Source organism: Gastrolobium bilobum, unplaced genomic scaffold (assembly GCF_033153095.1).
Source record: "Gastrolobium bilobum isolate Gb01-03AN ecotype WA unplaced genomic scaffold, APGP_CSIRO_Gbil_v1 utg12850, whole genome shotgun sequence".
NCBI classification, from domain to species: domain Eukaryota; kingdom Viridiplantae; phylum Streptophyta; class Magnoliopsida; order Fabales; family Fabaceae; genus Gastrolobium; species Gastrolobium bilobum.
The window spans coordinates 5379-134619 of record NW_026897757.1 but is presented as its reverse complement, the minus strand read 5'-3'; the positions used below and the strand labels follow the sequence as shown (position 1 = coordinate 134619).

The 129241-nt window shown below is 35.6% G+C and overlaps 8 protein-coding genes across 13 annotated transcripts; 2 read left to right on the top strand and 6 right to left on the bottom strand.

Moving 5' to 3' along the window:
- Window positions 1-9064: 9064 nt before the first annotated feature.
- On the top strand, window positions 9065-11980 carry LOC133309955 (LRR receptor-like serine/threonine-protein kinase GSO1). The gene has a single exon (XM_061510820.1). The coding sequence runs from the start codon at window positions 9065-9067 to the stop codon at window positions 11978-11980; it is 2916 nt and encodes a 971-aa protein (XP_061366804.1).
- A 1415-nt stretch (window positions 11981-13395) lies between these two features.
- On the bottom strand, window positions 13396-56473 carry LOC133309954 (protein MICRORCHIDIA 6-like). The gene is made up of 19 exons (XM_061510818.1): window positions 56242-56473; window positions 55513-55587; window positions 55360-55394; window positions 54831-54909; window positions 54579-54668; window positions 54428-54503; window positions 53899-53977; window positions 52414-52542; window positions 37801-37899; window positions 37603-37704; window positions 37373-37519; window positions 37002-37094; window positions 28164-28218; window positions 27938-28049; window positions 27572-27660; window positions 27304-27410; window positions 19123-19190; window positions 18832-18874; window positions 13396-13476 (listed from the first exon to the last, which is right to left on the bottom strand). Exons 1-19 carry the CDS (start codon window positions 56471-56473, stop codon window positions 13396-13398), a joined length of 1791 nt encoding a protein of 596 aa, XP_061366802.1.
- A 16538-nt stretch (window positions 56474-73011) lies between these two features.
- Window positions 73012-80266, bottom strand: LOC133309970 (uncharacterized). The gene is made up of 5 exons (XM_061510843.1): window positions 80019-80266; window positions 79602-79667; window positions 78905-79038; window positions 77881-78321; window positions 73012-74071 (listed from the first exon to the last, which is right to left on the bottom strand). Exons 2-5 carry the CDS (start codon window positions 79626-79628, stop codon window positions 73657-73659), a joined length of 1017 nt encoding a protein of 338 aa, XP_061366827.1. The 5' UTR covers window positions 79629-79667; window positions 80019-80266; the 3' UTR covers window positions 73012-73656.
- Window positions 80267-87402: 7136 nt separating this feature from the next.
- Window positions 87403-96201, bottom strand: LOC133309961 (protein MODIFIER OF SNC1 1-like). 5 transcript variants are annotated; one of them, XM_061510829.1, is made up of 12 exons: window positions 95924-96201; window positions 95036-95113; window positions 94676-94756; window positions 94540-94584; window positions 94070-94439; window positions 93449-93551; window positions 92497-92568; window positions 91060-92368; window positions 90688-90976; window positions 88027-90604; window positions 87877-87933; window positions 87403-87746 (listed from the first exon to the last, which is right to left on the bottom strand). In XM_061510829.1, exons 2-10 carry the CDS (start codon window positions 95065-95067, stop codon window positions 88136-88138), a joined length of 4770 nt encoding a protein of 1589 aa, XP_061366813.1. In that variant the 5' UTR covers window positions 95068-95113; window positions 95924-96201; the 3' UTR covers window positions 87403-87746; window positions 87877-87933; window positions 88027-88135. The 5 variants fall into 5 exon arrangements, with proteins under 5 accessions (XP_061366813.1, XP_061366814.1, XP_061366810.1 ...); XM_061510830.1 differs by having other exon boundaries at window positions 87403-87936; window positions 88027-89663; window positions 89703-90604; XM_061510826.1 differs by having other exon boundaries at window positions 87403-87936.
- Window positions 96202-98502: 2301 nt separating this feature from the next.
- Window positions 98503-100841, top strand: LOC133309953 (probable apyrase 7). The gene is made up of 2 exons (XM_061510817.1): window positions 98503-99868; window positions 100291-100841. Exons 1-2 carry the CDS (start codon window positions 98740-98742, stop codon window positions 100839-100841), a joined length of 1680 nt encoding a protein of 559 aa, XP_061366801.1. The 5' UTR covers window positions 98503-98739.
- Window positions 100842-103034: 2193 nt separating this feature from the next.
- LOC133309971 (uncharacterized) lies at window positions 103035-106118 on the bottom strand. The gene is made up of 2 exons (XM_061510844.1): window positions 105840-106118; window positions 103035-103701 (listed from the first exon to the last, which is right to left on the bottom strand). The coding sequence occupies exons 1-2, from the start codon at window positions 106100-106102 to the stop codon at window positions 103251-103253; spliced, it is 714 nt and encodes a 237-aa protein (XP_061366828.1). The 5' UTR covers window positions 106103-106118; the 3' UTR covers window positions 103035-103250.
- Window positions 106119-108817: 2699 nt separating this feature from the next.
- On the bottom strand, window positions 108818-112482 carry LOC133309972 (CRAL-TRIO domain-containing protein C3H8.02). 2 transcript variants are annotated; one of them, XM_061510846.1, is made up of 6 exons: window positions 112336-112482; window positions 111868-112020; window positions 111433-111585; window positions 110239-110385; window positions 109966-110088; window positions 108818-109282 (listed from the first exon to the last, which is right to left on the bottom strand). In XM_061510846.1, exons 1-6 carry the CDS (start codon window positions 112462-112464, stop codon window positions 109205-109207), a joined length of 783 nt encoding a protein of 260 aa, XP_061366830.1. In that variant the 5' UTR covers window positions 112465-112482; the 3' UTR covers window positions 108818-109204. The 2 variants fall into 2 exon arrangements, with proteins under 2 accessions (XP_061366830.1, XP_061366829.1); XM_061510845.1 differs by having other exon boundaries at window positions 110239-110391; window positions 111439-111585.
- Window positions 112483-122518: 10036 nt separating this feature from the next.
- LOC133309966 (plant UBX domain-containing protein 10-like) lies at window positions 122519-124913 on the bottom strand. The gene is made up of 4 exons (XM_061510837.1): window positions 124365-124913; window positions 123955-124128; window positions 122969-123139; window positions 122519-122891 (listed from the first exon to the last, which is right to left on the bottom strand). Exons 1-4 carry the CDS (start codon window positions 124911-124913, stop codon window positions 122661-122663), a joined length of 1125 nt encoding a protein of 374 aa, XP_061366821.1. The 3' UTR covers window positions 122519-122660.
- Window positions 124914-129241: the final 4328 nt, after the last annotated feature.

Below are 129241 nucleotides of genomic sequence, written 5' to 3'. Positions count from 1 at the left end.
TTTATAAGATTTGAAAGGAAAATATGAATTTATAAGATTTTGAAAAATCATATGATTTTTTAACAAACATTTAAAATTACAAGAGTCAATAAAAAAATAACAAAGAAATACAATGATATTAATAAAAAAATATAAAACCTAATATATTTTTTTCAATCAGTAATTTGATATAACTTGATGTCCTACTAAGCAGCAGCTCTTTACATATTAAAGCTATACTAGCTCTCCACACATTAGCATCTTCTCGTTCTTACTCTTAGGTTTGACCAATGAGTAAAAATTATCTTCTTCAATAACTGATGATACTGAAGATGAAGATGGATCTATTAGTTTATTTGGAAATTCTTCTTCCTCTATGTAACATTCCCGACGCTGATGAGGGCGGGGAGTGATTGCCGGTTGTAACACCCCGTGTATACCCGGAATATTAACATTACATCGTATTAAGCGGTGCTTAATAAAAATTGCGGAATATTCTTTTTCTTTTCAATTATGACGTCATTATCAGTTACCCACTTGATTACTTAATCAATTTCATAAAATAACGCCTGTATGTAAATTGCAATACGACATCTACTGAAATACCTCAATATATAGATAAAGTGTGTATCTAAATCACGGCATTACATCAAGTAATCCGGACAAATATCCTGATACATTATTACAACTCCAAAAGACTCAAGACATAATCAAGACATAAAAATACTATGTGTCATGGACAATCCTCATGCTCACCAAATAAACATAGTAAACAACAAGTCTCAACATAAAACTTCAAAACATAAACTGAAGCTATAAGCATAAAAGCAGCATGCAAATCCAGCATCCAATCAAGGCAGCATAATATAACAGCAATCTAACTCAGCTCCGGCCTCTTGCCGCCTGAGGTCTCAACATTACCTGACCCTGAAATAAGCATTCCCCAAACGTGGGGTGAGATCTCTAAACTAGAAATCTCAGTAAGACAAGAGGTCCTCAAGGATCTTCCACCCCAAGCTCACTTACATGTGCAATATAAGTTCAAAAAGCATTTATATCATTATCAGTTCCAAAACTATGTAGTGCAACAGATATCTATGGCATGTGTGTAATCACTATCTACTGGCCAGAGAAATGTAGGAATACGTCTATTCCCTACATGTAGTACAAGGAACACCGCTTGCACCTCACCCACAGCCTCACCCTATTGTATGTTCTACATACTCAGGCTTAGCGTATAGGTGGAGCACCTCCATGCATATCAACAAGACACTAACATATAATAGCTCAACAGCATTTCCAAAACATTGAAAGCATGTAACACAGCATGCATATACCATATCCCCATGGGACATGGTGGAACCACAACATGGCTAAACCGAGGACACGAAAGCTTACCTCTAAGCTAGCTATCCAATGCCACAAGCTCAAAGTCCAATCACAGCAGATCACAATCTGATATGGACCAAACATAAATCAATAACATGTACCACATGCATACAAATTAAAGACAACGCCTTTACATTACGTTTTCAAGTCTTAAAGCTTCTAACAAAGCCACAAGCCCTTAATCCCATGATTCTGGCTTAATCCATTAAATACAGAAGTTCAACTTCATCAAACTAGGGTCCACAAACCCCCAATAGCCTACTGTACACACAGCACAACTGCTGTTCTGCGAAATCCCAGAATATCCGGATATCTCACTGTCTATATCCGGATATGCAATATCCGGATATACAGATTCACATATCCGGATATCCAATATTCGGATATCCCAAAACCACGTATCCGGATATCCAATATCCGGATATCAGTTCGACAAATATCCGGATATCTCACGACAGAATGCAGTTTCTGCATTTTCGTGAAGATATCCCTAAAAGGTTCCCTTTTTACCGATTTTAAACACATAATCATGCATTTCTAGATGTGTTAAGCCTCTCCCAACAACAAGTTATCATCTTTTAACCTAAACATGCATCAAGCTACCATTTTTAAGCCTTAAAACTCAAGATCAAAGGTTGGTATACATACCAAAGGCCAAAACAGAGGTTCAACTGCTCAAGAAGCTCCCAAAACAACTTCAACAGCTACTAGAAATATGGTGTACGAAAATGGTAAGAAAGGTTGACCCTTTAGCACCAAAGATCAACACTTGGACCACAAAAAATCCAAGACAATACTTCTTTCAACCCAACCACCAAGGTCAGCCCCCAAACAAACAAGAACAGTGGCTGATCACTCAGAAAAATGGTGTCTTCCAACCTCCCAAGGCTCACTCAAACAAGAACAAGTGTTTAGGAAGAAGGTTTTAAGAAGAAACAAGCATAGAATGATCACAAAGTCTCAAAATGGAGTAGATAGCAATGGAACAGTATAGGAGGTCAGCCACCAAAGAGAAACTCACGCTGGTTTTCTGTTATCTAGGGTTGTGAGCCCTTAAATGAGTATAAATAGCCCAAACACACTTAAACACACAGTATTAACTTTAATTGCTACGCTTAGCATTTTAATCCCAAACTTTGGATTCTGAAACTACATAATTTTCTAAGAATTATCATATTTTTATTATATTTTTCTGAGCACTTTTCTGGTACGCGCTTTTCAAAGCCAGTACCGGTTTCTAGCACCAGTTCTCATTATTTGGACTTGAAACTCATTTTACAAGTCCTACATGTTATTCTAGTAATTATCATGCACTTACTTTAATTTTCTGGGATACTTTTTCGGTACACATTTATACCGACTAGTAGAACCGATATCTGCACTTTTCTTCCGAAAAACGACTTTCAGCATTCTTAATCACTTATTATGATTATTAAGCCTCATAAATAATTATTAGGGTCAATTATGGAATCATTTCTTATTTTTGCATAATTAATTAATTAAATACCTTAATTAACGGTGCAGGTTCTTACACCGGTGCGCAAGGGCACAGACAATGAGCGGCTCCTGGCAGACTTCCAGCGACGGGGGTACATGAATGAATCGAAACAACACCCGAAAGAGAGGGATTCCAGAGACTGTGCTGGTATACGACGGTACAGTTGAGAATAGCTTATAAGAATTAATTGGTACTACCTATATTAACAAGATGCATCTACTTTTCGGTAGCCCGGAACGGAAGAACTCCATAGTTAAACGTGTTTGATTTGCAGTATTCTGGGATGGGTAACCTCCTGGGAAGTTTTCACGGGAAGTGCAAGTAAGGACAAAACACGTTGAAAAGTTTCATGTTAGTGTGTGGGGATAGTCATTGATGCTTGGAGTGGCCGGACGTTACACTCTAAGTCATTACCTTCGACATGCTCAATTGTGACATTACATGTATATAAAATAAGGGGAAAATGTTTATCCTTTTAAATGACACAACTTATATCCTTTCACTCTCACAAAGAGGTGGAACCCACACCTTTATTTTTTTTGTCAACTCTCTCTCCTCTTTTATCTATCTCTTTCTGTCTCTTAAAATGACACAACTTTACATCCTTTAAAATGACACACACTTTACCCATAAAATAAATAGAGACTGCAAACAATTAAAAAAGAAGAAAATAAAATTTACAAGAAAACTAAAAAGTGTCCATGTTTACTATAAATTGTGTTCATATAGGAAATTAAAATTAATATGAAAAGATAATAATTGAACAAAAAAATCCCATATGAATAACTCGAATAATTCAATAAAAATACAACCAATAAATTGTTCAATCAAATTTTAACCCAAATACTTCAAGCAAATTACAACCAAAATAGCATAAAAAAATGTAGTTCATGAAAGGACAATATGATCAAAATATTAATCATCCTAGCTTGAAATTTATCCAAGAAATGCGCTCTTTTAATGACATGCTCAAGAACAAGTCCTTCTTTGCTTTAGTATTAAGCAAATCAATTGCCAAGAAACGAGTCTTATCATCCAAATTCAGAATCTTTTTTATAGCATCCTAAATATTACTTTCTTTTTTTCTATATCTCTGTCTCTCTTCTCCATTAGGTTAGATACTTTTTTAAAATTGCTAGCAATAGTCTCAATGCCAATTGAAAGATTTTCTAGAACTTTTAGCTTGATTGTTGGTCCCAACTAAGACAGAGTTCCCTTCATATTCGAATCTACTCCGCTTATTGCGACTTGGTTTTTTAGTGCAAACCTCCGAATCTAAAGGGGAATGAGATGGTGGACTATATTGGTGGGGGTGACAGAGGATAGTTGAATGGTTCATAGTGATTCGTTGCTATGAAAGCACAACCATAAATCATCAATTAATCATGAAGAAAAACAGCATAAAGAGAAATGCCAAGACCAGAGAAAATATATGAGAGTAAAAAAAAGAACATTCATTGACTTTGAGAAAAGCTAGGATAAATTGTGAGACACTGCAATAGAGAAATCTCATGGGTTAAAGTGAGATTATGAGAAAGACATGGTATTTATACTTAACTAAAAAGTCTTACAAAATTCACACTAATAAAAAATTCATTACAATCATCAAATTTTTAAATATCACAAAATTATTTTTCTTTGTTTAAAATCTTGATAAATACCATCAGATTTGGATGGACTCTAAAATAATTTTTTAAAATCCTAATCGAATAATATGTGACTTTTTCCAATCATTTAAAATCTTAATTGAATACCAATGAATTTTTTTTTTTGTCCAAAAACATTTCATTAAATTTTTTTAAAATCTCATTCGAATACACCTCCTAACTCTTAAGTTTCATTTTCAATTATATTTTCGTACTCAATCAGTCTATTGAAGAATCTTGATCTTTTATATTATTTTATGAAACATTTTGTTGTTTCAAATATATTTTTATGCGGTCTCTTCAATAATGTACCTTCTCCCTTGGCTGCATCTCTTGTGGTGGTCTCTTCAATAAAAGTATACACCTCAGAATCTTGTCCATTTTTGTATTCCGGGGTAGTTAATCTTCCTGTGACCCTATTCCTTTTAATTCAAGCGCAAATTAAATTTTAACTCAGATTAGGTAGAAATAGAAAACGCTGATTGGGTTGTAGACTTGTAGGTTATCAATCAAAATCTGAAAGCGAAAAACTTATTTTAGCTAGGCCATTATTGAAGGTCTTATGGCGTTCGTTTCTTGGGTACACCAATATGGCTTGATACTGACCAAAAAGAAAAATCGTGGGTTGACATACCAAGAAAATGTGAACTTGGCGACAATGAAATTAACCGATGTAGATCATCTTCTTTTATTTTAATTGGGTTATCAAAAATTTATGGGGAGGAGTCAATAAAGATTGGGAAAGGATCCTTTACAATTCTTTTTTATAAATTACACTAAGTCATAACTCTGATCGGTCTACACTATTGATTGAAGTATGACCAGTCAGATATAATATAGTTTGTAAGAGTTTGTAAACAAAAAAATTTATAAATATAATCTTCCCTATGATTTATACCATCCTACTAGTTAAAACATGATATATAGTGTTATGAAAGAAAAAACAGAATTAATTTTATGCATGCAGATGTGGAGACACCAAAACTTTCGTAGTAGTAACCACAGTGGTCTGGAGCATAGAGCTATCATCTAAAAAAGATGGAGATATTGGTTTGGGTGAGTACCATCTATGAAGCACCGACACTTCAAAATTCCTGACGCGTCGTGTCCGACACTTCCTGACACTTTCCGACACTTCGACACTTCCCGACATTCTAATAATCATTGCAAAGACTCAAAAAAGGTTCAAAGGTTACGTTGCGTTGTATTTTGAGTTCCAACTATTAGATTCGTTAGATTACGATTACTATTTTATTGAGTTTAATATAAACATTTGAAATATCTCATGTTTCTTTGCAAAATTGATGGGTATTATAAGTTTAGCTTTATTTTTTTGTTAAATTATTGAATATTAAATATAATATACATTACATAAATTAAAAATATTATATAATATCAAAATATTTTCTAACGTGTTAAAATTTAACATTTTTTATAATTAACGTGTCGAAATATCATGTCGTATTCCGTGTCACATGTCAGTGTCGGTGTAACATATAGTATCATAACAGTTTGGTTACTAGTGGTCCCCGCTGGCAAGTATAAGATTCTTTTTCTTTTTTTTTGTTACATAAGTACAACATTCTTTCATGTATGCTGCTTTTGTTACAAACCTGGGGAACTGAGCATTGGGGGAAGTGTAGAATGTTAGGTGGTGAAAGGCATAGCAAATAACTTTAATAAGTATTATTGTTGGACACAGTGTATATTTTTATTAAAATATTATAGAAGGAAGAAGAATTGATATGGTGGTAAATGAAAAATAACTATGTTGATTTGATAATATAGAATCGTCTTGATTCTTATTGACTTTATTCTGAGTCATGAATTATGATGCAATTAGTGCATGAAACCTTTAGTCTTCTGTATGCACATGAAATTGATATTTCATTAAATCATAGAATGACATTTTATTGTACGAGCCAAATGGGAGTATATAATAAGATATGACTCATGTATGATTATTGTATATGGTTTAACGAGGGACTAAATGGTAATTTCAGTTGGCTTTGGAAAGAGTTTAACTCCTTGATGGGTGTGATTTTCTTATTATAAGGAGCTATCCTTTGTGATAACTGTTGGTTTTTGAAACAAAAATCAACCATATTTAGTCTCCACCTAGAATAATTTTATGCATTATCATTTATTACCATAAAAAGAGAGAGCCTAACATAGAAAGAGCCAGGAGAAAGATTTGTATCCCAATTTCAATTTTTTTTTTTTTGATAACATCCCAATTTCAATTTACGTACGTGAAAACATGAATTTCCAAGATCTAATTGTGTCCTTACATAATGAACCCTAAAGTTACACTAGTAAACTTAATACATTTTATCCTAAAATAATTTATGAATATTATATTTATGAAATTAACGTTTCTCGTATTGTAGGAGATAATTTTACGTAAAAGTGTGTCGGACCTATATTTTTTTATTCTTTTTTTTCTCTTCACATGATTTCACATGAACTCTGTACATATTTTTTATATGTGTACGAAATAAAATTAATGAGAAACATTAATCCCTATATTTATATGATTTTCATTCAATTAATTTAAAATTTAATCACTCACACTTGAATTTTTTAATATTTTCTTCTAAGTCGTCGTCCCAATCTTTGGCCTCCCTAACATGGTTAAACACCAATCGAAGCTCAGCAAAACCATTAATTTTGATATCACTTGTTAGGTAATTAAGGGAAAACTTAGGGACAAAGGAAGTCTAAAACGACAAATCAAAATATTAAACCTGGCATTCACACTTGAATTTTTCATATATATAAAGCTAGCATTTTTTTTCTTTTTTGAGATATTTTAATTGGTTCATGCTTCGCGACTAGTCCAATTCAAGGCGGATCTCGATATTAAGACTTTAAACCTCACAAAGACAATACTGATGAGGATCGAACACATGTTCTTATCCTCAACTACTCAGTTGCTTGACGCCCAACTGAACTTACCAGTTATATAAAGCTGTCATTGAAAGCTAAGTAATGAGCTGAATATGAAAGATAAGACTTGAGGCATTTGTCTTCATGTATTTTGGCTTCTATTTATCAGGGAATCTGGGTAATAAACTGAAGCAATATTATCTCATTCCCGTTTCCCCTTAACTTTATTGAAACTAATTAGGGTGACGCAACATATTCTGAATGTATAATATACCAAACCTCACATGGTTTTGACTCTATACATGAAGAATGAAGCTGGTCTCTACTTGGAAATTGACTAAAGCTAATGTGGTTGTTTTCTCTCTTATGTTTTCTTCTCATATTTAATATGGAATTAGGTGGTTTAGGTTGAGAAAATCAGATGCCTTAACCCTCTAATAAGTTTGATCGTATAATAGAAATGCACATACGGAAGATGACAATGGACATATATACCTAACATTGTCCTGTGCTTCACCCCGGAATAAAGGAAACAAAACGTATAAAATTTATGCTCATTCATTTTTCCCATCTATCATTATGAAAATTCTTCACTCACTCTCTCATACATCATCATGCATGCTTTGAATATTACGGCGTTTGGTTTTTCTTTTAGATAACTTGAAAAATCTTATCACGGCAAGCAGACAGTAATGCTAGGTGCACGTATCTCATGCTTGAATATCCTGGGGGAAATATTTGTATTCGGATGCTATAATTAATGTCTTTGTACCAATTCGTTGACAATTTTTTGAAGTTGATATAATTGGTACTCTTGTAAAGTCAAATCATGCTTACATTTTTTTTGTTGTAATCCTAATGACTTAAGAAAACTTACTTTGAATATAGGGTTCCCTTTTTGTCATTTGACATGACAAGAGCACTTTCCTACACACACAAATCAAGTGTGGGTCCCACGCTTAAAAAAAAAAGTCAGACCAAAGTCAGGATACGATGCCGTATCCTTAGGATACGACGCCGTATCCTTGTTGCAGGAATGAACAGTGCCATTCCTGCAACATGATTCTTATATTTCCCTTGAATATATTATGAATTTGTATAGCAGAGTGTGAACAAAATTTAAGGACAAAGTTATCCAAAAAAAATAAAAAAATTTAAGGACAACAGAAGTGGCCCACTTGTGTTAAAAACCCATCATATTATCTTATTTCCATACAGTTCTCTATTACGAAAGCTTCTAAAGAATCCTAAAATATTCCATTGGTTACCTAAAGAATAAATAGTGAAAAAACCTGAAAAGGTAGAAAGACATCAATATTTTTAAGTTAAATTATAGGTTGAAGTTCTTCATTTACCACAAGAAACATGCCATATCTGCACCGTTGTCAATTTTCTTATTAAACAGAGTAGGCAGGGTCGCTTTACTAGAACTATTTAATGTCGGATCATACATCTTCCTAGCTAGCACTTGAATATGTGTCATTCTCCACTATTATTTCTTCATTCCCTATTCTTCTTTTCTTAATACTTTCATTTTTTATACTCAGCAAAAAATTTGAGCCTTTCTTAATTGTTCTAGTCTATTCTTTTATATGGACTGGAACTCTTAGTCCTAGAGCATACCTTTTGAATCATTTGATTTGGTGTCTGAATTTGTGTAATAATGGGTTCCATTTGGATGTCCCATTTGTTTCTGTTATTGGCCATACTTGATACTGCTTTTGTTGCAACTATGGGCAACAGTGCAACAAATTCCTACTGGCTTCTCAGGATTAAATCAGAACTGGTTGATCCTTTGGGAGCTATGAGCAACTGGTCTCCAACAACTCATATCTGCAGCTGGAGTGGAATAACATGTGCTGTTGATCAGAAGAATATCATAGGCCTGAATCTATCTGGTTCAGGAATATCAGGTTCCATTTCAGTTGAGTTCAATCACTTCATTTCTCTTCAAACACTTGATTTGTCTTCAAATTCCCTTACTGGCTCCATTCCTTCAGAGCTTGGGCAGCTTCAAAATCTAAGGATACTGCAACTATACTCAAATAACCTCTCTGGTAACATTCCTGCAGAGATAGGTAATTTGAAGAAGTTGCAAGTTCTTAGAATAGGAGACAATAATCTGACAGGTGAAATTGCACCTAGTATCTTCAACTTGAGTGAGTTGACAGTGTTGGGTCTTGGCTACTGCCACTTAAACGGAACTATACCCTTTGGGATTGGTAAATTGAAGCATCTAATATCCCTTGATTTACAAATGAACAATCTCAGTGGCCCCATACCAGAAGAGATTCAAGGCTGTGAAAAGCTCCAAAACTTTGCAGCATCAAACAACATGCTTGAAAGAAACATACCCTCCTCTATGGGGTTTCTTAAATCATTGACAATTCTCAATCTTGCCAATAACAGTTTGTCTGGATCAATTCCCACAGCCTTGAGTCACCTTTCTAACTTGACATACCTGAATTTGCTTGGAAACAAACTAAATGGAGAAATTCCTTCTGAGTTATATAGTCTAACTCAGCTGCAGAAGCTAGACTTGTCTAAAAACCACCTTTCCGGATCAATACCCCTCCTTAATTTGCGTAGTCTTCAAACTCTGGTTCTTTCTGATAATGCTTTGACAGGTAGCATTCCAAGTAACTTCTGCTTGAGAGGTTCAAAGCTTCAGCAACTTTTCTTGGCTCGGAATATGCTCTCTGGCAAATTTCCCTTGGAGTTACTTAACTGCTCCTCAATCCAACAGTTGGACCTTTCTGATAACAGACTTGAAGGAGAACTTCCATCCAGCCTGGACAAACTACAGAACCTCACAGATCTTGTACTCAACAACAACAGTTTTGTTGGATCTCTACCTTCTGAAATTGGAAATATTAGAAGCTTGGAAAGTCTTTTTCTATTTGGTAACTTTTTTACAGGTAAAATCCCAGTGGAGATTGGAACACTACAGAGTTTGAACACCATTTACCTCTATGATAACAAGATGTCTGGACCTATACCAAGAGAGTTGACAAACTGCACAAGCTTAAAGGAAATTGACTTTTTCGGAAACCATTTCACTGGGCCCATTCCAGAGACTATAGGAAAGCTCAAGGACTTGGTTGTTCTACATTTGAGGCAGAATGACTTGTCTGGTCCAATCCCTCCAAGCATGGGGTACTGTAAAAGTCTTCAGACATTGGCCTTAGCAGATAACAGGTTGTCAGGTTCCATTCCACCCACATTCAGTTACCTTTCAGAACTTACTAAAATTACCCTTTACAACAACTCCTTTGAAGGACCTCTCCCTCATTCACTCTCAGCTCTCAAAAGCCTCAAAATCATAAATTTTTCCCACAACAAGTTCAGTGGAAGTTTCTTTCCTCTCACTGGTTCAAATTCTCTGACTATTCTGGACTTGACTAACAACAGCTTCTCAGGTCCCATCCCTTCTAGTCTAACCAATTCCAGAAATCTCAGTCGTCTCAGACTTGCATACAATCATCTCACAGGAAGCATTCCTTCTGAATTTGGCCAGTTTACTGAGCTCAACTTTCTTGATTTATCATTCAACAATTTAACAGGAGAGGTGCCACCTCAACTCTCAAACTCTCAGAAAACAGAACACATCCTGCTGAGTAATAACAGATTGAGTGGCAAAATACCTCCATGGTTGGGAAGCTTCCAAGAACTCGGTGAGCTTGATCTCTCATACAATAACTTCAGTGAGAAGGTACCTGCTGAGCTTGGTAACTGCTCAAAATTACTTAAGCTTTCTCTCCATCACAACAATCTCTCTGGTGAAATCCCCAAAGAGATTGGAAATCTCACTTCTCTCAATGTGTTCAATTTGCAAAGGAATAGTCTCTCTGGCCTCATTCCTTCCACAATTCAGCAATGCACCAAGCTGTATGAGCTCAGGCTCTCAGAAAACTTGTTGACAGGTTCAATACCAGTTGAGCTCGGAGGGCTTCTTGAGTTGCAAGTAATATTGGACTTGAGTAAAAATTTCTTCTCTGGTGAGATTCCACCATCTTTAGGAAACCTCATGAAGCTAGAAAGACTCAACCTTTCTTTCAATCAACTTCAAGGAAATGTTCCAACTTCACTTGGTAAACTTACCAGCCTGCATGTGCTGAATCTCTCAAATAACAATCTTGAAGGTCAGATTCCTTCAACTTTTTCAGGATTCCCACGAAGCTCCTTCCTGAACAATGACTACTTGTGTGGCCCACCATTGGTATCATGCTCAGAATCCCCAGCACATGAGAAAATGCAGCTATCAAACACTCAAGTGGCAGCAATCATTGTGGCCATTGTTTTTACTTCCACAGTGATATGCTTAATCATGTTGTATATCATGCTCAGAATCTGGTGCAACTGGAGAAAAGTTGCAATTTCAAGTGCAGATGGTGGTGTTGTTGCTCACAAGAGAGAGGAAGGTAGATCTGTGAGTGCTGACAATAAGACAAGGAGTGGAGAGGACTGGAGTGTGAATTCCTTTGGGTTGATTCTTTCACCAGATGAGCAAAATTCAGTAGCAACAACTACAAGCTTCTTTAATCTCAAAATGGAAGCCATGGAAAATACTAATATATAAGCTCTTTATCTTTAGTCTGTGTTCCAAACCAAGCTTTGAGGAACCATTACTATCCGGAACAGAACTGGCACATCATCAAATGCTGACTTTCATTAACATAAATACTTTTAAATTCTCATTCATCGAAATAAATAAATAAATACTTTTCAATTCAAAAGCATCGTGTGTATGAGTTTTGATAGATAAATGTTCATTACATATAAAAATAACTTATTTTAATTTAAAAAATTCATATCTAAAATATTTCAGAAATAATATTTGGTTAAAAGTGTTAAAATACTTATAATCTAAAGTATAATAAAGAGAATCACATTAAAAAATTAATAATTATATGATTCATTTTTTTATTTATTTGTAATAATATATAGTTTTAACTCTATAAATAGCTCAAATAACCAAGACAATATATTTATTTTGACATATTAATTAATTTTTCATGACATGAAAAATAGTTATAATTATTACTTTTTATTTGTCATTTATATATTATTTTTTATTTCATCTTAATTATATTTTGATAAGTTTTTCTTAAAAAATTGTTTGCTACTAATAAATATTTTTGAGCATTTTATAACCAAAATAGGAACTTTTATAACAAAAATTGAACTTTGGCTAAGAACATACTTTTCAAAAAAGTTCTATCAGGTCAACATCATGTTGTCATCTCCTGTACATTCACAAAGGAATGTGTGCAACAAGTTATACTAAATTCATGTTGTAATAGTCTTCAGTTGTCCACCGTTTGGCCCAATAGCAAATGCAGAAACCTTTCATAATAGAAACTTATATTGTGGTTCCCAACATTAAAAATTGATTTTTTTTTTTTTTTTTTTAACTACATAAATTATCTCTGCATCTGCAAGCACCATCTCAATACTTTTAGTGGCTATTATTAATTGTTGTTGTTCGCCACATTTGCACAATCTAAACCTTGATTCAAGGGGAAGATTTTCTAACTAAATTGAACTGTGGAGCCATAACTATCATTTTAACTATAACATTAAAAACTAAATAACTATATTTTTGTAAAATAATTATAAAAACAGACGTTTTTTTGTATTTTTTTTTTATTTTAAAAGTTAAAGTCAAAACATAAAATAAAAATAACTTAGACATGATCTCTAAATTTAATTCAAAAAAAAAAAGTTACAATTTTTAAATTCTTTTTACAAAACAAGTTTTATCAAATGAGTTGTTTTGTTTTTTTTCTTCTAAAAATCAAAAAACTATTTTTAGAAACAATATTCAAACATCCTTGATCTCCGCCTTCCATCTACTTACAGAAGGCCCAAAGAACCTTAAAGAGGGGGAAAATAGTAAGCCATAGACTGGACTAAACTATGTACATACAGCATCACTTCAAACTAAAATCTTAAAGCTAGCTGCAAGATGTACAGATACACTACTCTTTCGCATCATAGCAGGGACTGTACTTCGGCCAAAAGTCTATCATACTCAAGTTGAGCTTCTTTAATTTTACTTCTAAGCTGTGTCACCTGTACAATCATAATCACAAATCACAAAGGCCAAACAACAGATTTTCATTCTATGCATCTTTCGCAGAGGATCTAAATATAACAAATTTCAACAAAATCCAACAAATGGAAGGAACTAAAGGATACAAAATCAAACCAGATTTAGATCCTCTCATGCGAGTTTTAATATAACCAGGTCATTTGAAGAGAGATACACAAAAACCTGTGTAGTATACAATTGTGGTGCCCTATGTAGGAACTAGGCTATCCCTATTGTTGGAAATCGACAATCACACAGAATCGAGAAAACAGAAAAAGAGATAAGAGTAGAGAGATTGACACGATGATTTACCCTGGTTCACCCAATATAGGCTACGTCCAGCTTGTCTGTACTATATTCACCTCACCGCCACTCGTTACAAGTCTCTCGGTTTACAAGGCAAATATAAATAGGATTACAAGAAACCCTAACAGCAGCTATTCATGGGCCCAAGCCCAAACTGCTAAGAAAATTACAATAGAAACAGAGGCCTAAACATTACCTAGCCTCTACGGGACCCCAGTTGCCTTTCTGCTGACCCCGACAATTAGGGTCAACATCATCATGTGAAGTATGAGCCATACCCAACATTCTCCCACTTGGTGAATGCTTCACATGTTTCTTCAATCCCAAAGCATCTGTACACCATTCAAACTTCTCCGAAGTCACTGCCTTGGTCAGAAAATCAGCATTGTTGACCTTTGTGTCAACCTTCTCCAGCAATACAACCTTGTCTTCAATCTTCTCTCTGATGAAGTGGTACTGTATGCCGATATGCTTGGTCCTCGCATGGAAACCTGGGTTCTTAGCCAAGAAAATGGCGCTCTGACTGTCACACCCAACGATCATCTCTCCTTGTGCAAAGCCAAGCTCTTTGCACAACCTCCGTAACCAAATAGCTTCCTTAACAGCATGTGTCAAGGCCATGTACTCAGCCTCTGTAGAAGATAAAGCAACAGTGCTCTGCCTCTTACTCATCCAACTGATAGCTCCGCCAAATGAAGAAAAAACATATCCACTTGTAGATCTTCTACTATCAATGTCACCTCCCCAATCAGCATCCACAAAGCATCTCAGCTCTAACAATGTCTGTCCCCTTGAGCCCTTCACGCCTTCATAGCATAACCCAAGGTCAGACGTACCACGAAGATAGCGGAACACACGCTTCACAGCCGTCCAATGCTCATTTCCTGGCTTGGACATATACCTGCTCAATACTCCCACTGCTTGAGCAATATCAGGTCGAGTACAAATCATGGCATACATCAGACTCCCTACTGCACTAGCATAAGGAACTGACGCCATCTCTTCTTTTTCTTCTTCAGTCTTGGGACACTGGTCAGCCGATAACTTAGAACCAGTAGACATGGGAGTCAACACAGGCTTGCAGTCAGTCATCTTGAATTTCTTCAGAACATCTTCTATGTACTTCTGCTGACTTAACCATAATCTTCGTTTGTCACGCTCCCTCTTAATCTGCATACCCAAGATCACATTTGCAGCGCCTAGATCTTTCATTTCAAACTGCTTTGCTAGCAGTCCTTTAACAGTGCTGATCATTTTCAAACTGTTTCCAACGAGTAACATATCGTCAACATACAAAGTTAGAATAACAAAGTCACCTTCTAACCTTTTCACATAAACACAGTGATCAACATCACAACGGTCAAAGCCAAGCTTCAGCACATAAGTGTCGAACTTCATGTACCACATCCTTGGGGACTGCTTCAGGCCATACAGAGATTTATTCAGCTTGCAGACTAGCTCCTCTTTGCCTCTTGCAATGAACCCCTCTGGTTGCTTCATGAAAATAACCTCCTCCAAATCACCATGAAGAAAAGTTGTCTTCACATCCAGCTGCTCCACCTCTAGGTCATATGCAGCTGCTACAGACAAAACCAGTCTTATGGAATTTAACTTTGCAACAGGTGAAAATACCTCACCATAATCAACCCCTTCTGTCTGTGAATATCCCTTTGCAACCAATCGAGCCTTGTAGCGTTCAATCTCCCCATTGGCACCAACCTTCTTCTTGAACACCCACTTGCAACCAATTGCTTTTCGGTCTGCAGGTAGATTCACCAAACTCCAAGTTTGGTTTTTCATCAGAGACTTCATCTCTTCTTTCATAGCTTCCTCCCACTGTTTGGCATCCTCCGAGCTCCTCGCATGTTTTACAGTGCTCGGATCATCACCTGTAATACTAAATGCACAAACATCATCACTAGCACACAGGATATAATTTTCAGGTGTATACCTCTCATATGGTCTTCTTTCCCTCGTGGATCTCCTCAGCACTGGTGCTTCAACCTCAGCCTCAGTTTCAGAAAATTCATCCTCTACCTCATTATATTCAGCAGCTTCAGAATTCAAATTTTCCAATTCAATCTGTGAGTTTATTGTATCCTCTTTCAAACCCATATCCAACTCCACCGTCTGTGACTTTTCAGGAGCTTCAGGAAAAATCTGATTCAACTTAGATTCTCTGAATACAACGTCTCTGCTGTAAGTTACACTTCTAGTATCCGGATTCCACAACTTATAACCTTTGACGCCATCCTTGTACCCAATAAAGATACACTTTTCAGATTTACTGTCAAGCTTGTTTCTTTTCTCCTTGGGTACGTGCATATAAGCTTCACAGCCAAACACTCTGATATGAGATACGTCTGGCCTTTTTTTAAACAGTGCTTCATACGGAGTCTTCTCCTTCAAAGCTGATGTAGGAGATCTGTTCTTCAGATAACAAGCAGTAGCCACTGCCTCTGCCCAAAACTCAGTTGCCAAGCCTGCACCGCTCAGCATACTCCGTGCTTTCTCCATGAGAGATCGATTCAACCTCTCTGCCACCCCATTCTGTTGAGGTGAGTAGGGCGTAGTCTTCTGTCTTACAATCCCATTGCTCGCACAAAACTGGTCAAATTTTGTTGAACAGAACTCCCCTCCATTGTCAGTTCTCAGCACCTTGATTTTTTGATCAAATTGATTTTCCACCAAAGCCTTGAACTCGCAGAATTTATCGAACACTTCATCCTTGCTGCGCAAGAAATATAACCACACATATCTTGAAAAATCATCAGTAAAAGAAACATAATACCTTGATTTTCCATGTGATGCTACAGGTGTGGGGCCAAACACGTCGCTGTGTATCAAGTCCAGAACCCCCTCAGCTCTTCCTCTTATGGAATCAAAAGATACCCGATTTTGCTTCCCTTGCAGGCAATGCTCGCAAAATCCAAACCCCATAGAGCAGCTCGGAATTCCATCCACCAACTTCTTTGATGTTAGAGTCTCCAGACCTTTTCCTCCAATATGCCCCAGCCTCCTATGCCATAACATAGCAGTGTCCTCCTCCGCCTGTTCTGAAACATAGCTTTCACCACTGAATACTGTGCTACCCAGCAGTTTCCACAATTTACCATGACGCTCTCCTCTTGCAATAACCAAAGCTCCTCGAGTCAGCTTGCAAGAATACTTGTCACTGCTAAAATTAATACCAGCATCTGCCATACTACCAACGGAGATCAGATTTCTGGTAAGCCCCGGAATATGCATCACACCCGGCAGATTCTTGACTGTCCCGTCACTCATCTTCAGCTTTACCTTCCCACGCCCCACAATTGCATGAGTCGTGTCATCTCCCATTCTAACTGTACCGCTAGAATACGATTCATAGGTGCAGAACCACTCCCTATGAGGTGTCATATGAAACGATGCTCCAGTGTCAATAATCCAATCATTACAGTCATTATGACTGTCAAACGCCATGTACAGGTCCCCTGTACTATCATCATCATCCTTCTTTGTACCCGAAGCAGACGGTTGTGAATCATCCCGCTTCTCAGGACCTATACTTTTACTTCTGCAATTCCTTCTCAGATGTCCAACCTTTTTGCACCTCCAGCACCTCATTTCAGATTTATCAGATTTATCACGGGACTTTGATCGTCCCCTCGATCTTCCTCTGTGACCAGACTTTGATTTGTCATCACTCCTCCCTCTAGCAACCAGAGCCTCATTGTTGGTACCTTCAGAACCTACCCTTCTCATCTCCTCAGACAATAAGGCAGCAACAACCGTCTCAAACGACAGTTTATTAACACTAGTACCAATTGACACAATGATGTGCTCCCAAGAGTTGGGCAGTGAACACAACAAGGTGCAAGCTTTGTCTTCCTCGTCCAGGTTAATGTCTATAGACGAAAGTTGTGCACAAATAGTATTAAATTCATTTAAATGAGCAGAGAAAGAATCACCTTCGCTCATCCGCAGATTATACAGCCTCCTTCGCAGGAACAACTTGTTCACGAGTGACTTGCTCTGATAGAGACTTCCCAGCTTCGTCCAGAGATCCTTCGCGGTCTTCTCAGAAGTTACGTTCACCAGAACGTTATCAGCCAGGCATAACCAGATCAGGCTTCGCGCCTTTCGATCGTCTCTGGTCCACGCCTTCAACTCCTTCGACTCGCCATCACCTGACGTTTCTTCACCGACAGGTTTTGTTGGTACGGACGGCTTATCATCTTCGATCACGTACCACACGTCCCTGTCAACGAGCAGAGCCTCCGTCTTCAGCTTCCATAACTCGAACCCTTTTCCTCCGAACTTTTCAACCTCGACCCGTGATTGGCCAGTCGACATCCTCTCCAGATCAATTTCGCAGTTTTATCTATGCCAAGAAAAAACCCTAAATCGCGAAACCCCAATCTGTCACAGGAACCCTGGTCGCAGAACCAAAGCTCTGATACCAATTGTTGGAAATCGACAATCACACAGAATCGAGAAAACAGAAAAAGAGATAAGAGTAGAGAGATTGACACGATGATTTACCCTGGTTCACCCAATATAGGCTACGTCTAGCTTGTCTGTACTATATTCACCTCACCGCCACTCGTTACAAGTCTCTCGGTTTACAAGGCAAATATAAATAGGGCCAACATCATCATGTGGGACCCTGGTTACAAGTCTCTCGGTTTACCCTGGTTCTCCCAATATAGGCTACGTCCAGCGGGACCCCAGTTGCCTTTCTGCTGACCCCGACAATTAGGGCCAACATCATCATGTGAAGTATGAGCCATACCCAACACCTATATAGGGCCTTGTGCTTGTCTCTCACATGGCAAGGTTATGTAAAAAAACTCATAGATGATAGTATCCAAATTTGGCAACACCCTTTAAAAAAAAAAAAAAAAAAAACAGGAAAACAAGGAGTGTTTTCTAAAGGCAGCATCCAAGCATCCCAGCACTCTTAAATACAACTCGATCAACTGAGTAAACTCGGTAACCTGACTATACAAGGTAATGAACCAACTATTATTACACCGTACAAGAATTACCTTAAGATTAAGTTCTTCCTCTCCTTTTTCATATTCCAAACATCTGTAAGGAAAAAAAGACAGGATAAATAAGGTATTTGCGTCATACTGTTGCCATGAGATAATTCAGAAGTGAAGACGAGCTATTAAATGTTGCCTAAGTCCAAAAAAGGTAAGGAGAATAATAAACATGGCATGTAGCTTGTATTTGACAGCAGAATTTGATTGGGATTGAAGCCAATGCAAGTAGTTGTACAACAGCATTCCATGAAATCAAGTATTGTCAGTGACCGTAATTAGAAATATACTCACTTTGCAATGAGTTTCTTGTTTATTTCCATCAAGTTTATAGCCTCCTGGCCTGCAGGAGATGCGATGGTCTACATCAAAAGCAAGGGTGAAGTTGGCATTAAAAAACTTTTCAATGATTTACAATGACAGAGTACGAAGGCCAAGGCAATCAAGCAAATAAATAGAATTGTTAATGAGTAGTTACTCTAGAATACTACTTCAAGCAATAAAAGAAAATTAATAATTTCCTATATGCTAAGTATTGTCAGTAACATGCAACAAATCAGTAAAAAAAATGGACCAGCTAATAGGTATCTGTTAGGAAACCCCCTATTATTAAAGTGTACTCTAAGAAGGGGTGACTGAATGAGGTACTGAGGCCTTTTGTGCTGAAATTTGGGTTAGTGTTCTTTGATGATATCTTAATCTATAGGCCAAGCCAAAAATCTCATTTAGTAACTTGAGGAGGGTGCTGCAATTGTTGAAGGAACAACAACTATTCATTGACAAAAAGAAATGCAGCTTTGGGAAATCCCAACTGAAATATTTGGGACGTATAACCTGAGCTGAAGGATTAAAGGAAGATCCTAAGAGAGTAAAAGTTATGGTGGAGTTGCTTACACCCTCGGATGTTTCTAGTTTAAGAGGGTTCTTGGGTTTACAAGATATTACATAAAGTTTGTGAAAGATTATGGTAAAATAGCCAAGCCTTTAATTGCACAACTCAAGAGCGACAATTTTAGTGAAGCCAAGAAGCACAGGAGGTATTTGAGTCACTAAAAAGGCTATGACTACTACTCTGATTCTAGCCATATCCAATTTTAATAAGACTTTCACCATAGAGATAGTGCTTCAGGCAAGGGCCTAGGGGCAGTTTTAATTCAAGAAGGCAAGCCAATTGCTTTCATCAATCAGGACCTATCAAAGAGGGTGCAAATAAAGTCTGTACAGGAAAAAGACTTGATGGCAATATGGCATGTAGTGTAGAAATGGAGGCATTATTTAATGGGGAGGCATTTTATAATGAAAAATGATCATAAAAGTCTCAAATTTCTCAATTATCAGAGGCTACTCGCAGAGTAGTAGAAATGGACTTCTAAGCTAATTGGATTTGATTTTGAGGTCCACAATAAACCAGGGAGGAGAATGGGATGGTCGACGCTCTATCAAGGCAAATGCATTTTCCTACTATTTCAAAAGTAAAGTTGTTGAACATGGACGATTTGCAAGAAAAAATTAATGGAAGATGCCAAACTTAGAGGCATTATGAAAAGGTGGGCATGGGTCGACCCGAATCAGATTTTTGGTTGAATTGAACTGAACTGGTTTAAATCGGTTTGGTTTTGAACCGAATTGTTTTTATTTTTTTAGAACCTGTTCTGAACTGATCGGAACCTGTTCGGTTATGTACACTCATTCTAAGCTGGTCTCGGACTGGTTCCAAACCAGTTCTAAACTAGTTCCAAACTGGTTTCGAACCAATCTCCAAACCAGTTCTTTTAGTTCGGTTTAATTTTTAAACTGATTATAAAACCAGTTCGGTTCTCAAGACTGGTTCAAAAAAAATGTAATTAAGTTCGGTTCAGTTATTTTGTGCACACCTATTATAGGGGATGTCATTGTTAATGCAAAAGCTTATCCCAAAATTCCAACTTCATGTGGGAAAGATCTTTTATTAAAGCAAGTCTATGCTACCTAAATAATCATGGACAGTCCCTTAAATCTCAAGGAGTTCCATGACTCAGTTTTTGGAGGTCATTCAGGTTTCTTTAGTACGTATAAGAGGATTAGTGGACTCGTATATTGGGAGGGTATAAAGAAGGACATTCAAGAATATTTTGCAACGTAAGACACATGTTAAAAGATTTTTGGAGGTCATTCAGGTTCCTTAAAGCACGTTTGTTACAACCTTTGCTAATACCCACTTAGGTGTGGTCTGATTTGTCCACGGTTTTCATGAGGTTTGCCTAAGGGTGGTGGATACAATATTTGTCATTGTGGACAGGCTTAAAAAATATACCCTTTTCTTGGCCCTGTGTCCAGTGGCAGAGCCACGTTAGATGTGCGGATGGCCTTGGCCCTAGCTAAAATTCGAAAATTAGCCACGTTGGTACCAGCTAAATTTTCCTTGGCCCTAGTTGGCTTGCGAGGTTGGCTCCGCCACTACTTGTTTCACCCTCTCTCAGCCAAGCAAGCAGCTGAGAGTTACATCAAGGATATTGTTAGGTTGCATAGGTTACCTTTATCAATTATGTCATACAAGGATTTAGTCTTCATGAGCCAATTCTGGTGTGAACTATTCAAACAAGCAGGCACCAAGCTGAAGTTAAGTTCAGCCCATTACACTAAGTCCAATGGTAAAATTGAGGTAGTTAACAGGTGCCTAGGGACTTATCTAAGGTGTTTCAGCATCCAGTGGGCCAAGTAATGGCCTAAATGGCTATATTGGGCTGAATATTGGTACAATACCAATTATCATAACTTAATTCAGCACTTTAAAAGTGTGTTTCAAGATAACGAGGGTGAAACCAAGGCAAATCAAGGAAGTCTGACTCCACTCCTTGGCACGAAAAATGGTTATAACCATTGGAGGGGAGGAAGAAAATAAGATAACGAGAGATAGTGTGGAGCTATGTTGCACCGACACTTCAAAAAACTTGAAGTGTCGTGTCTGACACTCCCCGACACTCTGACACGCTCGGATATTTATAATATTTGAAATTTCATTACATATCATGAAAAAATTGATCAATGTTTTACCAAAATGATATAATAAAAATTAAAAATGGATAGCGAATAAATTTCATTGAAGTGTATAAGAGATTTTCAATTAGAAAATATAATAGTAAATATTTACATCTTATGTTTCTTTGCAAAATTGATGGGTATTATAAATTTAGTTTTATTTTTTTGTTAAATTATTAAATATTAAATATAATATACACTACATAAATTAAAAATATTATTTAATATCAAAACGTGTCCTAACGTGTCGAAAACTAAATTTTTTTAGAATTAACGTATCGGAGTTTCGTGTCGAATTAACTGGGTAGTCTGTTGGGGAGAGTACAGGCCTCTCGAATGTCTGATATTATTGGGGTGAGCTTAATCCAGTTTCTATCAGTTTTGTTAGAAATAATATTAGTTTTATTATTATTAGTTTATTATTCTAGAAGGTTATTTGGGCTTAGCTCATTAGGTCATTTAACCTCTTTAAATAGATGACTCTATATTGAGATCAGATACAATAAAATTATACCCCCAAGGAATTACTGAATAACTTATTAGAATTGATATGGCTGATATGGGACTTTACTTAGGCTAAGAATGGATCAATTATTAAATCTTGGCATTTCCTCTAGCTCCCGAAAAAGACCTTCCAGGGTGAGAAAAAAGTGGGTTCGGATTCTGTGGAATTCAGTGGAATAAAGATAAAATAGAAATTATCTTCACTTTTTTTATTTTATTTGGTGTAACTAAGCCGGACGAAGGTAGCCCATGCCGGATTAATAGTATTCCGGGCTGGGGCAATGAACTCGAACAATGTGATATCTCACACCGGGTAAATCCTTAACCCTTCCCCCTCCAACAGATAGAGGAAGATTTATTCAATCACATAGACCTTGACCCTTGTTATTTGGAGGTCATATCTTCAAAAAATAATTTTTTGTTTGTATCACATCACAAACAATCCAACAAACCCACCGTTTGTTTGGTGAAGTAACAATAAATGCGAGAATATATACTTCCATAATCTCTATGTTTTATTTCGAATAAAGAATTTGGGATTTAATCCCATAAAGAAATATAGCCCCCCCCCCCCCCAATCCCACGAGCTTCTCTTCTCGAGGTCGAAAAGATTGAGAAATAGAACCATCTGATTTGATTCGTTCCTAAAGGAATAAATGTTATGTACAGTTTTATACAATTGAATACAATACATTCATACATTATAATTTGGTATCAGAGCTCTTTGTTATGGGGATTTTTCGCTTCCGCTAAAACCCTAAGCCCACTGCTTAGGCGTTCTCTCCTTCCGCTAACGTCGTGCGTCCCTCCGGCTTGGTTCTACACAATTCACGCGGGTTTTCAAAAAAAACAAAAGCACTGTTCACCGTGTCTGTACAGTCCGTACAGATTTACTGTTCATCGTCCGTACGATCCACTGTTCATAGCATCCGTACAGTTGCACTGTTCATCGTAAGTACGGTTTTACTGTTCATCGCGTCCGTACAGTTTTACTGCTCACGCGTCCGTACAGGTACTGTTCACGCAAAAAAAAAAAAAAATCGGCCATTCCGAGACAGAACAGCTCGCCTTCCTCTCCTATTTTCAGATCTGGTCATCTCCTTTATTTTATTTTGTGATGGAGGGCTCAAGTAATGCATCCAAAAACACGACTAGCATCATCTCCAATACTACCCCATCTCCATTCTTTTCTCGAGCCAGTGATTCCAATTGGAACAGTGGACGCGGTCGCAGACATGGCCGCCGACAGAGGCCTCGTTGCAATCATTGCCAGAATCTTGGGCATTTTGAAGAACACTGCTATAGGAAGTACCCTCATTTGAAGCCACCGATTGCCAACTTTGCTCAAACGGATGCTACACCACCTTCTACTGGATTAGTAACTCTTTCGAGTGCCGACTATGAGGCACTTCTCAAGAAGATTTCTTCTCAGCATCCTACTCAAGACACTGGTAATCATGTTGCTTGTTTTTATCAATCATCTCTTGGACCCTGGATAATAGACTCAGGTGCTACTCATCATCTTTGTGGTAATAAAGATCTCTTCACTTCACTTTCTTATTCTAATAACCTACCCTCTGTCACTCTTGCTGATGGCACTAAGGCTCTTGCTCGTGGAATTGGGGAAGCCAATCCAACTCCCCTTTTAACTTTGCGTTCTGTTTATTATATACCTGGCATTCCTTTTAATTTAATCTATGTTACCCAGTTGATTCATTCTCTTTCATGTACTGTTACCTTCTCTAAACAATCCTTTTCTACGCAGGATTCGGGTACGGGGAAGACGATTGGAGCGAGCATTGAGTCAGAGGTCTCTACTATCTGATTGCACCACCTTCTCCAGTAGCCTGTTCTCTCACAGAGTCTCCTGAGCTAATTCACAGCCGTCTGGGTCATCCAAGCCTCTCCAAGCTTCGACATATGGTTCCCTTTTTAACCAGTCTTAAGTCTTTAAACTGTCATTCTTGTCAGCAAGGAAAGCACCCTCGCTCTTCCTTTGCTAATAGAGTCAATAAAAGAGCTGATGCACCTTTTTTTATTGTTCATTCTGATATTTGGGGTCCGAGTCGAACAATGTCTGTTTTGGGTTTTCAGTATTTTGTCACCTTTATTGATGATTTCTCTCGTTGAACTTGAGTTTATTTAATGAAAAATCGTTCTAAATTATTTTCAATTTATCAAAAAAATTGTACTGAGATAAATACTCAATTTGGTGCTTCTATTCAAATTTTGCGCAGTGATAATGCAAAAGATTGTGTCTCTTGAGTTTTCTAATTTTTTGGAGAAACGTGGGACGTTACACCAGACCACTTGTCCACACACTCCACAACAAAATGGAGTGGCCGAACGTAAGAATCGGCATCTGGTTGAAATTGCTCGTACCCTACTAATTCATATGAATGTTCCACTTCGTTTTTGGGCAGATGCTATAATCACCTCTTGCTTTCTCATCAATCGCATGCCCTCTTCTGTACTCAATAACGAAGTTCCACTTAGTGTTTTATTTCCAGGAGCACCTTCCTATCCTCTACCTCCACATGTATTTGGATGTACCTGCTCTGTTCATGATCTTACTCCAGGAAAAGATAAATTAACATCCAAAGCCTTCAAGTGTATTTTCCTTGGATATACTCGTTTTCAAAAGGGATATCGTTGCTACTCTCCTGATCTCAAGCGATATATTGTCTCGGCTGATGTCACTTTCCTTGATCAACAACCTTTTCATTCTATCCCATCTCAGATAACACAAGTTGATCAAGTTCTTCCTGTTCCTTTTCTTGATTTGTCTTTACCAATTGCAGGAGACTCTATCCCGGAGGAGCAGCTCCTTGCCTCCATCCCTGCGGACCGTCCTTTTCTCACCTATCAGCGTCGTCAGCCTGCGCCTCCAGTGGATTTGACCCTTACTGACTCACCGCCTGCTGCTGTCGACACTTCCCCTCCGGATCCTCCATCAGAGATTACTCCCATTGCCCTTCGCAAAGGTATTCGATCCACTAGTAACCCTCATCCACTTTATAGTTTCTTGAGTTATGATAGACTTTCTTCACCACATTTTACTTTTGTTTCTAGTATTTCGTCTATTTCTATTCCTAAAACCACAGGTGAAGCACTCTCTCATCCGGGTTGGCGTCAAGCAATGATTGATGAAATGCAAGCACTTCACTCCAGTGGCACATGGGATCTTGTTCATGCTACTCCTGAAAAGTCAGTTGTCGATTGTCGATGGGTATTCACTGTCAAAGTTGATCCTGATGGCACTATTGATCGCCTCAAAGCTCGTTTGGTGGCCAAGGGATACACTCAGATATTTGGTCTTGACTATGGGGATACTTTTTCTCCTGTTGCCAAGATGGCATTTGTTCGCCTATTTCTTGCACTTGCTGCCATTCATCAATGGCCTCTTCTACAACTTGATATCAAAAATGCATTTTTACATGGTGACTTGCAAGAGGAAGTATATATGGAGCAACCACCAGGTTTTGTTGCTCAGGGGGAGAGTTCTGGCATGGTATGCAAGCTTCGTAAATCTTTATATGGCCTGAAGCAGTCTCCTCGGGCCTGGTTTAGTCGCTTTAGTTCCGCTGTTCAATCCTTCGGTTTAACCCAAAGTAAAGCGGATCATTTTGTCTTCTATCGGCATAGCTCTTCTGGCCAGCGCATCTATCTCCTGGTCTATGTTGATGACATCATTATTACTGGCAGCGATCAAGCTGGGATTGATCAGTTAAAGAAGTACTTATTCAATCAGTTTCAAACCAAAGATCTTGGCAGACTTCGATATTTCTTAGGAATCGAAGTAGCACAGTCTAGGAAGGGCATTTCCATTTGTCAGAGGAAGTATGCACTGGATATCTTAGATGAGACTGGTATATTGGGATGTAAACCCATTGTTGATACACCTATGGATCCTAATATTAAGTTATTACCTGGACAGGGAGAGCCATTGGCAGACCCTGGTCGTTACCGCCGACTAGTTGGAAAATTGAACTATCTTACTGTGACAAGACCAGACATCTCTTTTTCAGTTAGTGTGGCAAGTCAATTCCTTGACTCTCCTTGTGACTCTCATTGGGATGCAGTTATCAGGATTCTTCGATATATCAAAAAGGCACCAGGAAGAGGTTTATTCTACACTAATGAGGGGAATGCATAAGTGTCTAGCTATTCAGATGCTGACTGGGCAGGTTCTCCTTCAGACAGACGATCCACCTCGGGGTATTGTGTTCTCCTCGGAGGAAATTTGATCTCTTGGAAGAGTAAGAAGCAAACTGTGGTTGCCAGATCAAGTGCAGAGGCAGAATATCGGGCCATGGGAAATGCAACCTGTGAGCTCATCTGGCTAAAGCAATTGCTTAAAGAATTACATCTATGTGAACAACGGCCCATGAAACTCATTTGTGACAATCAAGCCGCATTGCACAAATCCTCTAACTCAGTCTTTCATGAGAGGACTAAACATATAGAAATTGATTGTCACTTTGTTAGAGAGAAGATTCAGTCAGGCGAGATCGAGACAGTATTTGTCAATTCCAGTGATCAACTTGCAGATGTTTTCACCAAGGCTCTTAGAGGTTCCCGAATAGATCATATATGTAACAAACTGGGTGCTTATGATATATACGCACCAGCTTGAGGGGGAGTGTTAGAAATAATATTAGTTTTATTATTATTAGTTTATTATTCTAGAAGAAGGTTATTTGGGCTTAGCCCATTAGGTCATTTAACCTCTTTAAATAGAGGACTCTTGTACAGTTTTATACAATTGAATACAATACATTCATACATTATAATTAGTTTCAATATCGGAAATAAAAAAGATTAGAAAACAAAGAATGTTGTTTGAGTTATATTAATTAGAATAATTTAGAACACATTCAGAAGAAAATAAGACTCAAGATAATATGAACTAAATGTTAGTTTCAACATAACATACAAAAAACTAATACACACCTGTACACTCTGATTGCAACCAACAACTCTTACATTCTCTTCCATTGCTTGCTTTTTCATACTATGAAGGTCTATGAATCCATGTGCCTTCCTTTTAGTAAGAGATGCTGAACCGCAATGAGAAACCATTAGTTGAATAAAATTGGTTAAGCTAGTGGAAAAAAATCTTGTTTCTCACATAACCAATTACGCTGCTCGGATCCACTTTGTGTGTTGGATATTAGTACAGGTGAGGAAAAGATTTTCAATGCAATTGGTTTTTCCATACCGGGTGGTTTCTTCAGTGATGAATCCAGTGGGCTGACTACAGTTTGAGGCTTCCTTCTCTGGTACCCAATTAGTTGACAATGATAATCCCTGCAAAATTTTAAGAAGGATCTTGGCATGTCAAATATTAATGCTTAAAAATCATAATTTGGGGAAAGGGGCGCGGGGGGTAGATAGTTTATAGACCTAGAAACAAAAAGAAATAGTCAACCTCCACTGCATCATCTACTTCAAAGTTATCATATCGAATAATCTTGCACATGTTCTTAAAGCAGAGAACATGCAAAAGAAGAGAAATAGCAGACAAGCAAGGGTAAATATTTCTGCAATCCATGTGCACAAATGAATGCTAGCATAAACACTATACCAGTATTCCCATGTCATTTCCTTCAAGCGTACTTCAAGCTTTTGAAATAGGGAAGTTCTCTCAAAATCTTGCTTATTATGAGTTGGCTCAATATAATCTGCTTGCAAGATACCTGACACAAGTGTAACATAGTTAGGTACTTATCCTCTACATATCCAGTATTTGTCTAAAATTCAAACATCAAAGAGAACTAGATATTATCCAGTAATATGCAGTTGCTGCTTACCAACAACTCCTCTACCCCTATTGTTTGATGAATAGTCCACAACCTGCCAAAATGGCTACAAATAGAAAACCTAGCAGTTATATTATAAACAGAGAGGGAGAGGGAGGGAAAGAGACGCCACATGGAAAATCTATGCTTCATTAACAGAGAATAAATATAAAATGATTTGAAATGTTATTTGCTTGTGTAATGCTACAGTATGTGCAATTTAACAAACTAGTAAGTCAATGTTTACTTCATGATGTATTATTGATACCAATGTCATAATTGAATAGGTGGTTTTGGTTGATCAAGTTATCTTAGTATAGCTTTCTGGGATTTCAGTCAAGGTTGGAAGGAAAGCTTTTATTCAGGTAAGCTCTTGGTTTAGGATTTTTCTCCTAAATGTTATTCCGCCATGGTCCAATTGGATGATGATTCGGACGTGTATATTTTGTAATGAATGTAGATATTTAGTATAGTTGCATCCATGTAGGATATGGATATGTATATGTATATGATTCAGTTTGTGATCAAGAAAGTATATATGATGTGATGTGATATGATATCTATTGAAAAAGGTTTTCAGTATATCGATATTGAATAATTACATGAGGAATGAGGAGTATTTATACAAGAAAAAATAGCTAAACATGACTCAGCTTTGACTCACCAAACCTAATCACAATCATAAGAATGACTCAGCTATGACTCACTAAACCTAATCACAATTAATTCTAATTAATTACAATTATTCCTAATTAATAGGAAATAAAAAACAATCAATCCTAATTAATCTTAATTATTCCTAATTAATAGGAAATAAAAACGAAAAAATATTTGAATTTAAGTTCTGATTTTCTACACTCCCCCTCAAGTTGGGAGGTAAATGTTGATCATTCCCAACTTGCCAATCAAGTCTTCAAAGGTTGGCCGGTGCAGGCCCTTAGTGAGAATATCTGCAATCTGCTCTTTGGTAGGAATATACACCATACATACACTTCCATCATCTATTTTTTCTTTGATAAAGTGGCGATCAACCTCCACATGTTTTGTTCTGTCATAGTGAACTGGATTTTGAGCAATACTGACAGCAACCTTATTATCACAATACACTCTGACAGGTAGGGAAAAAAAGATCTTCAATTCCTCAAGGAGTCTTCTTAACCAAATTCCTTCACAAATACCATAGGCTAGAGCCCGAAATTCTGCTTCTGCACTGCTCCGGGCAACAACTGTTTGTTTCTTACTTCTCCAGGTCACAAGATTTCCCTAAATATAGGTGCAATATCCTGAAGTGGATCTTCGGTCCAATGCAGAGCCAGCCCAATCTGCATCTGTATATATTTCAATCATCCTCTCGTGTCCCCTTTTAAAGAACAATCCTCGACCAGGGGTGTTTTTGAGGTACTTCAGAATTCTATAAACTGCACTCAGGTGTTTTTCTTTAGGAGAATGCATGAATTGACTAACCATGCTAACTGCAAATGCAATATCAGGCCGAGTGTGAGATAAGTAGATCAACTTCCCCATCAATCTCTGATACTGCTCTTTGTCAACTTCTTTCCCATCTTCGATTCTCAATTTAATATTGGGTTCAACTGGAGTCTCTGTTGGCTTGCACCCAAACATTCTGTTTCTTGTAACAGGTCTAGAATATATTTCTTCTGAGTTAAAGAAATTCCTGCCTTACTTCGAGCAACTTCCATGCCTAGGAAATATTTGAGAGATCCAAGATCCTTCAGTTCAAACTGATTAGCTAAACATTTCTTCAAAGAGCTTATCTCCTCACAATCATTACCTGTGACAATTATGTCATCAACATAAACAATGAGAATAGCAATTTTACTACCATTAGAGTGTTTTAAAAATAAAGTGTGATCAGTCTGAGCTTAGAGGAATCCTCTTCCCTTAACAGCTTGAGTAAACTTCTCAAACCACTCTCTAGGAGATTGTTTAAGACCATAAAGAGACTTTTTCAACTTGCATACTGAATCGTCTCCTTTTTCAAAACCAGGTGGTGGATCCATATAAACTTCTTCATGTAGATCACCATTCAAGAAAGCATTCTTTACATCTAATTGTTGCAAGGGCCAACCAAGATTTGCAGCAAGTGATAAAAGAACTCGGATAGTGTTAAGCTTGGCAACAGGGGCAAATGTCTCTTGATAGTCTATCCCATGAGTTTGAGTGAATCCCTTAGCAACCAGTCTGGCCTTATACTTGTTGATGCTGTTATCTGTATTAAACTTTATTGTGAACACCCACTTGCAACCTACTGTTTTCTTTCCTCTGGGTAATGCTACAGACTCCCAAGTTCCATTTTTGTTGAGTGCATCCATTTCTTCAAAGATTGCATTCCTCCATTTTGGATCATCAAGTGCTTCTTGGATATTTTTTGGTATTTTTGTACTGTCTAACATAGTGTTGAAAGCACGAAAACCTGGGGACAACTTTTCATATGTGATATGATGAGAAATAGGATGAGCAGTACAAGATCTAGTACCTTTTCGGAGAGCAATAGGCACATCTAGGTTGGCTGTATCAGTGTTGCTGGAACTAAGACTCGAGTCAGAATCCTGGCAGTCTAGAGGCTCCTGAGGTGATTCTCGCCTGCTGTAAAACTTTCCCCATTTCCCGGGAGGATCTGCATTATCTGACACATTAACTCCCCCTGTCTCCAACGGCAAAGGCAAAACACCAGAATCATTTGGTTTCCAAGACTTATCTTCATCAACCCCAATAGACTCCCCTTGAAGAGAAGTCGAAGGGAAAAAAGATTGTCTCTCATCAAATGTGACATCCATAGAAACAAAGACCTTACGAAGTGAAGATGAGTAACACTTGTAGCCCTTTTGGTTAGGAGGATATCCTATGAAGACACATTTAATGGACTTAGGATCGAGCTTGGACCTTTGATGGGGAGGAACATGTACAAAAGCCACACAACCAAACAACTTGGGAGGAAGGGAAGAATGAGCCCGGAAAGAAGGAAAGGTGTGGGTAAGACAAGATAAAAGAGATTGAAAATTTAGGACACGAGAAGGCATCCGATTGATGAGGTATGCTGCAGTCAAGACAGCTTCCCTCCACAAATATTTAGGGACATGCATGGTAAACATAAGAGCTCGAGCAACTTCACGGAGATATCTATTTTTTCTTTCAGCCACCCCATTTTGTTGAGGGGTGTTAGGACAAGAACTTTGATGAAGAATACCATGCTGGCTGAGATAGTTTCCAAGAACAGAATTAAAATATTCAGTACCATTGTCAGTTCGAAGAATTTGGATAGAGGTCTGGAACTGAGTTTGACCCATAGCATGAAAGTTTTTAAAAATGGATGCAGCGTCAGACTTATCCTTTAGAAGGTATACCCAACATACCCTAGAGAGATCATCTATGAAAGTTATAAACCAACGAGCACCAGAGATATTTTTTTCACGGGCTGGACCCCATATATCACTATGAATCAAGGTAAATGGAGAAGAATCATGATGGACTCTAGGAGGATAAGAAACACGAGAATGTTTTGCAAGCTGACAAATATCACAAAAAAAAAACTGGGATTTTTATTGATAAATAAGCTTGGGAACAACTTCTGAAGATAAATGAAATTTGGTTGTCCTAACCGACGATGCCACAACAAAACATCATTACAATCATCAGACAAACATACCGAGTGGTTCACAAAATTTTTTCCTTCACAAGAATCTTTTTCTAAATAATAAAGTCCTTCTTCCTCTCTAGCACTGCCAATCATCAGCCCCGAGTCCTGTTCCTGGAAAACACAAGCATTGACAGAAAACTTGGCAACACAATGTAACTCAGACGTAAGTTTGCTGATAGAGATAAGGTTACAAGTAAGAGAAGGAACATGAAGGACTGAGTTCAAAGTAATGTGTTCAGAAAGTTTAATGGATCCTTTTCCAGCAATAGTAGAGAAGCTGCCATCTGTTGTTCTTATTCGTGATTGTTGATAGTAAGGGGTATAAGAACAAAATAAGGTTGCATTACCTGTCGTATGATCTGAAGCCCCTGAATCAAGAATCCATCGACTACTATTATCAACATGGAACGCTATACCTTGTTGAGCAACATTGCTGGATGGAAATTTACTTTCAATCAACATGGCTGTGTGTGGTAACGCGTGGGGCGGACGCTCCATCCTTTCTCTAGCGCGTGGGGGGGGGGGGGGGGGGGTGGCTCAGCAGAATCTGATGGTCCTTCTTGAAACTTGTAGATCGGCTCCTTCTGTTTCGAATGGTGCGGATCTTGGCCGAAAATGTCGCAGGAAAAATTTTCCGACGGCTGCTGACGGCGGTGGAAAGCTGGGATTTTGACTTCTATAGTGATTGGTAGCCTTACTTTGCTCTTGGGACTTTGTAGGAAGGGAAAATAACCTTGATAATGGTTAGAGGTTGAGTTTTCCGACGTTGTGCCGCCGGTTTGACGGTGGTTGTGAACTTGTGGTGGCTGAGTTTTCTCATATTGAAAAAGGTTTTCAGTATATCGATATTGAATAATTACATGAGGAATGAGGAGTATTTATACAAAAAAAAATAGCTAAACATGACTCAGCTATGACTCACCAAACCTAATCACAATCATAAGAATGACTCAGCTATGACTCACTAAACCTAATCACAATTAATTCTAATTAATTACAATTAATCCTAATTAATAGGAAATAAAAAACAATCAATCCTAATTAATCTTAATTATTCCTAATTAATAGGAAATAAAAACGGAAAAATATTTGAATTTATGTTCTGATTTTCTACAATATCATGAACTCTACGTGAGTATAAGTTCGATTGACATATGTTGAAACTATGTGATATAATTAAAGTAGACAATAGATATGTTTGTGTTATGAGAGTTAGTACCACATGAGTGGCATCCTCTCAGATGTATCTAAGAGTTGAGAGATAGATGAGTGGTCTGCTCTTAGATGTGGGTTATGTATTCAGGAACCAGGTGAGTGGTTTCCTTCAAACGAGTCTAACAGTAAGTGCCAGGTGACTGGTCTTCTCTTAGATATGCCTTGTAGGGTTAAGTCCCAAGTGAGTGGTCTTACCCCAAGATACTTGACTATGTGATATATTTGTGGTTTGGGACTTAATGCCAGGTGAGTGGTATTATCTCAGACGAGCCTAAGAGTAAGTGCCAGGTGAGTGGTCTTCTCTTAGATATTTCCTTGTAGGGTTAAGTTCCAGGTGAGTAGTCTTACCCCAAAGATGTTTGATATATTCAGATTGTGTGATGCGTTTTGGGTGAGGTGATGTATTCAGAATTATGTGATGTAGGATATCTGATATGTTCAGGATTTCGTGATTAGTTCTGGATCTATGATTAGTTAATGTATTGTATCTAAGAGATAGTGCCAGGTGAGTGGTCTTCTCTTAGATATACCTTGTAGAGTTTAGTACCAGGTGTATGGTCTTATCTCAAGGTATTTGATTAGTGAGGAATGTGTTATAGGGTTAAGTACCAGCTGAGTGGTCTTACCCAAACATATCTGATGTGTTTTAGATTACAGGATGTGTCCTGAGTTATTTGATTTGTTAATGTGTTGCATCTAATGTTTAAAGTGCCAGGTGAGTGGTATTTTCTTAGATGTACCTTGTAGAGTTAAGTACCAGGTGAGTGGTATAAAGGTATTTTATAAGTTATGGACTATCCTTGAGGTTTTAAATCTTGGAAGTTATGTGCATTATTTGAGCTATATGATGTATGTTATGCTTTGTTATCTGACATTTCATGTAGGAAGTGAACTCATGGGTGAAGACTATTCCATAAACCCTGAGTTTACTGAGATAGTTGTATCTCACCCCGTTTGGGGACTTATGTTTTATGTGCTCCAGCAGTAGCGAGAGAGCCCTCTCAAGGCAAGAGGCTGCAGGGTGGCTAGTGGACGGAGCTGGAGTAGAGATTTAGTAGTTTTGGATTACTGTATATGTATATTTTGAGGCTTAATTAGTGATCATGCATATGTTATAGTTGATATCCATTTTGAGAGACATATGTAATCTATGTATATTTGTATATGTTGAATATTAGTTTCAGTATGTATGTTATTTGTACATGATATCTGTAATGGCACTGAGCCATAATTCCGTATATGATGTATTTCAATTATTTGTTTTGTAATTTGTATGTATAAGTCTGATGAGAACTGGCATGAAGCCAAATTCTGATGTCGAAAACGCATAGAAAAGAGGCTAAACAGAAAGTTGAGATTTTCTCAAAAGTATAACCCTCAGGTTCTTAATTTCTAATTATCAAATAACAAAATTCAACTCCTAGAATAAGGGTAATAAGCACCCTTTTATAGACTAATTACAAATTGATTCAAAATTCAAAATCTATAATTCTAAAAATAATAAAACTTCCTAAAATAAATATATTAATTAACATCTAAAAATAAATAAAAAATTACAAATAAATAATTCAAAATACATCCCAAATCTTTAATCTCAAATCACGCCAAATATGTTCTTTCCTTTTCTTCCCAAACAAATCACAATCACATCTGCTGCTTTACTGGGACTTGGATTCGATTGTAATTTGTTATATTTCAAATTACTGCTTCTTTTAACAATTGAGTCATATTTATTGGGACACAATTCTAATTGACTCTGGGCTTCTTGAATCAATAGTTGGGCCATGTGCAATGGGCCAACTGTAAGTGCATCATTCTTCCCTGCTAGGAAAAGATTCGTCCTCGAATCTTGTTTATCTCCACTGATCTGAATTTCTTTAGACAAAAATTCAAATGATAAATCTCCCTCTATTAGATCTTCATAATCTAATTCACCATCAGATTTATTATAGACTGGATTATCATCATAAACTAAATCCTCATCATAAGATGGATAATCATCATAAATAGGATAATTATCAACAATCGGATAATCATCATAAATTGGATTATCATCATAAATCGGATCATCATCCCAAATTGGATTATGATCATAGACATCAAAGTCAGGAATGCTGATTTGCATCTCGATATCTTGAAAAGTGGACTGATTTCCAGGTCGTACTTCTCAATTCTGTCCTTGGTCTTGGGGATCCAAGGGATTAACGTCCTCTTCTTCATCATCAAATGCGTCATCTAATTCCATTCTTTCTTCGGATTGAATGCCCAACTTTGTACACGCAAGTCGCCGCTCCAAATATTGGATTTCCATGCTCTGCACCTCCACAAGAGTTTGCTTCAAAATTTGAATTTTCATGCATACCCGCACGAGTCGTCGCTCCAAATCTTGAATTCTCTTTCTTTGTGCCGATACACATAGTCGCTTCAAAACTTGGATTTTCTTGTCCAACGCTTGCTCAAGTTGTTGCTTCAAATCCTGGATCCGCCTTCCGAGCTCTTCATTTTCTATATCTCGCAGGTCAATCTGACGCAGTTGTCTATATTCTTCAGGAACGAATCCATGTTCCTTACCCTCGTGACTCCACCGTCGTCGACCTCCACGATTCTGTTCAGCCATTGGTTGAAGGCAACCTAGTGCTCTGATACCAAATGATGCCGAAAGCGCATAGAAAAGAGGCTAAACAGAAAGTTGGGATTTTCTCAAAAGAGTAACCCTCAGGTTCTCAATTTCTAATTATCAAATAACAAAATTCAACTCCTAGAATAAGGGTAATAAGCACCCTTTTATAGACTAATTACAAATTGATTCAAAATTCAAAATCTAAAATTCTAAAAATAATAAAACTTCCTAAAATAAATATAACATTAATTAACATCTAAAAATAAATAAAAAATTCAACATACATCCCAAATATTTAATCTCAAATCACGCCAAATATGTTGCTTTCCTTTTCTTCCCAAACAAATCACAATCACATCTGCTGCTTTACTGGGACTTGGATTCGATTGTAATTTGTTATATTTCAAATTACTGCTTCTTTTAACAATTGAGTCATATTTATTGGGACACAATTCTAATTGACTCTGGGCTTCCTGAATCAATAGTTGGGCCATGTGCAATGGGCCAACTGTAAGTGCATCAAATTCTGTAAGAATCCATGGATGGATTCTGAGTCTGTTAATATGAATGTTTGAAATGTCTGGAAGTTTCTGGATTTCAGGGATTGTTTGTGATGTGGGATTAGATTCCTGGTACGTCCAGATTTCAGCTATTATGTTGTCTGTAAAACTTTGTTCGGATTAGTACAAGTTGCTATAATCGAATAGTGTATGACTGTGAATTATGGTCATTGGAATGATAAATAAGAACTCTGCATGTATAGGACTGTTACTTTTATGTAAAGTCTTCCACTTAAGTATTAATTATGACGCATTTTTGTACCATATGTATGTTAATAAACCGGCTGCAGATGGGGTGTTTTACAAGAACTGTAAGTATCATGAGATTGTAAGAAACAAAAAAGCTTTTTTTCACAGAAATCAATCATGCTAAACTTTCCTTACTTAATTTACGTTTTTCATGCCGACTAAGTACAAACCTATAGAATTTGGAGTAGCTTCTCTTAATAAGTTTTCAGACTTTTGACAAGAGAAAGAATATTAGTCTCATGGAAATGTGCTTTGCATACTGTTCTTTGGTGTATTTGGCTGGAATGAAACACACAGATTTTTATAGTGATAGATTTATCCATTAATCTATTTTGCAATAAGATTGTGTTCATGGCCTTTGTTATCTTTGGAACTCTGCTCACAGATCTTATACAGAAGTCTCCTTGACTTATGGAGGATATCTTATCCTCCTCTACCCTTGTGACCCTTCAATTATACCACTAAGCCTTAGCTTCCTCTACAATTAAATGTGCTATCATGCATTTGATCAATTTTTCTCACTGGGGTCTTAGTTGATCGATAATTACCAGTATCAGCCGATTTTTGTGATATACAGTGAAGCCATGGATGTTGACCTCAGGAGCTTCCTTAAGAAATCCAATTGTTGTCACAACTGTTGCCTGCACAGATAATCCAAAAGAAAAAATATTATGACTTGCTGAAGTTCCTTGGTGAAAACCCGTAGTCCTTGAGATTTGAAACACTAGTAATTACTAGTATCAACATAGAATCATGCATGCATATTTAGCCTCTCAAGAACCAACTCTTCTAAAATCTTAAGCCATTAGATGAAGACTCAAATGATTTTATATCTATAACATAGCCCAAGATGATTTTCCACTCAATTAATATACAACATCAAAAAAAAAAAAAAAGATTTCAGCAGTTAGACAAGAACCTTTTCAGAAACACCACTTTGTGGTCTATACAAGATAAATTCAGGATATTTAAGATCATCTGCAATGTTATGTAGCTTCACAACTTTCCCTCGTAATATAATTCTAAAACTTTCTGGTATCCGCAAGTACAATATGGACAAGTAAACCTGTTGAACATGAGAATATTAGATTTAAGAATATCCAACCTTTTATGCAGCCACTTAAGCATAATTTTCTAAATCAAGCATACACGTAAAGAATAATGAAACCGGTTAGCTATGTGTTGCTCATTTACTATCTTCTTGGCAGGCATTGTATCAATCTTCTTGATATCCCCAGCAATACGAATATCCTGCATCCAAGAAGTTCCCTATAATCAATGAAAGCATGATTTTATAATGGATAGCACAGCAACTAAAGGAAAACCAATAAAACAAAAAAATACGACCTCAGGATCAGTATCAAAGTCCAGTTCCAAATTCCCATCGTCATTGAACCATAAGTTGAAGATAATGATTTTAGTACCATGGGATCCAATGTCATCAAACTGCCAAAGTGTGAAGAATATTAAAAAAGAATCATAATCGCAGAAGGAATATGCTTAGTCTATTAAGATGGCAATAAACATTATAAACAATATGATATGTTACACTAAATACTCTACAAGGATTTCTTAGTTCATGTTGTTGGGAAAACTCGGTTCCCTCAAGCTCGGCTCAGGGGCCTTTGTGCGGAAGTCAATCAACAAGATCCTGATCTCGGATCTAGGCAATACCTCGGCCTGAACTTCACCAGGTCAGGCAGCGCAGCGGAATAATCAAAATGAAAACAGGAGAGAGAGAAGAAGAACACAACCAGATTTAACGTGGGAAAACCTTCTCAAATGAAGAAGTAAAAACCCACGGGACCTAGTCCAGATCAAAAATCCACTATGAAAATAATGGTTACAAATAATCAAATACACCAATGTGGTGGTTAACTCAACCTCTCCAACAATGGTGATAATCAAACTACCCTAGAGATGTTTCACTCAAACTCTCTCTAGAGATCTCTCAAATGCAAAGCATAAAGCTTTTGCTCAAACAATCAAATAAATCTCTCAAATTTGTTCTCACAAATTTGACCTCTCAAATCTGACCTAGCCTCCACCCACAACAATGAGTATATATAGAGGAGGTGGAAATTAGGGTTAGGGTTTTTAGGAAACCCCTCAAATGGGCTTGGGCTTAGCATTGAAGGAGGAAGCCCAACAAATCTCCCCCTCCGACTTCAATGCGTCGGCCTCAGCATCAATCCGGCTCCTTCACAGCAGTCTTCAAATTTTCTTGCTGGAACCGGCTTCGTCATCATGTCGGACCAATTTTGGTCAGTGTGCACCTTGACGAGTTCGAGCTCACCACCTTCCACCACATCCCGGATCCAGTGATACCTCACATCAATATGCTTAGTGCGGGAGTGATAGGTTGAATTCTTCGCAAGATGGATTGCGCTTTGATTGTCACAACCCAGCTCGTACTTGTCTTGATCATGGTCGAGTTCCATGAGGAACTTCTTCATCCACAGCATCTCTTTGCTTGCCTCAGTAGCGGCAATGTACTCAGCCTCAGTTGTAGATAGTGCAACACATTTCTGAAGTCTTGATTGCCAAGAGACAGCTCCTCCGGCAAATCTCATCAAATATCCTGTAGTCGACTTCCTCGAGTCGGCGTCTCCCCCTAAATCAGAATCTGAGTAGCCTTGCAACTCGGCTTTGCCTTCTCCAAATCGGAGACATAAGTCGGTCGTACCTCGAAGGTACTTGAAGATCCACTTCACTGCTTCCCAGTGCTCTTTGCCGGGGTTTGACAAATACCGGCTTACCATTCCAACAGCATACGCCAAGTCGGGTCTAGTGCAAACCATTGCATACATCAAGCTTCCGACGGCGGATTGGTAAGGGACCTTCATCATCTCATCTTTGTCATCATCAGATCTCGGACATTGCTTTTGGTTCAGCTTTATGTGTCCGGCTAGGGGGGTGCTCACTGTTTTGGCTTTGTCCATGCTGAATCTCTTCAGAATCTTCTCAATATATTTCTCTTGACTCAGCCACAGTAGCTTCTTCTGTCTATCTCGGATAATCTTTATTCCGAGAATCTGCTTTGCAGGGACGAGGTCCTTCATTGCGAAGGACGAGCTTAATGCCTTTTTCAGGGCGGCTATCCTCGATTTATCTTTCCCTACAATAAGCATGTCGTCAACATATAACAACAAAATCAGAAAATCTCCGGCCTCATACCTCTTCATAAATACGCAGTGGTCGGCTTCAGTCTTCTCAAACTTATGATCAGTCATGAATGATTCAAATTTCTTGTACCACTGTCGAGGTGCTTGCTTCAAGCCATAGAGGCTCTTCTTCAACCGACATACCAAGTCTTCTTGGTCTGGAGCTTGGAATCCTTCAGGTTGCTCCATATATATTTCTTCTTCTAAGTCACCGTGAAGAAATGTCGTCTTCACGTCCATTTGTTCTACCTCGAGGTCCATTGAAGCCGCCATGGCTAACGCAGTTCGGACCGAGGTCATTTTCACCACAGGAGAAAAAATCTCCTCAAAATCAACTCCTTTCTTCTGATTGCAGCCTTTCACTACAATCCGGGCTTTGTATCTCGGCTTTTGCCCGTTCTCTTCATTCTTAATCTTGTAAACCCATTTATTTTTCAAAACTCTTCTTCCTTTTGGCAACTCGGTCAGCTCATAAGTCTGATTCTCGTGCAGAGACTTCATCTCGTCTTGCATTGCCTTTTCCCATTCTTCTTTCTCTGAGCTCGTCACAGCCTCATCATAACTCTGAGGCTCACCGTCTTCAGCAACAACGGTGTATTCATCAGATGGGTATCTCGTAGAGGGTCTTCTTTCTCGAGTTGGATATCTCGGCTGCTCTTCAGCTTGAGAACCCGGTTCATCAATTTCATCCCGGATCTCATCATCAACTCGGACCTCAGTGTCTTGGTCATCTTCAGCTTGTTGCTGATCATCATTTTCTTGATTTTCTCCCCCTGCTTCAGCTCGGACAGGAGGGATGGGTTCTTCACGTCTGACAGTAACCCGGACTTTGGGCTTCGAGATGTCATGAATGTTCTCATGCTCATGAAAGATCACATCTCGGCTTCTCACGATCTTCTTATTGATTGGATCCCAAAGTCGGAACCCGAACTCACATCTCGGCGAACCAAGATAAATGCATTCTTTAGTCTTTGCATCAAGTTTGGCCCTTTCATCTTTAGGGATATGCACGAAAGCTCGGCATCCAAACACTTTCAATTGATTATAGGCCGCTTTCCGACCTGTCCAGACTTCTTCTGGAATTTCTCCTTCAAGTGGCCGTGATGGTGAGAAGTTGATTAAATCAACAGCTGTTTTGACGGCTTCTCCCCAGAATGATTTCGGCAATCTGGCATTGGATAACATGCTTCGGACCTTTTCTTCAATAGTTCTGTTCATCCGCTCAGCCAGTCCATTCAGCTGAGGTGTCTTGGGGGGCGTCTTCTCTAGTCGAATCTCGGCCGCTCTGCAGTATGCATCAAATGGGCCGCAATACTCACCACCATTATCAGATCGGACCACCTTCAATTTCTTGCCAGTCTCCCTTTCAACCATCGCATGGAATTCTTTAAATGATTGGAGTACCTGGTCTTTAATTTTCAACAAATATACCCACACTTTGCGGGAATGGTCATCAATAAATGAAACAAAGTACTGAGCTCCTCCAAGGGATCTTTCCGACATGGAGCAGACATCAGTATGAACGAGGTCAAGAATATACCTGCGTCGTCTAGGTTGATCCGGTCTCACAAAAGAAACCCGGTGCTGCTTTCCAGTTAGGTAGTGCGTGCAACTCTCCAACGCTTGGCCTTTCAACCCGGTCAATAATCCTTTCTTGTTCAGGATCTGGAGCCCTTTCTCGCTCATGTGGCCGAGGCGCTTGTGCCATAGTTCCAAGCTAGGTTCATCTCGGACAGAATTGGCTTCTTCGCCATTGATCTTTCCTTGCATCACGTACAAGGAGCCTTCCTTCTTACCTCGGGCCACGACCAAGTTTCCCTTGGCCAGCTTCCATCTCACACTACCGAAGTAGTTCACTAACCCGGCATCATCAAGTTTGCCTACCGAGATTAGGTTTAAACGCATGTCAGGAACATGCCTTACATCTTTCAACACAAGTCGGCATCCGACATCTGTGGTCAGAGTTACATCACCGACACCAACAATCTTGCTGGTCACTTGATTTCTCATCTTCACGACTCCAAAATCACCACCTCGATAAGAGGAGAAAAAACCTTTGTGTGGAGTAACGTGGAAGGAGGCACCGGAGTCAACAATCCAGGTGCAGTCATCATATGCAACATTCAAATAATTATCCTCACCAAGGAGGAATATATCGGCATCAGGATTTGCAGCCACCGCAGTGGTGCTCTTGTCTTCCCTCTTCTTGGGAACAATCTGATCCGGCTTCACAGAGCCGTTCTTCTCATCATTCTGCAGGGTCCAGCAGTCTGGCTTCTTATGGCCTGTCTTTCCACAGTAAAAGCACTTCAACTCATATTTCGGCTTTGACCGACCTCTGGACTTGTCTCGTCTGTCACGACCTCTACCTCGGCTTTTGCTTCTACCGCGGGAGTCGGATTTCCCTTTGTTCTCAGCAACGTTGGCCTCAGACGTACTCGAAGTACCTCGTTCTTTTCTCCTGGATTCTTCGCCCAGGAGGCTGTCTGTCACGACATCCATCTTCAATTTTCCATCTGGAGTCGAGTTATTCAGGGTCACCACCAGAGTATCCCAGCTTTCTGGCAGCGAGCTCAACAACAGCAATGCTTGCAATTCTTCATCAATTTTCATATCAGCCTTTGACAGCTGATTCACAATACCTTTGTAGGTGTTCAGGTGTTCAATCATGCTCATGTCGTCCTTGTATTCAAGCTTAACAAGTCGGCGAACCAGGTGTGCTTTGTTCCTGGGAGTTTTCTTCTGAATCATGGACTCTAATTTCGTCCACAACTCATACGCGTTCGTGAATTCGGACACGTGCTCAAAGAGGCTTTTATCAATATATTTCCTGATCGTGGCTACCGCCTTCCGACTCAGGATCTCCCACTCCTTATCTGTTTTGCCTGCCGGTCTCTCATCAAGGATAATGGGCTCATGCAAATCTTTGCAGTAAAGATGATCTTCCATCATCGGTCTCCAATATGTGAAATTATCTGCGGTCAACTTGAACATATCTCCATCATGAGTTATGCCACTGGTCTCCATCTCGTCTCCCTCAGAACCCGTCGAACTCGGGCTCTAATACCACTGTTGGGAAAACTCGGTTCCCTCAAGCTCGGCTCAGGGGCCTTTGTGCGGAAGTCAATCAACAAGATCCTGATCTCGGAAATACCTCGGCCTGAACTTCACCAGGTCAGGCAGCACAGCGGAATAATCAAAATGAAAACAGGAGAGAGAGAAGAAGAACACAACCAGATTTAACGTGGGAAAACCTTCTCCAATGAAGAAGTAAAAACCCACGGGACCTAGTCCAGATCAAAAATCCACTATGAAAATAATGGTTACAAATAATCAAATACACCAATGTGGTGGTTAACTCAACATCTCCAACAATGGTGATAATCAAACTACCCTAGAGATGTTTCACTCAAACTCTCTCTAGAGATCTCTCAAATGCAAAGCATAAAGCTTTTGCTCAAACAATCAAATAAATCTCTCAAATTTCTTCTCTCAAATTTGACCTCTCAAATCTGACCTAGCCTCCAACCACAACAATGAGTATATATAGAGGAGGTGGAAATTAGGGTTAGGGTTTTTAGGAAACCCCTCAAATGGGCTTGGGCTTAGCATTGAAGGAGGAAGCCCAACACATGTTTGATATCCTTCAACTAGCCCCGTATTTGAATTGTACGGCAGTGGCTATCATCTCTACGGACAATGTAAGAATATCAAGTTACAAAGCAGACAAAATCCACTGCAAAAATTTGTAAATTTTTTATATGGCCAAACCCTTAAATTCTCAAGTATGTGGAATCACCAGAGAGATTACCATATAAACCAAAAAGCTAGCTTTACTAACCGTGGATACACTAGCATCAAGAAAGACTTAATTTAAAGATCAAATTATCCCTATATTATAATGTCCATGTTTTTCTTAAGTGCTTAGTTTGTAATAGAGTCTTAATTCTTGTAGGATTAGGATTTCGTTCCTAATTCTTATAACAAGAGATTGTAATGCTTTCGTTCGGACAGAGTGCTCAGTTTTATGAATTATGGCAGCAAATTGTTATACCTCGTTATTTGATGCAAGAATGCTACCTTAGGTGTGACTAGGGCTGGCAAAACGGACCAGGCTGACGCGTCTCGATGGGCCGACTTTTTTGGTTTTTATTTTTTTTTAATGTAAAACAGATTCAGGCCAACCCAACCAGCCCGCCAAACGAGGTGGGACGAGCTGATTTTTTCAAGCCACTCTCAAAAGCGGGACGGGGCAGGCCGTCCGCTTTGTCACCTCTAGGTGTGACCGTTTCTTTCTTTTTCTCTTCTTCTAACCAAATTCCTTTAATTTTACCAACTGCCCATATCAGATTTTGTTAGGAATTTGAAACCTCCTAACACTAGGGTATACTGTAGGAAGGGGATCCAAGCCCACTTGAGGCACAAGGGGTGTGAATGTCATCCGCCCTTTGTGGGTGTTTTTTTTTGGGGGGGGGGGGGGGGGGGGTTGTGATAGCGGTCATGGCTGCGTGGTGTAGGAAGATAAGGGATAAAACAGAATGGAAAAAGAGAGAGGGAGGTTCAGGGAGAGAATAGATTGAAGAGTAATAGTACGGAGACACTGGCCTCTCGAAAGCCAAATATCTGTTTCTTTTTCTGCATTTCCTTGTACTTTTCATATACGAGTTTCTGGTATCATCTTGTGTCAGCAAGCCTTACTCAATACAAAAATAGTTCTCAGTTTCTGTTTGAGTTCTCTCGTTTGGGTTCTAACAGATTTCTTCCGGAAACACAATTAAAATTTCACCCCATCAAAATTTAAACTTGATTTTTCCTTCCTAAAACCTACCAAACCCCAAATCCTAATTTCATAATGTTTAAAGCACCCAATTGACCCGAAACCACATTCTAGAGTTTGCAATGCAAGCCCCTTCTGCCTTTACCTGCCTGCCTTAACTTCTAAATCTATCATCTTCTACTCTTAATCGGCCAAAAAAAACAGAGATTATTGCAATTGTTGAAGATTGAAATTATATTTTGAAATACTGTTATTATTAGATAGGAAAAAGTTGTTTCCCCATTTATTTTCTAAATGTAATCCTTCTCATTTTTAATGTTCTACTTGTGAAATGGCTAAGAGCCATCGAATTCCTTTTTATCCCAGTTTGAAGAAAAGTTCTATCCCATTTCAAGTCATTCACTCTGATGTCTGGGGCCCATCTAAAGTCCTTTCTTTTTCTCATGCTTATTATTATGTATCTTTTATTGATGAGTGTACTCGAATGATGTGGATATCCTTACTCAAACATAAAAATGAAGTCTTCTCTGTTTTTCGAAAATTTCATACTACGTTTCAAACCCAATTTCAAAGTTCAATCCAAATCCTTCAATCAGATAATGGACTTGATTATAAGAATAAATTTTTTTCTGAATTTCTAGACTCTAAAGGTATCAAACATCATACCTCATGCACTTACACACCTCAACAAAATGGATTAGCTGAACCGAAAAACATGCACTTGTTAGAAGTAATCAGGGCATCTTTATTTGACATGAATGTACCTTCCGATTACTAGGGGAGGCAGTCCTTTCAGCAGCTTATTTAATAAATCTATTGAAAAAGGTTTTCAGTATATCGATATTGAATAATTACATGAGGAATGAGGAGTATTTATACAAAAAAAAATAGCTAAGCATGACTCAGCTATGACTCACCAAACCTAATCTCATTCATAAGAATGACTCAGCTATGACTCACTAAACCTAATCACAATTAATTCTAATTAATTACAATTAATCCTAATTAATAGGAAATAAAAAACAATCAATCCTAATTAATCTTAATTATTCCTAATTAATAGGAAATAAAAACGGAAAAATATTTCAATTTAAATTCTAATTTTCTAGACTCCCCCTCAAGTTGGGAGGTAAATGTTGATCATTCCCAACTTGCCAATCAAGTCTTCAAAGGTTGGCCGGTGTAGGCCCTTAGTGAGAATATCTGCAATCTGCTCTTTGGTAGGAATATACACCACACATACACTTCCATCATCTATTTTTTCTTTGATAAAGTGGCGATCAACCTCCACATGTTTTGTTCTGTCATGGTGAACTGGATTTTGAGCAATACTGACAGCAGCCTTATTATCACAATACACTCTGACAGGTAGGGAAAAAAAGATCTTCAATTCCTCAAGGAGTCTTCTTAACCAAATTCCTTCACAAATACCATGGGCTAGAACCCGAAATTCTGCTTCTGCACTGCTCCGGGCAACAACTGTTTGTTTCTTAGTTCTCCAGGTCACAAGATTTCCCCAAATATAGGTGCAATATCCTGAAGTGGATCTTCGGTCCAATGCAAAGCCAACCCAATCTACATCTGTATATATTTCAATCATCCTCTTGTCTCCCCTTTTAAAGAACAATCCTCGACCAGGGGTGTTTTTGAGGTACTTCAGAATTCTATAAACTGCACTCAGGTGTTTTTCCTTAGGAGAATGCATGAATTGACTAACCATGCTAACTGCAAATGCAATATCAGGCCGAGTGTGAGATAAGTAGATCAACTTCCCCACCAATCTCTGATATTGCTCTTTGTCAACTTTTTTCCCATCTTCGATTCCATATTTAATATTGGGTTCAACTGGAGTCTCTGCTGGCTTGCACCCAAGCATTCCTGTTTCTTGTAACAGGTCTAGAATATATTTCTTCTGAGTTAAAGAAATTTCTGCCTTACTTCGAGCAGCTTCCATGCCTAGGAAATATTTGAGAGATCCAAGATCCTTCAGTTCAAACTGATTAGCTAAACATTTCCTCAAAGAGCTTATCTCCTCACAATCATTACCTGTGACAATTATGTCATCGACATAAACAATGAGAATAGATATTTTACCACCATTAGAGTGTTTTAAAAATAAAGTGTGATCAGTCTGAGTTTGGAGGAATCCTCTTCCCTTAACAGCTTCAGTAAACTTCTCAAACCACTCTCTAGGAGATTGTTTAAGACCATAGAGAGACTTTTTCAACTTGCATACTGAATCGTCTCCTTTTTCAAAACCAGGTGGTGGATCCATATAAACTTCTTCATGTAGATCACCATTCAAGAAAGCATTCTTTACATCTAATTGTTGAAAGGGCCAACCAAGATTTGCAACAAGTGATAAAAGAATTCGGATAGTGTTAAGCTTGGCAACAGGGGCAAATGTCTCTTGATAGTCTATCCCATGAGTTTGAGTGAATCCCTTAGCAACCAGTTTGGCCTTATACTTGTTGATGCTGCTATCTGCATTAAACTTTATTGTGAATACCCACTTGCAACCTACTGTTTTCTTTCCTCTGGGTAATGCTACAGACTCCCAAGTTCCATTTTTGTTGAGTGCATCCATTTCTTCAAAGACTGCATTCCTCCATTTTGGATCATCAAGTGCTTCTTGGATATTTTTTGGTATTTTTGTACTGTCTAACATAGTGTTGAAAGCAAAGCACGAAAACCTGGGGACAACTTTTCATATGTGATATGATGAGAAATAGGATGAGCAGTACAAGATCTAGTACTTTTTCGGAGAGCAATAGGCACATCTAGGTTGGCTGTATCAGTGTTGCTGGAACTAAGACTCGAGTCAGAATCCTGGCAGTCTAGAGGCTCCTGAGGTGATTCTCGCCTGCTGTAAAACTTTCTCCATTTCCCGGGAGGATCTCCATTATCTGACACATTAACTCTCCCTGTCTTTTGCATAATGACTCCCCCTGTCTCCAACGGCAAAGGCAAAACAACAGAATCATTTGGTTTCCAAGACTTATCTTCATCAACCCCAATAGACTCCCCCTGAAGAGAAGTCGAAGGAAAAAAAAGATTGTCTCTCATCAAATGTGACATCCATAGAAACAAAGACCTTATGAAGTGAAAATGAGTAACACTTGTAGCCCTTTTGGTTAGGAGGATATCCTATGAAGACACATTTAATGGACTTACGATCGAGCTTGGACCTTTGATGGGGAGGATGCAGCGTCAGACTTATTCTTTAGAAGGTATACCCAACATACCCTAGAGTGATCATCTATGAAAGTTATAAACCAACGAGCACCAGAGATATTTTTTTCACGGGCTGGACCCCATATATCACTATGAATCAAGGTAAATGGAGAAGAATCATGATGGACTCTAGGAGGATAAGAAACACGAGAATGTTTTGCAAGCTGACAAATATCACAAGAAAAAGAACTCGGATTTTTATTGATAAATAAGCTTGGGAACAACTTCTGAAGATAAATGAAATGTGGGTGTCCTAACCGACGATGCCACAACAAAACATCATTATAATCATCAGACAAAGATACCGAGTGGTTCACAAAATTTTTTCCTTCACAAGAATCTTTTTCTAAATAATAAAGTCCTTCTTCCTCTCTAGCACTGCCAATCATCAGCCCCGAGTCCTGTTCCTGGAAAACACAAGCATTGACAGAAAACTTGGCAACACAATGTAACTCAGACGTAAGTTTGCTGATAGAGATAAGGTTACAAGTAAGAGAGGGAACATGAAGGACTGAGTTCAAAGTAATGTGTTCAGAAAGTTTAATGGATCCTTTTCCAGCAATAGTAGAGAAGCTGCCATCTGCTGTTCTTATTCGTGATTGTTGATAGAAAGGGGTATAAGAACAAAATAAGGTTGCATTACCTGTCATATGATCTGAAGCCCCTGAATCGAGAATCCATCGACTACTATTATCAACATGGAACGCTATACCTTGTTGAGCAACATTGCTGGATGGGAATTTACTTTCAATAAACATGGCTGCGTGTGGTAACGCGTAGGGCGGACGCTCCGTCCTTTCTCTAGCGCGTGGGGGCGCGTGGCTCAGCAGAATCCGATGGTCCTTCTTGAAACTTGTAGATCGGCTCCTTCTGTTTCGAATGGTGCGGATCTTGGCCGGAAATGTCGCCGGAAAATTTTTCCGACGGCTGCTGACGGTGGTGGAAAGCTGGGATTTTGCCTTCTCAGTGATTGGTAGCCTTACTTTGCTCTTGGGACTTTGTAGAAAGGGAAAATAACCTTAATAATGGTTGGAGGTTGAGTTTTCCAGCGTTGTGCCGCCGGTTTGACGGTGTTTGTGGTGGCTGAGTTTTCTCAAGACCAACCCGCTCTGATACCATATAAAGAACCAATTCAACCCAAAAGCTTAAGCTGTTGGGTGAGGCTACATTAATGGTTTTATATATCTCAACACGCCCCCTCACACGAGAGCCCACTGGGCTTGAAGGGTGGACAATGCACAGGCCCACTTACCTGTGCGAAGAAAGAAATTCCACTAGAAAGAAGTGGGGGGCAGTGAGGATCGAACCCGGACACGAGGCTCTGATACCATGTAAAAAACCTTGGGATACACCACCCCAAAAGCTAGCTCAAAGGGTGGGAGTGCCCAATGCCTTATAAACTCCACATTAGTTGCACATACAATCAATATGGGACTATATATCTCAACACGCCCCCTCACACGAGAGCCCATTGGGCTTGAATAGTAGAAGATGCAACAGGCTCAGCCTAGCTGTGCTAAAAAAGTCCACAAGAGAAAGTGGGGGGCGGCGAGGCTTTGATACTATGTAAAGAACCAATTCAACCCAAAAGCTTAAGCTGTTGGGTGAGGCTACATTAATGGTTTTATATATCTCAACAAAATCGTACTCCCTCTAGTTCTCTAAATTTTCTTACTCCCCAGCAAAAACTTGAAACTTTCTTCTCTATCCCTCATGTAATGAATCTTGAACCTAGAGTCTTTGGTTGTACTGCCTATGTCCATGTTCCCAAACCTCTACGAAACAAGCTTGATCCTTGTGCTAAGAAATGCATCTTTGTTGCATATTCTGACCTTCAAAAGGGATACTGTTGCTTTGATCCTACCACCCACAAAATGCATGTTACCCTTGAAGTATCTTTTAGGGAAACCGAAGCCTTTTATGCAGGGGGAGTTTCTTCTTCTTCTCAGGGGGGAGATCCAGCACAATAGAGAAGAAGAATTCTGGCTATCTATTTCTATGGTTCCTACTCCAATTCTTTCCAACACAAATGATCAGCTCACCAACACTAATTCTCCTCAAAGCTCTTCACCTGAAGTAATCTTTGATCCTCCAGAAGCAGATCTCAACGATGCAAGTCCTCCTTTACCGTATGAGACACCATGTCTAACTGAATCACCTGTTGTACATGATTCTGAACTACATTCTGAACCCAGAACCGAGTTGATTCCTTTCCCTAGTACAGATCCTTCAACTTCTGCTGCTCCTAATAGTATTCAAATCAGAAAATCAGAGAGACTGAATAAAGGCAAACCCAAAGCTGTTTATGAACCAGACTCGAAAGTGAAAGTAAAGTATCCTATTAGTAATTATGTGTCATCTCATAGGCTGTCTGGATTATATACTCTAACAATTGATCAATTATCTACTGTATATATTCCTAATAGTGTGCAGGAAGCTTTGGAAGATCCTAGATGGAAGCAAGCAATGAATACTGAGATGGAAGCACTCCAGCACAATAAAACTTGGAGATTAACCTCTCTACCGAGTGGGAAGATGACAATTGGGTGCAAATGGGTATACACCGTGAAGCTAAAAGCAGATGGGAGTATTGATAGATACAAGGCAAGGCTTGTAGAAAAGGGATACACACAAAGGTAGGGAGTAGACTATCAAGACACGTTTGCTCCTGTGGCTAAACTTAATACAATCAAAATCTTAATATCCACTGCTGCAAATAGAGACTGGCCATTGAAACAGTTTGATGTAAAGAACGCTTTTTTGAATGGTGACTTAGAAAAGGAAGTCTACATGGAGGTTCCACCTGGAGTGAAGCTAACTTCTTCAAAGGAGAATGTAGTTTGCAAACTGGAAAAGGCTCTATATGGCCTTAAACAATCACCCAAGGATGGTTTGGAAGGCTCTCTTTAGCAATGAAGAAGTTTGGTTATAAGCAAAGCAACTCGGATCATACATTGTTCATAAAGCATAACAAAAGGAAGGTAACAATACTCATTGTCTATGTAGATGATATGGTGCTAACAGGGGATGATGTAGAAGAAGAAATGAAGTTACTTGAGAAGAAATTAGCTGCTGAATTTGAAATGAAGGATCTGGGTCCTCTAAAATATTTTCTTGGAATAGAAATTGCAAGATCTGAACAAGGTATATTTCTGTCTCAAAGGAAATACATTTAAGATCTTTTGTCCGAGACTGGACTGATGGCTTGCAAGCCTGTTGATACTCCAATGGAAGTGAATCATTCTTTAGGTGTTTATCCGGATCAGGTTGAGATAGATAAGAGCAGATATCAAAGGTTAGTAGGAAAATTAATTTATTTATCACATACTAGACCTGATATAGCATATTTTGTAAGCATTGTAAGTAGGTTCATGCACTCTCCTAGTGAAGAGCATATGAAGGCAGTATATCGTATTTTGAGGTATCTCAAAGGTTCTCCAGGGAAAGGACATTTGTTTTCAAAAAATAATAGAGCATGCATTGAAGGATACACAGACTCAGATTGGGCAGGTGATAAAACCACAAGGCAATCAATTTCAGGGTATTTTACTTTTGTAGAGGGAAGTCTGGTTACATGGAGGAGCAAGAAACAAAAGGTAGTGGCAAGATCCAGTGCTGAGGCTGAATTCAGAGGTATAGCCTATGGTGTTTGCGAACTGCTATGGGTGAGAAATATTCGAGCTGACTTGGGAATTTCATATGATAAACCAATGAGTCTCTTCTGTGATAACAAAGCAGCTGTGGAAATAACAAAAAATCCAGTTCAATATTATAGAACCAAACATGTTGAAGTGGATAGACATTTTATAAAGGAAAAGCTTGATAATCAGATAATTCGAATTCCTCATGTTCGGTCCCAGGAGCAACTTGCTGATGTATTAACAAAAGTTGTCTCAGGAAAAGTGTTTGAAGAAATCATTGGCAAGTTGGGCATGATTGATATCCATGCACCAACTTGAGGGGGAGTGTTGAAGATTGAAATTATATTTTGAAATACTGTTATTATTAGATAGGAACAAGTTGTTTAGATTAGAGAATTTTTGTAATTCAGTTACCTATTATTCGGATAGGTTGTTATTAATACTTGTATAAATACACCTCATTTAAGAGGTAACAAATAAATGAAATAGATGTATAGTTCTCTGGATTGAGTTTTAATAGCAATAAATCTCTCTGGTCTCTCTGAAGATTAGTAATAGAAAGAGAAACACCCTAAAAAAGCAGTAAGCCAATCCACTAAACACCAAGGCAATGCTAAACAAACAATTCTCTCCCATAAAGGAGCTTCTGGCTTTCCTCTCTAAAAACTGATCAGCATTCAGCATCACTGAACAGCTCAAGCCTTAGATGGCAAGAAACCCATTCACCCCTTACTGTTTTACCAATTATATTTGATGCCAAATTTGACACCAATATATCAACAAAATAGATAAACAGAGGTGTACCACAATTATAAATGGGGAATCCTACATTCGTATATTGCAACCACAACTCCTAAGAGAAACCTAACTGATATTAAGGAATAGAAAAAAAAGGGGAGAATAGGTCTCAAACCAAAGTATATGTTCTGTTGTAAGGCTGTATTGTCTAGAACAATGGAAAAGAAAGAGCAGAGAATAAAAATCTGACAATCCTTCAAAGTAAATTATATGTTCAAGCCATAAATAAGGTTATGTTGTCAGGAACAATGAAACAGAAAAAGCAAAGACAGAAGTATAACAACCATTCAATATGTTCTGAAAGAGGCAACCGGTTTTCAAAGATAAGAAAAATTTGGAGACTGACCTGTTTCATAAGTTCTGCTTCAGATGAATATGGAGACCAGTTCAACAGCATAGACAAATTAGACCTAAAATGCTCTCGGCCATTTAGTATTTCCAAGGATTCAGTTGATGAATTAAACTCATAATTAACCTGAAATGAACATGATCAATTAGTAGCACAAATTGAAACTTATAGAGTAGATAGAACCTTCATTCTATAAAAGGGTTATCATCAGAAGGAGAATATAGGGAATGCATCAAACCATCATGATGGTTTACAAGAGAGAGAAAAGCTGGTAATAAGGCTCAGCAATATCCACCATAACAATGTCAAGTTAACTTAAGAGTACTCTACACCAACACACAAGTGTACTGATAATCAAAAGAGTGGAAAAAGTAAAGGGTAAAAGTAAAATACATTTCACCGCTCCTGAAGTACAGTCCTTTCTCAATTGGATTTCGTTCTTGATTAAGGCAAAGATCAATAAAAACACAAGCCTTTTATGAAATATTCCTCACCTGAATTTTTTATTTTTTTTATTTTATCACTTAATCCCATGTAGTTTGGTTAATTGGTTTTAAGTGAAATGTTACTTGTTTCAGTTAAATAAATCAGAAGTTAGCCTTTAAAAACCAAAATTCAAAGGGGATAAAGTGATAAATAAACAAAATTCAAGGAGGTTAAACGGTAAAGAAAAACTTTTTGTGACAGTAAGGTCATGTTCTATGAAGCACCGACACTTCAAAAATCCTGACGTGTCGTGTCTGACACTTCCCGACACTCCAATACTCGTTGCAAAGACTCAAAAAAGGTTCAAAGGTTACATTGTGTTACATTTTGAGTTCCAACTATTAGATTCGTTCGATTACGATTACGATTTATTGAGTTTAATATAAACATTTGGGATATATTATGTTTCCTTGCAAAATTGATGGGTATTATAAGTTTAGCTTTATTTTTTTGTTAAATTATTGAATACTAAATATAATATACACCACATAAATTAACAATATTATATAATATCAAAACGTGTCCTAACGTGTCGAAATTCAACATTTTTTAGAATTAACGTGTCGGAGTGTCGTGTCGTGTCGTATCGTATCTCGTGTCCCATGTTGGTGTCGGTGTCGGTGCAACGTAGGTCATGTTGTGTGCACATGCCTAATGCTGCATTTAATTTAACTGAAAAACTAAGTCTTCAATTACAACCAAACATCAAGGGCGTTAAGTGATAAAAAGAAAACTTCTGGGTGGTAAGTTGAGGAAGGGCTATACTTTAGGGAGATATTTTACCAAAAGTAAATAAACATGATAATTGGTTCAAACAATCAGGATAAGGCACGCTATAAAATAGTAATTTCTGGAGTAAGCCTCTGGACCTAGCAATATACTATTACCATTTCAATTTTTTAAGTAACAAATCAGCATCAAGAAGAAAATTAGTATTTTAATAAATACACTATATAAAGCAGAACCTTCTAAGTGATAAAAATGGGAAATACTCACCATGGGTACTACAATTCTGTCAAGCTGTGTTCGCATCAAGAATGTATAAGACAGAAGTCCAATGCTTTGGGTCAATATCCTGATCAACAAGCAATCAGTAAGAAAAAAGAAAAATAATAGCAATTGAACTTTTTTCTAATAATTTCACATATTGTTGTACAACCATCCTGCCTTAACCTTCATCTGAGCAAGTGAAGGAAAGAATAGAAAGAGAGTGAGAGAAAGAACCAACTAGGTTGTAATTATAAACGTACAAAGAATGGATTGGTTTTAGGTTATAGCATCCAGAGACAGAGAGTTCAACTTCCCAACATTAGAGAACATTGTGTCAATGTTCTAAAACACTGTAATCTATCTTCCCATTTCTCTAAGGATATAAAAAAGAAGCATCAGAAAATTGGAGCAGTCATTTTCAGTTTTTGCAATCAGAATTTCAATTTCAATATACAAAGTCATGTGAAACTATAGCACAATGCCTAAACAAACTATAGCGTAAAGTCATGTGAAATTTTCACTTTTGGTCCCATACATATTATTCAAGTGGCGACTGAAGACAATGGCATCTGCACCCAGTCTCATACTACCAGTCTTGAAGCCATTTCCATCTGCAAGGCCAAAATAAAAAATAAATACAAAAGAGAATACCAAAATCATTGCATAAAAAATGCCACGGTCCGTACACTGTCCAATTGCAAACTTCGACTTTTTATCTGAAAAACCAAAGCTCATGCAACGGCGCATCGCTTCTGGATCCATTCCAGCACCATTGTCTGATTGCCAAGTTTCAACACAAAATCAAAACAATTAGAATATAGCATATGACCAAATCACCATTTTCAAGGAAAAAAAGTTCTTATACAAGATTCAGAAGTAGGAATTCAAAACCACGACCTATCAACTCCAATAATTGACGAGTACCAGAAGCAATATACCTCGGATCAACAAAGCTGGACTTCCATCCTTCGGATTAGAAATTTTATCTACAATAACAAAAGTGGCCCCGTTTTGGACCTACACTATGAACAAAAGTCAACAATGCGATACAAAATAAGAAAATGAAATGCAAAATATTAAATGACAGCTTCAAACATGACAAAAACACAAAATAGTAGAGACAACAGAATTAAAATTTAACAATAATATATGCAAGAACAATTAAAGAATAAAATAATCGAATAAACATGACCTGACATCAAAGTCTAGTTCAAAATGAATGTATCAAAGAAAGAAAGATTCTACAATTTTATATATTTCATATATTTCAATTTCAATGTTAAGAGACCGTGCCAAATCAAGACAAAAAAAAAAAAAAGTAATTTAGGATAGGAAAATAACACAGGTGAATAGACACCGCACTACTAGTCGCCAATAGCTTAGTATGCTGCAAAAGATCAAAGAAAATAGCGCTATAGACTTTAAAACTTCTAGTAGTTTCAGAGTTCAAACATCAGGAAAAATCACCTCATCAACAGCATTATCGAGAAGCTCAGCAATGGCTGCAGACAGAAAAACAGAGGTAAAGACCAACTCATGAAAATAATCACAAAGGTGGGTGTCTAGAAGAATCATTGAGAAGAGATAAGTTTAAATAGATCATCAGAAGTCAGAACATACCACCAAATGCCCACTTATGTGAAGTTGCATTTGAGTGAAGGAACAATGGGTGGACATGTAGATAGTTTCCTGCATCTGCAATTCAATAAAAAAAACATATACATAATGAGTCCCGAAGCACAAACACCCTTTGAACCTACGGGCTACAAGCTTAGCACATAGCATCAGATATCTGAGTAACTATAATCCTATGAAATTTAAGAGGGAAAAAAAATATTTGTTAGTAATTAGCAGTCTATTTAAAATCTTGGTTGACAGAATATTGATGGTACTAGTATCTCAAATTTGTCAGGCGAGTCCAGGGGGAGCCCGTGATGGGAGCCACCACCAATGAGCTAAGGCTACACCAATAGTAGCAAGTGAATCCGACACCATGTCTCAACCCAAAACCTTAAGGCATTGGGTTCATGGGTCACTAAGGCTACACCAATCGTAGCAAGTGGATCCGACACCATGTCTCAACCCAAAACCTTAAGGCATTGGGTTCATGGGTCTTTCCATTTATATACTCTTCACTTAGTCCATTATCAACCAATGTGGGACTCATCACACTTGAATATCCCAACAAAATTCAACAAGAAACACTATTGGAGACTAACTCCTTACACACAAGCAAAATCTCAGCAAAAACTACAAACGTTCCAACCAGTAATGCAATCAACAAGAAAACATAAAACAAAGCTGTTCAACTGCTTCCATATTAATTTGAGAAAATTTATGTTGGATTACTTTGTTCGCTAACTTCAGAACCAAACCCATTATCGTAGTTGCCAGCTTTCCAAAACTGCCTGCATATGGGTGCTGCACAAAGTGACTGAGGACAAGAAAGGCCACTGTCATCAACTGGCGAAAAGCTCTGCTCCAGTATGCCAGAATGACTATGACACTCTTTAACAGCTCTTGGACTATGATTTTCCCCTTCATCATCACTGGATAAATCCACAATTTCTATTGTGCCCATCTTTATGCCTGTAACACCAAAGTAAATCATAAATAATTGAGTGAACATGATGAAACAAGAACACAACAGAGTAACTAAGTAGGGGAAGCAAGTCCGTTTAATAACACAAAATTATTAACACATAACAAATGGCAATGCTTCATGTTGAAAAAGATTCATGTGACTAGGAGAGGTTTGAAACTAATACATGAATTTCAAATGAATGCCTGCATTTTAAAACAAGCATGCAAAATTACTATATCCATAATTGTTGAGAGAGACAGAGTTCAGAGTGCCCAAAATATCCAGGACTTCTGGATAGTTAATTCTACTATAAGTAAGAAATTCACGGTGGAAAATTTATAATCCTTCTATGCAATAAAACAATAATATTACACGTTTCTTATAATCATTCTAGTTTTAAAAAAAATTCAGAAGAAAAGGGTTGGCACTTGGCAATGAGAACATTTTGACACTTTTATTACAAGCTGACTGATGCAGCAGCCCATTCTTAAAGCAAAGCTATGCTCAAGAATGTTGTTTTTTTTACAAGTTGCTTTATTAAAGGTGTTATACAAATCTCCCGCAAAAGAAAACAATATGTTTTGGTAAAATATGACAAATGCTATTGCAGGTGGCAACTTCAGTAGAAATTATTTTTAAATTGCAGTGAGGATATCAAATTACAATAATATTATATATTATAAAGCAAAAAGTGCATGAGGTTTTAAAGTAATAAAGAATAAATATTAAAATTAAGGATATTAAGAGTACTGAAAATAAGTTAATGAGAATTCCCACATTATATTAGTCTTATATAATTAGTCTTTATGTAATTGTTAGGTCCCACTTCCTTTGTGCTATTTATGTAATTGTTATAGCCACATTTGTCTCCCTTTTCCATGATTACTCAACAGGGGAAAACGATCCAAATTGCATATAAGAGTTTTGGAACAATCAAAGTTCTTTGCAAGGTGCGGTAGCCTAAAAACTATAATAAATCCTAATTATTAAATATCAACCTAGGAAACGAACGCAAACAATGCCAACACAGAGAAGCAGTTACAGAGTAAACAGAAGAAAAAGTTTGAGAACATATAATGCTAAAAACAATGGTAAAGTTCAAAAAACTTGGTTTGCCTTAAAACTCTTTGTATTTCTATTTTTTGAATGATTTATTTTTTAATAATTTTTTCCGCTCCAGTTTATTTAAATTAAATTAAATTAAACGCTAAAGTCACCAAGAGCATCATAGTGTTCATTTTAGAAATTTACATATTTATGTGAGGTCAAAGTATTAAATCATTAAAAAATTATTATATAACCCAAATAAAAGTTTTTTTTTACATATTCTTATTTATAGAATTTAAATGGAGAAAAAATGTATCATTTATAAATTGGAATTTAAATGAAAAAAAAAAAAGCATATGCAAAATAAAATGATACAAACTAAAATATACAAACGACAACTAGAAATGGATAAATAATAGAATCCACACTAACGTTTTCAACGACAATATTAATTTTGTATTTACACTCAAATTTAATCGTTGATCCGTTTGTATTAAATGGTTTATATATTTAATCGTTGATCCGTTTTTTAAATTGGTTATAAAACTAATTCTGAGAATGGGAAGATTAAAGATTAAGATTTCATGCTCCTTGCATTGGTAGTGGAGATTTAACCGTGATTTTTCTCTACCCACTCAACTCTCTTACGTTTGATGTTGTTAAAATCGAGATTTTAAATAAAATCGGAAGAGAATTAAAAAATCATCAAACGTAAAATCATAATATAAAAAAAAATCATAAAAAATCATAAAATCGTAAAATCATTTAGAATATTAGTAAAATCGTTTTGATAAAACAAAAAATCGTAAAAACGTAAAATAGTAATGATAAATCGAGATTTTAACAAAAATGCTTACGTCAACTGAGCTTCCATGATTGGATGTAAACTCGGGCTTATTTGAACTTCATACAAACAACTAATGCCTAAAATCCACTATGGTGATGAGATTAGGCGTGCGTGTTTGTTAAATGGTAACAGCAGCTACGGAAGCATCACGCAACTAAAAATGTGAAGCATCTATAAAAACACACCAATATCCACAGTGATTTTTTTCAACTTGCATCCACCAAAATCCACAACTTCTAGGCTATATGAACGAATAAACAGAAATAATTCAGGAGCTTACCAAAAATAGAATGCGACGAAGACAAAGGGGAAGTGAAGAGTGTGAGGTCCAAAGAATGAAAAGGACGATCAGAGAACAACGGAGTCTGCGTTGTAACTTGCAAGTGAGCCCGAAGCTTCTTCTCTTCTCCCGCCTCTTCGTATGCTTCCTTTTATCTTTGTTTCTAAGAAATCATGTGAATAATTTTTTGTATTTTATTCACATGATTTCACACGAAACAAGATTTTACGTGTGTATAAGATAATTTTATTTATTAAAATATAAAATCATTAATAAATGGTTGTATCCCTCGTCTAATGTCGATGGGATGGGACCACGCCCTTTATTTGAATATTAGGACGACGAAAATGACCACAGATCCCTTCTTGTTTTGGTAAGTTTCAAAGTGCTGGCGGAAGCTCTACGACCCGAAGAAAGCTTTTATATTGGGGAAAAATGGCACCATGACAGGTTGGCATTCCTCAATTTTCTCTCTCCAAAATATAAATATAATAAAGGTTTTTTTTTTCTACAGTCAATATAGATAATTTATTTATATTAAGTTCAAAATAATGTTATTTAGATGCAAAAATCAAGTTGTTTTTATAATTATAATTTATTTCAAGATTATAATAGTCTTTTTCATTATAGTTTTTTTAATTTTTCAATCTAAAATGACATCATTTTGGAAGCGAACGTATATAACTTATTTACATTTACTGTAGAAACATCTATTATATATATAAAGGAGAACCAAAGAAACTCTTTTGTGTTCACACTATGTATTCACACTGTGTGTTCACATTATGTGTTCACACTATGTGTTCACACTTGCATCCCTAAAAAATGTTGACGTGTCAAGCTCTAATTTGATTTCAGGTGCGTGTTCACATTGTGTGTTCACACTATGTGTTCATACTTGCATTAATATTTAAAAAATGGGTTTTATTAATGTTATGTAACATAATTTAAGTGTTGTTTCCAACACATACAATAAAAAGGAAAGAAAGTGGAATGATGAAAGAGAAAGAAAAATATGTGGATCCCACCTTTTTAATGTGTGTGTAGGAAAGTGAGGTTATATTATGTTACATGATAAACATAAAACCTTTAAAAAATAAAATAAATAAAAATTCATAATAATGACTTTTTATACAAAAACGAAAAATCGAAAAGGATGATTAATGACCCACCATCATTAATTGTTGCATTGGAAGATGAAAGGTTTTTAATTATTGCATTGGAAGATGAAAGGTTGTATATAGGGCCAAAAAATTATGTGTATTTTTATTTTATTTTTTGTAATCTATATGTGTATTTATTTTTTCTTAATTTTAGTTAATTCATATCATAATATAGTTAAATTGTGAAATGATCCATTTACAATTTTTTTTATAAATTTTTGCAAATTATATTATATACTTTCGGAACTACATAGTGTAACTTAATGTACTTTTGGGAGTACATAGTGTAGTTTGTAAACAAAAATTATATTAAATACAGAGCACTTGAACAAGGCAGTACCAAGAAGAATTATAATTTTATTAATTTTTTTTTAATTTTACTAAATTGTTTTTTATACAAGTAGAAATTGAACACATAACCTAACACAACTTACCCAAATCTCTTACAAATAATATTTTAAGTTTTAGATAGGGCCAAATTATAATTTTAACCAGGGCAAAATTATAATTAATTATATAATTATATATAATAAGTATAATTTTTTAAAATTTAGCTCGGGCTGAGGCCACACCTACCATATACATGGCTCCGCCACTGGTTGTATACTAATGTTATTTGAATATGGAAAACTTAGCATCTCATATTTTGGAAAAACCTCCAAACCATTCAGACGCTTCTTCCTCTAGCTCCTGACGTTTCTCATCTCTTGCTTCTGCGATTTTTGTTCTCACTGTTTTTGTTCGACTATTTGTTTGTTGTAGTTATTTTCTTAGTTTGCGTTTTGAACGTTCACGATGTTCTCCAAGTATTATTTTATAAAGGATATTAATCCTACCAAGGAGGATTGTAGGATTAAAGATAGGGTGATTAGGTGTTGGAGGAAGGATTTTGATGATAATGTCGACATGATTCTGATGGATGAACAGGTAATGGTTCCGCTGATTATTGCCGTGCGATTTTTTTGGTGTTTTTTTTTTTGTTTTCCATTGATATATTAACGTATCTCTTTTGTAGGGTGGAAAAATACATGCCACGTTTCAATGTGTAAATGCAGATCACGTTTCAAAAAAAAAAAATTAACATAATTGTTTATTTCGTATACAAATACGTCTTCCCAACAAGGAAGAAACCAAGATTGTTTTAATGGTATCGTATGTAAATCGCGCATGGAGAGTTGTAATGATTCCTTTCCATCAAATGGTACGGCAAAATCTGGTAGAAGATCTCTCGCAAAATTCAGCCTCTCCTGTCATTACGTAAGTTTTTTTCCGTTCTTCCTTCATTTACAACAAACAATAAATCGTACGTTGAATATTCTTATAACAAGAATATTTGAATCTTTTCCATCCAATGGTGTGACAAATTCTTCTGTATGATTTTTTTTTATACTTCGATACTTTCTTTTGTTTTATTCAAGCAGAATATTTGAGTCCCTTCCCTCAAATGGTGTTGCAAATCCTTCTCTGGAAAATCTTTCGCCATTTTCTGCCTCACCTGTTGGCAGGTAAGTTTTCTTCCTCATTTATATTTTTACAACAATAAAGTAATAATTCACGATTACTGTTCATCAAAAGTTACGGTAAAATCTTATGTAGAAAATCTTTCTCCACGGTCAGCATCTCCCATTGTTCCGTAAGTGTTTTTTTTTGTCATTTGTTCATGTAGAACAACAAAAAGAAATCATACTCCGTGACTTCTTATAAGCTGAGATTTTTTTTTCAAGCAAATTATTTGAATCCTTTCCCTCCAGCGGTGTTACAAATCTTTTCGTGAAAAATATTTCGCCATTTTCTGTCTTACCTATTGGCAAGTAAGTTTTGCTTCCTAATTTATTTTGTTTACAACAATATAGTAATAATTTGTGAGGACTTTTTTCAAGGTAGACTAATTTTAATCTTTTTTTATCCTAGCAGACTGCACGATTCCTGTTCATCAAAAGGTACGACAAAATCTTCTGTTAAAAATCTTTCTCCACGTTCAGCATCTCCCGTTGTTCCGTAAGTTTTTTTTTGTCATTTGTTCATGTATAACAACAAAAAGAAATCATATTTTGTGACTTCTTATAAGTTGAGATTTTTTTTGAAGCATAATATTTGAATCATTTCTCTCTAGTGGTGTTACAAATCCTTTTGTTGAAAATCTTTCGCCATTTTCTATCTCACCTATTGGCACGTAAATTCTGTTCCTCGTTTATTTTTTTTACAACAATATAGTAAGAATTTGTGAGGACTTTTTTCAAGGCAGACTAATTTTAATACAAACACAAAGTAATTATATTACGATGAGTCTTTTAACAATTAATAAAAATAGTAGTAATTAATATACCTATTAGGAATAAGTCATTTACTATGTGTAATTGTTGTAATTGTTTATGTTAATAATGAGTTGCCAATTCAATGAATAAAAATGGAAAATTGTTAATGCTAATATGAATGGAATCCTCGTAAAAATGGGAGTTGCAAATGCTCATAATGATAAGATGGAAAATGAAAAATAATTATACAAGATATAAAATTTTAAAACATATGAATGAAAAATAATCATACGAGAACTACATCCAGATTGAGCTCGATCATTTCACTATCTTCAAGATTCCAACTGATGCTTGAAAATCGTTATTCAACTGGAATTTTACAAGAACTATTACCACACCTTGATTACTCTCAACCAATCCCCTTAGGATCACTCCAATTGTCTCAAACACAATCACAACAACAAACTATGTCCAAACAGCAATAGAGCAGCCTTTCTACATTCATAATTACAAAATATTTCAAAAGAAAATAATAAGAGATGTGGGATATTGAGCTTTTTTCTTAAGATGTACAAAAAAACCAAAATAAGGGTTTGATTCTTGAATTTTGGTAATTTGAGGTGTTTCTATGTAAAAACGTAATTAGGATTCCTCATTAGAAGTTTATATAGGAGTTTTATGACCATTTATAGTCATTATAGGCTTATTGGTCAAATATAGCCATTTATGAGTGTTCATAGTCTTAGAACCCTAAATTTAATTAATCACGTGACAACATATCCATATCCGGATATTTCATGGGCTGATATACGAATATCCATATCTAGATATTCAAATATCCATATCCAAATATTTGAGTGCAATAGTCCTAAAAATTATAATTTCGATCTAAATGATTTTTAAATGATTATTTCTCACTTCTCGCCCATGAATGCATGATTCTAACATCAATCTAACAGTGTTCCACGTGTGTAAGACTTATATGTATGGATCAATCTAACAGTGTTCCACGTGATTCTCTCAATGCATGAGTTTATGGCTTCTAAATGCAACCTTGGGAGGTATAGCTCAATAAACTCAATTCTCAACATTCATAAGACTCTAATTGAAATTAGAGTAAATACCCTTTTTGGTCCTCAACAAATTTTACGACGCCCGTTTTAGTCCCTAGCAAATAAAAAGGCCCATCGTGGTCCCTAAAAAATTCAAAATGGACCCATTTAATTGAAATTTTGGTCCTTCACAAATTCAAAAAAGACCCATATTAGTCCCTAAAGGGACTAAAATAGGTCCATTTTGAATTTTTTAGGGACCACAATGGACCTTTTTATTTGTTAGGGATTAAAACGGGTGTCGTGAAATTTGCTAAGGACCAAAAAGGGTATTTACTCTTGAAATTATAAGCAATATACTCTTGAGTTTTCAAATTTCTTCATTAGTCTTTAATCTTTGTCTCTAATAGTGTCTTTCTTCACTTGAAAACCTTGACTTTGGTGTTGACTTTGCACTTTTAAGTTGTCCCTTCATTTTTGCATGTTCCCCTAGTCTTCTAACTTCGTTTGGGACTTGATGTATTACCTTCAACGTTGTGCATCCATGTTGAGGTAGTTGGTGCTTCGCTATCTTCAAAACTTGAATGTCTTAGCCTTTTAATCTATGGTTCAACAAAGGGAATAGGTGAGGCGCAGCCTTTAGCAGGATTTTCGTCATATCTTAGGTAACATGGGAGACCCTTGGCTGATCACCGGTTATTTCAATGAAATAGCTTCCCCTTCCAAAAAAAGAGTAGTAGCTCCTGTAGACGTAAATAAGTGTAATAGGTTTTTTTTCCCCTGCTAAACATGATTGACTTGGATGGTTTTGAGGCTAATTTTACTTGGAATGGGCCTCACTTCTTAAACATGGATAGAGTGTTTAAAAGACTTGATTGTGCCTGTAGCAATGTGAGATGGCAAATTGCTTTTAGAAAGAGCCATGTCAAAGCCCTCCCTAGACTTAACAACGAACATAATTTACTTCTTATATCTTTGGCCTTATCCAAGGATGAATGGAAGGAAAGGCCTTTCCATTTTTATTCTTTCTGGCAAGATCATTGTCTTTTCGATCAATTCCTCAAGGAGAATTAGAATAGGCAGAGCAAAATCTCTTAGAGTTTGAAAATGCTCACCCCATATATAAAAGAATGGAATGAGAGAGGTTTTGGGAACATCAAACATAGAAAGAACAAACTAATGAGCAAACTGGAAGGCATCCAAAAGGCCATCGCATATCAAAATATAGACTATCTAGAAAAGGTAGAGAGAACAATCATAACTAAACTCGAAGATGTGCTTGACCAAGAAGAACTCTTATAGTTTGAGAAGTCTAGATCACATTGAATAAATCATGGTGATAGAAACACTAGATATTATCACACAAAAACCATAATAAGAAGAAAGCAAGTAAAATTGTTGAGCTTAAATACGAGAATGGACTTTGGATCTACGATGAGAAAGGTTTGGTGAACCTGGTAAGCAAGTTCTTCAGCAACCTATTTAGAGAGGAGGTCACACACCATGAGTAGATGGCAACGAACTGGCCCCACACTCAAACAGCACTATAGATAGATTAAGGGGTGGAGTTGCTAAGGAAGAAATTAGACAAGCTTTCTTCTCGATGAAGACTTCTAGAGCTCCAGGTAAGGATGTATGTACAACAATATTTTTTCACAAAAATTGAAACCTGGTCGGGGATCAAATCTGGAACTCGTTTCAGTCTTACTTGGAGAACTCGTAGTCCATTGTAGAAAAAAAATGGTATATTGATTACCTTAATCCCCAAGATTAGTAAGCCTACACATGTCTCCCAATTTAGGCCCATATTTTTGTGCAATGTTCTCTATAAAGGTATGAGCAAAGTTATAGTGGGAAAACTCAATGAGGTAATGGAGACTCTAATCACTGCAAATCAAGCCATCTTTGTCCCTAATAGAAACTTGCAAGATAATATCAATGTTACAAAAGAAGTTGTGCATACAATATCAAGATTGAAAAGGAAGAAGGGTGACATGGTAATCAAAATTGACCTAGAAAAAGCTTATGATAAGCTTAGCTGGTGCTTTATTCACAAAGTTATATCAGAAATCCAACTTCCCTCCTGGATAGTTGACTTTATCATGGCTTCGATTACTACAAATAGCTTAAAGGTGTTTGTTAATGGAGGCATCACCAAAACTTTCATCCTTGAGAAAGGGATCTGTCAAGGCGACCCCCTATCTGTACATTTTTGTTCTGTGTTGAAAAACTAGCTCATCTTATCACCCAAAAGATGGATAATAGAACATGGAAACCGGTCAAAGTCTGCAGAGGCAGGCCAGCTCTATCCTATGTCATGTTTGCAGATGATATCATCTTCTTCTCTGAAGCCTAGGTGGAACAAGCATGTTTGATTACAGAGTGCTTAAACCTATTCGCAGAATGTCAGGCAAAAGCATCAGCATCACAAATTCTATAATATTCTATAGCGTGGGATAAGATCACTAAACCAAAAGGGATAGTGGCCTAGCTAACAGAAAACTTGGTATTATGAACCAGGCTTTTCTTGCTAAATTGACGTTGGAATTTTTTACTTCGCCATCAAAAATATGGGTTCAAGTTCTGAAAGCAAAATATGGTTCAATCATGACAGATGATTGTTGTTTCTCTTCCCACGCTGGTGACTCAAGACTTTGGAAAAACATGTGCTCAGTGTGGCATACTCTTTCTTCTAGGCTGTCCTGGGAAGTGGGAGATGGTGAAAGAGTAAAATTTTGGACTGATAAGTGGGTCTCTAGGATTGAGTCTTTGGCGTCTTTGGCCACCATGCCATTATTAGATGCAAAGTTAGATTTGAAGGTATGTGATTTTGTATCTACGAATGGTAACTGGAATGCTGATCTTTAGAGAAGCGAGATTCCTGATAGAAGTGCACAAATCATAAAGGTACCATTCCCCCCATTGTTCGAATAGTTGTGACAAAGTTTGCTGGTCCCTAACAAATGGAAATATTGTATCGGTGTGGGAAATATATGATACCCTATCCAACTTAGGTTGTGAAAGGGAACAAGATAATAAGTTATGGCAGCTTATGTGGAAGAATAGAGGGCCCATTCGCCATAATTTTCTTCTTTGGAAAATAAGTCACAAAGGGCTGGCTTCCAACTAGAAGTTGTCTGGAAAAGATTGGCATCTCTTCCTCATCATACCCAATCTGCCAAGAAGATAGCGAAACAATTTTGCATATGACAAAAGATCGTAGTAAGATTGAGGGGGTTTGGCGTGATCTTTTGATGCCTGGTCAGGAGAAGGATTTTTTTGACACAGACTTGGATACATGGTTGTTGGTTAATTTGAAGAACGATTATATACGGATTGATAATGTTCCTTGGTTGACTACTTTTTGGACTACAATGTGGTGCGTTTGGATTTGGAGAAACGCTCAAGTTCATGGAGAGGATGAAACTTTCTTGGCTTATAAGGTGTCCACAATAATTTCAAAAGCAAAGGAAATTTGTGAGACTTTAATTTGACGTTTTAATAATATGCCAATAAATTCTTATAGCATTGTTCCTATTGGTTTGTGTAACACCCCGTATATATTCGGTAATGTTATCATAATATCGTATTAAGCTGCGCTTAATTAAAATGCGGAATTACTTTTTCTTTTCAATTATGATGCCATTAACATTACCAACTTGCTTAATAATCAGTTAATAAAACATCGCCTGTATGTAATTGCAATAAAACAGCTAACTGAAATACCTCATAACATAGATAATATAATTGTGGCTCTAGTCACGGAACTACAACAATGTAGACCGGACCATCTAACAATTTATACAACTCCAATCTAAAATACTAGCATAAAGTGTCATGGACAAACCCCATGCTCACTCAAATAAGGCAACATGCCCAACATCAGTCTCAACAACATCATATCATAAATAGCGGAAAACATAAACAGCATCCAAATCCAGTCATGCTAACAAATAAGCAAAAACAACATAATCAGCTAAGCTCCGGCCTCCCGCCGCCTGAGGCATCAGTACCCATACTACCTGATCCTGAAATAAGCATTCCCCAAACGTGGGGTAAGATCTTTAATCTAGAAATCTCATGTAAGTCAGTGAGTCCTCAAGGATCTTCCACCCCAAGTTCACTTACATGTGCAATATAAGTTCAAAAACAGTTTATCATTTATCATTTCTAAAACAATGCAATGCAGCAGATAATCATGTCATGTGTGTCAATACTAATCTACTGGCCAGAGACAGTGCAGGTATACGTCTATCACCTACACACCGTGCAAGTACCACTTGCATTCACCCCGGTACACCGTCTTGTATGGCGCTACATACTCAGGCTTCCCGTCAAGATGAAACAACACATGCATATTAAAAGCCATTACATGTAAAGTTCAATCAACATATCAAATATCCAAAAGCATGTACACAGCATGCATAAACCATACCCCCAAGGGACATGGTGGAACCACAACATGGCTAAACCGAGGACACGAAAGCTTACCTTGCAAGCTAACCCCAAAAGCCAAGAGTCCACAGCTTAAAGTCCAAACACAGCAGATTCACAATCTGTTATGGACCAATACTATATCAATAATAATGCAACACAAGCATATAACTTAAAGACAACGCCTTTCCTTACGTTTTACGTCTTAAGGCTCCATACCAAGCCATAAGTCCTTAATAACTTAATTCTGACTTAGTTCATTAATTACAGAAGTTCAACTTCATCAATCTAGGGTCCACAAACCCACAATAGCCTACTGTACACACAGCACAGCTACTGTTCTACGAAATCCCAGAATATCCGGATATTCCTCGGGACCATATTCGGATATGCAATATCCGGATATCTCACTGGACGTATCCGGATATGCAATATCCGGATATCCAGAATCCCATATCAGGATATCTAGTATCCGGATACTCAAAACCCATATCCGGATATCACATATTCGGATATTCATCGGGAACATATCCGGATATTTCACGACAGAATGCAGAAAATGCATTTCGTGAAGATATCCTTCCAAGGTTGGGTTTTTAACGATTTAAAGCACCTAAACATGCATTTCTAGGTGTGTTCAACATTAACCCACAACAAGTTATCATCTTTAGGCCTTAACATGCATCAAGCTTTCATTTTTAAGTTCAAAAACTCAAGACCAAAGGTGACAAGGCTTACCAAAACTCAACCAGCCAACAAGAGGTGCTCTTGGAGGTCAAAAGGTCACTCCAAGATTCTGTCTCTCTCTGCACACGAAAATGGTATACCAATGTGGTCCTTTTACTCAACAAGAAAGCTCCTTTAAGCCTCAAAACCCAATGAGCAAGGAGGTACTCCACCCAAACCCCAACTCAGAGCACAAACAGCCCACAAACAATGGCCAAACCTCAAGCACAGCACCCTCACACCCTCTCAAGATGTTTCCCAAGTGTTTCCCAAGTGAAAGGATGAAGGAAAATCAAGAAAGATCAAGACTTGGTTCAAGAATGGAAGGAAAGGCCAATAGGGCAGTCACCAAGCAGCTGATCAGCTCCCTCTCACGTTGGTTTTCCATTTTCTAGGGTTATGTGCCCTTAACAATGGGTATTTATAGCCTCAGCCACTTAAACACACAGTATTAACTTTAATTTCTACGCTTAGAATTTTAATCCCAAACTTTGGATTATGAAACTACATAATTTTATAAGATTTATCATATTTTTCTTATAATTTTCTGAGCACTTTTCCGGTACGCGCTTTTACCAGCCAGTACCGGTTTCCAGCACCAGTTCTCATTATCTGGACTTGAAACTAGTTTTACAAGTCCTACATATTATTCTAGTAATTATCATGCACTTACATTAATTTTTCGGGATACTTTTTCGGCACACATTTATACCGACTAGCAGAACCGGTTATCTGCACTTTTCTTCCGAAAAGAGACTTTCACCATTCTTAATCACTTATTACGATTATTAAGCCTCATAAATAATTATTATGGTCAATTATGGAATCATTTCCTATTTTCTCGTAATTTATTAATTAAATACCTTAATTAACGGTGCGGGTTCTTACAGTTGGTATCCTCCAGAAGAGGGGTGGATCAAACTCAACACAGATGGTGCTTCAAGAGGAAATCCAGGTCTTGCTACGTGTGGGTGCCTTCTTAGGGATGCTTCCGGTAAGTGGATTCAAGGATTTGCATATAAAATAGGTTTCTGCTTAGCTCTTATTGCAGAACTCTGGGAATTTTAAAAGGAGTAGAACTAGCTTGGTCTACTGGATGCAGACAAATAATCATAGAAAGTGATTCAAGAAATTCAATCATTTTGCTCACCAAAGGTGGTGACGCAGCTCGCGAGCCTTGCTTAGTGACTTGGATACGAGCATAGTTGGATAGGGATTGGGTTGTCCGTTTCTCACAATTGTATCGCGAAGGTAATTGTTGTGCTGACTGGCTTGCTAATCTGCCTTTGGATCGTCAGTCCGAAGAAGATTTGCAAATGTTCTCTTCTCCCCCTTCTAGCCTTCGACTTTTACTCTTTGCTGATTTTATATTTGTAAAACTCGTCGTATTCTTTTGTCTTAGTGTGGAGGTCTCCCCCCTTTAGTTTACCAAAAAAAAAGAGCTCATTGGTTTAAGGCAAAGTATGGTTTTCACTCAAAGTGGAGAGCTTAGTGGGTTGTAAGGATGAAACCAAAGTTTTCTCTCTTAGCAATGAAGGGCAACAAAAATTTGATGAAGAGGGGGAGGAGGAGTTGTCGATAGACAAGAAAAGAGGAGTATAGGAGGAAGAGTGTTTGTGTTCCTTTTTTTGTAAAATATCTAAAATGGGTAGTTACCATTTTGCCCTTCTTTAATTCCTTTTCTCCCACCCATTCATTTAACCCTCCAAACTAAATGACTTAATAATTCTAGGGCTCTTAATTTCTCATGTAGTGTACCACACATAATAAATTCTAAGTCGTCTGGGGTAATTTTACTTAATTATGATTTTGCTCCTAATTAAGACTTAACTGCAAAAGTTGAGATTTTTCATTTAATTGCACATTAATTTATAATTAATGTACTTTAATTATCTTGGTTGTTATAAATACCCTATGTTTATTTAATTATTTGTACTTGAATATTTGTTGGGACTCACGTCAAGTGCACCGATTGTACAAGTAATATAATGATTAAATAAGAGATCGTTCCCACGAGGATTATACTCAAGCACTAATTCACTATTGCAACTTAAGTTGGACAATCGAAATTGTATTTGAAACAGGATTTGAATTTGAAATTTAAAATATTAAAACTAATTACTCGCAAGAATTTAAAAATTTGAATTAACTAATTTAAAAGAACGTAGCTAGGGGTTCGATTTCCTTTAATCTCTTTATTACGGTTGAATTCCTTCTTAATGTTAATCGTCCTTAGTATCAATCTAATCAATTCTTTCGCATGTAATTAGGGCTCAATCCCTTGTTACCCTAAACATTCGCGATCTTGGAAGAACCTAGTTCCTCGATTATCCCAAGAATGCAAGCATTAAGTTCAAGAATCTTAAAGATTACGCAAACTCTATGTCTATCCCTAGAATCATAAAGCGTACGATGAAATTATCAGATAAGGATCACACACCAACATTCCTATTGTCATGCATTTACCTATGATCATTATATAAGATTCAAGCCTATATAAAGCATTAAAAACAGATAATTTCATTCATGATATAAAGGAAAATTAACATACGAATTGTTCAACGCATAATAAATCGATTAAATTCCATCTAACCCTAACTACTTAAAGAACTAGCCAGACATAACAATATCAAGAATGAAAGACAATATAAAAGCTCCCCCAAACTCCATAGATGATTGGTGAATCTTCAATATCCCCAGTGCAGACTTGATGTTGATCCGTCTTCGCCGCTCACGAACATGAACCTGATGTTTCTCTGCGTTCCCTATGCTCCCAAGTACCAAGAACTCTTCTTGAATGTGTAAAAACTCTTGATTCTGAACCCCAAATGTGTTTTTAAGGGAAAAGAATTTGTGCCCTAAGTGGATTCTTCAAGTGGGCTTAAGTTGGATCATTCGGGGCGCTTAAGCTTGCTCATTCGCGCTTAAGCTTCCTAATTTACGAATGCAGGAGTAACGTTCGCGCTTAAGCTTGCTGGAGCGAGCTTAAGCCTGCTGGAGCGAGCTTAAGCCTGCTGAAGATTGCATGAAAATTTCACGTAGCGCGCTTAAGCCTGCTGGAGCGCGCTTAAACGCACTCTTCACGTCTGAAATTCCTCCTTGGCTCGCGCTTAAGCCTGCTGGAGCGAGCTTAAGCTTGCTAAGGCCGAACATATTTGCTTATACAGGAGGCTTTAGCTTGCTAATTGGGGCTTAAGCTTGCTTAGGCAAAGGCCATTTGCTGATTTTTGGAGGCTTTAGCTTCGAATTGGGGGCTTAAGCCCCCTCTCTAACAACTTGAGAATCTTGATAAGATCTTTAAATCTTTTTGTTTTGCTCTCCATCTATCCATATCTTCATCTTTGACTCCATTTGTCATCAAATCCCTTAAAAATAGCAAATAGTATTTAATTAATTCATAATCAGATAATGTTCATGATATTTGTATTAAAACCCTAGTTTTTGACTTATTCAATTTGATAATTTATATTAATTTAGTCTATAAAACAAGATAAACTAAAGGTTTATCAATATTCTAGAATAAAATCAATTTTAATAAGACTTAACGTTTTAAATCTTCTCTATAATATACATATATGATTAGAATTCAAAATAAGTAAGTAGCTTTCCTTAGTCAATAATCGAAGGATATTACGCCTCATCACTTTTATTATGTGTTGGAAATGAAGAGAAGACGCTAAACAAGAAAACGAGCTACCAATCTTGGTGGCCATTATGCGAAGTAACCAACAACAGCTACTAAGTAGTAACTAATTAACTCTGAGTCTGACTCAGACTCAAAACTATCTTGAATTTTTGGAGAGCGAGGGAGGCTTTTTGCTATTACGTTATGGCGTGGCTATCAATTTGGTTTGTTTTATGCTGAGGCATTAATGCCACCTCATTTCTTTGTCTTCTTCGCGCGGACGCACCCTTTTATTTTCCCATTTTCATCCAGCAGGCACTTTCTCCTCTCTTTCTCCCAATTCAGTTTTAATATAATAAAAGGTTATATTTATCTCATTTTGTATCAGATAGCTAAATTTCTTAGACACACAAAATATGGATGAGTGCCATTTCTTTTTCCTACAATATAAGAAAATTATTTTCCCCTAAATTTTATGTCGCAAAAGGATTATAGTTATTTGAGTAAGTGACCAGCTTTTATCAAATACATTATGTCACATATAAGAGAGATTTTATCTTCTACTCTCACTTCGATTTTCGTGTTCTATCTTTTTCTCTTTACTTTTTTTTAAAAAATAAAGTAGATCCCACTATTTGTTCTGAGAGTAGAAGAGAAGATTTATCTTATATGACATAAAAAAATAAAATAAAACCCATACATTATATACACATTGATAGATACATCATTTTTTGGTTACTAATTCAAAAAGTTGCAAATTTAAATTGTGATAACAATTTTTAATATATATTATATATTATTCAAATTTTTCTTTGAACCTACTAAGTTTAAGCTTTTGTAGATTATGAATTATTAAAGCTTGGATCATTTACTTGAATTAAAATTGGAGAGAAAAAATCCATGACAATTTCATCCCAACAATTCACTTGCCAGAGTTTGCTATGTAAACCGCCAGCTTGTTATTTAAGCACTATTGATATAAAGGATGATTTAAGTTGAAGAATATTTAGTTGCCACAAGTAACAAGATTACAGGAATGTAAATGGCTGCTACATTATAGTATAACCGAATGTACCCCCAGTTTTCTTAATCGTCATCCAATTTGCCTTCCAATATATAGTTGGTCAAGGTAGGGCATTTAAATTCCCTAATCCTGTTTCCATTTTTAAATAATAAAATAAGACGAAAACAACAAAAGAGGAACAAAATTGTTCTCTGTCTCGGCCATCTTCCTTTAATATGTTAGATCATTCTACAAGCCCTACTCTTTTCCAGATTCTAGATTCTACAGCCAATGAGATACAGAAGCCGCACGACATAGAAATGTTTCAGCCATCTTTCGACCAGTTCAGTGTTTAACAACGCTGTCAACGCATGGAGTGAAGTGCAATACTCTGCCACCTCTGCAAAGGATGCTACATAATACACAACTCTTAAGCAAGAAAACAAGAAGGGGGTAAGGGGGTTGAAGAATTGGGGTTGGAAAGAACCCATGCCAAATGACCAATAACATATCGAATCAATCTAATATACAACCCCATACTTACAAAGCGATACAGTTATAACCTAACCTAAGAAAATAACGTTTCAAGATAACAGGAACCAGGAACTTCCTTCCTCGTAACCATTAAATCGCTAAAAACACCAAGACCTCAGCACAAAATGGGATTGGCCAACTCTCATTTCAAAACTCCCCAATTTTTTCGCTCTCTTAACCCTCCCGAAGACTACCGTCAAAATTATTCTCAAATTTAAATAAGATTAGCCCTCTTCAAAAATCTGATTGTCCGACAATAATAGGGCCATATTGATTCCACAAAATCAAGATACTTCTCTACTATCCAATTTGCCAATTCTTTCAACTTTTTTCTAGTCAGCTCTTTATAATCTGTATTTTTTATGTTCCAAATAGGCTGCAAAATATGAGCTTTGATATCTTCTTTGAGCTTGCCACAAAAAATATAGCTGTAGGCCAAAATGCAGTAAGAGGGTAAATTCTTAAGTATTTTGACAGTCTGCTTGAAGCTGAAGACATAGAGTGCACACAGCTTCCGAACTATCATGATGTAGAGAGCCACAACTATTGGCCCCAAAACCCATAAAGGAGTTAAATCCTTCGACACTTCAGCACCATAAATTACATTAACAGCCAGGAAGAAAGGAGCACTGCAAACAAATATGGAATTAGAAGATGCAAAAAAACATAAAACATTACTGTGCAATGTATGCTGTTGACATTATTTAGAAAGAAAGATACGCTCTACCGTACTTCAAGAGCAGTTACATACACTGTAGTATATTAAGGAAGAAAATGCTGGTGCTTATTTGGATGTACGTTTCTTGTATAAAAATTAAAAAATTAAAAGTCCTCTCTTTGAAAAACAAATATTTTTGTTATATTTTAGAGTGGTTTGATAAACATTTCTTTAAAAAAGCTAAAAGAGCACACCTTTTTTTAAGCTAGAGTGTTGAATAACATATAAAAGAGAGGCAATAAGACTTTATTGTATAGAGTGACTATAACAATTACATAAGACTAATATAACAATGTACCACTTTTTATCACTTTATTTTCGATACTTCTAGCACTCTCTCTCTCAAGCTAAAGCTTTAAGCTAGTTACAAATGACCCCTTTTAAATGATAATTAACCAAATATATTTGGGCTCCACAAAAACTGATTGCAAAGTCAACTCCAGGATGCTGGAGATGTCAAAGGGACAAAAATTGATGGAAAGACAACAGAGTAAGATGGCTGGAATGCGTTATCAAGGAAGGAGGGACTACGCTGAAATGACCTTCAACGGAAAAGTCCTGGCAAACAAGTTTACACAACAAGAACTAAAACTTCTCGAAGCTTATCAAGGACAACATTTGGAAGCTTTTAACCACAGGGAAACATAGGAGACCCATCCAAAGTGCATCTAGGACAAAGTCCAACGATGGAAGACCGATTAGGTCAGGCAACATCTTCAATTCAACAGGGCTAGAGTGCAACTCTCAAATAACAATTTAAATAGATTGGGCTAGGCTAGGCTTTTACTTAAATAAGTCAGGTTTCTGTAAAATATTTTAACTCTAGCCTGACCTATTAGCCTAGTGCAAGTTAAATTATAGGTTTGGTCTGACCTATATTTAAAAATCAAAAAGCTAGCCTAAACCTGTTAGTATATTAGGCTTTCAGGACCTATCAAGAATTATTAAAAAAAACTAAAATAACATTAATTTATTATTTAAATAGTAATTATTTTTTTTGAAATAAATAATATGACATATAGTGCATTCAGATGAGCTTTTTCCCGCCAAGAAGAAACTTTTTTCAAAATAAATGTGCTTTTTATTTAATATTTACATTTGGATGCAACTTTTTTAAAAAAGTAAAATTAAAAATAAAAATAAAAATGGTGCTTTTTTTTTAAGTAAGGATCCCTTATTTCTTAAAAAAACAGAAGCCAAAAGCTAATTTTTTTTTAGAAATTCAATTTTACCAACTCCTACTCCACCACCACCACCACAATCACATCATTTTTAGTAATTTTATATATAAAAAGTTCTTATTAATTTTAACATCCAAATAACTTTCACTTAAAAATACTTTTTATATATTCAATGGAAACATAAAATAGCTTTAAATTTTAAAAAAATCCTCCAAAAAAATAAGTCATAAAAAGTTTTTTTTCTAAAGCCCATCCAAACGAGCACGTGGGCCAGACCTTGTAAAAAAAGACCTATGTCCTCTTTCTAAATAGGTTTTTTTAAGGCCCGAGTCTGCTCTATTGTACTAAATATATCAAGTCCAGTCTGACTTGAAGTAGGCTGAGTCGTTGGTCTCTAATAGGTTGCGTGACCTATTTACATCCCTACTCTCAAATTTCTCCCTCTCAATGCTATGCTAGCATTGAAAAATAGACAAACAATGACATGAAGGGCCGGATCTGATGGGACAAGAGCGTGGGCATCTAATATTCCATTAGGACCCATTTTCAAGGAATGGGACTTGGAGTCCCACATAACACATTGGTTGTATGGGCAACTAATGTGGGGTTTATAAGGCTTTGGACACTCCTACCCTTTGAGCTTTTGGGGTGGTGCATCCCAAGGTTCTTATCATATTCTCTTTACAAAGTGGAGCATTGACATAATTGCTGAAAATGGGAACCTTGGGCTTCTGAACATCCTTTAGAAGGGCATAGGAACTAGAATAAAATGCGCATGACAAAGAAGGAAAAAGGCTTCTGGACTTGGGTCTTGAACGGATGGACTTGTCTCATCAACACGATCCAGATCTGCTGGTCATTGGCCAAAAATCTTGCCACAGAAGTTTCCCCATCGTCGGAAAAGTTGTTGTACAATCAGGAAAAAGCCCAAAACGGTCAACCCACAACCTGATAAAAACTCCGGATCAAGGTAGAGGGGGTCAAGGCATGTTCTTCTGTGGTGTTGCTGTTGAAAAAGCTTGTCCGATGGTGGCTTAAGTGCTGGAAAAGTGCTTTGACAGCGCATGCAGGCATGTAGTTAGGACATTGCCTGTGGGTCCTAAACAAAATGGACAACCTTGAGATAGCAATATGAAAAATGGGAGGATCGCAGGGAAAAACTTGCAGAAGAGGTCATCGTAGACGAAGGGACGTCACGACAAAGAGATGACAATTGCTTGAGATGCAACTATAGAAATTGATGAGAGAAGGTCGCCGAAAAGGTAATTAACAAAGAGTTCTAAATTTTAGGGAACTCAATAGCAAAAAGGCAACAGGACAGGTCACGGAGGATGGTACCGCTCTTATACCATCTTTAATAACAGAGAAAAGAGAGGCGATGTTTAAATCTGTGTGTATCAATAGCACAATAGAAGCTCTATTATATAGAGTGACTATAACAATTACATAAGATTAATATAGCAATAAGAGACTTCTTATCACCCTATTTTCAATACTTCTTGTAAAGAACCAATTCAACCCAAAAGCTTAAGCTAATGGATGAGGGCTTTTTAATGGTTTTATATATCTCAACACGCCCCTTCACAAGAGAGCCCATTGGGCTTGAAGTGTGGACAATGCACAAGCCCACCTACCTGTGCTAAGAAAGAAATTCCACTAGAAAGAAAGTGGGAGGCGATGAGGATCGAACCCGGGACACGAAGCTCTGATACCATGTAAAGAACCAATTCAACCCAAAAGCTTAAGCTAATGGATAAGGGCTTTTTAATGGTTTTATATATCTCAACACTTCTAATAGAGTTTTGTGCCTCTAAAAAAATGATGTTTTTACAACATAACATTGCAGTTAAAACATTATTATTTTTTTATATAAAAAAAAAAAAGCAAACATAAAATAAAATAGCATTTTTTTTAAAAAATGTCATAAGAAAGGTCTTTTTTCAAAAGCTCATCCAAACTAGCCCATATTTTTTGTTTTATCAGTGACACTATGTCCAATAAATATTTCAAACATATTGATATATAAAGGATCAACCAAGATAGTCTCCGACAGTTACAGAGGATTCCCATCAAGAAAAAACTATTGGCCCAGACCCTAAAAGGAACAAAGAAATTTTTTTTAAGCATGAATAATGAAATATTTAATTTGTTTAACATAAAATATCACAATTCTTATAAAACGTATACATTGGCTTAATAACGTTAAAGATGAAATTACCGAAAAAGACAAATATATTGGTATATTATATTGACTATGCAAGTCATCTCCCCTCCCTCCTTTTCTTTTTAACTTTCTCCGTAAATTCTGATAACCTAAAATTTGCTTCAACCAAGAAATCCAAGTTGAAACCTGATGAAATTAATTATGTGACTAGCAGAAAGCAAATTAACTTGAAGAACTCAATGACAAAACATGCATATGCTACATTAAGGAATGCAAACAATCCTCCTTTCAAAAATCTCAAGTATACAGCACATAAGTGATGCAGAGAGAGGCAGATAGTATTAAATGCAAAGACAGAAAAACCCTCATACTTACAATATTAAGAAAGGGATCTTTATTGTTGCATCCAGGGCTAGAAATTGGGACCATGCCACCTTCAAAGTCCGACCTTTGTCAGTCCTTTGTATCCCTTGTAGAGTTTCTGGTAAAACCCGTGGAGGCGGTTCTCCCGAAATTTCCTGCACTCCATGATTTGAAGGTGGTGTGCACAACAATGTCAGCCATTTTTTGAAAAGTTTATGAATACCATGGGATGTTGCATGGCTCTCATTTGCTTCAGAGGCATAAGAGAGAGGAACATTGTGGGCCATTGAAGATTCCGATTTGATTTTCCCACTCTCTTCCAGTCTAACAGAGGTCCTGGGGACCTTCAATCCATTAGCTCCCGTTACTGAATCATCATTTTGGGCATTGCCTTTGAAGCCTGCTATCCATAAAGGTTTAACCTTGGATCCACAAATACAAGGAGGCCCTACACTGGAAATAAAACAATCCTTTACATGAAGCAGAAATAAAGGATCATCTGCATTTTCATGCAAGTTTTGGTATGTAAAACAGTCCTATGACATATAACTGAAAATTATAATTGAAATCTAAAAACATTAAAAACAAATTTAATGTCAAGAACTTGGTAATCCAAATAAGAAGATAAGATATGTAAGCACTCCAACAAAACATTGTGACAAGAAATATTAACATACACAACTTTGGTTTTCTCTCCCCATATAGTATTTTCCTTGCATAATATGAACCTCCAATTTTACAAACAGAGAACATTGGATTGCAAATTTATTACTTTAAAGATAATATAAATATAAATGATTAATTAAGACTTGTAAGGTCTTTTAGTCTTATTTCAAAGAGACCCCTTAGAGTTGCAATTCAATTTGATTCTGCTAAATCTTATCAAAGATCCACCTTAGATATTATTAGACACTTCCATCATGTTAACTTGTTCTACACATGTTAAAGTTATTGAAAATGGTGATCCAAATTCCAAAATCCCAGATATAACAGACCGTATTTAATTTCCACCACAGCGACAAAAAAATATCTCCACCTTAAAGAAATAGTGTGCTTTAGTATGTAATTCCAATCAGCTCTTCCAATCAAGTGACGTTTTGTTAAACACTGCTTCAATTTCAGCCTTTTGCTCCATGTCAAATGCCTTGAGGAAAATGTCACATACAAGCCCTGGAGAAAAGAAAACAAATCATCTATTAAGTTCACAATATACACTTACATTTGAAATTTGAACATGGAAAGTCCTGATTGCACATACAGAACACCCGATAAAAATAAACGAAAGCTTATTAAACATAATATCAGAGGACTTTGCCAAATATGGAGAAAGAGATCTGTATAGCTTTGGCTCTCAAATAAAATTCAATCTTCAGAATATTCAATAAATGTTGACAACTTTGATGCTCCAATAACTAAATTTCATGTGACAGTTCAATCATTGTCACCAGGAAACATCACTGGGACAAGATTACTACTCTACTGGATATACCAATCACACTGAAACTAAAATTCTAATGAAATTTATCTGAAACATTTAATTGGCAAGTAATGATGCATATAATTTCCAGCACCCAATGACAATGATAAACTACTCCTGTTGACAATATTACTATTAAGCCCAATTTTATACATATCAGGGAAAAAACTTGATGATAATGATAAGATAAAATTGGATGTAAATGCAATCCAATAAGGGATTCTCCAAATAAGAGGTAAATTTTCTATATAAGTACCTGCGGTTGATGGGCAACAAAAGCCATTTTTTGTCTTTAACCGCCAAATTATCCACTCGACAAGAACTATTCAACAAGCACCAGAACAACGGAGTTAATGAGATGAGTAACATAAAAACCACAACAAGAAGTAACTTAGAAGCCATATGTGACAAAATTTGGACAGTTAAACACATGAAAACTTCAACTTCGGGAGTTGAATGCCTTCATCCAACGCACTCATTGTCTCAAAATTTCAAACTGAATTTTAGAAAGCAAAAAAAAGAAAAAGAAATGTCAACAACACCAACTCAGGTGCATCTCCAACAAGAAGTAGCGTGTGCAATTCAAGACAAGTGCTAATAAGAAGAATAAAATGAAGAATTCCTCTCTGCACAATAGCCAATTATGACAACCAAAGGAACATGAATACCGTACCGTATCCAAAACTGCTTCCGATTTGGCAAGTAACTAACAGAGGAAATGCGATGTTGTATTGTAGGGTTGGATGTAGAGAATTATGGATCGAAATAACGCATTAATTTGGAGCAAGCTAGGTATGGGACCGTAGTGAGCGTGCAGCGAAGAAATGAAAGGAAATTGGAACTCTGCGAACCCTAATCGAACAACAGCAACACAGACGACGGACGAACAACGGAACAAGACGATATGGTTATCTTTTCATATTCTCTAAATTCATAAGATGTCAAGTTTATTTTAACTAAAAATAAAAGATAATTAATTATACATGACATATGAGATAAGATATTATTATTCTCAATTAATATTATTACTAACGTTACTATCAGCTCATTGCATTAGTAGTAACAATTTCCTAAAAAATAATAACAATACTCTAAAAAAATAATAATAATACTCATTTCATTACTTAAATAGTAAAAGCTTCACCCCAAAAAAGGAGCTAAAAGCCATATTTGTTCCTACTAAAAAAAAGGGCTATATTTGAAATTTCACCGAGATACCAAAAATTTTTTTCGCTTTTGCATCGTAAATATTTCATACAAGTAATCTAATCACACTTTAAAATTTTGAATGGTAATTTTTTCATAGGACCAGCGGTGAATTTGTTCTCGGGACTTGTGCACACCGCTTTTTTTTTTTCTATCATATTTATACACTTTTCTCTAGTGAATTTATACACTTTTAACATAGTCCATGTTTATGCCTTGATCCCAACTATCCCCGAACGAAACAAGATCCTATTGCCCAGACCATGTTTCTTCTCATATTTAAAAAGAGAAAGATATTATAACAATTAAGTTGTGTTATTACCATGTTATTACTAATCAATCTCACTGTTAGATTGTTTATATTGATTCAACGGTTATATTTATTTCCATCTTTGTATGGTTATGATTTCCCATATTTAATACTTTTTCATTAATTATGAGAAATAATAATCATACAAAGGTGAAAATAAATATAAAGTATTAAATTTAGAAAATCATGACCATACAAAGATGGAAATAAATATAACCGTTTGATCAACATAAGCAATCTAACGGTGAGATTGATTGGTAGTAACACAACTTAGTTGTTACAATATCCTTCCTCATTTAAAAATATAAAAAATGGAAACAAACAAAACTTTGTCGGTATGCAAAAGTAAAATCAATTATTTATCAACACGGATATAAAAGTTCATTGATTTGTTTTCGGGAAATCATATTCTGATGTTACATGAGATTATTCTCTCGTATCATATTCATATCGAAAAATATGCTTTTTTTATTTTTTTTATTTTAAAAAAAATTACTGGGCATCATTTTATTTGTTTCTCAATATAAGAAAGCTTGTCTTCTATTACATAAGATAAATAATTCCCTTTATTTTCATTCAAACTATATCAAAAGTTTTGCTTAAGAAATATCCCCTAAGCATAATTTTAGAGCATCCTTTTATGAGTCAAACTTCGTTGATTTGTTTTCATTCAAACTATATCAAAAGTTTTGCTATCTATAGCCAACAATAACTTACAATTTAACATACAAAATACCACCCACATCACTTGACACCCCTATCCCTATCTCTGGTAATTCTTTTACTCTTTTGGTCTTGAATTTTTTATTTTTTCCTATCCTATCATGTTGAATGGTAACCCGAGGTCTCCTCTAAGATAAGTTTTCTCACTCTTGGTAGGATATTATAAGCTAATCTGATAAATTTTTCCTATTCCTTGTTAACAACAAACAACCAATAAGAGCATGATATGATAATTTATTTTATCTTTTCCTCTTTATTAGGTGCACCAAACAAACCGTTAATACCTTGACTTAAAAACAATTCTACGAACCTTTACAAAGTCCATTGTAGAAAATATGACTCTTGTGCAATAGTAAGGAGTCTTAAAAGGAATGAGTAAATCATTTTGATAATTATAAACATTCGAATTTGATGAGTTTTAGAAATTTCCCTTGTGATGCTGTGATTAAGTTTAGTGTTTAAAAGTTTGGGTATTCAGATATACAAAAAAAAAAAAAAAAAAAAAGTTTGGGTATTCATTTTAAGACGTTTTGACCATTGTAGCCCTTATTAAATAATTAATTATCAAATTGATTTTGATTATAAATTATTTTAAAAATTTAACCTCTCCAGAAAACATAACACTAATCTGTTTGACTGTTGACCATCAAGCCTACCCGTTTTTTTCCCTACCCAAATAATAAAGGGGATATCCGGATATATTTCAAAATTCTGAAAAATTGTTCGAATTATTTACCCGGATCGGGAAAAGCGGGGAAAAGCAGCTGCCCGAATAAATAATCGTAGCTTTTCCTTCTCCATCGATGCTTTGGATTTTTAAAGTTAGCGTTAGGTCCGGTTTGTTGGGGGTTATACTATAGAGTTCTGCTTTTATTTCAACGTGAACGGAGGGGTACAAAAACTTCGAAATACAAAAACTATAGACAACAATGGACTTGGCCAGATGCGGTAGCAAGAAGCGAAGTAGAAATAGCTAAAGTAAATTAAAGTCGTGGTGGTGATGTTTCACCGGAGGCAGGGTTTGTAACTTTCGTGATATAATTCATTAAAAAAGGGCAATTTTTTCCGAGAGGAATTCACAGACGCTACACTTTTTCTTCCTGGTGTGACCATTAGGAAAAGCAAATTTTGTTTATTAATTGTTTAATCAGTTAATAAATTAAATTGAAACTACGGAAATGAAATATCTTGTTTCAAATAAACGAGAACAAAGAATCAAAATTCCAAATTGCAGACCAAAAAAATGAAAAAAGCAGTGTTTGAGAAAAAAAAAAGAGTTTAGTGAAAAAACAGAGCACCCCATGAGGTTAACGCGCAAGTGGATGCTGAGCTCGATGAAGAGCTCATACATCTGGCCTAGATCAGCAGCGTTTCCATGAGAGTAAAGCACTGTGGAAGTGGCCATTGGGTGCCGAATGTAGAGTGCCACAATCTCAGTGCCACGGCGTGTTGGAAGCTTGAGAATTTCAACGTTCTCGCGGTGAGGGAATGGAGTGAGGAGAAGAAGGCCAGTGAGTTCGTCAGTGACAAGCTTGTACGAACATTTAGCTCCCTCTGTACTGCTGGATAAATAATTCAGACATTTTTTTGGAATTTTAAAATATACCAGAGCATCTATTTGATTATTCGGGTTGAGAAAAAATTTTAAAAAATATCTAGGTAGAGAGGGAATTACCCGAGTAGGCCTGATGGTCAACGGTCAAACAGGAGTAGATTGATGTTATATTTTTTAAAGAGGTTAATTTTTTAAAATAATTTATAATAACATCAATTTGATAATTAATTATTAGACAGGGGGTGTTTGTTTCGAGACTTTTCTCCACTTTCCTAACTAAGTGCAAAAGGAATTTTGCATTTCCCGCATTTGGTTCACCGATTCATCAATTTTACCCATCTAATTCACTTCCCTATCAATTGACAATTACATGTAAAAACCAATAAAAACACTGTTCCAGAAAGCATCTCAAGAGGTGGTATTTCTATTAGAAAACCGGCTAAATTTTGGTTTGTGGTACAAAAGGATTATTTTTCCATCAATATTTTATCTTCTACCAAACACATATTCAGGAATTTCATTCAATTTTCCTGGTAAAATTTTGTCCAACCAAACAACTTTTTTAAAACTTTCCTATCTAACTCACTTTTCCTCCAGATCCCTAGTATTTATATTTCCCTAGTATTAAAAATTTTCTCCCCAACCAAACACTACCTAAAAGATACGTTGGGTGATTTTATATCTGTTGGTATTTATGCACAAGGGAAACCAAGTAATGCACACTATGTTCGAAGGAAAATTACTTAAAATGTGCCGCCTAACCACCATAAATCAGAGGGATAGATGATATTATATTACATGTTTTGGTTAGTGTGATACTGTCTTGTTTTATTATAATGATGTTAAAAGTAACAATAAATATAAATAATTCTCTAACGAAGTGAAGTTCTTCGACTAAAGTGTGAAAGCAAACATATAAAGAAATTTGAATTAAAGCAAAAATGATATAACATGTAAGGCACTTACTTGATTGTGATTGTTTACGAAGTTGCATTGGATGGTTTATTCAATAATTAGTTATATTATTATAATTTAATTATGACTATTTTATTTTATCATATTTGCATCAATTATTTCGGATATGTCTTTTTATGTTTTACACTATCTGAACTTATTATGTGATTTAATTAAAGTTTTTTTTTTAATTTCTCTATTGGTTAATGGTTTATTCGTCTAATCTGGTTTGAACTGGATATGATTATTAAGGTCATAAAATTTTTTCCTATCAAACTTTTCAGTGACTATTTCAGAGATCTTATTCTTAGCTTCTATTTTTTTTTATGGGGAAGGATATTGTGACAACCAAATTGTGTTACTATCAAGTGACTATCAATCAATCTCACCGTTAGATCGATTATGTTGATCCAACGGTTATATTTATTTCCATCTATGTATGGTCATGATTCCTCATATTTAATACTTTATATTTATTTTCACCTTTGTATGGTTATGATTTTTCATATTTAATGCTTTCACTTTAAATATGGGGAATCATGATCATACAAAGATGAAAATAAATATAACCGTTGGATCAACATAATCGATCTAACGGTGAGATTGATTGGTAGTCACTTGATAGTAACACAACTTGGTTGTCACAATATCCTTCCCCATAAAAAAAAAATAGAAGCTAAGAATAAGATCTCTGAAATAGTCACTGAAAAGTTTGATAGGAAAAATTTTTATGACCTTAATAATCATATCCAGTTCAAACCAGATTGGACTATTCATCTTGTTCATACCAAGAGGGAAAACAACAAATGTGCTCATTGGTTAGCTAAAGCTGGGCAGACTAATAATCTCCATTTCAAGATTTTTAAAGATCCTCCTCCTCAGTTGATGGAACTTATAGTTGCTGATGCTAGAAATATGTCTAGCTTGTTAGTTTCTGATTTGTATTTTCTTTCTGTTTCTGGGGCTTAGCCCCTCTTTATTTACAAAAAAATATATATATATATACTTTCTCTTTTTTTATAAGCAAAACTTTACTCAAACATAATTTTATAAAAGAGCATATTTTATAATGAAGAAAAAAATTAAAAACTAAAATCTCCCAAGATGAGTTTTATTTTTTTTTGGAGTTACCCAACTCTAATTATCTCTTTGAGACGAGTTGGCTCCCTCCGGTATCCCCACGAGCTTCGACTCTTTGAGCCGGCTATGGATAATCCGGAGTGCGGGGGAACAATGATGGCTAAAATTATATCATTATTCTAGACTTTAATTTATAAAGTTTATCATTTACCTAATAATAAATCATTTCAGTTTCATCCCTTCAAAACCCTAAGAAAAACTTTATATAATTATCAAATAACTTTTAATTTTATGTTTTAAGCTCTCTCTTTTTCAACTTTTACTTAAAAGTAGCTTTTAGCTTTAAAAAAAAATTGTGTCAAACAGGATACCCAACATTCAAATTCAAAATTATTGGTTAAACTAAAATAGCAAGTTCATGCTTAGTAATTAATAATGAATATTTTCTAACTAGTCATTTTAAATTCTCACCTTATTCGTGATTTTATATATCATGTCATAACCATCTTCATCTAAGCCATTAAGATTGGTCTAGTGAGGAAGAATTTGGATAGTTTATATTAGATTATGTGTTCAATTTTCATTATTGTATCTGAAAAAAACCTATTCTCATTATGAAAAATATATTTTTCATAATACATGAGACAATTATCTCATATAATACGTAAAAAAAATAGGTGAGATCCATTAAGAGGAGAGAGAAAAAAATGAATTTCACCCATTTTTTTGTATGGATAAGATAATTTTATCTCAAATAACATCAAAAATATTTTTCCTCATAAATTAGGTTTAGATCCCATAAGAAGACATACGTGTCCAAAAGTTATTAAAGACATATACATTTATATTCCTGAGTAGGAATAAATCTTTGGTACTATTGATGTACTTAGATTCAGTGCATCTCATCAATGAGAGCATTACACATCAGAGGAGAGAGAAAAAATTTGACCAAAAAAATAAAATTTTATCTAACATGTAATATTTTTATTGGTGAGATGTACTGAATCTTTGGTACAACAGTAGTACCAAAGATTTATTCCCAGACAATAGATATTAGATAATACCTCTAGCTATCAAACTAATGTAGGATATCATATTTTGAGGGATTAGAGGCTAAAAGATGTTTAATAATGCCTATCTAGACTAGCAATATAATATTGATATTGACGTGTATATTTATTTATGCATTTAACCATATAAATGACTATTCTAATATTTGTTGTTCATGTTGGCATAACATTAAAGATCACGAACAAAATTTATATTGCAACATTTAATAACACAAATTGTCAGTAATCTGATTAAGATATTATTTTAAGTCCTTCACAAAGTAATAATTCAACTTATTTTATTAACCTCATCTTATCTTAGAGCATAAAGTTATATGAATTAAAAAAAATGGAAATAAATACATACAACAAAATTACCAATATATATATATATATACACATATGGGAAGGATTCATTTATAAATTTTTGCAAATTAAAGTACATAATATAATTTATAAACAAAAAAATTTGTAAATATAATCCTCTCCTGTATATACAACAAAACTCGATTGAATCAAGCAATAAAATTAATTAACTTTAACTATTAAAACCAATTGTTCGTTTAAAAAAGAAAAAAATATTTGTCATTAAACTTTTACATTCTGACTTTTCCGCAAAATTAAGAAGAGACAGAAAAAGACAACATTGTTGATGAGAGAAAATATTAAAAACAAACAATTATATATTCTGTTTCATTTGAAACACACAAAGTTATTGACAATCAATTTTCTCTTAAAAAAATGCTTTCTACTTTTTACAAACGAAAAAAGAATTTATCATTTTAAAGAACACAATTTATGTTATTTTAAATAAAACAACCATATTTTGATGTTACAAAAAAAAAATATTTCTATTTTTACTGCAAAGTTTATTTTTCTACTGCACTCACATAAAAATAAATAAATCTCACTGTAAGGAGAAGAGAAAAAATATTAATAAAACTAGCTCAATTTTATATGAGTATGAAAAATCAAACCCATATATTTATTGACATTTTACAATCTCTCCTTAATGGAGAGAAAAAAATAGAGATTTGTAAAAGAAAAAAATATATAAAAAAACCATCAAATATACACCAAAACAGAAACATTTTACTTAAAATTTAAATGTCAACTATTTTTATTTTATAAATATATTAATACAATTCATATTGTTACATAAAATATTTTTTAAGACATTATCCACCTCGACCTGTTAACCAAAAATATCGCCCGTTAATGGTCTTAGTCCAGTTTAAACAATACTGAACCAAAAGATCCATTAACTTTTCAAACCCCAATCCTCCAAACGCACACCAGGAAAGAGAAAAAACCGAAAAAACAAAGAAAAACTAAAAACATTACTTATTAGCTTACTCCTCTGATCAACTATGGACTGGTCATTATCTTGATTCAAATAATAATTGACTCAGACTGAGCATACACTTGAGCACATTTGGCATATATTCCAGCACAAAAATGACGAGGAAAAGTGCACCGTGGAAAACAATTACATAAAATCTCTCCTTGGTGTCCCTGTTATCCCTAGTAATAATCGTTGAAACATGTCAATTGTTCCATACTTCTTCAAGAAACAAAATGCCATCAAATTACTATTTTTCAGTCAGATACATTAGAAAAATAACAATAAACCACAAGGCACTAACAATCAAACCTTTTCTTCCCCCAGCCCCCCAAAAAAACAGGGGCATCATCTTCGTCGCTCCTAACCCTGCTGAATACATACCGACCATCAGAACATAATTGACGTGGCTACATTTACAATTCAAAATTCAAACGTATCAGAAGCCCAGACTTCATATACCTGAAAACACAGCTGAACAAACCAGCACAGTTACTGGATGTATGGCTTCTGATGGAGCACACAGATGACCACCTTAAGAAAGTCTCTCCACTACTGATTAACACAGCATCTAATCAACACTACCCTGGCGTCCATAAGAGTTTCCCCCACCTCGTCGTGAATGAGTTTGTCCTCTCTCCCTAAATCTTCCACCACCATGGTTACCATGTTTAGGTCGTTCAAAGTTCTCCAATTTGCTGTCATCATATGACCCAACAGGGTGATACTCATAATGGAAGTTTGAGCCCTGCCTTTCTCGGTTTGAAGGTTGGTTATGATGATGTCTGTAATCTAGGGCAGGTGATTTCAAATCTCCACGAGTTTCATGTCCTCTTCCAGAACGATTTTGGTTTCCATTTTTCCCAAACCCTGATGATGGGCGTTGCTCATGCAAAATATCCACACTTGTTGGAGCCTGCTCAACCAAGCTAACAACTACCTGACTTGGGGAGTGCGGACGCCTTTTTGCTGGAGCATTTTTCCTCTCTTTTTTAGCCTCTTGATTCCCAACCAGTGCAGCTTCTCCAGCCTTGCTCTTTTCAGCGACTGATTGATCATGGTGGGGTTGGGGTCCATGAGTGTTAGAACTCTTGCCATGGCCTGCTGGAAGAGATTCACCATCATGAGTGGAATCCTTTTGGTTAGCTCCAACAACCACTGAACTAACATTCTGATCACTGGGTCTGTTTCCTCTCTGATTATTATTAGATGCTTGAGATTTGGGTTGCCATTGAGATGTCAAACCTCGACTATCTTTAAAAGCAGCACCAACAACTGGTTGACCATGCTCAGAGGATGAGGTAAGTGTTTCAATTTTCTGTGTCTCCCCAACATTTTTTCTACGATCAACATCATGGTTCACCCCTACACCCTTATGTCCTCTGAAAGGAGCCCGCCTTCCTCTGATTGTTGCTGCTTGATCTTTAATGACAGGAACAGAAACCAAAGCACCTGAATCATGATTGTCGGGATTGTTTGAACCATCAAGATCACCAGCATCATTAAAATGCTTAGATTTTCCTTTTTCAGACTTATGATCATGAGGTCTCGGAACATTTGGTTCAGAGTCTAAATCATGGTCCAGTCCATCCTGCATCTCATGCACATTAGTTGATTCTGTTAGATTTAGTTGCCGCCATGATCCATGGACTTTTCCCTGCTTAGTATGTCTTCCATCTCTATTTTTAGACTCCATTGCAGAGCCCACTCTTCCAACAACTAAATTAGTATGCTGAGCAACATCGGGGCCCTGCAAATCAGAATCAACTCTTCCAACACTATCATCAGCAGGATCCTGACTGATTGATGAAGCCACCTGTTGTATGCTTCCTTGCTGAGCCATTTCTTTTGCAACAGGTTTTGGAATATATCTCTCCATTTCTGCCCTCTTATTTTTTAAATTATGCACCTGCTGATCATTCTTTACAGGATTAATTGCCTCAATTTTACTGTTCTCACTTGATTCGTCTATGACCTCAGTCTTGTTCTGTGCTTTAACAGGTGCCCACATGACAGCATCACTCCCATGGAGTTTCTCTGCTGGTCTATTAGCCTGCATATTTCTTGGCATCCTACGAGAATGCTGTGATTTCCACTGGCTATTCATTCTACCATGGGATTCCTCATTTGCTAAATACCTGCGTTGCTCTGAAAACTGATTTGGATCTTTAGACAAGGGTTCTGGCTGATTTGGGCCCTGATCTAACTCAGAGTCAGAAGCCTTGGACTTATCACTTTCAAAAGAACTTTTGGAAAGATTGGCTTCTTTTGGTATTGCAGATGGTAGTGCAGCCAGAGATGAACTTTCTTCAACTTTGTGTTTGTTTTTGCCATTCCTGTTATTCTTCTTTTTCTGGTTTACTGAAGACTCAACCATAGCAATTGAATTAATGGGTAAGTCAGAGCCACTGGCTAAACCAACTTCATTTGTAACAACGCCAGATGACAGAGAAACATTAACCATTGTCTCATTCTGAACTTTTGGGGCAGTTGAGGTGGTAGAAACAACCTTATCCCTGTATGGTTTCTCTAAAGGAAGATTCTGCTTTTGTTTATAGCTCATTCGCTTCTGCTTTGAGGCAATATTCTCGTGAACTTGTAAAGGTTTAGCGGCATCAGCACTGTTAACATCCTGGTGCAAGGTCACTGATTGATTATGATTAAAAGCAAGATCTTTGCCAGAATTCTTGAGCATCTCTAAAGGTGGCGCACTGGACAAGATTGGCGATTTTTCCACTTTATTTATGCTGGTATCATTAATTGGCCTGACAACATTGGCATTACAATCTACATCTGAACTGACCACTCCAGATTTGCCTGCTACAGCAACTGTATCAGAAGGTTGTAATTCCTCTTGCTTATTCTGGATAGCAGTACTTGTAGCATACTCTTTCTCGGTTGACCCTTCCACTGCTTGAGAACGCCTGTTTAACTCATCCAACTTAGCACGAGCTTTAGCCTTTTGCTTTCTTGTCCGCTCCTCCTCTTCTTCCTGCAGTTGCTTAGTCCGTTGCCTAGCCAACTCTCTCATTTTGGCACGCTGATGAGTCTCAAACTGTTTGTATTAGTTTTAAATGTACAGAGGCTTGCAAGTAGTAAGCATAGAAATGGTGTATACATTACCTGTTCATGGCTGTCAGCAGGATCAGACATGGTTTGAACAGATTCTCCATCGTGCCTTTGTACAGATTCTCCATCGTGCCTTGCTTGGTTATATGACCCAGACCTATCGTAGGTCTCAACAGATATCCGATTGTCACCCACAAGAACATTAGATGCTTCCAACAGTTCCCCTGATGAAGCTGAAGAATCTTCAACAACAGATTTCTTTCCCCAACCATCAGCATCTTGATTGTTTAATCTTCCCCTGTTACGATGATCACCTCTACCTTGCATGCCATGAGCAGTTCGCCTGTGAATAAGCATTTCAATACTTTTCATCAAGATAAACAAACCACAATTACAGCAGTCAATACCAAGAAGTTATGGCCAAACCTGGATGTGGCTGTTCCACTGGAAGACAAGGATTCAAAATTCTTTTCTGCACCAGAAGCACCCAATTCACGATGGGCTGGATTTATAACTTCATTGGCATGGGTTCTTGCAGGAAACAAAACATCAACACCAACTTCATTTACCACATGGTTTACAGGAGAATTACCACCATGAAATTTATTCCTCTGTTCCTCTCTATTTCTAGCAGATGAATTATCCCTGGCTTTTGCATTTAAACCCTCTATCTTCTGAATCAGACTGGCATCTTTTGGAGCAGATGGCCTTTGGGGGATTTCTAGCATATCAGAGGGAGCACCATCAAATTTCCTTGCTGAAATATCATCAGATTTCTTGATGTTTCCTGAACTTTCAGGAAATTTGGCCTTAATGACAGAAGAACTAGATACTTGAACTTGTGAAGTCTGAGAAGAAGCTTCTTCACCATGAGCACTTTTACTCAAATCCATCTCGTTCTTTATGTAATCTGATCTCCGCTCATTCTCCCAAACTGCCATTCTTGGTTGGTCCCTGCCATTAACATATGCTGCATTGGTTGTCTCTGAATCCTCCCAATGTACTGGTTCATTTTTTCTGTCGGACTCGTGTTGCTTAAGAAGAACTCTGTATGGTCCAGCAGTATCAGGAGGAAGACTAGATTCCACTTGCTCCGAGGCCAAGTGCTTCCCAGCAACAACATATCCACCAGATCTACCTTGTGAACTCCCAGGTTCAGGGGGATTTTGATTTGGGTGCCTATTATAAACAGGGGGTCCAGCAGCCATTCCCATGAAAGGAACATCTCGTTCATTTGAATTGCAGTAGCCAATTGGAGGACTGTAATACCCCTCATAGGCCACTGAACCAGGAAAAAAGCCAGGTCTGATAGGCATGCCTGGACGAATATAGGCATCAGGCATATGAGGCCTGTACACATCTCCATTCTTATGGTGTCCTCTTGGTGCAGTCCCAGGAGGGGGAACTTGTGGGGGGTTGGCAAGACCAGTAGGCGGGATATGTGGACGATAATATGGAAATGGTTCAATTGGAAAGCCACTTGGAGCAACAGGATTTCCAAATGGAGGACCACCGGGGGGACCCCTGAACCAAACACAAGCTTGAGGATTATTTACTGGAGGGCCATGCCAAGCATCATAATGTTGGGGTGGAATACCAGCATTAGGGTAAGACTGGGAATTTCCCTGCCATTTCTCTATGCCAGGCCTCACACCATCCTCGTTGTAAGCCTGGTAATCTCTTCTCCAAGAATTTACAGTTCCGCCCTTCATATTTGCATTTACAGTAACTTCATCTGTAATATCAGCAACATACAATATCTTAATAGATGAAAGAAAGTCAGATCCAATCAGCAGAAAAAGACAAAATAAAAATGGAATGGAAGGAACATGTTAATATAGAAGCAAGAGCATGCAGACATACCAACAACAGAGGTTTCATTTATCTCTTTCATGGGCCCAGAAGATGAGCCAGGGCGAGCATGAGAACTGTGATCTGCCAACGGTTGATGAAAAATTTATCCCAAAATAAAATAAAATTAAGAACCTAGTAGTGTGCCAAATGATACTAATGCGATCTTTATATTTATACAATTATTTCTAAACAACTAACCAGTAACATCTCTGAAATCAACTTTGTTTCAAGATAACAATTCAGTATTGCAGTATAATTATTCGACAATAAATAAAAATTAATAGTTTACTACAACCATCTTTATCCCATTTTAAAACCCATGCAGCCATATGACTCTACAAGATGAATTACACTCTCAACACTAAACCCTCGCTCCAACACACGGTGGAAAATAAAAATAATAACAATATGACAGGAGGCCTCAAGTTAAAAGAAAACATATGTGAGTAGGGCCCATAGGGAAAGAGTAGTAGGCCCATTAGTGGTGCATAACAGATCTAACAGATTGGAGGGGGATAAAGAGTGCGGCGGTGGTGACTGGTGGGGAGTGAGGGCCTCTCGAATACCCCCCTCTGTTATGTGTTTCTGTTTCTTTTTCATTGTTAATTTTCCTTTTCTGGTGTACTGTCTTCTGATACAATATTGATATCAGGATTATAATCAAATATACACTTGTGTTTCCATCCCCTGTTGTGTGTGTTCTAACAGAATACCTTCATAAATTGTAAGTCCTCTACCAAGTCATTTCCAATATTAGGCTAGCAGCACTTCTTCAAGAATGTATATAGGATTTTCAATTATAAAACTTCAATACAAGATGTGCTGCCCAAAAACTACATAAATGTTAAAACCTTTAACCTTATTGGCGTAGTAAAATATAATGGCTCCAAGTGTTTAAAAGGGATAATATATATCATTAAACAACATAAACAAGAAATCCTAAAACTGAGAATTATAATACCTAGTAACTCCGAATTCAGGATAGACTTGTCCTTATCAGAACCAAGGGTTGGAAAGTCTCCAGAGCTCAGGGAAAATACATCATTCTTGGGTTGTGTAACTCCCTGCATTTGTACAAAAAGTGACTACTATCACCAGAAGGGCTAGCAATGCATACAAAATAAAGGCAGCCATAGGAAGGTGGGGCTAAGAATATAAGGACTATGTCAAACACAAAGACAAAACATCTACTTTGTCAACAACCCAAAAAATAGTGAATATAACTTCTATACCACAGATCTTAATCGGTAAATCATAATACAACAAGATAATAGCTCTTACACACAAATACCAAATCATAGCTACACATGTGCATTAAACAGTAACTATGCTCAGCAACAAGGTGTTCACCATCCCCAAACCAATGAAAATTTAGGCGAGAAGTGGAAATTATTTAACAACTGTAAAACAAATTCCCAGGTCAATTGATGTAAAGACAGACATCTTAAACACTTTATTGAATAACCCAATGAACCTAGATTCCTAGAAACAACGACAATCATAAAATTATATTTAAAAAAATCTTCAAAAGTAACTAATGGTCGTACTCAAGTTTCAAGCATAAGTAAAAAAAGAAACCTACCAGTTTCTCTGTGGTCCTAGCAGCATTCCAAGCAACTGAATTTTCATTCAAGGGTTCAGCAAATCGAGACAGCTGTGAGCTACCAGGTCTTGTTTCTGCACTGCGAGGACGCAATGGTGTCAGTGAAGACTGATTCGTTGGCAGTGCCCCAGATGCTGATGAAGGCCGAGAATTTGACCCCCATGCATTACCAGTAGGCTCAAGAGCCCTATCACTACCAGCAGTAGAAGGCCGTGTACCACTTCCACCAGATGATGGACGAGCACTGAGGTGACTGGGTGAACTAGTACCATCAGTATTTGGGGACAGAGAAGAAGACCCCCATGCATTTGATGCAGAAGATGATCTACTACCCCAGCTGACGGTACCCCTAATCAAAATAAAGACCTCCCGAGCATCAGCAATCCAGATGAAGAAGAACAAAAGCAGCAGAAAGTCATATCATTCAGGTCAATAAAATATTTACTCACTTGGGGACAATCTCAACATTGGGGTCAAGACCATGATTTTCTAACCTTCATAAAAGGGAGAGGGAAAATTTTCAGATGGTAAACCAACCACATTAGTTAACTGAAAAGAAAAAGTGTTCAGCCAGAAATCAAATACCTCTGACTGGGTAAGTTGATAGGTTTTGGAACTGCAACTTTCCCTAAAACAGTCATACCACCTCTTCTGGAAGAGGCCCATCTGTAACAGCAATAGCATCATCAATTTCAATTTTCTTTTATTCATAATTCATGCACACATTGTAGGAGACTACAACTTGAAACCTCAATTGAGGAGACATGCGGTTACCAACTTACCATTCGAACCATATAGACAAATTTTCTACAAAAAACAATATCACTATATGATTTTCATTCCAAAGGGGTATTATAATGCATCCTTGGACCTCCTACACACTACCTGAAGCCCTCACCACTAGTTCATTGTGGTGGCTTCCAAAGCTCACAAATGAAAACGTACCTTCGCTCCCCGTTCAACATGCTTGAAGTCATAGCCTAGTTGCCGCCACACGGTCATTCAAGCCAATTGAAAGGCCTACTAAGAGAGACAGAGAAACACAATTTAATTAATATGATGTATTGCAAAATATTCATGTTCTATCAAGGGTTTCTATTTCTAACCATATTTTCTGCAAACACATTTAATACTATGCAACTATGTTCAAAGTTCAAACCACTAAAAAAAAGGACGTGAACTTCATGTAATGAATCAACTGATATAGGAGAGTCTTTTATCATCATGATCGTTCAGTATTTGTTAATAGCACCAGCTCACTAACATAGTAAATAAATGTAGGTATAACACTTGCAGTCACAACCATGTACTATACCAAGTCCACCAAAAAACATATCCCAGAACCATTAATATTCAATTCCACCACAACCAATCATTTGAAACATATTCCACGATAGTGATCTTTTCACCAAAACACATTAAAAAACAGAGCCAACAAAAGCAACACAAACATTTCAATAACGACTGCTCATCAACAACGATAGGATCGGCAAGAAACACCCAACAATCACATAAGCATAGCATGTTCAGAATGAAGTTAAAAGCATAATTGATAATAGTGAGGCCTTTAGATCATCATTCCGCAGAAAACGAAAAAATATATATATACATAGTTGCACAAGAAAGGTTTCATTATAAAACAGATTCTACACCGGTCCAATTTTTTTTTCTCGAATAACAAAAAACAAGATTAAAATCCCGCAGCGGTTGAAGTTACAGTTGCCAAAATGACAGTTCTAATTTTTTCCCCACACGCAATATATTTTTTCCCCTTCGTTTTCTCGGGAATCAATCGCGGATGAATAATAGTTGGAAGTGGAAATGAAAGTGTACCAGATATAACTGGGAAATGAGTTGCCTCGTAGAAACCCTAGAGAAGCAATTGTAGAAAGCTGCGAAGAGGAAGAGAGAGAGAGAGGGAGAGAGAGAGAATATGCGATCCAGAGGATAGGGAAATTTTGTGGAACGCGTGGAGAAAAGAAGATCTGTCGAAGGGGGTGGGTTTGGGCTGTGGGTTTCGGATCGGAGAGGAAGAAGGGTGAGAAAGAGAAAGAGAGATAGAAAGAGAGAGAGAGCTCAAAGGAGTTCGCGTACGTAACACAGTTCAGTTACCACCCGTGAGAAAATTGTTTAATTGATATTGCTACACTTCAGAAATCATATTAAATAAGGTTTACCCCTTATACCAAATTTATACGACACTTATTTACTAAATAATTTATTTATTTTTTTGGTGTGAAATATTTTTTTTTTATCTGGGGAGGAAAATGATCGAACAAATTATTAGTTCGCTTTAATTCAAGTGTGGTGGCTCATTCGGTAAATTATTAGTTCCCTTTAATCCAAATGTGGTGGCTCAGTTGGTAGCATAGAGAGTGAGTGATGGGAGAGGACCTCGGTTCGAATCTCGCCAACACCATTTGGGGAGGGACATAAGTACCGTAATCCTTGGACTCGCACCCGAACTCTCTGGATTAGTCTCATAGTCAACTCAAAGAGTCGAACCCGTGGAGATACCGAGAATTCTGATTCGCCTCAAAGAGATCATTAGAATCAGTTAAAAAAAAAAATTATTAGTTCGCTTCTTAATTTTTTTCACGTTGCTAATTAATAAATAAAATTTTGTTAATCAATAAAAATCTGTTGCGTGATGCGTCAGTAATAGAGTATTTTGAAAGGGGAAGGATATAAGTATCTCCAAAAAAATTTGTTGCATGATAAATAGACTATTTTGAAAGGAGAATGATATACTTATTATCAAAAAAAAAATTAATCTTTACAACTAACTTAATCATTGTTAATTTTCATCAATCGGACAGTTATAATTTATTAAAAATTATCGAGTCATATTTATTAATTAATTATTAATTTTCATAAATTATAACCGTTAGATTGACAAAAATCAATGGTAATTAAATTGATTGTATATGTAGTAAATTTTTTTGGTGGTAAGTATATCCTTTCTCATTTTGAAAAGATAAAGATTATACTTATAATTTTTTTCTTTTTATAATTATTTTTTTATTGTTACATTAAAATTAAATTAATAATTATAAAAAATACGACGTGAAAATGATTGATTTGATTTTAATTCAATAATAAAAAATAATTTTAAAAATTATAAAAAAAGTTATAAATATAATTTCTTACCTGGAAAATCGGGATGTAAAATATGATATATTTTTGTGTTATAGAGGTAATTCATTTTTTCGATAAACATATAACGAAGGTGTCTCCTACTTTTATTTTTTTTCTCTCTAATCATTTGTGTATCTTTTTTATTTATTTTTTTGCATTACATGAGAATTAAACAAACACCACTACACTACATACACCTAACACACACACCTCAGGCTAATCCTAGTGGATTTTTTTATTATTATTTTGTTTCCCTAACATAAAATAACTTATCTACATAAGTGTAAAAAAAAGATTCCTACATTTTTATAGTTTTTCTCTCTTGCTCGATATGTCTTTTAAGAGTTCCAATGAGTTATTAAGTATTTATTGCTGCTATATTTTTTTAATACTTTTAGATATTTATCTTAAAATTAATAAACAAGTATTTAATAAATCATGTTGAATATTATATCCACAAGAAAAAGATGAGTTGGAAAAAAAATATCAAAAAAAAAAACTCGTTAAAATAAATTTATCCCAATAAAAATGTATTTCAATTCTAATAAATTAAAACTATGATATTTTAAATTAAATTAAACTAATAATAAATACAACAAATTTAATTTAAAAAATCTTATTCAATAAAAAATTCGTTCTCATTAATTAAAAAATTAATAATAAAATGAATTAAAAGCGAGAAATTTTTTGTTTTTTAAAAGATATAGAATATATCATTTTAAATGAAAAAAATACATAAATTAATACTTATTTATTTAAATTATTTTTAAAAAAATTCTTCCATTTTCTTTCTTGATAATTTTATGGGATAGGATATTGTGACACCCAAGTTATGTTACACCCATGTGACACCCAGTCAATCTCACCGTTAGATTGCTTATGTTGATCCAACGGTTATATTTATTTTCATCTTTGTATGGTCATGATTTCCCAAATTTAAAGTGAAAGCATTAAATATGAGAAATCATAACCATACAAAGGTAGAAATAAATATAAAATATTAAATTTAGGAAATCATGACCATACAAAGATGAAAATAAATATAACCGTTGGATCAACATAAGCGATCTAACGGTGAGATTGACTGGGTGTCACATGGGTGTAACATAACTTGGGTGTGACAATATCCTATCCCTAATTTTATTATTATTTATATTTTTCTCTCACATAATTAATTTATTAAAAAAAATAAAAAAAATGACATAATTAAACATCAAACCCATTAAAACTTGATTGTACTAGTTGGAGAGTTAAAACTTGATTCTCCCCACCACAGTCCCGTCGTGAACCCCGATCTGATGTTCAGACTCAAAGTCGGTGGCTACTTAATGAGTTTTCCTTTTCCATCAGGTAATTGCGGATCAAATCAAAGTAGCAACAAATTTATGTACTAAGGTAAATTCATATCAACCTTGTTTGTGAAATAAAATACATGTTTTTCCACAATCATGATATTGAATTTCAATTTAAACTTGCTGAAAAGGGGGTTTCCTATTAGATCGTTTCCCTAAATGGAATTCCCCAAATCCCCTTCGAAAGAGAAGCGAATCGCCACTCATAAATGGCCGTTAAGAATCGGTGCAGCCATTTTGATCACGATGCTGTTGTTGTTGGGTTTCTATCTCGAGTCAGATAACAGAAAAGGTCGTAGTATACTCAATACGTCGTCGTATTACACTGTGGTTGTGGATTGTGGAAGCACTGGGACTCGTGTGAATGTGTATGAGTGGATATCGAGTAATGGTAACTATCCAATTTTGCTGCATTCGTATCCTGATAACGTGACAAAGAGTTCAATTTGGAAAACTTCTTGTGAATATCACTGTATGCAAACAGAACCTGGGTTAGATAAATTTGTTAATGATTCTTTAGGAGTGAGACAAGCTTTGGAGCCTTTGATTTTGTGGGCAGAATATCTGGTGCCACATGAAAAGCATAGTGAGACTCCTGTTTTTGTTCTTGGTACTGCTGGGTTGAGGAGGATTCAGAGGGATGATGCCAAACGAGTCCTGGAAGATGTTGAAGCTGTTGTGAAAGATCACTCCTTTATGTTTAGGAAAAATTGGGTAAGGGTTTTAAGTGGGAAGGAGGAAGCTTATTATGGATGGGTTGCTTTGAACTACAAAATTGGGGGGTTTGATAGTTATCCTGGGTCTCCCACTTTGGGACTTGTTGATTTGGGTGGCTCCTCGTTGCAGATTGTGGTGGAGATCGATGATGATGGGGCCGGAGATGATGATGTGCGCGTGATGAGATCAAAGCTCAGTTCAATTGAACATCGGATTATGGCATACTCATTGCCTGCATTTGGCTTGAATGAGGCATTTGATAGGACAGTTCTTATGCTCAGAAACAATCAAAGTGAAGAAAGTGCCACAAGTGTCTCTGAACTCAGACATCCTTGTCTGGTATCTACTTTTTTACAAAACTATACTTGCTATTCTTGTTCCGGATTGGATGTCACTTATCAGAAAAATCATAGCCAACCCCAGAAAACTGAACTTCATTCTTTACGTCTTGTGGGAGAACCTGATTGGGAGCAATGCAAAGAACTAGCTATTGCTGCTGCTATGAACTTGAGCAATTCCAAAGTGTCACATCCGACAGTTGGCAAAAATTGCCAAGCTAATTCATTTTCTGGTATTATAAAGGGTATAATCATTTGTTTGGATTGTAGTTTTGTTTTACACTTATTTAACCTTTTTAAATTAGTTTTTTTCTCCTAGCATTCTCCTTAGGACGCATATTATAACATTGATTTCAGCACAATAAATTTTTGATGAAGTTATCACTGACATGAATAATTGCAGTTTGGTTTTATGTCTGGTGGCTATGTATAGTTACTTTCATCTTCCCTACCTCTTACGCGTTCTCCAAAACTCTCTTGAAAAGTCATCGAAGTAATGTGAAACTGCATTACTTTTGATGATTAGCATATAGTTCACTTTTTCTTTATGGTACGGGTGGCCAAAAGAACATTGGAGGTGGAGGGGTTGTTATGGGTTTTGTTTCTGTGGTAGCTGCTAGTAGGAACTTACTCTGTTTCATTATGTACCTTGCAGGCACTGGTATAATCAATTCAACAGCTATTGCACACCCAATCAAGCGCTTTCATGCTTTATCTGGTTTCTTTTTTGTCTACAACAAGCTAAATTTGAGTCCAAGAGCCAACTTAACAATGATTTGGGAGTCAGGCAAGCAAATATGTTCAAATTCATGGGCGGGCTTGAGCAGTATTTCTGAAAATCCAAATTATGCTGGACAATTTTGTTTCCGGGTGGCTTATATGGCATCATTGATTGAGTATGGTCTGTGTCTCGGTGATGTAGAAATGGTATTTGGTCCAGGTGATGTTTCCTGGACATTAGGAGCTGCATTGGTTGAAGGGAAATTTCTATGGATAAATAACCCAACCAGCACAGCCCAGACTATCATTTCAACTTTGAAGAGTGTCAAGGTCATGTCTTCTCCAACTTTTCTCTTTGCTGTACTTCTATTTCTTTTATTCATTGTTTATTGTAGTCAAATCAAGCTACCAATGCTAAGCAGGAGAGCTTCTGCTCCTGGCTCATCATTGCCATCTTATACTCTTGCTAGACTCCGATCTATCTAACTAATATATATTTAAGTGTTCTTATATATTTCCTTTGCATAAATTCATTTTGGAAAGGCATGATACTGGTGATTTTGGAAATCAATGCTTATTTACTTGTTACACAAAATTTTTAGAACCATATACCAACAGGAAACTAGCTTTCATACCCAAAGTTTTGGTGCCAATTGCGCAAACATTAATAAAAAAAATAGTTGGGGACTTTCATGTATTCGATGCTGCATTTTTCTTTTTAGGGTGGAATTCGCTGCTGCATTTTCAATTGATATGATCTGAAACAGAATATTTGCGTACCTAAAAATCATCCAAAGTCGTATCTTGGGCAATTTCTGAACTTAAGGATATGGTTTGAGAAGTTGAAAATGCGTCGTGTCATAATTTACAAAAAAAAAAATATGACGTATCGTAGCGTATCAATATTTGTCAATGATTCAGTGCTTGTACGATCTTAACGTTGAACGGTAGTAAGTTGTACAAGTTTTTTTTTCTTTATAAATCATCCGCTATGCTACTGTCAACGAGTGCCGATTAATTCATATTCGGGTTAGGCATGATTACAAAGGCGTCAAAACCACCACTAGTTAAACTTTAACAATCCACACTAATTGAAGAGTTAGCTTTAAAGCAAAGTAATATGGAAGAAGAAACTTACGCCTTGTGATAAGTTGATTGTAGTTGAAGACATTTATACTTGCTAAGTTGATGCAGCTGATATCAATTTCCACTATTTGCGGACTGCCCCGTTTTACCCATTTTTTTAAATTGAATCACGGGGAGGGAGATGGGAAAAGAAGTGCAAGTGCCTCACAAGAAAGTAATTCCCCTTTATAAATCTTAACACTAGAGATTCTTAATTGTGGTCTTATTCTTATTTGGGAGTGGTTGGGTTGGTTTGAAATCTTTTTAAAAATTTGGTTTGAGTTAATTATTTAAAGGGAAATATTAATCTCATGTCACATGAGACAACAAGTCTCTCTTACACACTCAAAAAGGTATGGGTCCCACTTTAATATTTTTTTCTCTTTCTCCGTGCAATGGGACCCACTCAAAATTGTGAGTGCAACATGAGATAACATATCTTATGTTGCATAAGAAAATATAATCCCTTATTTAAAAGCCTGCATAGATACTTATTATTAGTAGTTACAATTGAACCTTGATATCTTGATAGCTTAACAGTTCATGAGACTTGAAATGTTTTGTTCCTTTTTCCTTAATAATCAATTTGATTTATACACAACTCTCAATCTCCATTAATTCCACACTACGCTACCTGATATTTTTCAAGGAAATATTCTAGAATTTCTTTGTCTAAAGATTTTCCTTCAAATATGCATTTTTTTTATTTTGGATAGTGAGTACGCGAAAACGGTCCATTAAAAGGTGTATAACCCATCCCGAGTCTATTTTTCATGGTTTAATCATTTTGGTAATCTCTTGATTTGGGTAAGAGAATGTAACAAACAAAAAACAATGTTAGGTTAATTTTAGCCTCAACCCAAACCATCTTTTTGGTCTATATATTTTTCTTTAGATATGCACCAATTTATCAGCAACAAACTTTTATCATAAAAAAGAAGAAGAAGCACTGCTAATTTTTATGCAACAAATTCATAAATGGGGGAATTGTTGCTCCTGTTGCAGGAAAAACAATCCCCCTCCTGCAGAGATAGCAAATTATACATTTCAGGTTTTATTTTTATTTTTTATAAATCAATAAAAAATGTAAACATTGTTATATACAGTGATTGAAAATATTAACCGTTCATAAAATTATTATATACAGTGATTGAAAATAGAAAATGAATAGATATAACTTGATAGATCAATCCAACCCAACCTTGTTTGTTATTATTTGTGTCAGTCATGTTTGTAAGTCTTAATTTGAATTAGTTAAAGTTATAAAATGTAAACATAACATAAAATTGCTAGGTTCAATTTTAGTTGAGCCCAACCGAAACTAACTCAACCTATCCCATACAGGCCCGTTATTTTTTAACTAACGAAGTGTCTTCATTCACGGTTAGTTCTTGTATAACAATGCTTGATAGAAGCCACAAATAATGCATCTAGAACCCAATGAAGTAATGAACCACAAAGAAGCTTCCCATCTTTTCCCACCCTCCTACTTCGCTGTTAATTAGTGTCAGCATGTTAAAGATTCTACAGGGAGAAAGAAAGATCTTTACTATACATTTCATCTTAATGGATTTGATATTTTCAAGTGAGTTTGATCTCTTTTCACATGAAATGATCACGTGAAAAAAAAAAAAACCAACATACAAAATGCAAATCCTAATAATAATTCATGCAAGTCAATGCATAATATATATGTTTCAGAATATTTACATGATATAAAGAGATAAAGAGAGAGTAACTCACTCCAAGCACAAGTAGTAAAACATTTCTTCAATATGCTGCAGCACCAACCAAGTTACAGCCTAATTCAGGAGCATCAATGTCAACCCAAACCTCGTTTCTGCGCTTAATAACCCGGAAAGGAGTATTGTATTGTGCAATTGAATAAGCACGTTGACCCTTGGACGAAGTTGAATCAGCCCATGGAGACCTGCTGAGGCTGGTGGCAAGCTTCTCTGCCTCTTTAACAATCCTCTCATCCTTGGCAAATCCAGAGAACTTTCTCACTGCAATGCAGTGGCTGCTGAATTCATAGGGCTTGATATTGAGCTCTGGAAGTGGGAGTGGTGGGTTGGCTTGGAACTTAACAGGCAAGTACAAACTAACATAATAGCCTTGGGATTGTAAGGGACCAGCACCAGGTACCATGCTTGTCAACACTGGAGCAGTCATTGGAATTCGAGAGAAATTAAGGTTGGCACCTTCTATGAACTGGAACAACCTGCAACACACAAAACAATCCATGATTTTTTATTTTTATTTTTTCACCCTCTTAGTTATTAGACTATGGTTTGAGTTTGGTTAACAATCAGTTGTTAGTTTTGCTAAAACACAACCACTGGCAAGTCACTTTAGAACCTGCCTTTGTTGAGATATATAAAGTGATTAACGTAGCCTCACCCAACAGCTTAAGCTTTTGGGTTTGTTGAGATATATAAAGTCATTAATGTAGCCTCACCCAACCGTTTAAGCTTTTGGGTTGAATTGGTTCTTTACATGGTATCAGAGCCTCGTATCCCGGGTTCGATCCTCACTGCCCCCCACTTTCTTTCGAGTGGAATTTATTTGTTCGCACAGGTAGGTGGGCCTGTGCATTGTCCACCCCATTGGCGGACCCACTTGCGGGCAAATGCCCGCAAGTGCGGTCATAAACTTTTTGATTTTAATTTATTTTTTTTATTTTTTTTTTTTAGATTGTTATTTGTCTCTTGATTCAATATATATATTAGGAGTAAATAATTTTTTAAGTCCCTAACAAAAAACATGATTCTCAATTTAGTCCTTTACAAAAAAAAATTAGTCTCGAGGTCCTTAAAAAATTTAAAGTAGATCAATTTAATTAAAATCGTGGTCCATCACAAATTCAAAAAAGACCTACACTAGTCCCACAGAAAGACCAAAGTGGGTCCGTAGGGATCAGGTGACTAACTTTTTTTTTATAATGGACTAAAGTGAGGACCAAATTTTTTTTAGGGACCAAAAAGGATATTTATTCTTATATTAGTTAGCAACGTAACAACGTACGAAGATGATTAAAACAACGCAACAACGCACATTGATTAGAAAGAAAACTTATTCTTCCTCCCTTGTCACGTACTCATTTCCACGTTCTCTTCATCCTTTGTTTCCTTTTTTATTTTTATAAAAAGAGATGATTGATTGTAGGTCTGACATTCTCAAATAAGTTAATATCTAGAGACGAGACCTTCACTGTGATTTTGTTTTACTTCTGTATAGGTAGTGTTAACTTTTTTATTCACCACTATAAAATAGATGGGATAGGTTATTCTACTTACCATTTTTTTGCCTACCTCTACCTACCACCCTCCAACACCGTTAGATCAGAATCTTAACTAACATTTATCTTTTTCTCTCTTCTTGAGATTTTGATCTAACGGTATTGGAGAGTGGTAGGCAAAAGTAGGCAGAAAAATGTTAGGTAAAATAACATATCCCAAAATAGAATGATGATGTATGGATGTACTGGAGTATATTCTCATATTTGTTTTGAAGGATTGATAAGATTTAGGGGGAAAATAATTGGTCAAACTATTGTCTGCAGCTTGTTATGGAAGCAACTAGATTATGAGCAGGTTCAAGCGTTGATTTAAACTTTTATATAAAAAAAAAAATTCTGGGGCGCTGCCCCCGAACCCCGCCACTGATTGTGCGGACATAAATTTTTTTTCCTGGGTCCGCCACTGGTCCACCCTTCAAGCCCAGTGGGCTCTCGTGTGAAGGGGCGTGTTGAGATATATAAAGTCATTAATGTAGCCTCAACCAACAGCTTAAGCTTTTGGGTTGAATTGATATATAAAGTCATTAATGTAAAGAACCAATTCAACCCAAAAGCTTAACCTATTGGGTGAGGCTACATTAATGACTTTATATATCTCAACAGCCTTGACACCGGCTGATTTTCAAAAATGATTGGTTTTCTATTTATAAAACTATGGAAATAACATTGAGTTATGGAAATAATAGCTTCCTCGCACTGGCTATTTTTTTTTTTTTTCAGGAATTGATGTTTGGTACAGGGTAAAATTTTTGTCTATCTCCTTTGCGTAATCTATTCCCAGAGCACTCACAATACCGCTGATTCATACCATCTGACTATTAGCTAGAGATACTATACTTCCCATTGCTAATTATCTATCTATACCTTCACTCCCTAGATATGATTACTAGTTGTTGAATTAGACATCTATATTCAATCCGTAACATAGCCTAGTTTCTACACCTAGCTAGCTAGCATATTGAATAATTAATTCGTGTTGGGACATTAAAATAAAAAAATTAAAAGGCAACATGTTTATGATGTTGAATATGGGTGTTGAGTAGAATAGAGAAATAGAAGACCTGTGGAAGCCATTCAAGGTGGCTTTCTGGAAGGAAATGTCAGAAGCAAGAGCGGACATCCAGACAGAGGTTCGATAGAGTCTGATATCGAAATCGGACTCGGAGTGGACAACTGTGTACTGTGGGGACTCGATCGCACCGCAAACCATAACCAAACATATCACGTTGACTCCCACGCTCAAAACCCATCCCTTCTTCATCGCTCTTTCCTTTCCTTTCCTTTGCAGTCCACTTATACCATTATTAACTATGGTAACAACCATTGAGACCGAAGCATTGTCGTTTATCGGAGACACATTATAGTTATTTAATTACGGTATGGTATGACCCACCTTTGATTTGGATCCTTTTTATTTTTAGTACATTCGATATGGATCCTTTTTTTTTTTTTTTGGTAATAGTCGATATGGATCCTTTACTGATATGTTTGTGAGCTTTACATTATATAGTCATTGTGTAAAAACAATAACACGATTAAACTTCTTATATCTTAAGCTTTATCTTCAATTTTACGTTGTCTAAAATATATTTCTGAAAAAAAAAATCCACTAAATTTCTATCAATTACTTTATAATTGCTAATATGAAACTTATCTGCATAATTAACACTGGACAAGTTTGTTGTTTTAAAAAAGATAAGAAAAAATTAAATAAAATTTATTTATACGATGAAATCAAAATCTAATTTATAGTTAAAAGAGGGGGGCGGGGATGAAATCTTGATTTTAATAAACTTTATTAATTTTTTAGTTTGGTTCTAATAATTTTGAATATTCAAACTTTTGATTTAGATTGGTTGATTGTATTACTTTGGGAACTAAGTAAATGTAGTTTGGTTTGCGCATATGTTATCAGTTTCATATTGATTGTGTAGATAATTCATGTAGGATTTATAAGACATTGAATACTCTCATTTTTTGTGTTAGCTTTTGGAAAAATAACCTCAAAATTCGTAAGTGGCAATGTTCCGAGTCTGCGTTCCTAATTTAGAAAATGATATGTAATATATATTTATATTTATTTCCCATTTGTGCTTTGCTGTACTGATAAGAAGCATGTCATGATGACAAAATTTAAATGTGATGCTCAATCAATCTCTATAATCATACTAAAGCTCAATTGAGTGTAGTGTATAAGGAGAGCTCAAAAAATCTATAACCCATTTAGTTTAAGTTTAGGATTTCTTGGAATCCATATATATTCTATATTACGCCTACAATTGGTATGAGAGCCGGATTGTATGTTTGGATGTGGATCTAGTTCTTTGATTTACATTTTTTATGTAATTAGTTAGCTTCATGAAATATGACACTGAGGATTCTATATTTGTTATTATATATTGGCATGTGTATCTTTATAATTCATGCCTTTTAAAAATTGATGCTTTTATGTATTGTTTTTGGCTTTAATCTACGGTGGAGATTTCTTTGTATTATCTTATATTGTAACAAAGAGGCTAATCCCATATGATTAGGTTTACTCCTTGATTTTTATTTCAATTTTTGTATATTTTTTGTTGTATTGCAAAATTGTAATGAAAAGAAGATCCAAGAGAAGCCGAAAACAAGGAGATCTAGATTTGTTTGGATATGTTCGCGACCTTCCAATAGCCGATCTGAGAAACCAACCATATGGGGTGAAAGAGGACATAAAACCATGCAAGAAGACAACTAGTTCTGGCAGAGATGACGTTGTACGTGCCGCCGGAAGTGGTTGCGTGTGAGCGCCATTCTGCTGGAAAGAATTGGCACGTGTAGGCGCGTGGATGGTCAGATCTGGGTGGTTTCGGTGGCCATGGTTTCGTCTCTTTAGGGCGGTCCCATCCCTAGAGTTTTGTGCTGAGATGAGTTCGAGTGACGGCGTAGTGAATGACAACTAGGGTTTCTGAAAGTTGTCTTAGGATTTCTTGCCAAAGTTTGAGAAGGAACAAATGAGCTAGAAAAGTTTATTTTGTAATTTTTTTTCTCTCTAGGTAACCATGGATTAAAGTTTAATTATAATTGCTTTATATTTATGAATGAATAATTATATGGTCTAATAACATGTTTGATGCAATAACATTCCATATAGAATAAGTTGTGCTATATTCTTGACTTGTTAGTTACACGAACATGATAATTGCTATGTTTGAACGTCTAGATTAATAGTTATTATGACAATTAAATTTGAATGTAATGGTTGTTACATTTGATAGGCCACATTAATTGTCGTTATAACATTAGTTCTAATTTTTAAAATATGTGCCTAATGAATTAAATGATCAATGATAGTTATGAGAGTTATTTTGAATTCAAATTATTTTTATAAATAACAATTATTATGATTCCTAAAATCTAGATTGATAATTAAGTCAATTATTTAGGATAATGTAAATCTAGATAAATAATTGAGAAAAATTTCCGAAGAGAATTGTTGATCTAGTGAGTAAATTGTGAGTCTTTTAAAATGATTATGTATTAAACACACACTGCATATCACAATCATGTATAACGATGTATGTTCATCGGCGCGTTTGCTAGACATAGTTTTTTGAAATAAACAAAAATTACTCTCAATTGCACAATTCTAAGAAATTGAAAAATTGCTTAGGTTAAATGGAAGTTGATTTTTTTTTGGCAGGTAAGCAAATTCACAATTTTGTACCACTTGTATAAAGATATTGGTAAGAATATAAGATAAAATGCTAAAAAGAAGCAATAAACTGAAAATGCATTTTTGCTCCCCAGATGGCAGAAACAAGACCTATCTTCTGGGAATATGATTTATATGAAAATCATATATTTTACTTTCGAGTTTGCATTTGTCATTTAAACACAACAAACTTTCCTATACACATAACATTTTGTGGGGCCCATACTTTTTTTGAAAAAAAAAAAGAAATTACGGCACGCAAAACGAATCTCTATAACATTACACAATCAATTTTCCTACAACATAACTCTTATAAAACTCTTTTATTTTATATGATTTTTTTGGGCAGGTAAGCAAAATCACAATTTTGTACCACTTGTATAAAGATATTGGTAAGAATATAAGATAAAATGCTAAAAAGAAGCAATAAACTGAAAATGCAATTTTGCTCGTCGGATGGCAGAAACAAGACCTATCTTCTGGGAATATGAACTTGTGTCTTCAGTATTACCTCTAGCATAATTCTCCAATATCCAGAGTAGTTCCTCACACATTCCTACATATCATGCATAAGAAGAAACAAGGAAATCGGATGCCTATACCAATTATCAGCATGGCTCTTCTAAAATTCCTCTCAGAATACTCATTAGCTCTTAAAAGCAAGAAACTATTTTTCTACTAAATAAATGTGGTGCTGCCGTCATCAAATCCACACATCGGTCTTTGAAAGCCCTTTCAATTTTTGAAGTTTGACGGCAAAGTTTCATCTGTAAAATATTCCTTCCCAACAGTCTCGGCAGAGCAAAATCTTACCTGTAAAAGAAAAACAGGGGGGAGGGGAGAATCAGAAGAAAATGAAGATGGGGCAGCACAAAGACTTAATATGTAGCACCAAACAGTGCTGAAATTTATCATTATGAATTTATGATTTTGCTCCACTTCAAAATGTGATTCAACAATCCTACGTGCAATATCACATAAGCAATGTATAACATTATGCTAATTGATGTAAAGTCAGAAATATGGTCAGCATGCCAAAGAAAAAAGGGAACTCATGGATGGGATCATTGCCCGTAGCCCACATGACACTAATGGCATGGAACCACCTGAGCCTAATAGGGAGGCTCTATGAATTGAACCCTTAACCTCTGACTCAGTAGGTGAAAGTCATGGTCAGCTACCACTACTAGGGTTACCTCAGAGGGCAATTACCTCCTAAAACCCCTAGAGGCCTAGACCCAATTAAGTCTTGACTAGAATACAAACTATTAGTAACTTACACAAAAAAAGAGATCTTAACAACCCCAATATCTTGAACACAGTTTCCACACTCGAAAAGGTATGAGACAAATATAGAAAGAAGCAGACAAAACTTGGGCACAATTCAGGCCAGAAAGATGAGAAATGAACCAGGTATATATAACCTAACCTAAAGGGGAAAATACCAAATTTTTTCTTATATTAATAAATGCACATTTAAAATGGGTAACACTTACCATAGAAGCATATGATTTTAACATGGGCTTGACTAGCTGCCAAATTGGCTTAAACACGAAAGGAGCATCCACAAATAGTACTTCACCCAATCGTTTGGGATAATAATAATAGAATACATCAAACTGCAAAAAATAAAGAAATATATTAGTTTTTGTAATGCTCTAAGTAGAATTTATTCCTATTGAGACACGATAGTTCAAACCACAAATTAGGTGATGACAGTACAGACTCCTCAACTAAAAGATATTTGACAGATAGTCAAAAAATTTTACCAAGAATGTCAAGAATTTAATATCGGCATTTTCTGTGCCAAAACCTCTGAGATCAATTATTCCAAGTATCTGCTCTTTCCCAATTGGAAGCTTACTTAGTGCCTTCTCAATCAAGTAAACACACAACCTCTCATCGTCCGCAGGGTCCTGTGCCTGTAACATAATTATTTATCCACATTGTCACAGACAGTTTTCCAAAAGATATGACAAGCTGTTATATGTAAGGCACATCCACAAACTAATAAATGCAATAGCAGTATGGACTAGAGAAAATCCAAGATATTGACATCTCTTGTGCCAACTGAAATCAAGTTGTAAATACTTGCTACCAGAAATTCGTATGCAAAATTAGGCAATCTAATTCCTCAAATTTAAGACCTATGATACATAATATGAGTGTCAATTGCAAATAATGAAGGGATAGAAGAAACAATGGACAAGGTAGAACAAAGGGAGAGTAGAGAGAGGGGAAGCATGGTAGAGGCAAGTTGTTAACAAATCAAAGTCAACATCAACATCAACATCAACATCAACAACACCTTTATCCCAAATTAATTGGGGTCGGTGGTAGATGAACCCACATGAAAGATACAAAACGGTTAAAAAAAAATAAAAAAATAAAAAATAAAAAAATAAAAAAAATAAATAAATAAAAATACACAAATAAAATAATAAAATAAAATAAAATAAAAATATATGTATATAAATAAATAAAAGTAAAAAAGAAATGGACAAGAAGAAGTGGGGGAAATAAAGGGGAAAAGGACTAAAAATGGACCATCTGGAACATAGGAATAACAGCGGGTCTAACCCTCCACCATACTTATAGCTTTTCTCCATTCCTTTCTAAGACATACTGTCCGCCAATCTATATCCCACTCCATTAAATCTTGTTTTACTACTTTCCCCCAAGTAAGCTTCGGCCTACCACTGCCTCTTTTTGTGTTTAGCTTTTGGTAACAAACTTCTGTTCTTACAGGAGCATCCATGGGTCTTCTCATCACGTGTACCAAAAACAAATCATAAACTATAAGTAATTATCCTAAGAAAGTTGAAAAACATGACTATCCTTTTCTGCAAATCAATTTTTCGCTACATGCAAGTAACCATACTTCTATTTTCTCCAATTGTTTCAGGGAACATAAAAAAACCAGGAATATAAAGTAATAACACACATCAAAATATTAGTTACACTCTTACTTCAGGAAAATGCTTTGATGCAACCACCACAAGCACGGGTCTTTCATTGATATCTAGAAAGTCATGTACATACGCTTTTCCAGTTTGAGCAACATTTTTAACGGCTTCTTCAGTCAATTCAGACACCTCAAAATCTTGACGCCATTTCTAATATAGAGTAGAAGGAAAAGTAATAAGCATGTAAAATTTTCAAGCATGGAAGGTGGTCCGGTTGGTTTAGTAGGTGGAAAGTTGGAAAATTTGGAACGAAAATTAATTTAACAGGAATATAATTATGTGAGAAAGTGGAAAATTAAATGTACTCATTGTCACTTTTTTTTCCACCTTCCCACTTTCCACCTCCTCAACCAAGCATGCTCTAAATTAGTAAACAATGGTTGAGTCATGAATAAAATTTTCATAATCATATAACTATGAGAAGAAGGATACAATGGCTTTAGTCAACTTTGAAACAGCTTCTTCAACAGAAAACTTGCGATCTTTCAGAAACCACAGTATCATATCTTCGTCATCCCTTCCATTTCTACCTAGAGGAAGGCTATGATGTTCTTTTTCAAGCTTCTCCTTCACTGCCAGAACTAACTGCGAAAATTTTAAGAGACAAAAAAAAAATCACATCTTTATTTAACCTTTTGAGGGTGGGAAATCAAAATAAGTGATCTTCATTCTGAAAATTGAATAAACTCTAATTGGTTTTCTAAACCCTAATAAAAAAATTTAAGATTTTTGAATTTAACCAACCCTTTAACTAAGAGTGCACTTGTAACTGCTATCAGTCAAATTGGCATTATTCAAATAGTTAAGGAAACCTAACTAAGAAGGGAAAATGTAATGAAAGGATACCTTGGTTTGGTTTATGAGGTAGCAAAGATGAATGGAAAATAGTTAAAGAAGTACCTTGCGTGAGTCATTGGGTTCCACTTGCAGTTGAAGGTTACAGCATCGAACTTCAAATTTGGTCCTAAACGAAAGTTTTGAAGAAACGAGAGGAAGAGTGATGGTTGGGCACACACGTAACAGCGCCATTCAATTTCTCTCCTCTGCTTCTCCCTTCTTCCAACTCTATATATTTTACTACTACTATCATATATGCATTTCTCACCTTTTTTTTTTTTTTAGGAGATAAAAAAAGTAGAGAGAAGTTAAATATGGGTCCCATATTTTATATTAAAAAAGAAAAAAAAATTAATTGACACGGAAAACGAATTAGTGTAGGAAAATGATATACTCTTATGTAGCATAAGAGTATTATTTCCCTTTTTTTTTTCAAAAAATAATAAGTAGGTTTTTCACCCAGTTTTTGTTGACTAGATCATCTAAAAAGTGTGAGTTGACCCAAAGTTTCAAACTAATTTTAATGATAATTAATTTGGAATTAGGCAAACTTAAAAGAGATGCAAGTACGCAAACTTATCCCCTTCAATAATCATAAAATATCCCCTCAATCCCATATTATCTTGATTGTAAAAAAAATGTATTTTCTAAATGCAATTTGAAAATCTCGAACTGTTATTAAGTTACAATTACATGTTGCATAGTTATTTTTTAAGAGCAAACGTTTGGCACTTGTCCCATTAATTTATTGAAAATTTAATTATCGATTTTCCAAATATCTTAAATAATTTTTTTTTATTTCTTTAATAAATAATTTAAGGACTTCTGTTAGTAAATTTTAAAATCCTAAAAACAAGCTTTAAAGATATTATATGCAATGGTGTTGTAAATGGCCAGCCGCCTTAACAGGGTTTGTGGTCAGATTTGTCATATTACATACAGATATATAAAAGAAAAAATATTTTTACGGAGCCAACTGTAGATAAGATAAGGTTATTAGATGCTCAAAAACTATGTCCTTTTTATTAATGAATGGTGTTTATATAATATCATGTGAATTAATGAAGAGTATTTTAGTAAAATATATATGATAAAAAATAAATAAAATTATGAAAATACCCTTCATTAATCAAACGACGTAATTTTTGGATAGCTGTAGATAATTTTATCTATAATGAATGTAGAAATATTTACTCTTATATAAAATAGGCTTAGACTTAAAAAAAAACTTATTTAGAAAGTAGTTGGTAGACTTTCTTTTACATACTGAGCTTATATTATATTATTTATTTTAAATAAAAAAATAAATTATTATTATAATGATTTTAAATAATAAATTAATATCTTTTTAATTATTGAATTTAAGTTTAATCAATATCATTTTAATTATTTTTTAATTATTGAATTCATAATAAACTTAAATAAAATAACAGGCGTAGGCCAAATTTTTTATTTTTCAAATATAGATCACGTTATAATTTGAAATTATACGAGGCTAACTGAACAAACCTAAAGCATTTGCACAAATCTAACATCTTTAAATAGACAAAGTCTAATCCAATTCCACCCCTAATTCCACCTATTCGGGACAACCGATATTAGCAAAGAGAGTCGTGGTATAAACCAAGCAATTCAATGTGCGGGTTGGTCCAGTGCTAACTATATTTAACGCATTACTGATTACTCACAAGTCAGTGAGGCGAGGACAAGCTCAACCCATCCCCATCACACAGACATGGTCTAGTGGGTTTGTTATGTGGAAACGCTCTTTTTCACTGGTAAAACCTTTATAAAGTAAATTTATGGATTCCTTTTTCTACGGTTAATGCAGATAAGTTATTTACAGTAAATTCAACACAATGTTATTTTGGGACGAAAATTATGGTATTTTTTTAATTTTAATTTATTTCAGGATTATTATAGTCTTTATAATTATAATTTTCTAATCTTTCAATTCTAAAACGATGTCGTTTTGAAAATAAATGCAGATAAGTTATCTGCATTAACTGTAAATTTATTTATAAAGTATTCAACTAAAATCATATTTATTTTTTGATTTATTTTGAAATATGTAACTAAAATTTAAGGATAAATAGACTCTTATTTTATGATCTTTATAGACAATTCACTTTAGAGTAATTTGTTTTCCTTACTTCAACAGTTTTAATCCTGACTTTGTTGAAGTTATTTTAAGTCAATAATTATTGTAGAATTTAAATCTGCATTGCATGGGCTTTTATGTTGAGGCTTTGACGTACTTTTACCTTATCATAGATTCTTATGTATCAACGAGCTCACAAAAATAATTAGTACAGCAGTAGTAGGTAGGGGTGTTAACGAGCCGAGTCGAGTCTTGGTCTTAATGGGACGAGCCTGTGTTTAAATGTGTCAGACTAGCCTTAGCTTGTTACCTGTTACGAATATAATATCAGTCTGTGACCTGACTCATTTACAAAAAATAAAAGTCTTGTTTAGCCTGTTAGCCTGTTTAAAAAAAATAATATAACAAAAATTTATCCAAACAAAATATAGAATCAACAGCACTAGTAATTCCATAAATATTCATAAATTAAATGTATATCCAAATAGTATAATATAAAAAAAAATCATTTAAAAAGTCTGTTTGATTAATAAAATGGGATGAAATGAATTGAGAAGAGAGAGAGGGCTATCACAAGTAGTATAAAAAATAAAAAAATAAATAATATATTAGGCAAGCCTGAGAGGCTCTAAGTCCGAGCTTTTGAATTGGAGACTGAGGTCTTTTTATTAAACGAGTTTTTATACAAGTCCAAGCCTGGGTCCAACAATCAATTTTAGACATGTAAGCTCAGGCCTTCACGAGCCGAGCCAAAGGCCCCTGGCTCGTTTATCACCCCTAACAGTAGGAGTATGGATATAAATAAATTGAGCTTTGATTTAAATAAGTTGAGTCTAAATAAAAATATTTTGAATGTGAGTTGCATCTAGATGGAGGCTAAAATATAAGTCTACCCTAATTTACTTTTAAAGATTGGAAGGCTGACCTAGAAGACTTAGTGCCTATTTGGATCCTCTTATTTTTAAGTTAGAAGTTACTTATAAGCATAAGCCTGGCCAAACAGATTTTGGGAAAAGCTCTTACAATGAAAAGCTTTTTTTTTATATAATGAAGAAAAAAGCTGAAAACTAAAAGCTCCTAGGAGGAGCTTTTTTTTAAGCTCTTGTATGTTTTTCTTGAATTGTGTGCTTTTTTTTAAATGAAGAATTATAAAGATAAAGAGAGAAATAATTTTCTTGAAACATGTGTTTTTAAGTAATTTTCAAGCTAAATTTTTTGTGTAATTACCAAACAGCTTTTAACTTCTTTTTTTAAGCTCTTATTTTTAGCTTTAGCTTATAAGTAGTTTCTAGCTTAAAAATAAGAGGATCCAAACAGGCTCTTATTATAATTTAGAGTAAAGTATTTTTTTTCTCCTCCACAAAAATTATGAGGCCCATTTTATTTCTTTAGAAAAAAAAAAGGTTGATGATCCCTCTAAAATTTAAAATAGATCCAATTAATCAAAATTATGATTCCTTTGAAATTCAAAGAATTCACGTTAGTACCTTAAAATAACTAACATGGGTCTATTTTGAATTTTAGAGAGATCACGAGTCGATTCTTTTTATAAGGGATTAAATTGGGCCTCGTAATATTTATTGAAGACCTAAAAATTACTTTACTCTATAATTTAATTTAATTTGTGTTAAACCAAAGATGAATTGCATAAAATGGTAAAATATAAAAATAAATAGGAAAAACTTTTACGACTATTAATAAATCTTTTCAAAATACTTCTAAAATTAAGGAAAGATAAATTATATTCGCAAATAGATTTTTATAAATAGCAAGCAGTAGTTACAGTACACACTCTTATATAAGGGTTGATTTTTTCTGCGGTGAACGTAGATAAGTTATCTACATTGAACCTAAAACGATGTCATCTTAGGACAGAAATCAAGATATTTTTGTAGTTATAATTTATTTTATTGTTATAATAGTATTTCTCATTATAATTTTTTAACCCAAAACGATATATAGATAACTTATCTACAATACATTAAAGCCATCATATAATACTAAAAACCCAACGCAAAGAATAGTCTTGGGAGCACTTATAATCTATGTTGAATCGACACCGACACGGGACACGGGATACGATACGACACTCGGACACGTTAATTCTAAAAAATGTTAAATTTCGACACGTTAGGACACGTTTTGATATTATATAATAATTTTAATTTATGTAGTGTATATTATATTTAGTATTCAATAATTTAACAAAAAAATAAAGCTAAACTTATAATACCTATCAATTTTGCAAAGAAACATAATATATCCCAAATGTTTATATTAAACTCAATAAAATCGTAATCATATAATCTAACGAATCTAATAGTTGGAACTCAAAATGCGACGCAACAAAACCTTTAAACCTTTTTTGAGTCTTTGCAACGAATATTGGAGTGTCGGAAAGTGTCACGACACGTCAATATTTTTGAAGTGTCGGTGCTTCATAGCTTGTAATCTTAAGCCATAGATAAACACACACAATTGAACCGGTAATAAAAAAACCTATAGTTATAAGTGACATCTGTTGATATATATAAAACCATTAATGTAGCCTCAACCAATAGCTTAAGTTTTTGGGTTGAATTGGTTTTTTACATGGTATCACAGCCTCGCCGCCCCTCACTTTCTCTTGTGGTGTTTCTTAGCACAGGTAGGTTGGGCCTGTTGCATTGTCCACTCTTCAAGCCCAACGGGCTCTCGTGTGAGGGGACTTGTTGAGATATATAGTCCCACTTGAAAGCGGGGGCGGTGAGCAGTGGCAGACCAAGAAAAACATTTTTATGTCTGCACACTTAGGGCGGGGGAATGGGAGCGTCGCCCCTAATTTTTTTTAAAAGATCATGATCTAATTTTTGCTTCCACTTCAAAAGTAAAGCTTTGGTGAATCAACCAAAGTTTTAAAGAATAATTAATACCACAAAAAGACATTTGTAAAATATAGTATAATTATAGGGGTTAATAGATCAAAATCCACATATCTATTTCCATTTTTGTTTCACAAAAGATCGTGAAAAATCCTGTGTGATTCTCCTCCACTCTTTATCTTTTTCCTTTCAATCTTTCTATTTTTATTTTTTTTTACTTGGTCTGAATCACATATCCTATGTGAAAATTTTTTGTCCCCATTTTTTTATGTCTGCAAGTAAAGACAATAACACCCAAATGGGTCCGCCATTGGCGGTGAGGATCGAACTCGTGACCTCGTGATCACTGAAACTCTGAAATCATGTAAAGAACCACTTCAACCCAAAATCTTAAGGTGTTAGGTGAAAGTCTTTTTAATGATTTATATTAATCTCTAACAACATCTAAGACAGTATCTAAAATCAAAATTTATAGAATCGTCCATAAATATAAAAGATCAAACAGGATAGGAAAATAATAACGAGAAACATTTTGAAAAGGGTGTCAACTGTCAAGTAAAAGATATGAGTAGAAAAAAAATATTTTATTTAAAGCTTGTGTGACAAACTTATTAAAATGAGCATGTGGTTGGTTGTTAAATAAGTTTTTTTTTTTTTTCCTAACTCGAATTTGCTCTATATATTTTACTACATTGGCGATGGTAGATCTAGTTTGAGATAAGCTGGCATGTAAGTTTTTGGTCGGCGACCTAACTTATTAATATCCGCTCAAATCCAAATCTATTTAGTTGGTATAGATCCAGATATCTAACTTTTACATTACTCGTTACGTACCAATCCAACTGTCATCTTAATATATAATAACGACACTATTTACATTTATCTAATTTTGCAAAGAATGAAATTTATATTTAATAATATTTACTAAATGAAATTCAAAATATTGTGTCTGCGTACGTCAACAATAACACCAAAAATACCCAATGGGTGCAGTTCAGTTGGTAACTTGGCGCTGAGTTAGTGGGGTTGAATATGTGTTCGATTCCCGCTGAATCCATTCTTGGGGAGGGGGCTGAACCTTTAGCCATCACTGTTCCCCCGCGCTCCGGATTAGTCCCATAGCCGGCTCAAAGAGTCGAAGCTCGTGGGGATACCGGAGGGAGCCAACTCGTCTCAAAGAGATAATTAGGGTTGGGTAACTCCAAAAAAAAAAACAATAACACCAAAAATATTTACATTTTCACAAAAATATTACCCCTTATGAAAAGAAAAAAATGGACATGAGAGAAAATAATTATAAAAATAGAAATTATATAAATAATTATTACTTTTTATCATAGGGAAAAAATATTGTAACAACCAATTAGAGTTATTACCAATCAATTTCACCGTTAGATCGATTATATTGATCCAGTGGTTATATTTATTTTCATCTTTGTATAGTTATGATTCCACATAGTTAATACTTTATATTTACTTTCAATTTTGTATGGTTATGATTCCATAATCAATCTAACGATGAAATTTATTGATAGTAATCCTAATTGATTGTTACAATATCTTATCCTTTTACCATATTCTCCGGTAAAAAAAAATAAAAGATATACCTTTACCATATGCTGCGCATGACAATCATTCTGATTCCTGGCACTGTTTTTGAAAAAAATGATTCTTTTTTATTTCTGTCTTGGAAGAGTTCTGAGAATCAGAATTACGTTTGTTAACATAATTTATTTTTATTCCGAGAATCAGAATTACGTTTGTTAACACAATTTTTTTTTATTCTGAGAATTAAAATTACATTTTGATAACACAATACAAATCTATTTCTTTACTTTTGTTTATAGATTTCATCAGCTGTATAAAATACCAAATGACAGATTTTAAGCGAAAGGCCAAATTTCATATTTAAAAAAATTATCTAAATATTATAAATATTTTATTGTGTAATTTTTTTTGTCATCAACGGGGACTTCTTCATGGCTAGTGGCTTTAATAACCAACACTTCAAGGTCTGGAGCCAAATTCCTCAACTTTTGCTATGCTGATACTTGTCTGGTCCTTCACAACCCCAATCGCCTTGCGGATCGTGCTCGATGCCATTGGGAACGTGTAAAATAACAAATATATTAATAGGTATGCGAAATTGAGATCAAAATTTAGAAACAGTGCCACAATACCTGTTGTTCTTGTGTGAAGGAGAAAGACCTGCAACCGAGAACGCAAGAGAGAAAGGAAAGGAGATAGAGGTGTCAATATGGGTTGACACGACACGAATTTGACACGACACGAATACATCAACACGAACACGACACGAATTTTCATTCGTGTCAAAATCTTCAACACTGACACGACACGAATTTTTTGCGGGTTGACACGACACGACACGAATAACACGCAAAATAGGGGACAAAACGGTAATTGACAAAAAAAATTAAAAAAATAGATCGAAAATAAATAAAAAATTAAAAAATAATAATAAAAAAATAAAATAATAATAATTAAAAATAATACGGGTCGACACGAACACGAATTCATAAACACGAACACGACACGAATTTTTTGCGTGTCATTTTTTCCAACACGAACACGACACGAATTTTTTTACAGGTCAACCCGAACACGAATTTTCGTGTCGTGTCGCGGGTTGACCCGCGTGTCAAAACCCATATTGACACCCCTAAAAGGAGACCAAGAACTTCTATGGTGAAGGGAGGGGTGGTGATCCGGTGATATGTGGTTGAAGGCCAGTGACGGTTCGGTGTTGATGTGTAGCGGGTAAGAAGTCGTGAGAGTGTGAGAGAAAATTGATTCTCTTTCTGTGCCCTGGAATAGAAAAGCAGGAATTTTTTGATTCTTTTTTTGTTTCACAGCACAAAAAATAAACCGGTTTATTCCGAGAACAAAAAAATAAACCGATTTTGTCAAACGCAATTCCTATTCATTTTTGTTCCCGGAGCAAAAATAATAAAAAAACTCATTGTGGGAAGGTTGTCATACAGCCATAGCTCCATCCAAGCTTTACAAATATTCAGTTGATAACTTGATAATGACTTAAGATTGAATATGGCGGTAATGGGCCAAGTCTATAACGGATATAAAAGAGAAAAAGTCCAGCACTGATAATAGAGTTGGGCCGTATTGCCCCTACATTATGAATCAAAGTTTTAAATTACCTATTTAACCCAAAAAAAAAGTTGTAAATTACCTGATGGGCTCATCCAATCAATAAAAAATCGCAAATAAATATATTTTAATTGACACTTACGGACAGAGAAATTTTTTAAGAGCACCAAAATTGTAAGAGACATTGACCATACTGTTTCTTTTGTGAGAATAATATACCTGAATGTCACACCTTTGAAAAAATATACCACACTATCACAACGTCATAGTCACTGAGGTACTCAGCTATTATGGACCGAACACGTGGCACTTTCCTAGTGGCTGAAAAAACCTAGGAGGCCTGGTTGTCCAAAGTAGCTACCTTACGTTACGACTTTGGGTTGGATAAGACACCTGTCACTCATTTCATCAGAGTAGTCATGATATGCACCGACTATGGTATACTAATGATTCAAAGTCGCTGGGTAAGGAAGCTAATTTGGCCACTGAATCAAAGTTGCTAACATAGATAGCTACTTTGGTCTTATACAAGTTTACTCCCGATCATACCAAAATTGTTCAGTCATGTCTGTGTTATTTTTTTACTTTTCCATTTTTTTACATTAATTTAAAATAAAAAATATAATATTAAGTATCCTATAGTTTACCGTAACTAATTCATCTAAGAAAAATAATTCATATCAAATAACTAATGATTTAATCCTATACTAAGAGAAAAAATAAAATATAAAAAATTTAAATATCATTTATCCTAATATTTCAAGTACCCAAAAATAGTTACAGTAAACTATAGGATACTTAATAATTCTAAAATAATTCCAGTCACCGGGAGGGAGTGGCACATGTCCGGTCCAACCAGGCCTTTATTCAATATGAATTATTTTTCTTAAATGAATGATATAAATGGATTTTAATATTTTATTCAATATTTGTGTTGTATATATTTAATTTAACAGAAAAATATTTTTGCAGTTAATGTAGATAAGTTATCTGCATTTACTTCCAAAACGACGTCGTTTTGGGATTGAAAGATTAGAAAATTATAATTATACAGACTATAATAATACTGAAATAAATTAAAATTACAAAAACACCATGATTTCCGTTCCAAAACGACGTCGTATTGGACTTAATGCAGATAACTTATCTGCAGTAACTGCAGAAAAAACGAACCCTTAATTTAATTGTAATTATTTTTGCGTACTTGGAATATTAGGATAAATGATATTTAAATTTTTTATATTTTATTTGTTCTCTTAGTATAGGATTAAACCATAAGTTATTTGATATGAATTATTTTTCTTAGATGAATTAGTTACGGTAAACTGTAGGATACTTAATATAATATTTTTTATTTTAAATTAATGTAAAAAAATGGAAAAGTAAAAAAATAACAGAGACATACTGAACAATTTTGGTATGGTAGGGAGTTGCTTTATAAGACCAAAGTAGCTACCCAGCGTACCATATCATGACTACTTTGTTCAAATAAGTGAGAGGTGTCTTACCCAACCCAAAGTCACTACATAAGGTAGCTACTTTGAGCAACAGACCTTCTAGGCTTTTCTAGCCACTAGAGAAGTGTCACGTGTCCGGTCCAAGTAGCTGGGTCCCTTAACGACTATGGTGTCGTGACAGTTTGGTATATTTTTTTAAAGATATGACATTCAGGTATATTATTATCACAAAAGGGGCAGTACGGTCAATGTCCCAAATTGTAACGTAAATTTCTCTTTGAAATTCCAATTATTTATATGATAAAAAAGAGAGTTATATTTATAATTTTTTTTGTTTAGAATTCTTACAAAATTTCAACTACGTACTCCAGATAATACACTCTCAGGTATACATGATTGATGTTATAAGAGCTGTAAAAAAAAAAATTGTAAAACGTAATGTGACCTTAAAAAAATAATTTATGAATTTCTCGCTCCACCAATATGGATTCGGACAATTGCCAAATGGAGAAAAATAATTTTGCACTCAGCTTTTCAAAATGGGGGAAAGAGTTAAATAAAGTAAAAGGTATCCATGCATTCAGTATTTTCTTTTAATATAATAATTTTAAGTGGAGTGAAACATCAATATTTTTTTGCATTTAATACTTCAAATCCAGAGCAATTGTGCCTTTCCTGTAAACTAAAATAACAGCGGCTGAAATGGTCTCGGAATTATAAACTGAAGGTCAACACCAAGATCAACTTTACCTTTAAACAAAATTAATAAACTCAAATAATAATAAAAAAAAAAAAATAGGTTTGGGAATTATCACATGTGCATGTGAACATGGTTATAGAACTCTAGTTCACAAGCTCCAGGAACATGCTAGCATTTGGATACAAGCCAGCATCTTTGAGAGTCATTTTCATTTGATCAACACCATAAACTCTTCTTGGGAAGTTTGATATCAATCTATACATCCCAATCCCTAGCAAACCCAACGAATCGATGTATGAGAAAACGGACTGGATTTTGTCCGTGCACAGGAAAGTGTGCTCTCTCATTTCCCCATTTGGAAACCTTATCCGTATCTGCAACATAAAATTTGACAAACATAAGTTCAAAACAAGCTAAATATTCTGACATGCTTCTAACTTTGTATATGTACCTGCGTGGCCTCAGATTCGCTTCCCCTCATTGCAATTCCCTTGTCTTGTTTTTCGTTAGTAGACTCGTTCGTTTTGTTTTGTTGTTTACTGAGCTTCCCATCATTTCTAGTGTTCGAAGCTTCCACTGTCTTCTGAGCTCTCTCTCTTGAGAGTAAACTTTTGACTTTTTCCTATATTAAGGAGGTAATGGTAGTTAATGTTAGAAAGATACAAAATAATTAATTAAATCTCACTCAATGTCTTAAAGTTTTGCATTGAAGAGACAATTATCATGGTAACAGAGCTTTAGTGACTATTAGGTCATGAATTCGATCCTCACCGCCCGCACTTTTAAGTGGAATTAAGAAAAGCACAAGACAGACAAAAAATGAGTTTATATCATATTTACGCTTCAAGCCCAAAGAGCTATTGCGTGAGGAAGTGTAATAGAGAGATACAAAATAGTGACTAGGAGGTCATGAATTTGATCCTGACAGCTCTCCGCTTCCAGGTGGAATTAAGAAAAACACAAGGCAGAAAAAAAGGGGAGGATTTGTGCAGTACAAGGCAAATAAAAAATAGACTTGTGTCATGTCCACGCTTCAAGCTCAAAGGACTCTTGTATTAGAGTTGTGTTAGAGAGATATAAAAGATGCAATATAATGAATTAAGTCTCAGCAAATACCTTAAGGTTTTGAGTTAAAATAATGAGATTTACATTCATCATTTAACATGACACAAAAAAGTTTCCTACACACAACATTTTGTGGGGCCCGCACTTTTTGAAAAAAAATAAAATTAAGGCACACAAAACAAATCTCTATAACATTACACAATCCCTTTTCCAACAACACAACTCTTATAAAACCCTAAAATAATTCTTATAAGATAACTATTGTTTTTAGGAAAGATAAAAAAAGAAAAAAGAAAAAAAAAGAGTATTTTAAGATTGACCTTAAACGAGGAGTTAAATTATGGAGAGTGGAGAGTGGAGAGGTACACATACCTGGTCTTTTTGCAAAGCTGCATGATATTCAATGTCTTGTTCTTCTCTAAGCCTACGGTCTGCTTGGATCTTTTCTTCCTGCTGAACTTTATCACTTCCAATAGCCATACCTTGCTTTCCCAATGATCTTTGTAGAATCTCCACTAGCTCAGGTGGTGATAGTGGTCCCTCCAGCTGAACAAGTAATATATAAACAAATTAAAGAAAAAGAAAAAATGAGAATAACAAAGACCATTTCAAATATTGTTTGTGACTAATGATGCACTCATGGATCAGCATCATTTCATTGCATTGTCCTAAATAACAAATCATTAAAGACATTCATATTTGAGATATTAAGCATAATCCATAACAAAATAAAGGGTTTATGAATGAGGGAGTGAGTTGTCAACCCCAAAATTTAAACCAACCTGTTGCAGCACTGTTATGCCAAAACTATGAGAAGGGTTTATGACAGCCCAACAGGGGAAGCTATTAGGGAGTAGCGTTGAAACCATTTGCAGACCCTCGCCTCTATCAGCAAATGCTCCCCAGCAAACAAATTTCTCATCAAGAAACTTGGTTACTAACTCAGAACACAAGGTTTTCTCGCAGAACATATCTGCAAAAGGGGTGTCTGGTGAGTGGAGGTACACGAACATTAGCTTCTGCTCTTGCTCTGCTAACTTGGCCATTTCCTTGAAACTACAAGCATAAAAGAAAGGATGTTCCATGCCATATTGCTTCTCAAAACTGATTAGAAAATCCCACTCTTCTGGAACTACAAGGTTATTATTATCTTCTACTTGTGGAAGGACTTGAGGCTGCAATGGAGAATTTGTGTGTTGATTTCTTCTTCTTCTTCCTATTCTCACGCAGATTATAACATCTCCCATTGCCTTTGAAATACCCCTCGTTATATGTCCAGGAAGGTTTTTCATTCTGCGAACGATCTTGTGATCCCTCATTGCTGATGACATTTGTTCTGTTTCCACAATAGTCCCTGCAAGCAGATGATTATTGTGAATTTGTAGGTGTATATGATTATCAAAATGTTTAAGGAAATCAAGTTAATCATGTAATGTCTTTCTTTGATGTCTTCTTCTTGGGAAAATATCCAAGAGGATTGGGGAAGAATGTGTAGATAACACTTCTTTATTTTTAATTTTTTAGGCAAAGTATAAAGAAGATTCTTTGCTTAAGTTCGAATCTGCCTTTCATTTTAGAAGTTCTACATCAAATTATAGTGTGTATTCATGTAGATGAGGTAATGGGGTGAATACAAAATCAAACATATTCTTCTTATACGTTCCTTTTTCATTATCCCAAAGTAAAGTAGTCAAGTTGAGGAACAAAATTATAAGCCTTATGAAAACTGAACTTTATTCAGGTAATACTGATTACCACTCAGGACTGACAAAGCTCAATTGTTTGACTGGATTTCACATAAAATCTATGTAATACTCGTATTTGTGCATAGCAGTTCTAAAGGATTGAAAGAATATTTTACACATTTATTGTCAGAAAATGTCAAATGACTCACAGCATCTTACAAAAATATGTTACTCTTGGAAAAATAACTTATGCATTTATCAAAGAGAAACTAAAGTACAATTTACAGAAATGCTATTTAACAGTGTTGTATATAGAGATATTTTATTTTCTAAACAAATGTAACTCTTTGTTCACCTTACTAAGTTTTCATTGGGCTGATTCTTGTTTTGACTATTGGTTATTTTATAACTATGGGCCAAATGTGAATGTGTGAGGCCCATTGTGATTTTTTGACACTCAGTTGAAGATGAATCTTTTATACACTAAGCAACACATCAAAACTTCAGAGTTTTGTGTGATGGCTTAAGTGTATACTTGTTCCCTTTTGTCTGTGTGTTGATCGATTGAGAAACATTCATTCTGATATTTTTGCTCTCTCTCTCTCCTGAAAAGAAAATGCTCTCTGTTAGGGTTTGTGAGTGTGAGTGTTTTGTGCAAACACTGAGTGAATCTTTGTGAATCTGGCTATGCTACTTTGGAGAACCTTGTTCATCTCGACAAGACGGTTCGATTGATCGGTGGATTTTCCTGTTTGGTGTACAAACTGGTGAAGAGTGAAATCTGCAAGGAAGAACGGAGAAGCTCGTGGTGTGTAGCTTGGGTATTTTTTAAAGGAACAACGTTTCCTTGGTATCTTGTGAAGATTGGGAAGTTCTCTTCATCCTTTTGTATTCTTATCTTACCGGTTCTGGGTTTTGTCTCTTGAGTTCTTTAATTCATGATTCTGTCTTGTTAATTTCTTGCAATTAGTTTCTCCATATTTTGATTCTGTATAGCTGTTACTGTATGCTTCAAACTCTGGTTCTTATTTTTCTAATCTTGAATATAGTTCGTAATCAGAGGGCGTTTAACCCTCTTTAGGCCCCAGGACGTAGGAAACTCACTTACACTGAGTTTCTGAACCTGTAAAATACTGGTGTATCATTCTTTATGCTCTCTTTATTCTGTCTTGCCATGATCTTTGCGTTACTGTTTGTGAAAAGTATTCCCAAAATTACAACAATCAGAATATGGCAACCATAGCCATGGATCTCACAGCCCACACTAGAAAGCCATATTGTGAGGTATGCTAACCCCAATCAAAATCATCCAGACGACACCAATATTTGAAAATAAGAGCTCACCAATTTTATTTATTTTTTTAAAAAAATTAAAAATCCAGAAAATCGCAAACGTTTAAGTGAATAAATTTAAAATTTTCTAAAAAAAAATAGGAAATTAATATAAATATTTTCAAATAAAAAATGTATAAATTTAAACTAAATATTTACAATAAGACGTAATATTTAGGAGAAGGAAAAAAATTAGTACGGTTAATCACCTTCCTCACTTTTCAGTTAGTCTCCAAAGAATAACAACCTTATGAACTCTATCAACTATAGCAACTAATGGTGTTTGTGAAAATATAACATCAAAACCTATCATATGTTGCACCGACACGAAACATGAAATACAATATTATATTTAGACACTTTAATTCTAAAAAATATTAGATTTTGATACGTTAAAAGACGTTTTAATATTAAGTAATATTTTTAATTTATGTTGTGTATATTATATTTAATATTCAATAATTTAATAATAAAATGATGCTAAACTTATAATACCGATTAATTTTGTAAGAAACATAAGATATCACTAATATTTATATTAAACTCAAAAAAAAGAATTTAATAGTTGGAACTAAAAATGTAATGCAAAGCAATCTTTGAATCTTTTTTGAATCTTTGCAACGCGTGTTAAAGTGCGAGAAGTGTTGGAAAGTATCAAACACACTTCAAAAATTTGAAGTTCGGTGCATCATAAATCAAAACTATCAAACAACCCACTATTACCATTATGTTAGGCTGAAAAAAAATCTAAATATCGATCACAAGTTCTCAAAAAATGATTAAATCAAAATACATACAGCAACACCATTGGCAATTAAAAAGAAGAAGAAGATAAATTACCCGTCAGAATCTCGTTACAACAAACAAGAAAAGAAGAATTGGCAGTGTAATTATCCGCTTTAATCGTTGTCTCGACCTCGGCCTTCTATTGTATCTCACCCCTTCGTCTTTTTTCTGTTATTATTACTTCCTGTGTTTGTGTCTTTCTTGGGTATTTAAAAGATTTAATTCTTTCTTTTAATTTCTTCCAAATTTCGTTCTGATGTTGGTAATTGTTCTGCCTTGAGCAGATCTGTCCGACTATAAGTCGGGTCTTTGATATTGGATCTAGGGCTTTCTCTCTAGATACCTATGAGTTAGGTATCTTGAGAACAGCTGATCACTACACACTATATGATGGCCTGAGCTAGAGGAGGTGTGTGTGCACTGTCGTGTCTTTAATAAAAATAAGGTCAGAGAGATCCTCGTACCTGTGGTCTTTAGTCCCTATTTATAGAATTTACCACTGAACTTACGCGGGTTGGGCTTTTCACCGTTGTGGGCCTATCTCTGGTCCATAAGAGTAATTATACCAAAATCAAGAAAATGATCAGATTTTCAATGAAATCAAATCAATAAAAGATGCACTGATAAATCATCCCATCTTTGGTTTGGTGATTAAAAGAAAATCAAATCAAATTTTGTTTTAAAAAAGGAAGTTTACCTGATTATATTTTAATTTCCCTTAATCCTTATCCACAATAAAAAATCAAATCAAAATTTCCATGACTTTTATAATAACCCTCATTAGTAATTGTGGATTTAGTATTGAAGAATAATTAGAAGTAAAAGAAATAAAGTCACCTTTGGTGAAAAATGAGTTAAAATGACAGTTAAGAGGTAAAAATACGGGTAAATAAAGTTATCCAAAAAGTGAAAGTAAAAATAGAAATATGACTAGAAAAATATTCTAGTCCATTGGGTAAAGTTTGGTTATGAATGGAGGTGTGTAGATAGATAAACCTTTACCCAGTTGGATTTAAGTTGACCTATATAAGTGAAATTTCAAAAAAAGTTACTATTCCTTCTTATTTTCTTCTCGCGGACGACAGTGAGGGAGGAAGAGAATGAGATTTTGAAATCCAATCTTCCAAGGCTCATAACTTGAGCTAGAAAACTCCAAATCACTCCGTTCCAAAGCCAAACTTATAAGAAATTTCGAGAAGAATCCATTGGTACCAGTATTTCTGAGTGGGTTTCATTGTAGAGAGAGATCCTCCTCCTCCAAGATTTCGGATTTCATGGATAATGGAGATTTTGATGGAGCTTGAAGCCATGGGAGCTTGAAGTAAGCCTTCCCCTTCGTCTAGTTAAGTTTATGTTGAGAAATCTTGGTTTTCTTTTAGTTTTGAGGAAGATTGAATCTAGGTTTTCATTTTGAAAATTTGGTTTGATTGAGCATGTTAGAGCTTGATTCAGGTTTAGCTCATGTTGAGAAAAGTGTTTAGATGAGAATTTTAACGGTGAAAATGTATTTTGGAAAATTAAAAATACCGTATTTTTGAATAGTGTCGTATACGTGAATAGTGACGCATACATGAATAGTATTGTAGAGATGAACAGTGTCGTATATATCAATTAACGAATCTTGGATTAGAGGTGTGTGATAAGCTTGAATTTGATGGAGTAAAGCATTGAAATCATGAAGTTGGCATGATTTCCTTTATGTGCCTCTTAGCCATTTTCAAAGGAAGTATGTGCTATGAGTTACTGTTTTACAAAGCGAGCATACTTTTATGCGTGGAATGATATTCTAAGGTGTATGGACCTTCGCTTTGGTGAAATAAAAAAGAAAATAAGGTAGCTCCTTTGTATGGCCTTAA

Bases quoted from the DNA above. Each gene is read 5' to 3' on its own strand.
- LOC133309961 (XM_061510826.1), bottom strand. From the start codon at position 95,067: ATGACTTCAAGCATGTTGAACGGGGAGCGAAG. The intron at 92,369-92,496 runs GTATGTCTGCAT...CTGATATTACAG, and splicing joins AAATGAAACCTCTGTTGTTG to ATGAAGTTACTGTAAATGCA. The intron at 90,977-91,059 runs GTTTGGCCATAA...GCTTATTCACAG, and splicing joins AGTGGAACAGCCACATCCAG to GCGAACTGCTCATGGCATGC.
- LOC133309955 (XM_061510820.1), top strand. From the start codon at position 9,065: ATGGGTTCCATTTGGATGTCCCATTTGTTTCTGTTATTGGCCATACTT.
- LOC133309972 (XM_061510846.1), bottom strand. From the start codon at position 112,464: ATGGCGCTGTTACGTGTGTGCCCAACCATCACTCTTCCTCTCGTTTCT. The intron at 111,586-111,867 runs GTATCCTTCTTC...ACTCTATATTAG, and splicing joins CAAAGTTGACTAAAGCCATT to AAATGGCGTCAAGATTTTGA. The intron at 110,089-110,238 runs GTAAAATTTTTT...TATTTTTTGCAG, and splicing joins TTAAATTCTTGACATTCTTG to TTTGATGTATTCTATTATTA.
- LOC133309970 (XM_061510843.1), bottom strand. From the start codon at position 79,628: ATGGCTTTTGTTGCCCATCAACCGCAG. The intron at 78,322-78,904 runs GTGGAGATATTT...TTTTATTTCCAG, and splicing joins AAGCACACTATTTCTTTAAG to TGTAGGGCCTCCTTGTATTT. The intron at 74,072-77,880 runs GTAAGTATGAGG...ATTTGTTTGCAG, and splicing joins AAGATCCCTTTCTTAATATT to TGCTCCTTTCTTCCTGGCTG.
- LOC133309971 (XM_061510844.1), bottom strand. From the start codon at position 106,102: ATGGTTGTTACCATAGTTAATAATGGTATAAGTGGACTGCAAAGGAAA. The intron at 103,702-105,839 runs GTCTTCTATTTC...TGTGTGTTGCAG, and splicing joins ACCTTGAATGGCTTCCACAG to GTTGTTCCAGTTCATAGAAG.
- LOC133309953 (XM_061510817.1), top strand. From the start codon at position 98,740: ATGGAATTCCCCAAATCCCCTTCGAAAGAGAAGCGAATCGCCACTCAT. The intron at 99,869-100,290 runs GTATTATAAAGG...TGTACCTTGCAG, and splicing joins CCAAGCTAATTCATTTTCTG to GCACTGGTATAATCAATTCA.
- LOC133309966 (XM_061510837.1), bottom strand. From the start codon at position 124,913: ATGTCATCAGCAATGAGGGATCACAAGATCGTTCGCAGAATGAAAAAC. The intron at 124,129-124,364 runs GTTGGTTTAAAT...TTACTTGTTCAG, and splicing joins GCATAACAGTGCTGCAACAG to CTGGAGGGACCACTATCACC. The intron at 122,892-122,968 runs GTACATATACAA...TTTATGTTGCAG, and splicing joins GCGAATCTGAGGCCACGCAG to ATACGGATAAGGTTTCCAAA.
- LOC133309954 (XM_061510818.1), bottom strand. From the start codon at position 56,473: ATGGGCACAATAGAAATTGTGGATTTATCCAGTGATGATGAAGGGGAA. The intron at 54,910-55,359 runs GTGATTTTTCCT...TTCATAGTGTAG, and splicing joins TCGATAATGCTGTTGATGAG to GTCCAAAACGGGGCCACTTT. The intron at 27,661-27,937 runs GTATAGTGTTTA...AAAATTTTGCAG, and splicing joins GAAATGACATGGGAATACTG to GGATTATCATTGTCAACTAA.